Source organism: Copadichromis virginalis, linkage group LG12 (genome assembly GCF_057382275.1).
Source record: "Copadichromis virginalis isolate Kocher_CV1m ecotype Utaka linkage group LG12, C_Virginalis_male_GT1.1, whole genome shotgun sequence".
In the NCBI taxonomy this organism is placed as follows: domain Eukaryota; kingdom Metazoa; phylum Chordata; class Actinopteri; order Cichliformes; family Cichlidae; genus Copadichromis; species Copadichromis virginalis.
Genome location: NC_140629.1, coordinates 20,502,419 through 20,644,699, shown reverse-complemented (window position 1 = coordinate 20,644,699; position 142,281 = coordinate 20,502,419). Strand labels below are relative to the sequence as shown.

The window sequence follows — 142,281 nt, the reverse complement described above, 5'->3', positions numbered from 1 at the left end:
CCGGTCGTCACGGCAAAGCTACAAGAGCGTCTCTCAGCATGGGCCCGAAAAAAGTTCTGTCAGCCGAGGAAGGAGACGATATTAAGAAGTCGCTGGAGTTTATGACAGAGGAGATTTCTACTGTCAAACTGCAGCAGAAAGCCATCCTGGACCTGGTCGAGGAAGTTAAGGCTCTCCGCATCCAGAACGCCGAGAAGGATCGGCGGCTGGCGTACCTGGAGAACAGAGTGGCGGATTTGGAGCAGTACACCCGGATGAACGATGTTATCATCACGGGGCTTCGCATCAAACCCCGGTCATACGCCCAGGCGGTCGCCACTGACAATGTAGGAGGGCCAGGAGAGGAAGATGTCAACTCCACGGAGCATCAAGTGGTTACCTTTCTACGGTCCAAAGGTGTGGAAGTGGATTATAACAACATTGAGGCTTGCCACCCTCTACCCCGAAAAAATGACAGTGACAAACCAGCCATCATTGTGAGATTTGCAAACAGAAAACAGAAAACAGCACTGTTAAAACAAGGAAAGAAACTGAAAGGATCCGATGTCTTCATGAACGAACATCTGATAAAAAGAAATGCGGACATTGCCAGGAAAGCACGTTACTTGAAGAAACAGGGAAAAATTCAAAATACATGGACCACCAACTGCAAAGTATTCATTAAACTCAATGGAACACCGGAACATTCATGGAGTTGTACAATAAAAACTGTCCAACAATAAAATACAACAGAAAGCACAAATATTCAGATAGACCATGGCTCACTAAGGGTTTACAAAATGCATGTAAAAAGAAAAATACACTCTATAGGGAATACCTAAAACAAAGAACAAAAGATGCTGAAAATAAATATAAAAAATACAAAAATAAGTTGACCAATATTATACGTGTATGTAGAAAGGAGTATTATAGTAAAATATTGAACAACAATAAACATAATATGAAAGGAATATGGGATGTTTTAAACGGTATCATTAAAAATAATTCTGGACAACAAAGTTATCCACAATACTTTATCGATAATGGCAATATTATGGAAAACACTGCTGATAAGGTCAACAGCTTTAATCATTATTTTGTAAATATTGGACCAAAACTGGCAGAACAAATTCCTGAGTCACTGCCATCAGTAGAATGTAGTGAAAACCTGATTGATAGGAACCCTAACTCAATGTTCCTCACATCAGTGGAGGAAAAAGAAATAATTGACATTGTACACATGTGTAAATATAAAACATCTACTGATTGTAATGATATTGACATGAAAATCGTCAAGAAGGTCATTGAAGGAATTGTAGGACCTCTAACATATATTTGCAACTTATCATTTCAGACGGGAAACGTGCCAAACAAAATGAAAATAGCTAAAGTTGTGCCGCTGTATAAAACCGGGGATAGACGCCACTTCACAAATTACAGGCCTGTTTCTTTACTACCACAATTCTCCAAAATCCTAGAAAACCTGTTTAATAAACGATTAGACAAATTCTTAGATAAATATAAATTACTCTCTGACAGTCAATATGGATTCAGATCAAAAAGATCAACATCTCTGGCATTAATCGAATCAGTTGAGGAGATTACGAATGCTATAGATCAGAAACAGTATGCAGCTGGAGTATTTCTGGATCTCAAGAAAGCATTCGACACAATCAATCATGACATATTAATTAATAAACTGGAACGGTATGGGATTAGGGGGGTTGTACTGCAATGGGTGAAAAATTATTTAAGTGACCGGAAACAATTTGTGAAGCTGGGTGTCCATTCCTCATCATGCTTGGACATTGCTTGTGGTGTTCCACAAGGCTCTGTACTGGGTCCAAAATTATTTATTATTTATATAAATGATATTTGTAAGGCATCTGATATATTAAAATTAGTATTATTTGCAGATGACACAAATATTTTTTGTTCTGGGGAGAATCTAAAGGAGCTGCTGGATACAATTACTTCAGAAATGTGCAAAATTAAAAAATGGTTTAACAGGAACAAACTATTGCTAAATCTAAGTAAAACTAAAATTATCTTATTTGGGAATTCCCTTAGAAATGCACAAGTGCAGATTCATGTAGATGGTGTGGAAATTGAAAGAGTACTTGAACATAAGTTTCTTGGTGTGATTATAGATGATAAATTAAACTGGAAGTCTCATATAAATCATATACATAACAAAATTTCAAGAAGTGTCTCAATCTTGAGTAAAGTAAAACACATTCTGGACCACAAATCACTCCACATTCTCTATTGTTCCCTGATTGCACCATATTTGAATTACTGTGCAGAGGTTTGGGGCAATACTTACAAATGTTCGCTATCATCAATCTTTATATTACAAAAAAGGGCCATAAGGATAATCCATAAAACTGGTTACAGAGATCATACAAATCCACTATTCTTAAAATCAAAAATTCTAAAATTCACAGATCTGGTTCATTTTCTCACAGCACAAATTATATATAAAGCAATAAATAACCTGCTTCCTGACAATATTCTAAAAATGTTTTCTAAAAGGGAACGGGGATACAATTTGAGGGGGGAATTAAATTTAAAACATCCTCGTATCCGTACAACATTAAAAAGTTTTTGCATCTCTGTGTGTGGAGTGAAGCTGTGGAACAGACTAAGTAAAGATATGAAGCAATGTCCAAGCATGGCGCAGTTTAAAAAGCGGTTTAAGGATATGGTTTTTATAGGGTACAGGGAAAAGGTAGAGATTTGATAGGGTGTTCTTGTCTAATATTTTCATGTGTGTGCGCATGCACGGGTTTGTTGGTATGGGTATATATATATATATAATTGTAGGCTGTGTATCCTTGAGGTGTTAATGGGGTTATTGAAAATGTGTATATGTGCGTATGTGTTCAATACTTTTTTACTGTGTCATTTCTCATTATTACACATAATTTATGGTTTGATTTCTATGCATGTGTGGATTGGAGCAGTTGTTACCAACATCTGGTGAGAATTTCATGTCAACAGCACCTTTAACCTATTTAAAACCTATTTACTTAGAAAATTGGTGAGCTGTTCAATACTTATTTTACCCGCTGTACATATATTGAGTGATCATGAGTCACCTGCACAAAAAATGCCAGGGTTGATTTTTTTTCCCGTCCCAGTCCTGTCTCAGCTGCTTGGCAGAGAAGGAGGCAGTTCACAGCCAGCCTGCGGTGGAAATAATCACTATGTTTCCCACTGTAAACTGCAGTTTGTTATCAGTTGTTGATTGCATTGAAGAGAAAGGCATACTGTGAGGAGTACACCAGCCTGTTAGAGGCGAATATTTCTTCTTGTATATTTTTATAACTGTTACACCGTGACCTGGCCTTGCACATTTACAAAGAAACAGGCAGTTTGATGGGAAATGAGGCCAACATTATTAGATGTTTTGTAAGTGAGGGTGGAGCAAGAAAAGCTTGCTTCAAAACATGATGACAGTTAATGGGCAAAGTGGGCAAAGATTGAGCTACAATTAGATTTCCACATACAGTGATGTGAAAAAATGTTTGCCCCCTTCCTGATTTCCTAGTGTTTTGCACAGGTTTGTCACACTGTAATGTTTCAGATCATCAAACAATTTTTAATATTAGACAAAGACAACCTGAGTAAATACAAAATGCAGTTTTTAAATTATGATTTAATTAATGGAAAGCTTATCCAAACCTACTTACCTTGTGTGAAAAAGTAATTGCCCCTCTTGTTAAATCACAACTTAACTGATTAACCACATTTTTTGGAAAGGTGAGTTTAGTTTTACGAAACACACTCACCCATCTAAAAGGGAAGCAGGGTAAGAGATATCAAAAAGCAACACAACATACCAAGATCCAAAGAAACACCTAAGAAACAAAGTCACTGACAGTTATCAGTCTGCAAAGGGTTACAAACCCATTTCTAATGCTTTAGGACTTCAGTGAACCGCAGTGAAAGCCATTCAACACAAACTGAGAAAACTCGGAACAGTGGTAAACCTTCCCAGGAGTTACAGGCCTACCAAAATTACTACAAGGAGGTCATCCAGGAGGTCAAACCCACAACTACATTAAAGAACTGCAGGCTTTCCCTCAGGTGGGACATCAGGAGATTTGGCTGTTTTTAAATTTCATCCTTAACTAAACTGAATCTTGTTATTCAGGTAAGTGCTGCGTTACATTTCACTGTGCTACTTTGTATATTTTTATAACTGTTACTCTGTGACCCTGGCCTTGCACATTTACAGGGAAACAGGCAGTTTGATGGGAAATGAGGTAAGCATGTGTAACTGGGGATGGAGCAAGAAAAGGTTGGTTCAAAACATGATGAGAAGTAATGGGTAAAGTGAACTTTTTAACTTCCAGTGTGTGTTTTCAGTCCACAGTAAGCGCAATTTCATTTCCTCTTATGTCTGTCAATAGATCGATACACTTCCCCCAATATATCTGTCTGGGTGCTGGCCCGAGCCTCAGGATCTGTCACATTCTCACTGCTCTTTACAGCAAGGTGCTACATTTCTCTGCTGGCAGGCTTCTTACAAACATCTCCTTTCGTCCTAATAGATCTCCACTCCAAAGAATCCACTGAGATGTGAAGCCATTCCACAAGCGACAACCTGTGTAGGCTACTCAGTGTCTATTTAGGCTTCCAAGGCAAGCTCCCAGCAACAGTGAACAAACTGGATGTACTACTTTGCTACCAGTCAGTCAGTCAGTCAGTAAGTCTGTTGATTTACTACTAGTCAGTTGTGGTTCTCTGGAGTACCCGCAGGGGAAACTCCAGATTATACACCAAAAACAGAATTTCCACTTTTATTATGCTGTTGTCAAATACAGATTACTCGAAAGATTTAGAAAACAAGAGAAAAAGAAAGGAATTATATGCCTAGTTAATTTCCTACAAGTTGGTATCACTGAAAATAGGTACATATGAAAATCAAATAAGTTTTTAAAATCCATTGTAATCAATTTTAGTTGATTGATTGATTGACTGGAAGTCCCAACCACTGCTGTAATGTTTCTCAGCAGAGCTGAGCAGAAGAAATTATTACCAACATAGGACAGCCTTGCCAGGGAGGGCCACTGGGGGGGTGCCAGCAAATTTGGTTACTACCCATCTCTGCTCCTGACACATATGGGATCACTACAGGTTTTCGCTTGGGCAGTGGTTGTCCTTCTCTCCTGGATCGTGTGGAGCTTTCTCTAGGTGCCTTTCCAGCTAGAGAAAGGCCTTTTTCTAGCTGGAAAGCTAGAGCTAGAGAATGTGGTTATCCAGCTGGGGTAACCACATTTACTCAGGGCCTTCTTGATGTGCTGTTCTTCTGCCTCCCTGGCCGCTGTGTCAGTGGGGATGGTGTACGCTCTGTGTTGTAGCGTCCTGATGACACCCAGTTTGTGCTCCAGTGGATGATGAGAGTCAAACCTTAGATACTGATCCGTATGTGTAGGTTTACGGTACACGTCAGCTTTTAGATGTCCCCTATTACTGATGGAAATCTCACAGTCTAAGAAGGCTAACCTGCCACTTTTCATATCCACCCTGGTGAATTTGATGTGTCTGTCCACCGAGTTAATGTGATCCGTGAAATGTAGTACGTCCTGAGATTTGATTTTTACCCAGGTGTCATCCACATATCTGAACCAATGGCTTGGTGGTGTTTCAGGGTAGGATAGCAAAGCCCTCTTTTCCACTTCTTCCATGTACAAATTGGCCACGATGGGTGAAACTGGGGGGCCCACGGCACACCCATGTTTCTGCCTGTAGAACTGACCCTTGTATGTGAAGTAGGTGGAATGAAGACACAGCTCCAAAAGCAAACATACTTGGTGGATGCTGAGAGTGGTCCTGTTGCTGAGGTTGGGGTCATCCTGTAATCTCTTACGGACTACCTCCAACGCTTCCGTGACTGGGATGCATGTGAAGAGAGATGTAACGTCATATTAGACCATGGTTTAATCTGCCTCCATAATGACATCTCTCACCTTCTCAACAAAATCCAGGGTGTTCTGGATGTGGTGTTCAGAGCTGCCCACCAGCGGGTTGAGGATCGAAGCCAGAAATTTGGAGATGTTATAGGTGACAGAGTTGATCATGCAGACAATCGGTCTTAAAGGTATAGGGTGCCTGTTTATGTATTTTCGGTAAACCATACAGACTTGGTGTAGACTCCCTGTGTATAGCCTGTGGTATGAGGTCCGGTCACTAGCCTTGTCTTGTTCTAACTGCTTCAGACAGTCTATCACCTTCTTCCTGTAGCCACTTCCTGGGTATCATTTCAGGGGCTCATAAGTATTTCCATCACTGAGTAGTGACAAAATTTTCTCATGATAGTCTTTCTGGTTTAGCAATACTGTGCACATACCCTTGTCTGCCGGAAGGATGATAATGTTGTTGTCATCACTAAGTGATGTGAGTGCCTTCCTCTCCTCCATGGTGATGTTGGATGCTGGGGGCTTTGCATTGCTGAGACAGGGCGAAACTTTCGTCCGTAGTTGCTCTGCTTCCACTTCTGCAATATTGTTGTTACGAATTGCTGTTTCTGTGGCTGTGATCAGCTCCACTAGCGGGATTTGTCTCGGTGTGACAGCAAAATTTAACCCTTTAGCAAGGATGTTTTTCTCTGTTTGGGTGAGCTGTCTGTCAGACAAATTCTTCACCCACTTGTCCACATCCTCGGTGGACAGTAAGATTGGGGAAACTTGCAGTCAGCTGAGACTGAAGAAGTCACTTGGATGAGTGACGAAACGTTTCTCTCACAAAACGCTACGTCCAGATGAACAGAATCAACTTTTGGAGATTTACTTTCCTGGATGATTGAGAATGCATCAAGATGAAGTAGTCACTAATTATTTTTAAAGACTTTATGGAAAAATAAATAATTTTTCCTGACTGACTGCCTTTGGATCCCCATACCCATCAGCTAATGGGTGCAGATAATGTACCTGCATGCTTGACTTCACTAAACCTTTAGAATGTGCATTATATTGAAGTATTAAAGGAAGACTGTGCAATAGTATTTTCTCCCTGACTGGTTTAGATGGTAAAAATCTAGTTTCAAAATATGTAAGCATGCTTCCTCAACAAGTGTAAAAAAATGTCTAAATTGTGTGGAAGTGCTTGCTTGTATCTTGTTCTTGTGTAAACTGTGGACATTATTTAATTGCAGCACATAGACTTTTTTAACTCCCACCTTCAAGCCTCATTGAGTAACCATGCAAGTACACTATATCCAGTAAGGGTCCTAAGGCTAGACCCCCTATGCTAAGCAAGCCTACCGCAGACATGAGCGAGACAGATAAATATGAAGGCATGCCGGCTCGGACGTCGCCCGGATCAACAAGATCCGCGTCAGGTGTGGAGGAACCAGGGCACCCTGACGAAAAGTGGGCTACTGGAACAAGAAGGCATCGGTGGGCAAGAGACGAAAACAGGGCGTTGTTGGAATGCTACTACGCAAGTAACCCCGGCGGAAGGGGCTACATGAATAGGATGAGGGACCTATGGATTCTTCGATACCCAACATCCACAATGACGGCGAAACAACTAGTAGCTCAGTGTTCCAACATTCGAAAGAAGGGACTGCTCTCACAGCTAGAGATTGACGAGGTACAACACAAATGCTACGGCAAGGAGTCAGGACGCCAGGTCAGGGGGGAGATATCATCACCCCCACCCGAGATTGGGTACATAGCCCCAAGTGCGATAGGAGAAGGATCGTTGAGTGTGAGAGGAACTGACCTGAAAAATAGGATAATGGCCAAGCTTGAAACCTGGATCCCCCGTAGCCGGTTACCAAGATTACGTGAAGTACCCTCAGAAGGTCTGCTAGATGATGTTAATGCAGCACTATGGGCAATACCTACAACCACGATTACCGACACTAACAAGCTGATCTACAATACAGCAGCAGTGATCAGTGAGATGCTTGGCTACAAGTTGAACAGCCACAAGGGGCAGTACCCTCCATGGAGAAGGAGGCTAGAGGGCAAGATCAAAGTAGCACGGAGGGAGGTTAGCCAACTAACAGAGATGCAAAAAGGTGCGACAAATAAGGTGCCTAAGAAATACAGCAAGCTGTCCATACCTGAGGCCTTGGAATGTGTGTGTGTACATATATATATATATATATATATATATATATATACATATATATATATATATATATATATATATATATATATATATATATATATTAGGGGTGCAACGATACACAAAATTCACGGTTCGGTTCGGTTCGATACTTTGGTGTCACGGTTCGATATTTTTTCGATACAAAAAAATGTTCATGCATTTTTAATTTGTCATTTATTAAAATTATAAATATATATTTTAACTCAAAAGTACAGTTTTTAAATTTAACCCTAACCCTTGTGCGTGTTTTTTATTTTGACAGCGAATGCGCACCTGCGGACCACTTATGTGCAGCCCTGGTTATTTAGCTCGTCATATTGCAGCCACAGAAATTCTTTTGTCCATGAAACCATAAAGCTGCACTTTCTTTTTGCCTTATAGTCTGATTTGTCATAACTTCTCCGTTTTGTGGTAAGCTTTTCTTTGGCTGTCACTTCTTCACCCTGACCTGTCTTATTTGGCTCAGCAGAACTGAAATGCTTTTACACGCTCACTCACATAAGCTCAGCGATTCTCTGCGCGATCAACCTCTCACATGTTTAAGCTTGCTGCGGGAGATTTCACTTGTCATGTTTGCATAGTAAGCTAACGATTAATAAGACGATGTCAGAGGAATTGGTGCACAAATTATCATCACTCACAGATCAGTGCTGTCGCTCTCTATACACAGTTCGCACGATTGCAAAGTGAAAGCAAAAAAACAAGCGCAAATTCAAACGCGACTTCAATATGTCACATATTGACAGTGGCTCACCGATGCCAATGACATAATTACCCAGCTACATTTCTGAAAGAATGCAAAAGCATTGACATATATTTTTCCTACAATAGCCCGACGGGCAGGGAAGAGAAAGATTTTGGTAGCCCGACTGAAAAAATCGCTAGCTCCGGGACGTCGGGCTAGCGATATTGCAAGCCCTGTATCTGATTGAGGAATCACTCATCTTTGGAAAAGAGAGTTTATTACAGAGAAATGTCTCTTTCCAAAATAAAAGCTATACTATCCGCTTCTTCTGGGCTATATTCTCAGCAGCATAAGGAGAATCATGTGCTAACAGCTGTCTAAATGACTCGGCTAAAGTTAGTAGCATGCTTGTTGTTTTTGTCTTTGCACTAGGATGATGTCGGCGTAAATGTGCAGTCATATTCGTTGTGTTCCCACTAGTGCTTTCAGGTTAATCTCGTTGAAATGACCTTAACGCCACAACACGGCAAATCTCCGTTAACGAGCTACCGCCAATCGCTCCGTGCATGGGGCTAGACGGCAAACACGTTAACGAGCTAACTGCGCTAACACACTAGTTCACACCAATGTAATTGAGCATTGCATGGCACATCCAACATACTGTTTTACTTTAGTCCATGACTCGCTTACCTTCAGGGTCATACGTCACATGAAAACCAAAATAATTCCAAACGCCAGATCTGAATGAGGTTCAATTTGCCTGTTGCAAGTAGAGCTTAACTTCTGTCTCGCTAGCTTGCCCTGCGCTCTTCCTTCTGACTATGCTGTCTGTGTTGAGCGCTCAGTGGATCTGCGCTCGACAGTGCAGCCTAGGCGGAGTAGTCGAACACAGATTCACTGAGCGCTCAACACAGACAGCATCGTCAGAAGGAAAATTGATAAAATAAATTACAAATGTTGTATTGTTCGATACATATGCGTACCGAACCGAAAGCACTGTATCGAATGGTTCAATATCGATACGAATATCGTTGCACCCCTAATATATATATATATATATATATATATATATATATATATATATATATATATATATATATATATATATATGTATGTATGTGTGTGTGTGTGTGTATATATATATAATTGAACAGTTTTATCAATTGATAGTTAGATCACTGCAATCAAGCAGTCATCTCAAATGAAATGAGTGAATTGCATTTTGAAATGGGAATGTTTAATGTAGAGTTATATCATTTGGAACATGAATAACACACTGTTCCCATTCGTGCTTCACAAAGTCAAGGTGTGCTGCTAACAGAGGCTATGTCTACACTAATACGGATAAATTTGAAAAATGTTTTTTGTTTTGTTTTTTTTGTCTAAAATCGCCCCGTGTCCACACTATCGCTTTCAGTCGTTTTCATCCACACTGAAAACGCGACATTCCTGTACTGCACATGCATGAAACGTAAGACGATTTGACGTGCGCCAACTCCATCTGCCGTTTATTTACTTTCTGGTTCTTTGAAACGTTGCGGCAAAATGTTGAGGAAAAGCGCCAGGTTTTATCTGGAGCTATTGTAGTTCACCCTCAAATTGTTTTTGTTTTTTTCCCCTTGCCTTGTTTGGTATCATTCTTTTCAGCTCAACTGAATTTAGTTGTTTTTTCACTGACATACTGCATTAGTATTACTGATCTGAAATGCAAAGATAAATGGTACATTTTGTAAACATATACAACTATTTATCTAAAAATGCAGCCAATACACCTGCTGTTTTTTCATTTTATACAACCATTTAAAAATATTACTAAAACTAAAATGAGAGAACCATCAAGTTTCGCAATAAGATGCCCCACAAATGATGTGTGCCAGTAAAAAAAAAAAGTTTGTCCACCAAAAGACAGAGGAGAGCATCACAGGGATAAACCTGCAGGCCTGACAACAGGAGGTGTATCACTCTGCTGGTTTTCTACTTAGTGACAGTGTTTACATTGCAAATGTGCCTCTGTGACATTTATTAGTGCCCTCACTGACACGACTACACAACAGAACAACTACACAAGACAACACTCCACGCTAAACGTCACAAATCTCCCACATCTAAAAACTCTCTCTCTCTCTCACTCGCTCGCTCTGTCTCGCTGCCGTTACCGTCACTCCCAAAACTTTCCTCTCTTCCTAAACAACCAAATCCCACTTGTTGACTTTTTTTTAAAAATTGGTCGACATGGTACATTTTTCCACCGATAGGAAAGAGGTGGCTTTTTTCCTTTCTTTACTGTTTTCGCGCTTTCGTGAGAAAACGCTAAACACACACACACACACGTGATGACAGTATTTCGAACAAAGCATGGCTTATATATATATCATAACTCTGGATTTACTGGCCTGTAATTAAAATTTAAAAACTTTGCAGTCCGAACTTTCAAAGTGGGCTGAAATAGAGACTCAGCGTGGCTGCAGCTTGTTGCTATGTCAGCTTAAAATAGTCACGTGATTTGGAGGTGCAGCGTGTAGGTGGACCACAGAGGGTTAATAACACTCACCTTCCTTTCATTTCCAGAGTGTAACATCCAACCACCTGTGTAAAATCCGAAATTCCCATGGTGTTGTTAAAAATGTGCTCTGGCACAATCATAAGCATCGCTTGCTACTGAAAACAAGAAAAAAGCCAGTCCTGCTTTGGGCTGAACCATTTGTTAATGGTGGAGGGGGGAACACTATGCAATATATTCAGTTTTAGCATTTATATTCACTGTTGACTGTAACTACGCTCAATCTGTTAATGCTATCTTGTTTTATTAAACAACACTGTCATATGCAAAACTGGGGTGGCACTTGGGGTGGCAAGGGATCAATTTAGGGTGGCACTTGCCACCCCATGCCACCTTTCTAGATCCGCCCCTGCTCCCATGGCAAATTGGTCCTGGATGAGGGACCAGACAAAGAGCGATTCAGAAGACCCCTATGAAAAGACCATCGAGGGAACAGTTCACCCTGCTCGGGATAGGGTTACCGGGGCCCCGCCCTGGAGCCAGGCCCGGGGAGGGTGCCCGAGGGCGAGCGTCTGGTGGCCAGGCCTTAGTCCATAGTGCACGGCCGGGCACAGCCTGGAAAAGGGACATAGGCCCATCTTCCTGCAGGCCCATCACCCGCAGGAGACACCGTAGGGGTCGGGTGCAGTGTGAGTCGGGCAGCGGCCAGGAGTGGAGGCCCTGGCGGACTGATCCCCGGCTACCAAGACTGGCAATTGGTACATGGAATGCCACCTCTCTGGTGGGGAAGGAGCCTGAGCTAGTGCGTGAGATTGAGAGGTACCGGCTAGATATAGTCGGGCTCACCTCAACGCATGGCCAGGGCTCTGGAACCAGTCTCCTGGAGAGGGGCTGGACTCGGTCTCAGTCTGGAGTTGCCCCTGGTGAGAGGTGTCGGGCTGGGGTGGATATCTTGGTATCCCTTCGGGTTGCTGCTGGTATGTTGGGGTTTCTCCCAGTGGACGAGGGGGTTTGTTCCCTTAGGCTTCGGGTCAGAGAATGGGTCCTGATAGTGATGTGATGTTCTGTATCGAGGCTTCGAAGCTGGTGTCGACTAATTGAGGGGGCGTTTCCGCAATGCTTGCTTCATTTATGGGAGGAGTTGAAAATGATGACGTCCGAAGCCTCGCTGCCCGGCTGTACCACGTGACTGGTTCATGAAGTGGTTCGAACTTTGCCGCGAGCTATGACAGCGATATAAACCCCTCAGACTTCATTCAAAAATGTGGGTGTTTGATGGAGAGTTGCGGTTAGTGAGAGTTTGGAGACAGTTTGGAGGTTTATGAGAGTGAGGAGAGAAAGTCAGGAGAGAATGGAGCCAGCTAAGAAGAGGAGGATGTCCTCCCCTGTGTGGGAACATTTTGATTTCATTCCTCCCAACAAGGTATATAAATTTCTACAGAAGATGTATTTTCATAATACTGATGGTGCAATGCAATTTATGTTAAGCTGTCTTTACTTTTGTACAAGGTGAAGTGTTTGCTATGTGCCAGGGAGCTGGGATATAACAACAACATCCATGCTTAGGCACTACAGAGCTTTGCGTGAGAATAAGGGGAACACCGATTGTGGAGCAAGACCAGGTGAGCCATCAAATGCAATGATAATATAGCATGCCGTAATGTTACTAAATGATATAACAATATTATACAACTGTTATAAGTTACGTGTGTGATATTTATATCTGTGCTTTGTCTTTATTGTCTTTCCTCAGGAGAACAATCTCAAATTGATGAAGACCTGGTTAGCATGGTGATTGAGGACTCCCAGCCATTTAGCATTGTGGAGGACAAAGGATTTAAAAGATTTGTTAAATCATTAAATCCTAGCTATGTTCTCCCCACTAAAAAGGTCATAAAAGCAGTGAAAATTTAGTTTTTACAGAATAAAATGTGGGCAGGACTGAGGCTCAAAGCCTCAGTGTGTAGCTGTCCATACCTCAACGTTACAAAAGCACAACCACTGTCCACACCCCAAACACACCTCACCTCACAGTAAATGATCATTTCCATTTTAAGCATTTCCAAATAATCCTTTTCCATACTGCCAGTATAAATATACACAGTATACTGCCATCACTACAATATACATGTTTTACACACTCTTTTTGTTGTTGACATTTACAGGCTGTGTGCAAAAGGCCACACTCTTCAAATTCATGCCAATTAATATTTTTACGTCCAGTAGGTGTCCTACTAGAGCAAATGAAGCTTCAAGACGCTTTGCGCTGGGGTGAACCAATTGGATGAAAAGCTTCAGTGTTTCATGAAGCTTTATCTGCCCATCACTAGGTCATGACTGTCGTCTGTGCTCTTTTTTTGTGACTGAATTTTAAAAAGTTAAGAGACGTTCAACCCTTAACATCATCAAAACACTGAAGTAATGGCTGTAGAGATGGAGAAGGAGTTATTGCTTGAGTAAGAAGCAGATAACTGAGAAGAGTTGCCTAGTTACCTCCGCGGAGAGCATAATGAACTGGCAAGGAGTAGCAGGTTGCACCAGTTTAAGAAGCTCTCTTACTGATTGCTTGCAGATGAGCCCCAGGTGAGATGCTGGAAGCTCCACCCCGAAGGGGTGGACAGAAGATCAATTGCCATAGGTGGAAACCCCCCAGACACTCCCGTGGACCATGACCATATATATATGTTTATACAGTACATATGGATTATCAGATATGACTTGTTTCATCCTCTCAGTATTAGTATTCAGTAAACAAACACCAGCATTATCATTTGTTTGGATTTTTTTAATTAATTGAGTTTTCAGGACAAGATTTAAGAAGTGACATGACAAACGTCAAAATAAACCACTTTGAATGCAGTTTAGTTTAGTTTTACACTGGGACAGGTATGTCACATGAAGCAAGCAACACAACATTGCTTTTATAGCCTAAGCTAGTTTGCAATGCCTGTAAAAGTTGGGCCTGTAAAACGCAGACCATGTAATAAAATACCAGAACAACAGCACAAATTCATTGTTGCATGACTGATTAATCTTTAGATCTGACTCGGTCAGACGTCCCATTTTCAAATCTGTTTTCAAAGCCTCTTTGTAATGACTGTTTTGACAAATTTATCCAAATTCACAGTAACAGTTCCACAATAACAGAACCAAAAAAAAAGTACTGGGACCAGTACTTTTTGTTATTTACATGCTGCCACTTGGCAGTATCATCAGGATGTCTCCTGTCACCCTTCTACTGCCCTGTCCTCTTAGTATAAAAGCATCTTTGGCAACCTTTACTGCTGCCAGATGTTTTAAATTTTTGGTCTCTTTTGTTTGTATGGTTGATTAGAAGACACTTGGAATTTAACACTTTTGTGTTTATAACAAATTGTTAGAAGTAAAAATTAAGTTGGACTTTAAGTTTTGGGAAAGTTTTTCACCTCTCATCAAAGAGACTTTTTCAGTTCTAAAACCAAATGGTGGAAAGTCCCAGGTATTTAAACTCTAGTTGGGGTTGTCCCTTAAGAAGGGTAGTACCCCACTATTAATCATGTGCCTCATTACACAAGCCAAGGTGGGTGTGGGTCATTATTACTAGAGGTTTCAGTTTAAACTACTGCGAGACCTTTCGCACACCCTACATTTTCATCTGCTAGCTGTGTTCTGTTTTCTGCACAACCATTTGCATACACATTTTGTTGAACATATATGATGAGTGCTGTAAAACTACTTTTCTAGATTTAAAAAAACCTCTTGAAGATGAAAGCTGTCTGAGTATTGGCTGGTATGTAAAAAACAAACAAACAAAAAACCCCACTAACTTCCAAACCACCTGAAGAAGTTCAATATTTGAGAACACGAATAAAAAAAAAATTCACATTGTAAAAAACAACAAGTGACAGTTTCTGAATGGTATATAGTTACATTTCAGGATAATGCAAAAATAAAAATAAAAAGCATGTAGAATACATGAAACTTCCTAACATGAAATTCTTAGTCACAATATAAAAATGCTATTTTTGTTCACTTTTCAATATAACACCCTCAACTGCACCATTGAGTAAGTGTGGAGTATTAAACATTAGGCCTCTCTCCTCCAAGTCCCTGTTAGTGAATCATTTCATTTGTTGCTTTGCTGTAACTAAGATTACAGCAAAGCAACAAATGATTCCTTCACTGTTATCTTCTTCAATGCCACGTGCCAACACAATGCAGATCAGCTACCTAAACGTTACTCCCACACAGGTAATTACCTTGTTAAGAGTGTTACATCCTCACTGTGTATGGCCCTGAATGGTTCCTCTGAAAAACAAGACAAGTCAGAGATTGTCACGGCAGGTTACACCAGTGTGTTTTGTTGCACAAACCCAAGAGCAGACACTGAAGGAAGGAGCTGCGTTCTCAACTAAAGGCGAGCCTTTATTCTGGCCAAACACATGAACTAAACTAAAAACGAGACCAAGTTTACATGAAGGTAAACAGACAAAAGTAAACCTGTGACTTGAACTATGACCGCGACTGCAACTAGTACTGTGACTATGACTTGATCAATATGAAGGGAAATAGGCAGACGTCCTGACAATGAACAGTAAGAGACAAAGGACTTAAATACACATATGAGGTGATCAGGGGAAGTGGAGACACATGAGGAAACAGCTGACTAGAATGAACATAATGATGCACAGAAAAATGTAAATTAAACACAATGGACATTGAAACCAGACTTTCAAAATAAACAGGAAACATGACAAAACGCAGACATGACATGAACTTGACAACATTAACCATGCAGACAAAAACATGACAGGCAAGACACACTCAACAACAGGGGGAACTTTAAATCAGGGGTGAAGACTCAAAGGAATCTAAATGAACAAAGAAGTACAACCGAGGAACCTAGGAGCTAATACCAAAAGGACTAAACATAAACAATGAATATCAAAATACAAGAAAACTCAAAGCGCTGGATCACACAGTCCGGGACTGTGACAGAGATGCTTGATTTCCTGGTACTGTGTAACTCTCAAACACACACTTTAAAGCAAATATTAGAATAGAATAGCCCTTTTTTGTCATTGTACATGTGCCACAAAATGATGGGTGCTCCACGCCAGCTGTGCAGGGGTAAAAGAATATATATAAATATTAAAGACATCAGAAATAAATAACAGACAGAAAAGATATACATACAGTGTAGAGGCATATATACAGGATAAGAGAACCTAACTGAGAGCAAAGTGCTTGGAAGCAGTACAAAAGTACTTCATCTAATAATGAGTAAGCTGAAGAGGAAATGGATTTGCGCTCATCTAGAAGATCTTTGTTTGGCCTGGAGAAATAGTTTTTTACTCTGAAAACATAGCTGTCTGTAAAGCTAAGACATCTTCCTATTCCTATTAGTTAAAAAGCTCTTACCTGGTCCAGCTGTCTTTGCCAATTCTCTAACCTTCCTTGCTCATTAGCAACTTCTTGACTTCAAATATAATATGCTAGTACTGCAACTTTTGCATGTGTGTCAATTTCACGCTCTGGAGAGGCAAAGCATGGAATGGACACAGTGGACCAGTCTATTGCATGCTTTACTATGTCATTAAATTTTGTTTTCCCTCTCCCATATTGTGTCTTTTGTTCTTTCTTCTCTTCTTCTTTTTCTTTCCCCTCATCCTCCAAATGGTTAGGGGAGATGGCTTAATCCTTAAATTCTTTAATATGGTTCTGTCAGAGTTTTTTACATCCCATTGTAGAAAAGTGTTTGTTCATATGGGGCTGTTTGATTGTTGGGATCTTTTCCAGATGCTGAGCAGTCCATGAATTAACCTGAGGTCAAAGACATTTGTGCACCTGCTAATGATCTTTCCAAAGATGCCACTGCTACCTTTTCATAGGCACAATGTTAACCTGCCCTAAGAATATATCTACAAACATTTGGCTAATGTCAGTTCTCTCCTAGATGTAACAGTTCTTAGTAGCTTCTTAGCAATGCTGTTAGTTGTCAGAATACTTTTACTGTAAACTAAATGTTAATTTTGCAGTTTAAACCAGGGATGTAAAACTCATTTTACATCGTGGGCCACTTACAAGCTACTTTGATCCAAAGTGGGCCAGACCAGTGAAATTACATGATACATGTGTAAAATTACACAAAAAGTAATTCATTTCCCAGACTATCCCGTGATTCTAAAATATACATTTTTCATTCATTCAAAGAAAATATACTTTCTCCTGTGAATCCACTGTAAATTTATATAGCAGAGAAATGTCTGTCATTTGATTGTTTATCTATTAATTACTTTGCTGTAGTATAAATGAGGCGGGCTCTTTATTAATAGGAAAAGCTGTAAACTTATAAAAATACAGTTAGAAATTCAAAATCTATGCACTCCTTCACATTTTCCTGAGCCATCCAGAGGGTCAGAGTGGAGTCAATGACGGCCGTTTCTGGCCTCTGGCCTGATTTTTGACACCCCTGGTCTAGAGCTGTCATTGTTTTAGGATACATAATGATGGACATGCTAACAACACTTTAAATAAGCCTGTGTAAAAATAAAACAAACCAAGGCTAGAAACATTTTATTTTGACTACAAGTTACATGCTTTATTTAATGCCTGAGGAAGATAACACTAATAATCAGTAACATTTTATTCAACAATAAAAATGCACTCATACAAAAATTATTCAGCAATGAATTTGATCTTATTTTGCCACTCTAATAAACCCCCAAAAGCTCAAAAATAGGAGAGGTCAGCAGCCCAGTCAATCTCAGAAGCCTTTTGACTCGCAAGCTGTTGATAACTTGATTTGCAGGATAAAGAAGCTATTTTGACATGGAGTCAGCAGCTGACCCCCCCTGCTGTTTTTGCTGGCCAGCAGTCTCTGGGCAGTCTACTGTATAACCACACCATCCTTTTACAGTAAAACTGAGACCACTTGTAAGCATCAAATATGGAATTTGAATGTAAAATTATGATACATGGGGGCAAGTTGAGAAACTACTAATTGCTCTCAAACACAATAAAAGTTGCCATAAAGGCAGTAAATTAAAAAACAGTTCAAGTTGTTGTATATGTTTTACTGACTGCTCTTGTGACTAATGGAGTTTTCTATTACTCCAGATTACTACACTGTGGCAGAATTGTAGATTAACGCTGTAATCTTAATTCATAAAGTCTGACAGAAACCCAGTAAAAGAATCTAAGCCAGTGATAGGCTACTGATTTATGATTAGAAGACTCCCAAGCAAAAAAATGACACAAGTCAATTATTCACCTCAACTTGCCAAAGATCAAAGTGTATTGGTTGACCATGAGTCATAATAAGACTTTAGATGGTCTTAAATTTTCGTGTATTTCAGGGTGACGACTTCATTTGCAGTTGGAAGGTAACATCCCATACCTGTAAAAAAATGTAAAAGTTCAGAGAATATTATATAATACGACAAGTTAGATTGTGTGCATCAAATGTCTGACCTCAGCTTATCTTACACATTGTGAGATTGGTTCACTCACCAACATTGAGTGGGGTTGTACCACTCAGCAGTTGCCAGTAGTGTGATGAATTTCCTGCCAAACCATTTACACTCTGAAGGAATAGTCCATAGTCATCATGTGGTATGTACTGAAAGCTGGAAACATAGGGAATGACTTTTTAAAGAGTGAAGTGGACAGTTTTTAATATAACTATGAAATCCTTTTTAACAATGCAAATAGTTTCACTCTCTATGTTTTTACACAGAACTCTGCATTCAGTTATTAGTTATTATTAATCTCTGGCTGTTTTGCGTCTTTTGTCCTGTCTCCCTCCTGTGTGAGGCCATGTGATTGTTGGGACTTTCTGTATGTTATTGCAGGGTCTTTATCTTACAAAATAAAGTACCTTGAGCAAATGTTGTGGTGATTTGGTGCTATATAAATAAAATTCAACTGAAAAGAAGAGTTATAGAAGGTCCTCTATTGTAACTGCACAAAAGAGCACAGACACTTTCAAAAACTCATGAGGATTTATGAAACATTAATGAAAGGAAGGCATTTCTTAAAGCTAAAGATGTTATGTGGTTTTTGACTGTACTGTACATATACAGGTTTCTGTGGTCTACTGTAAGAAAAAAAGTATGAAGATTTGTTTTATTTTAAGATGTCAACAAACATTACAGGGCACAATTAGTCATCTGGAATTAAAAATTCACACCCAGATATACGGGGTCTCAATTTTAATTAAAAGTTAAGAGAACAAAACAAAAGGTATGGCTTCTTCTAGTAAGGAAACAGTTGATATCATGGTCTTACTTGAAGCCTTGGTTTGAGTATTTCAGTCTCGTCAGTCCACCGAAGAGGCTGCCTCTATAAGCAGTAGAAGTGTTGTAGGTCTTAATGTCACTGGGTGACACATTCACCTGCACTCTGAAGTTAGTGTTACCTTAAATAACAAAGGAGGGTGAAGTTAGTTTACCGAAGATGAGCAGAAAAACAATAAAGGTGATCTTTTTGCTTTATAGCTTACCCTGAGCTGATGTCCCAACAAAAAACAGCAGCAGCAGGGCTGCAGAGAGGAGAGCAGGCTTCTTCATTTCAACTGCAGGGCAAACAGAAAATTTTGATATGCAAACATGAACACAAACATACGTTGTGGAAAGCAGTTCCTGAACACTGAGTATCACCATCCCAAAATACAGCATTTATAATGGAATAAAACCTCTTCATGTTTTATTATTATTTTTATTTGGTACATGAGTTTATCAAGTCATCTAAAAGTGAGGTGTGCAATATTAAGGAAGTTCAACAAAGTTAAGCTTTTCTTGCTTGATAAACCCTAAAGTCTAAGTTGGAGATAAAGAGTATCTCATTAGTGGCCATCAACTTTCCCTGTTAAGTCAGGCTTTCTGCTTCAGACTCTGAATGCCCAGGATTTCATGTGTCATGTTATCCCTGTGAGTGTAGCCTACTCTAACCAGAGACGTTAGCAGATGATAAAATGGTGACAAAAATCTGTAAAAAACATGAAAAATGTAACAGAACCGCACAGAGCAGTAAAATAAACATTTTAATTCAAGTAAACTATTTTAATGTTGACCACTTTGGGTGCTGCCTTTTATTTCTAATATAAAGACTGCATGTTAGAAATCTGAAACCTTAGACTGGTTACATTTAAATATTAAAGGTTACTGTGCCTTTGAAAAAGAAGGAGACATGGAAATCGCTTTAGTATGTTAGTAGATCAAAGGTAAACTGCTTTTATTTATTATCAATGATATTTAAAGATATTCTTACCTTTTTCAAGTTCTGTTTTCAATAAATGTGTAAGAATGCAGCCGTGGAGGTTGTAACTTTTCAGTTGAACAGTTCCTCCTCCTCAAGTTGAAGCTGAACTACAGATTAGGAACTTTTATACCTCTGCGCCACACATAGCATTATACAGAAACAACCAATGATGATACAGAAAAATAACCAAGCCCTTTACTTGTGCAATCAAAAAAAAGAGAAGCTTATATCTGTGTTGACTAACCATGGATGTTTTCGAATGACAAAAGGTGACCATGTATATTAAATTGCATAGGAGGACTTTTAATTTGAATAACATTTGCTACATTTGGCATTTTTTCTGCATTTAATCGTTTAATTGCAGGTTTGAATTCGACCCGCGAATTTGACACCTAAGTGATTTGTCAGACTTCAGCCTTCTTCTTTACATAACTGAGCACTTTTATTGCTTGGTAGTTAAATCACTGTAATGAAAAAATCAAACAGTCTCAAATGCAATATGTAAGCTATGTTGAGAAATGGTAATACTATGATGTGGAGCTGTATCATTTGGAAAATGAATACCACGTTGTTGTTATCATTCATAGCATTCATGCTTCACAAAGGTAAGGTGTGCTGCTGACAGAAAGGACATTGTGTGGGTTTAACCTTATTTCTAGTTTGGTACCGAAATGTCTTAGAAGAATTTTTAGTGTATTTTTCCTTCCTTTTTGACTTTAACTTGAAATTGGCTCTCTCTACAGTACAGTATCATTTCCTGCTCCTGTACTGCGCCCGGCCTGCTTTATTCTTACTGACATGGCACAAACCAGTGATGCAGATTTAATGCACACTTTAACTGAAATATAGCAAAAGTTCAAAATGTTCTGATAATGCAGGGTTGATGTTTTTGACTTACAAATTTAGAAATTTGTTCTCTAAATAGCATCAAAAACATTAGCTCAGGTAGCCTACTATTAGCTAATTTTAGCTTTCTGAGTCACTACTCTGCTTGTGTATCGCGAGTTACCAGTAAAGGAGCTGATGTACTTTATTATTTTACTTGTTAAAGATTTCTATTCCTATGCTGAGCTGCATTTCTTGTTCACAGAACAGCTCCAGGTTATAGCGAGTCAAAGGGTGTTACTTATCTGTTTTCAGTTGCAGTAGTAGTTTTCAGTGGTCTTAGCCACATAGTCTAGGCCATCTTTATGTAGAACAATAATTATTTTTTTCAGATCCTCACAGAATTATTTGCCATGAGGTGCCATGTTAAACTTCTAGTGACCAGCATGAGAGTGTGAGAGCAATAACACCAAGTTTAACAGTTTAACCTCCCCCCTATTAAAACCCGTGACTTTGTAACACTAGCGAATCACATGACAACGGGAAGGGAAAGGGCTAGTTGGGCACAGTTTGGACATTTCCCCTCAGAGGTTTACTCGCTTTTGTTGTTAGCAGTTCAGACATTAATGGCTGTGTGTTGAGTTATTTTGAGGGGACATCAGGGGACATGGGAGGAAAAAACAATTAAGACGCAAAACTTTTGCAAGATTCCGAGATAGTTTTGCGAGATCTCGCAAAACTTTTGCGAGATCCCGAGTTTGTTTTGCGAGATCTCGCAAAACTTTTGTGAGATCCCGAGTTTGTTTTGCGAGATCTCGCAAAACTTTTGTGAGATCCCGAGTTTGTTTTGCGAGATCTCGCCCCCCCCATGCACACGCACGCACACATCCTCCAACCACACACGCCCATATTTTGCTCCATTGCGCTTTATTTCACACCTCAAACATTTAGTAAACAATTAAGCAAATACAAGTAACCTGCAATAAATTATAGGTAGTAATAAAATAAACTACTAACTCTTTTACGCTTCGTCAACACCTACACGGTATTTTTGAAAACGCAGCTGTTTCGTTCACACGTAAACGCTGTTTTGAATCACCGAAAACGGAGATTTTTTAAACTCCTTTTTTTCATTTACATGTGGATGATGAATACAGAGTTGGTCGCAACGTCAAAGGTATGCGCCTTTTTCACGTCACGCACGTTATTTTTTTACATGAGATGAACTGCAGAATGGCAGATAGAGACGAAATACTGTTAATCTGACTATCTTCAGGTTTTACACACTTGCATATACACACGCAGTTACTGTCCTTCCATTTAGAAAGACAGATGCGTCATGGTGTGATTATTTTACAAGTCGTTTTTTTTTTCATGTGTAATAATATTCAACATTGCTATCAATACATTTTTCAAAAAATGCCTCTCTGTGCAAAATGTGTTTAAAAACATAAACAACTGTGGGATCCTGTTTGTCTGTGATTTGAACAGCAGGGAAAACCAATTCTGCAGGGAGACCTACCTCGGCACTTGTGCAGGTGAAACCAAAGGGAAGATATGCTTCACCATATTTTCTAGTCTTTGGCTTAGAATGAAGTTGGTTTGGAAACATATTCAGCTATGCTTCATCTCCTGCTTTGCGTTTCTGTGGGCGCTCTGTGCTAGCAGTGTCCAAGCGTTTTGTTTTTTTCCCCCCCTTTTCATTTGCATATTAGTCAACTGAAGTTGAACTGAGCCCCACACTTTGGGAAGGTCCGCTTTAGTGAGAGTCATGTACTCCATTCTGTCTGGGTTAGACCAAGCTTTCACCTTAGCCTTGACCCATGACAGTGTACGTAGTGTAGATCAACTTATCCCCAGGACACTGAAACAGTGTAAAGTTCCACATGCATGCGGCTTACAGTTTTTTCTGATTGCTTAAGCACATGTTATGTAACTATTGGCTAATTTAGCAAAACTCTACACACAAATAAAACAACCTGTCACCCAATTATCCAAACATTTTAGTTCTCTTGCAAAAGCAAACACAGCTAGATTAACTCTTCACACCTTTGTAAAAATGGTGTTTCCGTATCAAACAGTGCACACAAGCCATCATCTACTAAGCACACAATGCGCCAACTGCACACCGATGGTATGAATACAAAACACATCTGGCGTTTGCCTTCCCTGTGCACAAGGTAGGCTATGTCAGTTTGAGCTCATACTTCTGTCATAGATCCATAAGCATGGAGGGATCCAAACTTCAAGTACTGGTGTTTAGTCAAACACATCAAAACAAACACAAGTGTTTATTTCCAAGTATAGGATTATTTGCAATCGCCATAATGACTATATGGGTTACGTGGTCTGCAGTGAACATGCTTCCTCTGCCCCCTCCTCGTCTTCCTCTTGCTCCTCCTTGTCCTTGTCGTCCTCTTCATCCTACTTCTTCACCTCCACGTCCTCTTCCTCGGCCTCCTCTACTTCTCACTCTTTCTGCTCCCACCATTGTACTCCGCACACACAGCTTACCTGTATTATAGTGCTTAGGCTGATTGCAAAGTGAACGAATTATCTAAGAAAGTTTTCACATGTGAAAGTGTGCCAGACAGTTGGCAAATTAGTGTTAATGATAGCCATACATGTGTATACTTTTGCTAGGAGTGTGTTGGAAATTTGGAAATTGAGTGTTGTGCAGTGAATTGTGCCTACAGTCTTGCAAAGTGTGTGTTACAAAATTGCAAACTGAGTGCAAAGCAGTTTTTGTGCTTTTAGTTTTGCACACTCAGTGAGTGGTTTTGCTATACGTCTGACTAGTTTTAGAAATTGTGCTACAGGAATCACAGTTAGTGTTTAGGCATTCGGTAAAAACTGTAAGAGGAAGAGAATGTAACCCTCTCAAAGTTATCCACTGCTATTCAAGCCAGTTTTAATGTTTAATATATGCAGTACCAATTTTATCCAGCAGAGGGGAGTGATGGCACTATAGTTGTCTTGCAAAGCATTATGAGGTAATAAGAATAATTGCAGTGCAAGCAGATAGAGAGCAAGCCAGGAAAAAAAACAGAGCATAAAGTATTCACCGGAGTAAATAGGAACTTTAAAATAAGTGTTAAGGTTTTGACAGATAAAGACTTATGGGGATTTGCTCACCATACATCCCATTCTCCAGTTGTTGTTTTTTTACTTTGTTGTGACATAATGCGAGAAATAGCACCATATTTTACTGTTTTCTTTTTCCTTTCCTCACCAAACCAGAGTGGTTAGTGGAGGCTTTTATTAAACAGTTATTCAACAGTAATGCACTAATACAAAAATTATTAAGCAATTTATTTGTTCTTATTCTGCTCACAACCCCATAGGAGCCCCCAAAAGCTCAAAAATAGTTGTAATTTCACAGCTGATCTTAGAGACTTGCTGGTGTCCAAGAGGAGGTCAGCTTCCCAGTCAATCTCAGAAACCTCCTGGCTCCCAAGCTGTTGATAACTGGATTCACAGAATGCAGAAGCCATTTTAAAGCTAAGCTGCCCTTATTGGCTGTTTTTCCTGGCCAGCAGCCTTTGGAGAGTCTACTGTATAACCAAACAATCTTTTTACACTGAAACTGATATCCCTTGTCAGTATATAAGTACCTTTCAAACAATGGAATTTGAATGTAAAATTATAGCACACAGGGGCAAGTCGAGAAACTACTAATTACTCTCAAACACAATAAAAGTTGCCATAAGCGCAGTAAATTAAAAAACAGTTCAAGAACTTCAGTTGACTAATATGCAAATCTTGCATGTCTTTAAACTTTAAAATGTTTTACTGATTACTCTTGTAACCAATGGAGTTTTCTGTTACTTCAGGTTGCTACACTGTGGCAGACGTGTAGATAAAAGCTGTAATCTTAATTGATAAAGTCTAACACAAACCCAGTCAAAGAAACTAAGACAGTGATAGGCTACCAACTTATGATTAGACACATTTTGTCATGAAAAGCTTCCAAACAGAAAAATTACCCAAAAACTAAGTATTAACTTAAACCTGTCAAAAACCAAAGCATGTTGGTTGACTATAAGTCAGAATGAGATTTCAGATGATCCTGTTGTGTTGAGGTGTATTTAAGGGTGATGACTTCATTTGCCTTTGGAAGGTAACATCCTATACCTGTTAAAAAAAAAATTATATTATAATGGGACAAGCCGGACTGCGTGCATCAAATGTCTGACCTCAGCTTATCTAACACATTGAAAGAATGGTTCACTCACCAACATCAAGTGAGGTTATACCACTCAGCAGTTGCCAGTAGTGTGATGAATTTCCTGTCAAGCCATTCACACTGATGAGGAATGGTCCATAGTCATCATTTACTTTGTATTCAAAGCTGTAAACACAGGGTATGACTTTTCATGGACAAAATTATGCACAGTTTTTGAAATAACTGCGAAGCTCAAAAGAAGGTTATTGTAATTGCAAAAGTACAAGAGCACCGACACTCTTGAGAACTCATAAAGACTTATGAAACATCAATGAAAGGAAGGCATTTTGTTGAAGCTAAAGATGTGATGTGGTTTTTGACTGTCCTCTAAATATATGCAGGTTTCTGTAGTTTACGATGATCAGATGAAAGTGTGAAGAATTGTTTGTAAAGGTCAGCAAAGCTGTTTCATCTTGACTAAATGTCAACAAATAGCAGAAAACAATTGGTCATCTGACAATCAAAAATCCACACCCAGAAACACAGGGTCTCAATTAGAATTACACATTGAGAGAACAAGAGAGACTGTATAGCTTCCTCTAGAAAAGAAATGACTGATTAGATGGTCTTACTCAAAGCCTTGGTCTGACATTTTCAGTCTTATCAGTCCACCGAAGAGGCTTCCATTAGGAGCAGTAAAAGTGTTGTAGTTCTTAATGCTAAAGGGTGGCGTATTAACCACCACTTTGAAGTAAGTGTTATCGTTACCTGTATGCAAAGATGAAAAACAATAAAGGCGACTGGTCAGGCCTACGTGACTATTTAAGGACATTTTCAAATTTATTTTTCTTTTTTTAATTTAGCTACACTGAAGCTTACTTCGAGCTGACTGCCAAACACAAACCAGCAGCAGCAGGGATGCAGAGAGGAGAACAGGCTTCTTCATTCTGACTGGTGGGTAACACAATTCACACCTAAAAAGTTAGATATGCAAACATGAACACAAATATTCATCAGGAATGCATAAATCGAACCATTGTGGAAAGCAAATAAAAACCTCTTAGTCTTTTTTTTTCTTTAGGTACATGAGAGTAAGAGTACGATTAACTAAATGTTGATAATCAGTAAATCACTAAAATTTTTCTAAGTGGTCAGTGTGCAACACAATAAAAGTATAATAATCACTGTTGGCTGTTTTTTGTCAACAATGACAAAGAGCTTGGTTATTTAGCTTTTTTTAAAATTTCTTTTTACATTAAAATGAACAATGATTTATTCAAATATATATATATATCTCCAGTTAGAAAAATCTTACCTTCTTCACCTACTCCTTCCAACAAATACAACTAATGCACCAGTGGAGGTTGGTAAGTTTTCAGTTGAACAGTTCCTCCTCCTCAAGTTGAAGCTCAACTATAGATAAGGAACTTTCACACCTCTATGCCTCACATAGTATTACACAGAAACAGCCAATGATGATACAGAAAAATACTTCCTGACAGACTGCCTTTGGATCCCCACACCCACCAGTAAATGTCTCTGCATGCCTGATTGCATTAAACCTTTAGTAGTTATAACATTACATTAAAGCACTGAATAAAGACTTTTTGTACAATAGTATTTTCTTCCTGACTAGTTTTAGTACTTTTTTGGTTTCTTCCCCAACCAGTTGTGGCACATAACTGGCCCTCCCTGAGTCTGTTTTTTCATTATCAGTCTATCCTCTGGACCTACTGTCAGAATAAATATTTAAAAAAAAACAAGCAACAGTCAACAGCTGGAGTATTCATTCTTCCAAGGGCGCAAAAACATCAAATACAAGGTTTCATGCAAGTGCTCGAAGGAGGAAGTCCCCAGTGACCTGTTTATTACATTTTGTCAATCCCACCCTCCTTTGCCTTAAAACTGTCACACATAAACACTTTTTCTTCTACAGGCTTCTCAGAAGAACAAATATGAACGTGTGTACTGTAATAAGCAGCTAATATTTTTTTGCAACCTGGGAGTACTTCCAGGCACTAAGTGTACTAAGTGTAGTAGGACTGCCACGATTAGCCAACTAGTCATGATTACGTCGACTATCAAAATCAGCAACGACTAATTTAATAGTCGACGCATCGTTTGAAGCTTTGTAAGAAAGACGCGGAATAAGTAGTAGGATTTAAGAGCGTAATAATGGACTGAAACAGAAGATGGCAGCACCGCATGTACAAGGATGCCAGCTGCCATTAAACCCCAAAGAAGAAGAAGCAGTTACATTACATTACAGCGACATGGCGAAGCCTGTTCAAATTTGAAGACTCCCAAACGCGGCCGAAAAATGCATTCTGCATTTCCCCAGATTTGAAGGATAAGTCGAGTGCATCCTTCGTGGCCCAACCTATCCCAGGATTCATAGCGCGGCCCAGCCAATTCCAGTTCTCCAACAATGGTGGCAGCTACTTAGTTTTACAGTTTTTTCTGATTGCTTACAGTTTTTTCTGATTGCTTAAGCACATTTTTTGTAACCATTGGCTAATTTTGCAAAACTCTTCACACAAATAAGAAAACCTGTCACCCAATAATCAAAACATTGTAGTTCTCTTGCAAAAGCAAACACAGCTAGATTAACTCTTCACACCTTCGTAAAAATGGTGTTTCCGTATCAAACAGTACACACAAGCCATCATCTACTAAGCACACAATGCGCCAACTGCACACTGATGGTATGAATACAAAACACATCTGGCTTTTGCTTTCTCTGTGCACAAGGTAGGCTATGTCAGTTTGAGCTCATACTTCTGTCATAGATCCATAAGTATAGAGGGATCCAAACTTCAAGTACTGGTGTTTATTCAAACACATCAAAACAAACACAAGTGTTTATTTCCAAGTATAGGATTATTTGCAATCGCCATAATGACTATATGGGTTACTTGGTCTGCAGTGAACATGCTTCCTCTGCCCCCAGCATCTGGTCATCTAGCAATTCTGTAAAGTAACAATTTCAGTATTTTTACATCAATGGTATTGGTGTGTTTCTCATTGGCATATGGCAGTGTTACAAATCTTTGTGCGAAGTGACTGTGCTAACCGATTCTCATTTCAAGATGTCCCTATGGTACTTGCTACAGTGTAGCGGCTCGAGTTAGGCTGGACCCGTTGGCCAGCTACCCTCAGGGTCATTCCACGGTTGATTACATGGTCCACTATTGTAGCTCTGATGTCATCAGCAATTCTATTTCTTACTCTTCCTACCCTTCCTCTCCCCCCTCCTCATCTTCCTCTCCCCCCTCCTCGTCTTCCTCTTGCTCCTCCTTGTCCTTGTCGTCCTCTTCATCCTACTTCTTCACCTCCACGTCCTCTTCCTCGGCCTCCTCTACTTCTCACTCTTTCTGCTCCCACCATTGTACTCCGCACACACAGCTTACCTGTATTATAGTGCTTAGGCTGATTGCAAAGTGAACGAATTATCTAAAAAAGTTTTCACATGTGAAAGTGTGCCAGACAGTTGGCAAATTAGTGTTAATGATAGCCATACATGTGTGTACTTTTGCTAGGAGTGTGTTGGAAATTTGGTAATTGAGTGTTGTGCAGTGAATTGTGCCTACAGTTTTGCAAAGTGTGTGTTACAAAATTGCAAACTGAGTGCAAAGCAGTTTTTGTGCTTTTAGTTTTGCAAACTCAGTGAGTGGTTTTGCTGTAAGTCTGAATAGTTTTAGAGATTGTGCTACAGGAATCACAGTTAGGGTTTAAGCATTCAGAAAAAACTGTAATACTTAGTTTGCTCTTATTACTATTTCTGGGTCACAAAATGAACTTAACATATTTTCAGGTGAATGTAGCTGTGTAAACCTCAAATATCTGCTCAGTTTATCAAGACATCACATATTTGCAAAAGTGCCCGACGTTTTCGGAGACGTCTGTTACCCAGCAGCTCGATAGCTAACCGGGGGCAAGGCTCACTAGAACCCGTGAGAACACCGGACTGCCGGCAAATCCGTCTTTCGCTACTCAGGTTAAACATGATATATAAGTCACTTAGATAACTTAAAAATGTTGTTTGTCTTTTTTCATTGTTTTATTTGTTCCTGAGTAAATCAGTTTGGCTGAGATTAAAGTTATAGTTTTTACACAGCTGAATAAATGTCAAACAGAACTGATTAAACAGAAGTGTGAGATGCTCGAGAATTTACTCCTGTTATATTTTAGATAGCAAGGAGCAGACGGCTGAGTTTATTAAACTCCACCGAGACAATCTGCAAATGTAATTAAAAGTTTAATAAACTATCATCTTGTCTTTATTTTCAGTTAGCACCTACCTTAAACACTTCAAGCTGTAAGCTAATGATAGTTATATAAGAGCAGATGCATGCTGGCGCAATAAGCTGTAGTTTTACGTCCAATGGATGATGATCTGATTAGTCAACTAATCGCAAAAATAATTGGTGACTAGTCAACTATCAAAATAATTGTTCGTGGCAGCCCTAAAGTGTATACTTGACTCATACAGATCACACTAGTTGGAACATTGCATAACATATTTTCCCCATTACCTACATTGTGTGGGTTTAACTCCTTTTTCGGTTTCTTCCCCAAACAGTTGTGGCAGATAAATTATTCTGTTTTTTCATTCTCAGTACTCAAGTACGCATTCTTGGTGATCCTTGCTTTTGCAAGTTCACACAGGAGTCTGGACTTCTGGAGATCACAGCACCATCATTTTACAATTGAAATGGCACTTGACGACGTCAGCCCCAGAGTTTTTACTACCACCCCCCTTTTAATTTGACTGTGATTAATATTTGCAATGGAAATTACACATGATCTAAAATTACACGTTATGTAATAAGCTGATTTTTTTTTTTAAAGATAAAGGATAATTTTTAAACAAGTATTTTAAGCACTTTGACAAAATTTACTTTTACATACGTTCTGTTTCATTGTGTCTAATAAGCTTCACACAGTTAACTGCAGTCACTACATGACTGAAACACAAACTTTATCTCCTAAAAGACTATGGATGCTGTTGTGTTCTGTTTTTGAGAGTGAAGATTAATATGTTCAAGTTATACGTTTTCAAAATTTATTATCAAACAGAATTTCAAATTAGTTTTACGTTGCACCACGGACCTCGGCCTCTCCACATGGCTCCGAGAGATAAAGGCTGCCGCACCCAAGCAGTAAACACTTTTATCGCGTGTGGTTAAACAGAATGCTAACATGATTGGTCAAAAAGTAGTAGACACTCAAAAGTTACAAAAGACAGCTGGTGTTTGGAAGAGAACAAATATTCAAAACATAATTTGATCATTTCAGTATCTCCATGTACCAACATGCTGTTTCTGCTCCCAGTGAAAAACTTCCTCCTGGATTAAAATGTTTTTAATGTTGGATTTAATTCAGAGTAAGCTGTTAAAATGAGAACAACACATTTTTACATCAGACAATAAGGACGCGCCCGCGGCGGGTTGGAAAACAGTGTGCAGGGAGTCAGGCGTTCTCACCAGCTATAGTGAGCCTTGAACTATCAAGCTTGTGGGGTAACAGACATCTCCGAAAATATCAGATTATCTTAGCGAATAGTAATATATTGATAACTTGAGCAGATGTTTGAAGTTTACAAATCTACATTCTTGCCTGAAAATATTGTAAAAGTTTATTTTGTGTCACAGAAACAGTAAAATTTTAAACTTTGAGAAATGGCCTCATTATTTCCTCCTGACCTACATTGTGTGGGTTCAGTTGTTTTTCAGGTTTGGTTATTTTAGTGTGACCCCAGACCCATCGACTAACAATGGAGGAGGTGGGGTTTGTGACCTGTACTGCAGCCAGACACCAGGGGGCGGTAGAGAAATTTTGGCTTAATTTTTGGGGAGCTATTACCTGTGAAAGTTCTCAGACATGGGATTGTACAAGGGGCATACAGGGGCAGTGTTATTTGGAATGAATGCGCAACAAGTTCCCTCAAAAATTGAATACACTCCCTCTCTTTTTGTCAATAGCATCTCCAAAGCCATTCTGTTTTGCTATGTCATGAGACCAGTGTAGGGACTAACGCGTTATTAAGTAACGCGTTACAGTAACTACATTATTATTGTGGTAACGAGCACGGTAACTAGTTATTATGCCAAAATCAGGAACGCATTAATCGTTACTGGGATTTAGATAGGGTCGTTATTTGTTACTTCTTGCGGTGGCTATCGCGGAGCTTCCACAGATTCAGTAACATTAGCAAGTGGTGGAGACCAGCAGGTGGATGAGAGAAAGGGGAGGCAAGACGAGAGACCCGAGGCGGGGCCGGGTGTTCTGGGAATCCATCCTACCTCAAAAAACATCCTACCCAATGTTTCTGCACACACGCGGCACATGCGCACAACACCAAAGCCGAATTAACTTCTTTTTCTCTGACCCATCCGCTCCGAGTGTCAGGTGAACTGAACTTCAGGTAAGAAGTTATGACCTGCAGTCTATCTGGGTCAGATATAAACCAAGTTTAGGTGGAGTTTATTTTCGTTATGCTGGCTTTTTCATACTGGGTACTAGCTAGCATGACGGAGTTTCTATACAGCTGGGTGGATGCTATGATGTTACTGATGCTGAACTTTATTTTATTCATAAGGTTAGTTAGTTAGTTGCCAACTGTCCTCTAAAAAACGGAATCGTCCCGCATTTAGAGAAAATATTACACGTTTCATATTAAGGTGAAAAGGAATGTCAGGAAGCTCCCCTGGCTTCTGCTCTGCAGCTGCTGAGTGAGCCCTCATCTGGGACTCTCCTCAGCTCTTTCTGGGATAGTGGCGCGGCTGCCCCTCTGTTGGGCTTCATTGGTCTCTTGTGTTCTGAGGGGCCTCTGGATGTCTGGAGTTTTGATCTCCTCCATACCTGCTTCAAGCCCTGGAGGACGGGGCAGTGGCCCCCCCACACCCTCTAGCAGATCATTACATGAAGGAACCTTTTAAATACAAGCGCGCTCATGCTCACAGGTGTACACACGGGTGCTCACACACACAAATTACACCCTTTTTGGCCCCTCCCTCTCCTGTTTCTACTTCAGTCATGAAACTGATCAATGATCAGCTGATTGTCTCTCTTGTTTGTTTATCGCCCACTTTGCGCCAGAAAGTAGAAACCAGCGGATGTCGCGTTAAACAACAGCAGCACGTTTAAGCTTGATCAGCTGTTGTTAGAATTTATTTAATATTAATTTCTAGTATCAGCTGATGTTTGCTGGAGCCACAGCTGTAAAGCTGCTGGTCATGATGTCGGTTTGGATACGTGGTGAGAGGGAAACAAGAAGATGAAACCAGGAGATGTCCTTACTGAATCATCAGAGCTGAACAGGTGATGGAGAAACAGGTTTACCTTTAGGTGACATGAATGAGTTGAAGGGAAGTTATGAACTGTTTCTGAGAGACAAATAACACCAGGATCCTTTTCTATGTAGCTGACAGCTGGTAACGTTGCAGGGGCGGGTCTAGCAAAGTTTTGCCAGGGGGCCAGGTAGGGCATTAACAATGAGAGGGGGGCACAAAGAAATCCTTTCTTATTTGCATTTAAAATGTCTAGCTTTTAAAAAATAATTATCTGAATCTTTCAACAAACGATTGATAGATTGATGCATATATACCATCAAGACAGTGTACATCACTGTCACAACAGCGTTTGTTTTCATTCAAAGGCTTTATGATTTTTCCTATAATGGTGGGCCGGGCTCTAGTCAAAATGCCCAGGCCGATTTTTTTGTCCCAGTCCAGCCCTGTATGTAGCTCATCTGCAGTCTGGTGTTGCCTACATCTTCCTATTCAGAAGGCAGAATTTCTGAGTACAATCAAAGGACCACGGCTGCAGTTTTCATGTTGGATGTAAAAAGCGCACGTGACGCTGTGACGTAGGCTAGAATCATGGCGGCGGTCAACGACGGTCCAGGCGTGGGATTTCTCTCGTGGAAATATGCACATTATTTTTTCCTTTCTATTGGTAGGTGGCACAGTGCACTTGTGGCAAGTAAACAAGCTAGAAGACTGGCAATCTTGCTGGGTATCCAGTTACGGAAGCAACACATTAACAGGAGAATTCTGAGTAAAAACCAAAGTTACTTTCCCTAGTAACTAGTTACTTTGAAAGTAACGAGTAACTTGAAGTAACTGAGTTACTTTTGATAGAAGTAACTAGTAATGTAACTAAGTTACTAATTTAAAGTAACTTACCCAACACTGCATGAAACTAGTTGTATCCATTTGCTCTCATACAGCTCAAAGTCTAGTGAAATTAGCAAATCCTTAATGTAATTTATCCACTTTTTGTTGGTTTCTACTCCATCAGAGCCGGCAAAAGCTGACGACTGTCCTTAGGCCATTCAGGTAAATAAAACAATTTTTAACTTATTGTTACTGTTTCTTCTAAAAGCTCTATAGTTGACAGTTATTGTGTAGATTAATAATTATTTTCTTTAACTGTCTATTACAGGTTTGTGACTGAGCTTCTTGGAGGTGAGACATATGTCTCATGTTCAGTGGTTTTACCTGCTTACTGCCACCTGCATCACACCATGGAGGTCTCCAATGATGACCCAGACTACATGGTGAAATTTAAGACTGCCTTTACAAAGAACCTATTCCAACATGTAGCTACACTCAACCATCAGTGGCTCAAGGGGGAGAGGGAGAAGAGGTTTGGATCAGCCTTGACGTTACTGCAGGAACAGTGTAAAGATGCCACCACAAAGGAGCCAGCAAAGACAAAGAGCCTCCTCCTCTCTTCATTGTCTCCAGACTCTGATTCAGATGATTCAGATGAGGAAGCCCTGTGTAACAGGGCCCTGAGCAGAATCCACCATCAGCGATAAAGACTGCCCACTGCAGTCTAATACAATTATTTAATACAGTCTAACACAATTATCATTGTTGTTTGTTGAATCCTAATGGCAACTGTAGTGTGTAATCAGGTATAAACACTTTATTTACAAGACAAAACATCTGTTACAGGTCATAACAGAGTTTAAATGTGAAGCTGGTCAAATAACCTTTCATGTTTCTGCCTTAGTTTTTTAAGAAGAAAAACTGCAATTTATGTTGAAAATATTATTATTATTATAAGAGACACTACCATTTTAAAAATGTACTTAAATTAGCATTTTATTTTTTTAAATTGAGTCCCACCCCTACTAATTAATTAATGAAAAGTGTTATTAATTAAACAAAATTTAAAATAAACACATTATTAAATGATTTAAATAAAACAAATATGCATCTAATTAATTATTGAACTATTTATTTAATTAATTAATTACAATTTTAATTAAGCAGTGAAACATTTAAATTATTTAATAACATATATAATTAATTAATTTTGTCCCTCATGGCCTTCCATAAAAGACAAGCCCCAGCTAGACTAATTTAAAATAACAAAGAACAAAATGTTTCTCACCACCTTCAGCTCACAATTTTTTCCTGACCATCGAAATAAATCAGGATCTGTAATCTGATATGTAAACATATAAATGTCTGAGTATTGACTAGAATGTAACAAAACAAAACAAAACAAAAAACACCCACCAACGTCACACCACCCAAAGAAGTTCAATATTTGAGAACACTAATACAAAAATTCACATTGTAAAAAACAACTAGTGACAGTTTCTGAATGGTATCTAAATATATTTCACAATAATGCAAAAGCATGTAGAATACATTAAATTTTTTGTCATAAAATAAAAATGCTATTCTTATTCACTTTTCAATTGTCTTGTTAATAGTAAACACATCAGAAACAAATATCAAACAGAAGAGATACAAACTAGAGGAATATATACAAAAGAAGAGAAAGGCACACAATGGAGAGCAAAGTGCTTGGAAGCAGTGGAAAAGGACTTGGTCTAATAATGAGTAAGCTGAAGAGGAAATGGGTTTGCGCTCATCTAGAAGATCTTCGTGGTTAGGGGAGTTGGCTGGCCCATCCTTAACACGGTTCTGTTTTTTCCATCCCATTGTAGAAAAGTGCTTGTTCATATGGGGCTGTTTGATTGTGGGGGTGATTTCTCAGATGCTGAGCAGTCCATGAATTAACCTGAGGTCAAAGACATTTGTGCAGCTGCTGATGATCTTTCCAAAGACGCCACTGCTACCTTTTTATAGGGACACTGTTAACCTGCCTCAAGAATATATATAAAACACTTTGGCTAATAACAGTTCTCTCCTAAATGTAACAGTTTTTAGTAGCTTCTTAGCTTTGTTGTTAGTTGTCAGAATACTTTTACTGTAAACTAAATGTTAGTTTTGCAGTTTGACCCAGGGATGTAAAACTCAATTTACATCATGAGCCACTTACAAGCTACTTTGATCCTAAGTGGGCCAGCCAGTGAATTTACATGATAAATGTGTAAAATTACACAAAAAGTAATTCATTATCCAGACTATCCCATATTTCTAAAGATCTAAAAGATACTTTCTCCTGTGAATTTATATAGTAGAGAAATTTCTGTCATTTAATTGTTTATCTATTAATTACTTTGCTGTAGTATAAATGAGGCGGGCTCTTTATTAATAGGAAAAGCTTTAAACTTATGAAAATACAGTTAGAAGTTCAAAATCTATGCACTCCTTCACATTTTCCTGAGCCATCCAGAGGGTCGGAATGGAGTCTTTGACGGGCCGTGTTAAATCTCCCAATTCTTTTATCTTTGGGCTGAAGGAAGAACAGCACTCGGTGTATAAATGCTCAATCAACAATCTCTTCATTCCATACGATTCTCATTATTCCATACAACACTTTGAGCATAAACATCCGGATGGGAGATGTGGACAGGAGGGTGTCCGCCAGATCTGGAAGTGTATGACTGTTTCTCACATTCTTATAGCTTCAGCCCCCCTCCAAAGTCATAAAACATAAACATCCACATTCTTTCTCTCTTACGGCGCCTAAGTGACGGCTTTGGCTTCCTGTTTTATCTCTGCCTGATGAGATGGGGCAGAAAACCTCTACAGTATGTTCTGTTCTCTTTGTAATCAGAAAAGGAAGGCCATGATTCTACACAAGCAGCATTTCTTATAACTCAGCAGTATAATGCATCATAAAACAGTGTAATGATTTCATAATTTTTAATCCAAGGCATAATGTGGCCTATAGCCGTATAATGATTCAACAATTATTTGATTAGAAGGATAAGGTGGCATATGTATGATAATCTCACAGCCGTTTCTGGCCTCTGGCCTGATTTTTGACACCCCTGGTCTAGAGCTGTCATTGTTTTAGGATACATAATGGTGGACATGCTAACAACACTTTAAATAAGCCTGTGTAAAAATAAAACAAACCAAGGCTAGAAACATTTTACTTGGACTACAAGTTACATGCTTTATTTAATGCCTGAGGAAGATAACACTAATAATCAGTAACATTTTATTCAACAATAAAAATGCACTCATACAAAAATTATTCAGCAATGAATTTGATCTTATTTTGCCACTCTAATAAACCCCCAAAAGCTCACCATCCTTTTACAGTAAAACTGAGACCACTTGTAAGCATCAAATATGGAATTTGAATGTAAAATTATGGCAGTCAGGGGCAAGTTGAGAAACTACTAATTGCTCTCAAACACAAAAGTTGCCATAAAGGCAGTAAATTAAAAAACAGTTCAAGTTGTTGTATATGTTTTACTGACTGCTCTTGTGACTAATGGAGTTTTCTATTACTCCAGATTACTACACTGTGGCAGAATTGTAGATTAACGCTGTAATCTTAAGTCATAAAGTCTGACAGAAACCCAGTAAAAGAATCTAAGCCAGTGATAGGCTACTGATTTATGATTAGAAGACTCCCAAGCAAAAAAATGACACAAGTCAATTATTCACCTCAACTTGCCAAAGATCAAAGTGTATTGGTTGACCATGAGTCATAATAAGACTTTAGATGGTCTTAAATTTTCGTGTATTTCAGGGTGACGACTTCATTTGCAGTTGGAAGGTAACATCCCATACCTGTAAAAAAATGTAAAAGTTCAGAGAATATTATATAATACGACAAGTTAGATTGTGTGCATCAAATGTCTGACCTCAGCTTATCTTACACATTGTGAGATTGGTTCACTCACCAACATTGAGTGGGGTTGTACCACTCAGCAGTTGCCAGTAGTGTGATGAATTTCCTGCCAAACCATTTACACTCTGAAGGAATGGTCCATAGTCATCATGTGGTATGTACTGAAAGCTGGAAACATAGGGAATGACTTTTTAAAGAGTGAAGTGGACAGTTTTTAATATAACTATGAAATCCTTTTTAACAATGCAAATAGTTTCACTCTCTATGTTTTTACACATAACTCTGCATTCAGTTATTAGTTATTATTAATCTCTGGCTCTTTTCCACGGTGCGTCTTTTGTCCTGTCTCCCTCCCCTCACACCCAGCAGGTCACAGCAGATGGGTCCCCCTGAGCCTGGTTCAGTGCGAAGTTCTTCTCTGTTAAAAGGGAGTTTATCTTTCTACTGTCGCCAAGTGCTTGCTCATATGGGGCCATGTGAAACATTAATGAAAGGAAGGCATTTCTTAAAGCTAAAGATGTTATGTGATTTTTGACTGTACTGTACATATACAGGTTTATGTGGTCTACTGTAAGAAAAAAGTATGAAGATTTGTTTTTTTAAGATGTCAACAAACATTCCAGGGCACAATTAGTCATCTGGAATTAAAAATTCACACCCAGATATACGGGGTCTTAATTTTAATTAAAAGTTAAGAGAACAAAAGTAAATGTATGGCTTCTTCTAGTAAGGAAATAGTTGATGTGATGGTCTTACTTGAAGCCTTGGTTTGAGTATCTCAGTCTCGTCAGTCCACCGAAGAGGCTGCCTCTATAAGCAGTAAAAGTGTTGTAGGTCTTAATGTTAGTGGGTGGCACATTCACTTGCACTCTGAAGTTAGTGTTACCTTAAATAACAAAGGAGGGTGAAGTTAGTTTACCGAAGATGAGCAGAAAAACAATAAAGGCGATTAATCTATGTGACTTTTCAAGGATTTTTTGGCATTTCTTTTTGTTTTTTATTTAGCAACACAGGAAAAAAACACTAAAGGTTACCCTGAGCTGATGTCCCAACAAAAAACAGCAGCAGCAGGGCTGCAGAGAGGAGAGCAGGCTTCTTCATTTCAACTGCAGGGCAAACATAAAATTTTGATATGCAAACATGAACACAAACATACGTTGTGGAAAGCAGTTCCTGAAGACTGAGTATCACCATCCCAAAATACAGCATTTATAATGGAATAAAACCTCTTCATGTTTTATTATTATTTTTATTTGGTACGTGAGTTTATCAAGTCATCTAAAAGTGAGGTGTGCAATATTAAGGAAGTTCAGCAAAGTTAAGCTTTTCTTGCTTGATAAACCCTAAAGTCTAAGTTGGAGATAAAGAGTATCTCATTAGTGGTCATCAACTTTCCCTGTTAAGTCAGGCTTTCTGCTTCAGACTCTGAATGCCCAGGATTTCATGTGTCATGTTATCCCTGTGAGTGTAGCCTACTCTAACCAGAGACGTTAGCAGATGATAAAATGGTGACAAAAATCTGTAAAAAACATGAAAAATGTAACAGAACCGCACAGAGCAGTAAAATAAACATTTTAATTCAAGTAAACTATTTTAATGTTGACCACTTTGGGTGCTGCCTTTTATTTCTAATATAAAGACTGCATGTTAGAAATCTGAAACCTTAGACTGGATACATTTAAATATTAAAGGTTACTGTGCCTTTGAAAAAAAAGGAGACATGGAAATCGCTTTAGTATGTTAGTAGATCAAAGGTAAACTGCTTTTATTTATTATCAATGATATTTAAAAATATTCTTACCTTTTTCAAGTTCTGTTTTCAATAAATGTGTAAGAATGCAGCCGTGGAGGTTGTAACTTTTCAGTTGAACAGTTCCTCCTCCTCAAGTTGAAGCTGAACTACAGATTAGGAACTTTTATACCTCTGCGCCACACATAGCATTATACAGAAACAACCAATGATGATACACAAAAATAACCAAGCCCTTTACTTGTGCAATCAAAAAAAAGAGAAGCTTAAATCTGTGTTGACTAACCATGGATGTTATCGAATGACAAAAGGTGACCATGTATATTAAATTGCATAGGAGGACTTTTAATTCATATAACATTTGCTACATCTGGCAATTTTTTCTGCAATTAATTGTTTAATTGCAGGTTTGAATTTGCTGTATGTGTTCCCCTCTCACTATAAAAGGACAAAAAATAATGCTAATTTAAAAATGTAATGTGCAATTTTTATTAAGGATTTTCACAGTGAGAAAATCCTGCGTGCTTGTGTCTGCAAATCCTTTATAAAGTATAACCTTATATTAAATTGTAATTTAATGAATTGTGTATCCTGTGTATTGCTTGCCTTTATCTTGGTCCTGTGTAAACAATGTGGAAATTGTTTTACACTGTTTAATAGGAGCACAGAGAATTTTTCACTTTTGCCTTCTTGCTGAGTAGCCATGCAAGTAGGCCAGGAGGGTGACCTAGAAAGTTAATCGTGTTTCCAGGATCTCTGTTTGAATTTACACGTACCTTATTTGTCAGACTTCAGTCTTTGTTTTTCTTTACATAATTGAGCACTTTTATTCCTTGACAGTTAGAAGACTGTAATGAAACAATCAAACAGTCATCTCAAATGCATGTGTAAGTTAGGTTGAGAAATGGTAATAATTTGATGCTAAGCTGTATCATTTGGAACATAAATACTTCATGAATACTTCAAAGAGTAAGGTGTGCTGCCGACAGAAAGTACATTGTGTGGGTTTGATCCTTTTTCTGGTTTGGTGCTGAAACTTATTAGAAGACTCTTCTATTTCCTTGTTCTACCCAAACCAGTTGTGGCAGATAACTTGTCCGCCCTGAGTTTGTTTTTTTCAGTCTCAGTCTTTCCTCCCGACCTAATTTGTGTGCATTCATTTGTTTTTCAGGTTTGGTGCTGAAACCTCTTGTAAGACTATTTTCCGTGTATTCTTCTTTCCTTTTTCTTTCCCAACCATTTGTGCCAGATAACTGGCATGCCTTTAGTCTGATCTTTTAGTCTCAGTTCTTCCTCCTTAGCTAGTTCCCTTTGCCTCTGCTTTTTAAGCCCTCATCAGAGCCATCAGATAGTCTCTCACTACCTGTTCTGTCAGTCTACAGTCTTGCTTATACTGTTTGCTCGGTCTTGCCACTGCTGCCATGGAATATGGAATGCACAAAGTGCCAAAATGACTTAAATAAATACATAATTTAAATAATGAATTAAATGTGTTGTTAATTAATTCAAATAGGTATTGTAACTCCCTCCAAGTTGAAAAACAGACACAATGTGTTTTTGATTTTTACTGGCATTTATTGGACACAGGTGCTACCAACGATGCCGTGAGAACTGTATAAACCCAAGGTAAACAAATCAATAATCCTAAATCAACATTATCTCCTAAAAATGACAAAAGAGGAAAAAAGATACAAAAAACATTGGGTCACAGACCCAGCCCTGTGACAGTAAGGAGACCTATTGCTAATGCTTTGGGTTCCAAGTTTTGCTCGTAGCTGGTAACTAGCTTTAACATATAAGTGAGAGCTAGAGAGATGTTGGAAGGCTGTGCCAGCACTACTTCATTCTTTCTGACATGACACAAATCAGTGATTCAGATTTAGTACACTTTATCTGAAATAGAGCAAAAGTTCAAACTGTTCTGATAATGCAGGGGTGATGTTTTGATTACTAAAGTTTCTGCTTTTTCTCATTTGTTCTCATCACATCGAAAACATTAGCTAAGGTTGCCTATGTCGCTAAAGATTATTAGCTAATTTCAGCTTTCTGAGTCACTAGTCTGCTTGTGTATCGCGAGTTACCAGTAAAGGAGCTGATGTGCTTTATTATTTTACTTGTAAAAGATTTCTATTCCTATTCTGGGCTTCATTTCTTGTTTACAGTACAGCTCCAGGTCCAGGTTATAGCGAGTCAAAGGGTGTTACTTATCTCTGTTCAGTAGCAGCCTGTATTCAGTCTGAATATTGGTGTAAATTTACATGGGTTTAAATTCAGTTTCAGTGTTACATTTAACTTTTGGGAGACAGCACAAAGACTGACAGAAGAGGAAAGAGAGGGAGAGAAAGGGACAGAGCAATGGCTGTAGAAAACTCTTTTCTACGACTAAAATTGTAAAGGGAGTTTAGCTTCTGTTTTCCCCATATTCATCTATGATGATTTCACATAACTAAGCAGTTTGCTATACTGATATCAAATATGAATGCCCAACCTGCTCATATATTATATCGTATATTATCATCATAATCTGATCAGATTATATTACTATGTAATCTTGAAGTTAAATGTGTTTGTGCATGACCGTCAGTGCAAAGAAGAAGGGGAGGACAGAGCAGCAAGAAGCAGGTGAGTAAATGGGCAGATAATGAAGTTTGTGTGAAGACTGTAATGAAACAATCAAACAGTCATCTCAAATGCATGTGTAAGTTAGGTTGAGAAATGGTAATAATTTGATGCTAAGCTGTATCATTTGGAACATAAATACTTCATGAATACTTCAAAGAGTAAGGTGTGCTGCCGACAGAAAGTACATTGTGTGGGTTTGATCCTTTTTCTGGTTTGGTGCTGAAACTTCTTAGAAGACTCTTCTATTTCCTTGTTCTACCCAAACCAGTTGTGGCAGATAACTGGTCCGCCCTGAGTTTGTTTTTTTCAGTCTCAGTCTTTCCTCCCGACTTAATTTGTGTGCATTCATTTGTTTTTCAGGTTTGGTGCTGAAACCTCTTGTAAGACTATTTTCCGTGTATTCTTCTTTCCTTTTTCTTTCCCAACCATTTGTGCCAGATAACTGGCATGCCTTTAGTCTGATCTTTTAGTCTCAGTTCTTCCTCCTTAGCTAGTTCCCTTTGCCTCTGCTTTTTAAGCCCTCATCAGAGCCATCAGATAGTCTCTCACTACCTGTTCTGTCAGTCTACAGTCTTGCTTATACTGTTTGCTCGGTCTTGCCACTGCTGCCATGGAATATGGAATGCACAGAGTGCCAAAATGACTTAAATAAATACATAATTTAAATAATGAATTAAATGTGTTGTTAATTAATTCAAATAGGTATTGTAACTCCCTCCAAGTTGAAAAACAGACACAATGTGTTTTTGATTTTTACTGGCATTTATTGGACACAGGTGCTACCAACGATGCCGTGAGAACTGTATAAACCCAAGGTAAACAAATCAATAATCCTAAATCAACATTATCTCCTAAAAATGACAAAAGAGGAAAAAAGATACAAAAAACATTGGGTCACAGACCCAGCCCTGTGACAGTAAGGAGACCTCTTGCTAATGCTTTGGGTTCCAAGTTTTGCTCGTAGCTGGTAACTAGCTTTAACATATAAGTGAGAGCTAGAGAGATGTTGGAAGGCTGTGCCAGCACTACTTCATTCTTTCTGACATGACACAAATCAGTGATTCAGATTTAGTACACTTTATCTGAAATAGAGCAAAAGTTCAAACTGTTCTGATAATGCAGGGGTGATGTTTTGATTACTAAAGTTTCTGCTTCTTCTCATTTGTTCTCATCGCATTGTTTCTCCACACAAAGTGTCATTTAACTTATCTATCCATGAACCAAATAACACACAATGACTCATTAAACTGCAGGAATCTCTTAAAGACGTAAAAACCTGTATGACCTCTAATTTCCTGCTTCTAAATTCAGATACAACTATCTATTGTACTTAGCCATGTGGTTTATAACCTGATGTTTATTCTTGATGGGATTATTTTGGTCTCTAGTAACACTGTGAGGAATCTTGGAGTCAGTTTTGACCAGGATATGTCCGTCAATCTGTATATTAAACAAATGTGTAGAACTGTTTTCTTCCAGATCTCTAATATTATTTCTCCCATGCTGGATTCTCTTTGTTGGCTTCCTTTTAAATCCAGAATCAAATTCAAAGTTCTTCTCCTCATGCATACATACAAGATCTTGGATAATCAGGCCCCATCTTATCTCAGTAACCTCATAGCACTGTAAGATCCCAGTAGAGCACTTTGCTGTCAGACTGCAGGTTTACTTGTGGTTCCTAGGATAGTAGTACAATGGGAGGCAGAGCCTTCAGCACTCAGGCACAGGTTCTGTGAAACCAGCTCCTAGTTTAGATTTGGGACTCAGACTCTCTACTTTTAAGATTAGGTGTAAAACCTTTCTTTTTGACAGAACATTTAGTGGCTATGGGCACTGGGCTAGATCAGGTGACCGTGAATCCTTCCTTAGTTATGATTCAGTGGGGGCTTTCCATGATGCACTGATCTTTTTTCACTCAGGATGTTTGTAGACACCACATAAGTTATTTTTGATCTGTAGCTCCATTTCACAGCGTGTCTTTACCGGACCTCGGCTGCGGGTTTCCCTTCAGCCATTGAGGAATAATGTGTGAACTGTGTTGAGGTGCTTCCCTATATCTTGCTCTGGTGTAAACTGTGGACATTATTTAGTGGGAGCACAGAGACACTTTTTCACTTTTACCTTTTGCCCTCACTGAGTAACCATGCGTGTAGACCAGGAAGGGGACCAAGAAAGCGTATCATGTTTGTGTAATCTATTTGTAAGTTGCATATTAAATATTTTTCAGACTTTGGTCTTTTTCATTATGTAATTGAGCAGTTGTATCAATTGATAATTAAATCACTATAATGAAACAATCAGACAGTCATCTCGAATGAGATGTTTAAGTTACATTGTGAAATGCTAATATTTTGGTGTTGAGTTGTATCATTTGGAACATGAATAACACATTGTCAGCATTCATGCTTCACAAAGTAAGGTGTGCTGCCAACCAATGGCGTGTCCAGCGGGGTGGCCTGGGGGGGCACAGGCCACCCCCCAAACCAGACTGGCCACCCCAGGTGCCACCCCAAAGGCAAAACAATAAAATTCAATCAAATATCAAATGTCCGATTATGTTTTCACGGTGACGCTCAGATATCCGAGTGTAAGTGAATGCAGCATCGCTTCTGCTATGCGCATCACGTTAGCAAAGGTAGGAGAGCCAAGCGCGAAAGACGGCACTGCAGGAAACAATTTTTCGGTGAAAGAAAATGAGGACAGAATAAATGTCCCGGTAAGTAATATCAAGTTTGTTGAGTTTAGTAAACTTCGGTGAAATTAGAATACCAAGGAAAAAAATAACACTTAAAGAATTATTGCAGCTGTGGAATATTTCAGACAGTATGCTACTGAGGGCAGCTAACATAAGAGTTATGAGTTATAAGATATAATCTAAGTCGTAACATTGCTGTATGGAGCTGCAGATTTGGTTGCAGGTTAACATAGCTGGACTGGCCATCGGGCATACCGGGCATATCCCCAGTGACTTATTTTTTATTTTTTTTGTAATGGCATGAACAATGAGAGGTGGTGGATTGGCCAGATGCAGGTCGATGTGTAGAAATAACTCCGTTGTTTGGTGGTGGCTATGACGGGGCTTCCACAGAGGCAACAGGTGGATGAGGGAAGGGGAGGCAGGAGGAGAGACCCGAAGCAGCCACCAGTCCGAGTGTCAGGTGAACTGAACTTTAGGTAAGAAGTTATGACCTGCAGTCTATCTGGGTCAGATATAAACCAAGTTTAGGTGGAGTTTATTTTCATGTTGCTGACTTTTTACTGTCAGTTGCAATAACTCATACTGCGTTCTAGCCAGTTTGACGGAGTTTTTATACAGCTGGGTGGGTGCTATGATGTTACTGATAGTGAACTTTATTTTATTTATAAGGTTAGTAGAGTTGCCAACGGCTCCTTAAAAAAATGGAATGGTCCCTCATTCAGAGAAAATATTACGCGTTTCGTATTGAGCTGAGAAGAGACGCAGTTTGTCCCGTACTTTAGCTAGAATGGAAAAAGACACAAAGCTGGATTTATTCTGTCTTTATGCTGCACAGCTGCCTCTTCTTCTCTCATTCTCTCCCCCTCCCTCTCCTGTTGCTACTTCAATCATGAAACTGATCAATGATCAGCTGATCGGCTTTTCTCTCTTGTTTGTTTATCGCCCACTTTGCGCCAGAAAGAGGAAACCAGCGGATATTGCGCTAAACAACAGCAGCACGTTTAAGCTTGATCAGCTGTTGTTAGAATGTATTTAATATTAATTTCTAGTATCAGCTGATGTTTGCTGGAGCCACAGCTGTAAAGCTGCTGGTCATGATGTCTGTTTAGATATGTGGTGAGAGGGAAACATGAAGATGAAACCAGGAGATGTCCTTACTGAACCATCAGAGCTGAACAGGTGATGGAGAAACAGGTTTACCTTTTAGGTGACATGAATGAGTTGAAGTTATCAACTGTTTCTGAGAGATAAATAACACCAGGATCCTTTTTTATGTAGCTGACAGCTGGTAACTGTGCAGGGGCGGGTCTAGCAAAGTTTTGCCAGGGGGCCAGGTAGGGCATTAACAGGGAAAGGGGGGCACAAAGAAATACTTTTCTTTCTTATTCTCATTTAAAATACCTAGTTTTTATTAAATAATTATCTAAATCTTACAACCAAAGTTTTTATCTGACGTAAAATGTATAGAAATCATACATATACCAACAAGACTGTACATCACTGTCACAACAGCATTTGTTTTCATTCAAAGGCTTTATGGCTTTAATACCTGGTGGGTCGGTCTGTAGTAAAAATGCCCAATTTTTTTGTCCCAGTCCAGCCCTGCAGGTTAATACTGGCAGTGTCACCATGCCAGCTGACTGTATTTCATCATCAGCCAGTGTTGTTCTTTATCAATATTACCAAAGTTTACCATAAGGCAGCATAGAAAGTATTTACTTGCTTTCAGGTGTTATTCAAATGTTAGTCTTTTCAGTTGTTTCCCCACTTTTTTCCTGTTTCAAAATCAAACACCAGTTTGTGAGAAGATTATCTTCTTTTTTTAACAGGCAGATAAAGTTTTGCATTGGCATTGGCTAATTTGTCAATTGTTTGTTACAAATGTTCATATTTTAATATTCAAAAATGTTTTTGCCCAAAACATATGTGCACTATATGTCAGTAAAAATACTATGCAAATATTGCTGTCCTTGAATGCTGAGTAAGCACTGACAAAGCACTGGTTGTATCTCTTGTACTTTATCAACGCAGTATCTAAAAACTTTGCACCGTAGTGGTTAAAATCTCATTCTAATAAGAGTTAAAAGTGCATTTGGTTATTAGGTTTATAGGATTATTGAATTATGGTTAAGGGTTGGTAGAATTTTTTTTTTTAAACATTATCTGCCAATTAAATCTGCCACCCTTCTCCAAATCTGTGCCCCTACCTGGCCCCCCCAACAAAAATTTTCTAGACACGCCACTGCTGCCAACATTTTTTGGCTTCAATTGCTCTTCCAGTTTGGTGCCAAAACTTCTTAGAAGACTATTTTCCGTGTATTATTCTTTCCTTTTTCTTTCCCAACCAGTTGTGCCGGATAACTGGTGTAACCGGTTTCTGCTTCATCCCGCTGCAACAGTTCGGCCCAAACAGACTCCTCGACTCTGCGTTGTGTTGTGTTTTTTAAAAAGACAAGGAGTCTCTTATCGATCGTTGCCACTTTATTGCCTGAATGGAAACAATGGTGTATTATCAGTGCACAGGCTCGCCACACACCACTCCGCACAGCACACTACGGCAGAACATCTCGTTAGCATTCCGCTTTAGCATACAGTTTTACACAATAATAAACAAATGAAAAGTACATAAAACTGATGTTGGACATGTGTCCACTAAGCACTTATTAGACTCGGTGCTCGTCAGCTAATCAAACATGTTTTACGTGGCTGTACTACTTAGCTATATCGTGTGCGGAACAATACAACTCACCTCTCGTATGGCTACGGCAGACTGGCAGCGATTACTGCAGCCAGCCTCACCTAACCAGCCACACCGAGAGGCTTAGCTAGTTCCCTTAAAAAGCCCTCATCAGGGCCATCCGATAGTCTCTCACTACCTGTTCTGTCAGTCTACAGTCTTGCTTATACTGTTTGCTCGGTCTTGCCACTGCTGCCATGGTATATGTAGTGCACACCACATAAGTTATTTTTGATCTGTAGCTCTATTTCACAGCGTGTCAAAGTAGTGCCAAAATGACTTAAATAAATACATAATTTAAATAATGAATTAAATGTGTTGTTAATTAATTAAAATAGGTTTTGTAGCTCCCGCTAAGTTGAAAAACAAACACAATGTGTTTTTGATTTTTACTGGCATTTATTGGACACAGGTGCTACCAACGATGCCGTGAGAACTGTATAAACAACATAAAATAATCAATTTTCACAGTAAGTTGTTCTTAATGAAAACACATCTTGCAGTGCACACTCTTTACCCACAGGTGGAAAACTTCGTTGCATGTGTCTCCAAATCTGTACCAGGCACCAACTAAGAAAGGAAAGCATGCTGCCCTCTACCGAGTGTGGCGTGTAACTGAAAATACTGTCAACCCAAACAACAGACTGAACATTGGTTCCACCCTGGAAACATTCTGTAAAACCTTTAAATGTGAGTTTTTAAAACCAACAATGTATACATTACAATCTGATTTATTAAAAATAAAGTATCTTAACTTATTTATTGCAACTTAAAACCATGAAATTATCTTAAACTGCATAACTGCTGGTGACAGCAGCCACAGGTATTAATAAATTAATTACATAAATAAATAATTAAATAACAATTAATGTCATTGAAAATCTTTTAAAAAATTTTTTATCATTTCAAATTTTAATTTATAATCACATTTAATGAATTCATTATCTGTTTCATTAAATAATTATTAATTTATTAATTCTTTAATGGTGTATTTCAGGGGTATTCAACTAAAATTTAAAGAGTTCCAGCTGGAGAAAATTTCTTGAAGCAAACATCACAATGTCTAATCACATAAACAGTGTGATAAATGTATCAAAAACATTTTCATTATATGTAGTATATAAAAAAATATTCTGTTCACGCAACATAGAACTAAACATATATTTTTGACTAGTGACATGTTAAATGCGCACATTAAAAATTTTAAAGTAGAGGTCCTTTTCAAAATAACAGAAAATAAGAAAATGATGCATTTTGAAATAAACTAACTACAGAAAAATTACATAAATGGAGGAAAAGCTTGTATTTCCCCTTTTGTGTTTTATTAGGCGATCAACCGACTGCATGTGGAGAACTCCAGCATTTACTCATTAAATGCTCTATTTTCACTTTCCATGTTTCTTTTTTTGCACAACCATATTTTTTCCTGATTTTTCGCTCCCTTTCTTCAATTCACTGTTTTTCTATTTTCTTTTTCTCCACTTTCTCCAGTGCTATCGTCTGTATTTCTCCCTTTTTTTTCTACATTGCTGTCTTTCTTCTTCTTTCTACTCTTTTCACATGTAACTCTACGCTGTCAGGGCTGCAGAGTCCAAGTGTTTAGCACCCGGAATGCACAAATTTAATTGACTGAGTGGCTGAACTTGTATCCAATTTGCCTGTGTTTCTTCAGCCAGAGAGCCGCTACCGTAAAGAGCAGAAAAACTGCACCAATTAAAATAGAAGCGCCCATCAGGTTTTAAATCTGTTTTGGTTGTGGGTCCATGTCTGTATGGGACAGTTTGTGGGTCTGGACTCAGACTCACAGTGTTAGTGACCTCTGATGTATTCAATTAATTCTTTTAGCACTCTAAATGAATTAATTTTATTGGTCAACCTCAGTCATCAAACTCAGGGGATTAATCGAGGTTAATGCTGATTAAGTCAAAACCATTGTTTTGCCCTGGTGGCCATTCTTCTAGTGGGCATTTCTCAGTACCAAGTAGGCCAAGTGGCCCACTATAAAACCATTCTATACACTTTTACCAGATGTGTTTTCTGCTGTATGCAACCTTTTATGATTTGTTATTGTGGACCTGAGAGACCTCTTGTGGACACTTTGGAGTACTGCTGATAACGCAATCCAAAAACACAAACAATATTCTTTTGTATCAATCTATAATACTTCAAATTTAAAAAGTTAAATTATGCTTTACAATACACCCATACTCACCAGACACAGCACCGAAGTCAAGTTTCTCCAAATCTGACAGAAAAACAAATTCAGTCAGGGAAATAATTATTTGATCTCCTGCTGAATTTGCAAGTTTGTTCATATGCAAAGAAATGAAGTCTCTAATATTTTGGCAGCATCATTTCAATGCTGAGAGACAGAATATCAACCAAAAAAGGGGGGGGGAACCACATTATATAAAATTTATGGATTGATTGGGATTTCATTGAGTGAAGTAACTATTTGATCCCCTACAACCCAGCCAGAGCTCTAGAAACCTTCCAGCCTCACCACCATCAGAGCCAGAGACAAGAGTGTAGACCTGCACAAGGCGGGAAGCGGCTACAAGACCCTCGGCAAAAAGCTTGGTGAGGAGACCGCTGTTGGTGCGATTATTCAGAAATGGAAGAAATATAAAATGACCATCAAACACCCTCAGTCTGGAGCACGATGCAAGATTTTACCTCATGATGTGAGGATGACTATGAGAAAGATGTGGTCAGCTGAGACTGGAGAAACACTTGGATGAGTGATGAAACATTTCTCTCACTGAAACATCCAGATGAACAGAATCAACCTTTTGGTCTCCATAAGGGTAAGAACTTGTGCTCTGGAAAAAGGATATTGGATGGATCATTAATAGTTTTATGAGCCTCGTGAACAACTTTTTTTTTTTTTTCAGTTTCATAGATAAATGAACTGACCCCTAGGGCCAGTCATTTGGATGTAATTTGCTTTTAAGGATTTTTCTTTCATAGTCTCTCTCCATTAAAATGAAAATACCATAAAAGTGTCTGTTGTTTTTTCATTGTCCTTGCATAACCAAAGTGCATTTGAGCTTCAGGGCACAAACTGATGGCCGGACATTCTCCTTGAGGATTTTCTGAGAGCAGAATTCATCGACCCATCACTTAGAGCAAATCATCCTTGGGGATCATTCAGATGGGTTTTTTGTTTTTGTTTTGCAAATTTAAAATGAGCCTTCATCTTCTTTTTGGTCAGTAGTGGTTTTCTCCTTAAACTCTCCCATGGATGCCATTTTTGCCCAGTCTTTTTTTTTATTGTTGAATCATAAACTCTGACTATAAATGAGACAAGTGAGGCCTGCACTTCTTTAGATTTTGCTCTGTGTTGTTTTTTAAGGGTTTTTTCTTTTTTTTTGGTATCAACTTGGATGAGTTGTTGGAGTAATTTCAGTAGGCCAGCCATTCCTGGAATTGACTGTTCTTCCAGGAATAACTGGGTGACATGATGCTTTCTTCCAGAACCAATAAGAATAGAAAGATAGATTTACATCACACCTGACAGCATATTTAACATATTTTGACTATCAGCAAAACAAGAAGTGCTAGATTGAGCAGTTAAAGAGAAAGTGGGTTACCATCAGAAAGTGATATACTAAAAAATAAATTACTAACTAAACTTGTTGAAAGGAAAGTGTTCAAAGACATTCCAGACTTTTAACAATTTCCCGTATCTAAATAGGGTAGTCAAGTATCATATATGTCAGTCAGTAATGACTCAAGAAAGTTACCTGAAAAAAGTTCAAACATTTGCTTTGAAGGGTTTGGTAAATCCTTTTCTGTCTATGTAGGATCTCTGAGCTCTGTGTGGTGTTCTTGGTTAGCTGATATCATAAATGAGCCATTTACTTGAATTAAACTGAGAAATTACATTGACAAAAATCCTCGGGTACCTTTTAAATGTACAGTAACTGATGCTGTTCTTTCTAAATGAAGTTTCTCCCTTTCCACCACACCCTTAGTCACCCTAAGCTGTGACATGTGTTGTTTGTCAGTGGTGGAGATTTTAGTTGCCATACTTTCTCATACATGTTTTCTTTTTAATAAAACAATCGCTTCTGCTACTAACACAGCATTTTTTAAAACTATGCCAATTTAATGCTTCTAACTTTGTTGATGGCCAGAATATTTGTAATATGATGATAGTCAGGTGAGATCTAAATTTTAACATATTTTATTTATTGTGTAATTAGAAGTTGTAAATATCAACTTCTTGTTTCCACAGTTTTTTTTTTTTTTGGGGGGGGGGGGGGGGGGGGCTGCTGGTCTTTGGTTTGCTCCTATACACAACACCACAGAATCAACAACAACAAAGGTTACTAAAATAAAAAAAAAACAAAACAACTGTTAACATTTATTTGTTTTCTACTGTGATATCATTCATATTAATATCACCATGTTTCAGTGAGCCTGCTGTGACTGTGCACCTAACACAAGTCCACAGCTCTGGAGACACCGCTGAGAGCTGAGTGAACATTAAATGCATTCACACTCTGTATAGATGGAAGTATGCAAATTTTCAGACGATGTTTGCAGCACTGCATCCCAGCCTGACCGCAAAGATTTATCATGTGTGTTTCGATAAATAAATATTTGTTAACAGGATGAGTTACCCTCCAGTGAATTTGAAGATAACTTTATATTAATGTCACTTCCATCCCTTTTTCCTAGGGCGAGAAGCAGGGTACACCCTGGACAGGTCGCCAGTCTGTTACAGGGCTAACACACTCACATTAGAATCACTACCCTAACGTGCATGTTTCTGGATTTTGGGGAGGAACCCACGCAGACACGGGGAAAACACGCACAGCCGACACTGAAACTCTCCACCCTGGACCTTCTTGCTAGAAGGTGGATTTAGTATTTAGTATTTATTTATTTATTGTCATTGTCAAGAACAATGAAATTGCGTTTGGGGCTTCCATACAACCCAAAAAAAAGAAGAAAATAATAAATACCCCTTAAAACCCAAGTGTACATATTTAACCCAGTGTGACTCCAATGCAATAAGACAATCCTTAGCAATAATGTTCGTAGAAATTCAGACAAAGACCTGAGAAACATGACAAAATACAACAATGCAACCCATTCAATATTATTGTACTGTGAGATATGATATCAGATATGATAGTTATCTATTTAAGAAAGAGGGGGGGGGGGGCAGGAGGGGGAAGAGAATAAAGATATGATGCACCAATGCAGACCAGTTCATTGCTATTAAGAAGTTGGATATGGTTATTGTCCGTGAGAGGGGGGCAGAGAGTTCAGGAGCCTCACAGCCTGTGGATACAGGCTGTTGGCCAGTCTGGATGTTCTGGCCTGTATAGACCTGTACCTTCTCCCTGAGGGCAGCAGATGGAAAAGGTGGCGCGCAGGGTGATGTTGGTCCCGCAGGATACTGTGCACCCTCCTCAGACAGCGAGTGGGGAAGATATTACTGATCTCTGGCAGACTTGTTCCAATAATTCTGCCAGCTTCTTTCACCACCCGCTGGAGTGCTTGCTGATCGGCCTTGGTGCAGCTGGGGAACCACACTAGAAATCCATACGTCAGAACGCTGCTGATGGCACAGTTGTAGAAGTTCAACATCAGAGATCTGGGAATGTGTGCGCTCCGCAGTCTCCTCAGGTAGTAGAGGCGCTGTTGGGCCTTCCGTACAACTGAGGTGATATGGTTGCCCCAGGACAGGTCCTCGGTCACAGTTACCCCCAAGAATTTAAAACTGCTCACCCTCTCCACCGCCTCACTGCCAATGAAGAGAGGCAGATGGTTGTTATGACCCCTCTTCCGGAAATCTACAATGATCTCCTTGGTCTTTTTGGTGTTTAAGACCAAGTTATTGTCGTGGCACCATGACTCTAGTTGTTGCACCTCTGTCCTATAGTTTGTCTCATCATTGTTGGATATAAGTCCGAGCACTGTAGTGTCATCTGCAAACTTAACAATGAGATTGGACGCGCAGGAGGAAATACAGTCATGGGTGAAGAGAGTGTATAGCAGAGGGCTCAGAACACACCCCTGAGGGGCACCGGTGTTGACCACAAGGGTGGAAGAGGTGTTCTTACCCACTCTGACACTCTGTCTACGGTTAGTGAGGAAGTCCACAATCCAGTTGCACAGAGAAGAGTTAAGTCCCAGTTGGTGGAGTTTGGGACGGAGTTTGTATGGCCGGATGGTATTAAAAGCCGAGCTGTAGTCTACAAAGAGGAGCCGTGCATAGGTGTTCCTGTGTTCCAAGTGCTTCAGTAATGTGTGCAGCACTGTGGCGATCGCATCCTCGGTTGACCGGTTCTCCCTGTATGCAAACTGGTGCGAGTCCAGGGATGGTGGAAAAGCAGCTCTGATGTGTTTAATGACCAGTCTCTCCAGGCATTTGGCGGGAATGGGGGTGAGTGCCACAGGTCTGAAATCGTTCAGACATGTGACATGTGACATTTGACCAGCACACAGCACCACCTGCTGCCCCTGCTGAACTTGGATCTAAATTGATGCTTAACGAAACTGTGAGATTTGCTGCTGCCAGCAGAGGGCGTGCTCGTGCCACTTTTCGTACTCGCTTGAATCCAGTGGCGCACTGAATGGCACGGCTGTAAAGAGGCAGGGCTGGGAGGCAGAGACACACGACACAGGTCTGCTCGGCAGAGGAGGAGGACTCAGTTCATAGCCAGCCTGCGGTGGAAATAAACGCTGCGTGTCCTACTCTAAACCGCAGTTTTGTATCGGTGGCTAGTCGCGTTGAAGAAACAGAAAGGTAAAGACTGCAGCAGCCGCTCAGACGGGAATATTTCCACAAGACTGCGCAGAAGAAGAAGACGATTACTGTGAGTTTGATGCGTCACACCAAAGATTCGTACAGACGAAAACAAAATGACAGTAGCCACCGACACAGATGTTCACCCAACATCTTTTACAACCTTGTGGACATTGTGTCTCACAGCGTCAGTTCTCAGGTGTTGTCACGACAGGTGAACAACTGCAGGTGTGCGAGTCAGCCAGCTGCTCCGTTTGTTGTCTGATAAAGAGGTGGAGGTGTCATTTCTCTGAATAACTCAGTTTAAAAAAAGAAAGAAAAGATATGTTCTGCCGAAAGAGTCATAATTTTAGATCTTCTTAACATATTCATGCTAAGTTCACGTGTGACATCAGGTGAATTCCATCCTTCACTCTGAATGTAAATCTTGTTGATTTTATTTAGATGAGTGCTGCTCTACAGTTCTGTCTTCCTTTATATATATTTTATAGCTGTTTTCTATTAAATGAAGTTTCCCCCCCTCATGTATCTGCACATGTGAGCCTGGGCTTGCACATTTACAGAGAAACAGACAGTTTGATGGGAAATGAGGCAAGCATAGTTGGAAGTTGTGCAACTGAGGATGGAGCAAGGAAAGTGTGGTTCGAAATGTGATGACAGTTAATGGGTGAAGTGATCTTTTTAACTTCCTGTGTGTGTTTTGAGAGCCTGGTGAACGACAATTAGATTTCCACATTTCATGGCCTGGCACGTGGATACACTTCTCAGGAACCTTTCCTGCATTTGACATGCAAAACACCAAATTTCTCTCTGTACGTGCTGGCCCGCGCCTCAGCATCTGTCACGTTCTCACTGCTCTTTCTACAGCGAGGTGCTACATTTCTCTGCTGGTATTTGGCAGCTGAGCTCCTCACAGACAGCCCCTTTCATCCCGATGCGCCTCCACACCAAAGGCCTGAGCTGCGACCACTGTGAAACAGTTTTAAGAGTCCAAAAGAAGAAGAGCCACAACCTGTAGGCTGCTTTAGATACTGTTTAGTTGCGGCTCAGCTAACGAGTTTCTTTTTTACGTGATATATGATTGACTTCACTGAGTTTTGCTTTGTTGCTGTGAATAATCACATGGAAAGCATAAGAGTGCAGTTTTCTCTCGGTTATGAGGAGCAGTTGATGATAAATTCCTCCTTTTGGAAATGCTTCTGGTGTTATTCACGTTGTGGTTCATAAAGCAACAAATGCTGCTCAAATATCTTCTCATTGGTCCTTGAGATATTGCAGAAATTAGACGCTAATTTGAATAATCAGTCAAATCTGACTAGCTCCAAGCTGGCCTATACTACAAAGACAAAGCATCTATATATAAATGTGTAATCTCTTCATTAACTTCCTGTTCCTGCTTCATTTGACTGGGAGACAGGTGGGGTTTGTCCAGGCTGACCAGCTTGCCGCAGGATTTTTGACAGGAAAATGGCTCATGCAAATCCCCTGCTCTCTCCTTGGGAGTAACACCTGTGCTCCTGTCCTGTGCTGCCTGCTGCCTTTGCACTGAAAAGAGTGAAAAGCATTTGTGCATTACATAATGTTTTCCATTTGAGTGGCAGCAGAAGTGCCTCAGCACCGCGAAGCCCAAACTGTCAACACAAATCATATTTGATGATTCTGTGACTTTCTGCAGTTTTGTGTCTTTCCCTGGAGTTTTACCGGATTCTTTCTTACTTCAGTAATTAAACAGAGGTACTTGTTTGCAGAGGGGCCTCACAGGGTGCTCATACAGCTTTTTTCCCCAAATATATGAGCACCCTGTGTAAAAAGGTAGCACAATTACCAGCTGTAGGGTTTTTAAGTTCAGTCTTGTGATTTATGGGTCAAAGAGCACTGTGTGTACTGTGATCGTACTGTACCATGGGATTCGAGTAGTGATATGACCAAAATAACAGGCATATGAGACTCATTAAGACAGTTACATAAGTCAGTGGTCTGAACATTAGCTTGCAGCGCTCTCATTCCAGATAATGGTTTGAGTGACCAGTGTGCCACATTCAACATGTTCAGATTAGAGAAAAAAAAAGTCTCACTGTGTTGTGAAAATGAAATCTGGTACCTGGTAATGTTTGTGTGTGTTCAGTGCGACCTCTCCTCCCACTACAGCCATTCTAGCTCTTCTCTCTGAGGATCCTCCCTCACTATTGTCTGCAGTCTGTTTTGAAGCTGTCTAACATGCTGCGCTCCAGTTGCAACGAGCTGAAAGCATAACGGGAGTGTTTGCTTTCTTTCTGGAGTTTGTCATCTTGGGTTATCCGACACCATGTCAGCCTTTTCTTGCTTCTGCTCAATGCTCCGCTGTAGCGAAATCCAAGCTAATTCCTGCTTTGTTGCTTGTGAAGTACTGAAGTAAGTGTAGTGAAGAGCAGTATTCTGCCCTTCAGCTCCTCATGGGGTTAAAACTGCTTTGTAGTTTTTCTAGTACAGTAGAAAAACTACAAAGCAAAGTTTCTGTTTGGAAATTTATTTACTTTTTTTTTTTATTGGTTGGTCTTTTTGGTTAATCAATTGCTAAATTAACAATTTAATACACTGGGTCAAAGTGACCAAATACCAGAGCTGAAGTATCTTTAGTATAGTCTGGCTGTACATGTTTGAGGCAGATAATGGTATCATTTGAGAGTCTAAATATCCGACATGCACTAAGTTTCCGGGTTTAAAAAGTCTCCTTGGTTGTGAAGTTAACACGGACAGAGAAAATGAGCTAAATGGTATCCATCTATAATACAGATGACGGTGAATAAAACAATGTATGTCCTTCAAACAAGCCAGTCAGACACACTCGAGTCATATTTGGAGGTTTAGGCTCCATACGTCTGTCCAGCATGACCTCCTGAGCAGAGTGTGGGCTCGCCCTCTCTTTCTGTTCTGTTTTATTGTCCTCATTCACTGGCCAGGCTCCACTCGTGTCAGCACATACCACATAGGCCTGCTACTGACGGCCACCAGCGGCAGTGAGAACATTAAATCTAGAGTCTCTTATCTATTTTTGTGCCACACCCTTTAAACTTTGTGAGTTATAAGCAAAGAGGTAATCATCTCCCCAGGTGACTTGTTAGATACAGGAACTAAGAAAGAGGAAAAACCGCAAAGAGAATATGCGATAGGAACAGAAAAGTTCAAATTTATTAAATATGTTCAGGTTTGTCTGGCAGACCACAGCATCAAAAGTGTTTAGTTTAGTTTTTCTCTTCTCATACAAAGTGAAATAAGTCAAACTGATAGTTAAAGGGACACATCATCAATTCTACCATCTGATCATTTATTTTAGGCATGGAGCCCTAAAAAAGGCGTCTGTAGATCTCTTCACTTGCATTTCATGACAGTTCAGCTACATTCACATGTTGTTTGCCGAATGGAAAGAAAACCTCACAATATTCAAAGCGTTAATGTGTTATCTCCAGATCGTCACCCTCATCCTTGTTGCTCTTTTAGTTAAACCACTTAAATAGCCTTGAATTAGCTTCTTTTGTGCAACCCTCCATTTAAATTGATCGAAGTGTTGGATCTTATTTGGATATAAATGTGATGCATGTGTTTATTTTAAGCATGTTAGTGTTTTTTTGCTGTTTCCCCACTAAGTCAGTGGTTTGAAGTTCAGCGTGTTGTAATTATTGCTTGAAGAACGATGAAAAGATGCTGCTGAGTGGCAGCCGTTCTAGTGATGAAAAGCCAGGATGTCACAGCTTCTGCGACCAACTCAAACTTACTACAAACTTAAAATGACTTTCTAACCTCATACTTATAAATACAGAGACAATCTTTAAAAGAACGTCAGCGATCATCGCCGCGATGGTGTCTTCATGTACTTTGCAGCAGATGCAGAACTTCCCGGTATTATCGTTTTGATCTTAATGACCTCCAAACGGGAATTCCCATCTCTGTGGGCGAGCGGCACGTCAACACCAGCTTTTGAAAGAGTGGAAAAAAAGGAGACCTGCAGACATAATTGGCTCATAGTTCTTCTACACTGCATAACCATTAGTGGTTGTGTTGGCCGGTTGGAGGCTGCTGGCAGAGCGATCCGTTGGCAGCATCGCAGGAATTCCGATTATTTGGAGGTTGTGATGTTTTGTTGTTGTTGTTTTGGGCCGGCTGAGTCCCCTGTGGCCCCCTCCCACTCTCATGCCCTGATAATGACGAGGTTTGCGGAGGCCCACTTGGGGGACACTAGAGCGCCAGAGCGAGATGGCAGGAAGTAGAAATGAGTTGAGAGGATGGAGACGGTCGTCAAAGTATAAATCTTCTATTTTTTTTTTTAATTCATTCATTTATTTATTTTTTTAGTAACCTGTGACTTCAGGTCAATAAAGGCCTGGCCATATACTCCCCTTTTAATCATGTGATAGTCTACTTCAGAGAAGTACATCATTTATGGATTCTCAGAAGTAGAGCATTTACGTTTGTGATATGCATAGGTAATAAAACGGCTTCTCTCGGCTTAAAGGGAAATATGAGGACCTTTGGACTACAGTGCAGGCTTTAGTAAAACTGACATGGGCAAGTCTGTCTCCTATTGTTTCTGTTCCATATGGTAGCGATATCCATGGGCCTTGACGTTGGGAGCAGAGGCTCGCTGTGGTTAGTTATCACTGGTAGTTAAGCATAATAAGCCTGCTGTAGTACGTTCTGTACAGCCGTGCTGTACTGTACCGTCCCATCGGAGCAGCGTCTCTGCTTCTGTGTCTTTAAAGAACATTGTCTCTGTTTTCTGTCCATTAACTCATCTCTATGTTTCTCCCCACCTCCCCCATGCCCTCAGCCGAATCATGTGACACACTGGACACAGAGGGTGACCTCCTCCTCACAGCTTCTCATGCGGAGTGGAGCTAGAACGAGACGCTCTCTGAATTACAAATAGACCGAATCTTCTCCCTGGGTTTCCTCTTGCTCAAGTTATCTTATATAATGAAATGGAGACATTTTTTGTGACTTTATTACCACAGATTTATCTCTTCTCTCAAGAAAAGGGGGTTTACATAGAATAAAACTTGATATAACTCCCGACTACACGTTTACAAGACAGCTTTTCAGAATCTCTGCCTCTCGCTGTCCTCCATCTTTTGTCCTACGTCCCTCGCCCCGTGTAGCTTGTTTCTTCTGTTCATGTTGCATTTCAAAGGTAAGGCCACTCTGTAGGTGTAATCCCACCCGCCTTCTTTTCTGCTTTATTTCTTGTCATCAAAAGGTCAAACACCATGCTAATATGCAATACCACAGAATAAAATGTAGGTTTAGAGATGAACGCATGGTCAGGGGAACATCACTGTGCCCACATGCACACTGCCGAGCTCACTGAAACATGTTTTTTTTAGGATTCAGAAGGATGCTGTGTTCAGTACACGCTGTACGCTCCGTCTTGTGTGATTGATGGTAGCTGCTTTCAGTGAAGGGAGCTCCCATTTTTTTACACTTGTGTCAGGGCTCTCCTTGCAGCATGAAGATGTTAAAACAGATCGGTGTTTATTATTTTGTAATCCAAACAAGCTCTTCTGGTAACTTTATCAGTGTAAACCTCATGAATAGACCTCAGTGTTCAGTGTTTACTTTCCATCAACATCTAATACATTATGCACATGTTTACTATAGACTGTATCTAAAAGATGGCCATAGCCACTATGGCTTTCTTCGTTGGGTAGTGGAGTGCTGTTTTTAAAACGTCAGCACATTTTATCAATCAGTCCTGGTTGTTTTGAACCCCAGGTGACCATGTTTTAACAGGAGACTGCAGTGCTCAGTTATCAGCTAATGTTAGCAAGTTCCACCTATAGACTGTATTGTGGTGCATCACACAGCCATCAATACCTGTACTTGCAAATTAGTGTAAAGACATCAAAAACATTTTTAAAAAGAGTAAAAAAATTGGAGAGCCCACTTTCTGATGTGCTGTTAATATAAATAACAGCACATTAAGCCATATTAGTTTTAGATATTCACCTTGAAAATGCTCCAAAAGGCACCAACACCACAAACTCTGGAGATCCAGGTCAGTATTGTCACAGTTTTTTTGTACCAGCTGATTATTTTAAGATGGAAGTTTAATTTCAATCGACTTGTTTTCAGAGATGGTGGCTTTCAGCCTGGAGGTTGCCCCTTCATGGTAACATACAGGCTTAATATCAGTAATTAACCGAAATATTTTCTTTCAGCTTGACCTGTGTCTTTTCATTTAGCCACGCTTTTTGGCCACTTTTGCCATCAAAAGTCACGTAGCCTACCTGTATCTTACTCCAGCCTGTCGGCCATCTTTGTGGGCTGCCGTTTTAGTCTGATTTCATCATGTAGCCTTCCTGCTGCACACATACGCAAACACTTGGAAAGCTCTGCAGTGCTGCATAGTGCCTGGTGTTCAGGGACAAACACTACTCTGAAGCAGCATCACAGCTTTTACATCTGAGCAAAGATGAAAAGAAACGTACCTCCAGAGCACGTCGTAAAATATGGAACACAACGTGCCAAAAACAGGTCAAAATGATACCTGGCTTCTTTTATAATGGCTTCTTCTGTTGTATTTGTGTGTGTGTGTGTGTGCGCGTGCGTGTGTGTGTGTGGCTGTGCATTGGACCAGAAAACCTATATGTATCTATACATGCTAAACTGTAGTTCTTCCTTGCTGTTATGGTCTTTGTCTGCCTTACTGTATCAAGATGGGGGAAACAAAGTCCTTAGGTAATCACACTGACACACCAAAAGAGCACTGGTATCAAAAGTATAATGATCACTGCCCCACATGACAGATGCATACAGACAATGAGCCTTTTCTCTGTGTATTTATTGGGAATATTGAGTATATATTTTTTGAATGCCCTACATCCCGAGTTTCTGTGAAGGATGAGAGCATTTAAGTTGATGAAGCTGATCCCCTTCAGGCTGACTAAGCTGGCTCCCCGTGCATCTTCTTGATTGTATCCACCCAAATCCAGATCTCGGTGCTTATCTAACATCTGAGTTGTGGGATTGCATGGGTCATGAAAGCCCAGCAGCCCAGTCCTTGAAGCTCAGCATTGCTGCTCTGCTATTGATTTTCCATTATGTCTCCAATCTGCAGCAGTAATCCAATAGTATCCGGGGACTGAAGCAGAGCAAAAGGAACCCATATGTGATATCTCTGGAGATGGAGACTGTGGGAGCCTTGTTGACTGAATACCTCACAGCCTTGAAGTCATAGTCAGATGGTTTTGAAAAAGATTGTGATCCAGATTGTCCTAATTTTAGCCTAGCTATTCTACTGAAGGGCACTGGTAGATATAGATCATTTTGAAGAGAGTATAATTTCCGTAGCATGGTTAATGATGTGTTGATTGATCTGCCTGACCACTGCCTTTATTATTACTACTGGTTTGCCCGCTGGGATCATTGAGGGAATATTAGCACAGCTACTTTGAGTTTTTGACAGCTTAGATTTATTCAATCTGCATAATCATCATACCAGACAGCCCACGTCTGCTCTCTGCAACATATTTTCCTTTCAAGGACTGCCTTGGCTGCAGAGTGGCTATTTGACTTCCACAGGGGCAGAATGGCAGCCTTGGCAATAACCCCGAAGCCGCGGAGGAGATACGGCATGAGAGCCAGTGTTTGATCTGCACTCAAGTGTGTTTGTTTGAAGGGTGGTAGAGTTTCTGACAAGGCTGTAGGGACGAGTGGGAATGGAGTTGTTTACGTACAGTGAGGCTCAGGGAGAGATGAGAGGTAAATGCAAAGTTTTAGAAAGAAAACCAAAAACAAAAAAAGCTTCACAAGAAGGGAAGGACACGGTGCTCGAAAAGTAACGTTTCATAATGAAGTTGTGGTAAGTCAGGGAAAAAGTTTAATGTTTTACTAAATGGCTTTAATGTCTGCGTTTAGTTTATCAAGTTGTTGAAAGCTGATCCTGGAATGACATTTCCTGCATTGCTTAGGAATTTTCTTCAGGTCATTGCAAAGTCTTATCGTAACATAGACTATCTTTGACCTTACTTGCTTTTTCACAAAGGCATCGAAATATCAACTCCCTATGCACACGCCTGTGTGAGTTTTCCATTCAGACTCAGGCTTTCATGTACTAAGTTTCCTTTTTATTGACCCGTTGGATCACTTTCCCCATTTGGTTCTCGCCCAAGACCACAAATATCCACATCCACTGTCTACCAGAGGCATTGATTTAACAAAGCTGCGTTTTTGTGTTAGCGAGGTCGTCTAATGTAATTGTGAAACACGAGGTATTGTGTTACACGTGTACAGTGTACTCTTGTTTTCCTCGTTAGAGTCCTGTGTGAGTGGCATTTACCATGGGATGGGAGTGTTTGACAGCGGTGAGACGCTCCTGATTAGGATCCTCCGTTCATTTTTACCGACCATCTGTCTGCCTCTCTTTTGTTGAGAGGTGAACAAGAGACCTGCTGTTGTTCACTGCAGCTGCGGGCCTCTCGTGGATTGTTCTCGAAGCAGTCTGTTAGAGTACCAGCTGGGTTGTGGGGTCAGGTGAGGGAGAGGTGGCTGGAGCGCGAGAGAGAGAGCGAAAGAGAGGTCCGCACAATTCATTTTGACACTGACACTCAGGCCGGTGCTGAGCTGAGAGCCAGACAGGCCTGCCTACGGGCTTATTAACATTCCTCAGGCTCAGGGCACATAGTGTAAAGGCTCAGGTGGATCAACACCTCATTACACTGACTGACGAGGCTCGAGATCAATAACAGGATTTTATGACAGACGTGAGCTTTACAAAAAACAGGAGCTCGCACAAAAAACCATATTGGGTTTGTTGTGTGAGCGAATGTGCTCGTGTCCTTTTCGTAAGGAAGGAAATTGTTTTTAAGGTGATATAAAAGCTATGAATGATTCACAGAGGCAGAATAAGACCGAGTAAGCCTCTAGCCAGGATGGTCTCTGTGGTCTGTGCTATTGTCTCTTATGTGTTTATAGCAACAGAGAAGCTGGTGTGCAGATTAGGAGCCAGTCTGGAGATAAGAGCTGAGTGTCTGCTACACTCTCAATATCTGAATCTCTGCGTGTGAGCGTATTTTCGTCCAAGTGCACCTTACTCCATTTGGAGACTATTTCCAACAAAGGTGCAACATATTGCGAGGATTTTACTTTGCAAGAACCAAACACAAACAAGACTTTTTCAATTAGTGTTCCACTGCATGGCGATGATGTGATGATGATGTGACAGCTGGTCACAAAACAGGTGACTGCAGGGCATGAGGGCAGCAAGACATTGTGCGATACTCAAAGCTCCAGTAACAGCAGGCGCATTTATATGCAGGTGATGTGGTGACTGCAGCCTTGCGAGAGCTTGTCAAAGTCCAACTTTTGCAAGTGCTCTTACTCCTCACTTCTTCTCAGTGTGTCCTGAGGCAACATTTAAATGACTTACGCCACTCTGTCTCATTTTCTCTGGGAGTGTTAGTGGAGAAAAACAGACACATTTTAAGGAGGAGTGGAAAATTCATGGAGAGCATACGTAGAAACAAGACAGACTGGTGCTTTGTGGCTCAGGGAGGACTTGGATGAGCTGTAAGCCGGGCAGTGACACGCTGTGCAGCTCCACTCCTTTATGAGGTGTTGTTCTGCACGTACAAAGTCTTGAATATGGAGGCAATATGAAAACAGAGAAGCCGGCGATTAGATTAAAGTGTAACAAGATTTCTGTATCTGCACGCTGTGATTTGTGAGGTGGTGAAGTGACAGGCAGGAAAGGACTGTTTCTCCAACACGGCACTCGAGCAGAACTCTGATGTTTATTACAAAACACAGATGTACATCTCATGAGTCAGGAGTGACTATCAGAGTTAAAGTGCCTTTTTTATCAGGTGGAGATTAGCAGAATCAGCAAGATTCACTTACTTTAATGCAATGTCAGTGCCTTTTAAAAAATATTTTATAGTAACTTACTGGGCACCCGTTCTCTTACAGAAGGTCCTGTGACAACTCCTGATGATTGCTCAGCCTGACAATCAAGAGCTGCTGCCCTGATTGCTGCTCGTCAGGCACAGCTTTTCATTAAGCAAGGTATGCTTTTGACTGCTCAGTAAATTTTAGAGTGATACGACAATTGACAAGAATTACGGTGTTATAGTTTGTTGCCTGAATGACTTTGTGTCACTTTTAGATGTCTACGGCCACAGAAAATGGGACAGGAGGGAATCGGAGCTCAGAGAAAACCTACAAGAAGGTAAAGGAGTGTGTTTGGTAACATTTTCATGTTATGATGAATATGAGCACGATCCCTTAACATTTAATGCTGCTGTTTAGAGTCAGCTTTTGCTTCTGAGCCACTCGAGTCCCTTAACTCCTTCTGCAGCACATTATGTCGTGACCCTCCCACAGCCAGCTGCCAGCAGTCAGTCAAGTGCTGGGTACATTTGTTTTCTTTCTTGTACTGTAGACGTCACTCCTTATGGAAACATCTCTCTCTTTTCTTTTTTTTAAGATTCACCCATAATGCATTTCTTTATACTAGCTACCTCTGTTCAGGTTTGGGGAAATATGTTTTAGAGGTGTCATGCAATAAAAACACAAACTGGATTTGTGTCCAAGTCTGCAAGTGCAGTTGGATGTGTTTGTGTGGAAATTCTCATATTTCAAATCAAATCAAAGGGTAAACAAGGGAGCAAGTGTGCCACGGCTAGACTAATGTGATATTTTCTTTTCGAATTTCCCATCCAGACCACATCCTCGGCGTTAAAGGGAGCCATTCAGCTTGGTATTGGCTATACAGTGGGAAACCTCACCTCCAAGCCTGACAGAGATGTTCTTATGCAAGACTTCTATGTGGTGGAGAGTGTCTTTCTGCCCAGGTCAGTGATCCCACACGCACATCCACAGTGTTACATTCACAGAAACACTCTCTCAGCATATGTGTTTTTGTGCGTTGAAGGTTTGCGTCCTTGTCGCGTAAGCTCAAGGTTATTTATCTGCAGGACTTGGTGAATAGGAGAGCTGCTTCGTAAAAACAGACTGTGTGTAGGTTGGCTGTGAATGAATGAATGGGAAGTGAGTGAAGGGCACGCTTCGCCTGGACGGCCTCCGCAAATATTATATGTTTGGATCTCGAATGAAAAACATTAACCGCTGTTATTAATCCCGCTCGGTGGAAACTACATGCGCTCGAAATCCACTCCAAAGAAAATGTGGTACCACCTCAAACTGCCAGCGTCATCATTTATCAACAGTTTTGCTAGTCTAAGTCATGACGCAGGGATAAAACTATTCTAGTGGATTATCTTGCCAAGAACTGTGGAATCAGCTTACTGTGTGCCTCTTAACTGCCACAGAGCAAAACGTACGGCGGCGCGCCGCTGAGCTATCTTCAAAATTACATCATCAGCTCAAAGAAATGCTTTATATAATCTAAAGCAGGACGAGGAATTAATCGAAAGTGTTGCCTTATGTCCACACATATGGTTTATTAACACACAGCTGATGCTGCGGCACATACTTTATCAGTTTTTGTTTTCTTTTAGAGCTGTAGAGGAACTACAAAAACAAATTAAATCAGGAGCAGCTGAGCAAAAGATGTCTATTAGTTGCTGTTTGTCCATCCCAGTGTAAATACATCCAAGGTCATTCAATGTTGTGTTTAACCCTTGGACGTCAGGAGGAGAATTACAGTCCTATCAGGATGTACTTTGTGGTTTACCTTAGAGATGCTGCACCAGGATATGCAAACTGGGCATGGTTTATGCAAACCTCCTTCTGGCACGCACACCAGTCCTGCTCCTCAGCAACAGCCAAACAAAGCTCTTGTTGTGTTTAACTGATAAAGGCCCTGATGACTTTCAAGACTTTGATGAAAACTCCACATCTCTCGCTGAGACCAGTGTTGCCAACTTAGCGACTTTGTTGCTATATTTAGCGAGTTTTCAGACCCCTTAGCGACTTTTTTTCTAAAAAAAGTCGCTAAAAACAGACGTGAAAGCGCGTATCGCTTTTACTCTCAACAAGCAGCGGGTGCTGTAACGCAGTCAGTTCTTCTTTTACTCTTTTACTCTTATGCTGTTTTGTGGATCACAAGGTTTAAAACTACTTATAAACACACACACAAAGTAACTCCACCAGAGTGCCTATTTCGGGTCACTTTTGCCGGTCCAAGCCCGGGTAAAGAAGCAGGGCTGGAATTGTGACATTAAAAAAAACAATAATTGCTAAAAGAAATTTAATTTGTAGTTCTAAATAAACTCTAAATGCATTTAGGACGGTTTTTACTCACTTTATGTCTCTTCCACGATGTTATTTCTCTCTCCAACAACATAGGTTACAATTTAGATTAGCATGACCAATTATGCAAATTAAGCGATGACATCATTTAGCGACTTCTAGCGACTTTTAGGACAACCAATAGCGATTTTCCTTACTGAGGAGTTGGCAACACTAGCTGAGGCTCTGAAGCGCAAAATGACGAGCGACAATTGGTTTAAAATGAGGCTTGTTTCATCCAGCCCAAGTTTGAATTAAAATGAAAGTGGTGGCAGTCTCCAGGGCCACCTTTTTCACAGGGGGAGAAAGAATCTAGGCCATGTTGTTAGGAAGAAAATAAAATTACACAAGACAGAACAAACAGAGTGTAATGAGTGAGGGGAGAAAATGAATGTCTTACATCTTTATTCTGACATAACAGTTTCCTATTTTATTCTTTCTGCTTTCCCTCAGCATTTATCTTCTGTTCTGTAATAGCACACAAACCCTTCTCTTTCCTCCCACCGCAGGACTACCCTGAACAAGTGACTAAACGATGGAAACGGAGATGTCGCTTTGACTCCCACACGCTTAATTTTCAGTTTGTCTCACACCTTTCCGCAGACTCACGCAGACACAGAGAGGGAGATGAATCCCTGATTAGACTGAAATTTTTCCGGGCGCTTGTGTTGCTTAATGTTTTTTTTCTTTTAAGTAGATTCTCAATCAGTGGCAAATGATTCCCGTTGTCCTCGCGCACTAAACAAACCATTCAAATGCCATTGTTGCGTGATCACAGATATAGTGTTACACCTGCGCCTTGCCTCCGTGTCACTGAATATAGCACACGCAGGGAACAACAAAAGGGCCTCTCTACCCAGAGCAGCTTCCAAGTAACCAGATTTAGAGGTGCCCTGGAAAACAAAACCTTTATTAACCTATTTCTGCAACTACAAAACTGATTCCAATGAAAGTTTAGCTTTAAAAAAAGACTCGACGGCTGACTCACGCTACCCTTATCCAATGTGCTTACAGGATTATGGGTTAGGTTAGTTAGAAACAGGGTCAGCCTTTGTCGAAGCCCGTCTGGAAACGTCTCCCACTCCACGCTTGGCAAAAAACAAAAAAAACATGCAGGTTATTGTGTCTCATTTTGTTTGGTTTTAAACCTTTTTATTTGAGCCATTTTCTCCCCATTTGAGCTGAAGTGCATGTTTTTTATTTGGTATTGTTCGATCCAGTAATTAGAGCCATCTTCAGTCTCCAGGCGAAGAACTCTATACAGACCTATCTCTGTTAGCACAATGCTGGTGAATCTGGGTTCCCATAGAGGACTTACTGAAGCCTGTTCAAGCAGGAATGGAAGAAAATACAAGGGCCCTCTGATAAAATTACCCAGAGTCAATAGCGTAGATACCAGGCACAAAGATTAGGTGCTGGTGTTCATTTCCCGCGGTAGTGCCAGTTTTCCAGGGGGCGCGAGAATGCATCTGTGTTACTGACACTAACATGTTTCCTTTTGTAATGTTAAAGCTTCTTTTTTAAATTTCATGTCAGTTAGTGTTGAAAGATGTATCTAATATACCCGTTTGTGTGTTTGTCTCATCTTGTCTTGGTCAAATATTACCAGTGAGGGAAGCAACCTGACTCCAGCACATCACTATCCTGACTTCCGCTTCAAGACGTACGCCCCGCTGGCCTTCCGCTACTTCAGAGATCTGTTCGGCATCAAGCCAGATGACTACCTGGTAAGACTAAAACCTGGCAGACCTTGCAGGTCATTATTTGTGTTCATGCTCATAATCCAGACCTCAGCTCCGTCTGGATCACCACCTCATTTGTATGGAGCCATGCCGCAGGAAGCAAATCTAGTGCACTCTCATTTCTCAGCACAGCAACTGAAATTAACCTGCTGGTCCTATTCAAGGGGGTAAAAAAAGGTCATTTTAAGTTTTTGCTTTCAAGACTTAAAGGAAAAAAAAAAAAGGAGATTTAAGAAAATATGCTGAGTCACTTCCTGTCACTGACTGCCTGCCCAGTATTTCCCTGCACATAACCCGCATAAACTCACTGCTGTTTATGAGATTAAACAGAGATCATTTTTATAAATTAGTGAGATCTATGACATTGGATTTTGATTTTTTACCTGTTCCAGCCTCGATGCAAAGCTCAGCTAACTGCTTGCTAGGTGCTATAACTTCACATTCAACGTAAGGTGTTACAGGGGCATAAATGCTGAAATCGCATCATTTTAAGGCTGTTGCTAGGCGGTTGCCAGTCTACGTAATGACGTAGATGCATTTTTAAGATGTTCTACATGCCAAGTTTGATTTGTCATCTCCCTGGTTGTGTAGGAGGAGTGGGCAGCCAAAGAAACAACCACACAGGCTGAGATTTCCTGTGTTACAGCGAGATTCACCTGGTTCTTACATGCACACGTCACAAACTGACATAGATAATCAGTTGTAAGTCTGATAAAGAAGAGAGAATTCCTCGTTATTTTTGTCTGTCTGGAATTTCTTTCCACCAACTAAATGCTGACTAATGTAGAATCCAATAGGTTCAGTAATGCTGCAGTCCCCAGGAGGGTGAAGTCAAGGCAAAACATTGGGGTGGTGGAGATACTGGAGCTAATAATGACAGAGCATGTGCCCTCATTAGCACAGCTGTAATCCTCACACATGCAGTGATTTCCCAGCAGACTCACAGGTGCACATTTTGACATTTAGACAGAAGCATTTTGTGTGATTCATGTTTTTGTTTTTGCTCGTTTGCACGTGTTTTTGTCTGTGAAAATATTCCCTGGCTGAAGTCTTTGGTGTTCATTTCAAACGTTTGACAGTTCTAATTTAATGCTAAATTGATACTCTACCTGTATATAAATAAAATTAGATTTCAAAAAGGTGTGATTTCCTCTGACCTTTATCCTGCTGTGGCGGCATCTTCCTGCGTTCCTTATGCCTCGAAGTCTTTCCTAAACCCATCAGGCTACATTGTTCCTTTTGATGGCCAGATTCTTTTCTGCATAAATGAGAGACAAAAAGCTCCAGAAGAGAGTCGGAGATTAAAAAGTTATTTCAAGGCCGAAGAGGGTTGATGGCATAAGGCCCGCCAGCGTTGAGGAGTAGTGCTAATGACTGATGTCCTTGAGGTGATGATGAATTCATTCAGGCGGAGGCCACACTGCGGTGTCTAATTAAGAGAGAATGTGGACACGCATACACAGCCAGCCTCAGTGCAAATGCAATAAAGTGTGGATGTGTTTGTGCTGGTAACGCAACATGACTGTGGATGGTCATCAAGTGGAAGAGTCTCTGGAGAGGGAGAGTGGATGCCTCCAGTGTTTCTCTCTTTTGAAAATGTGGCTCTCATAATGCACTGATTAATATCTAACGCTTCTCTACAGTCTTGCGGGTTCTTGTATGTAGATGGGCACTGCGGGACAGAGGCTCTCGTTTCTTAGCAGGAAGATTCACATGTCCGTGGGCGCCTATAAAGTTTGACAAACAGATAAACAGTAGACTGATGTGAAGCAGAGCTGGCATTAATGGAACAATAAAACAAATGTAGACAGCTTTCTCCGATAAGCATGTGAACAACTGTAGACTTTGGGGCTGATTTTTCATTACAAAAGCGGCCCTCCAATTTTGTGGCACCAGCCGAGGGACCTCTGTTTCCTGCTCTGCTGCGTGCAAAGCTATACCATAAAGAGTTGATTTGTGAATTTGATGTATTAGATATGAAATGTTTATGGCTCTCTTCCTCAGTACTCCCTGGTAAACGAGCCTCTGATTGAGCTGGTCAACCCCGGGGCCAGCGGCTCTCTCTTCTACCTGACCAGCGACGATGAGTTCATCATTAAAACCGTTCAGCACAAGGAGGCCAAGTTTCTCCAGAGGCTGCTACCTGGATACTACATGGTGAGAAGTTTAATGTTACTTCATTACAGTTCATGTGAAAATTGTTGCTGATTGGTGTCTAAAACCCGCTCGGTGTTAAATGAGTGATTACTCATGAGATGCGTCAGAGGCAAAAATGAGATGGAGTGAAAATGCCCTTTAGCTCCTGCACTAGGAGCCTGAATAGCAATTCAACTTGACTGAGGACAGTGGCAGTTGCATAGATAAAAGTCCAAAATTTGATCAGTTCATTTTGTTATTCATGTTTTTATTTATTGCATCCACATTCTGCTTGACATCAGTGAAGCATGGAGTGTACATGGTGCCAAGTTTTCCACATATGGAGTTTAAACCATACGCAGTCTTCCCCTTCCAGTTAGTCCTCTTCTGCAGCAATTCGCCACTTCTATTCACCGCTTGCTATTTTTAGATATATCCTTTCATAGAAGTGCTGTTCTGACCACTTAAACTTGTGCTCCAGTAGTGTGTTTTAGATCTGATCCACTGTGTCAAAACGGCAACCCTTCACTTGAATGTTTTCTTTTTGGAGAAGAAGGTAAAGTCGCAGGGAACCATATCCGGCAAGAATTGAAGGTGTTGAGCCAAGACTTTGTTAATGTGGAAAAAAAAATACACTCACAAAATTTTGAGTTGTCTATTGAATGTTTTCCCTCAGCAGTCTAACTTTGGGAGACAGTTTGGACAACTCCTTGAATGTTATAGCAAAATCGAAAAGCACGCTCACTGGGCACTATGTGCCATTCCACTGAAAACTGCTGTGCTCTGAGCCGTAACAGAAGACTCAGCACTCTTCTTGGCATGAAAATCAGATATGTCTGACACAGAAGTTTGCTCTTTGCACAAGTTTAAAGTCCTCTGCAAAGGTCTATTTTTTATTTTTTTTTAAATCAGCGGAGCTACAGATTTTTTTATAGTAGTATAAATACTAAACAGATGGTCCACAATTTATAGCTCTATCTACAAACACTAACAGAGCTCCTTATCTGGGGTAGGTACGTCACAGTTATCTGCAATATAATTCTGACCATGCACAAATTAGTTACCAAACTGCTTCCTTTTATCCCACACATTAATATATCTTTTAAAAAATGCACCCAGTCTACAAAAGTCAACGTCGTTGCGACCCCTGTGCTTTCTCTAAATTCACAGAACTTGAACCAGAATCCACGCACTTTGCTTCCCAAGTTTTACGGCCTGTACTGCATCCAGTCTGGAGGCATCAACATCCGATTGGTGGTGATGAACAATGTGTTGCCTCGCTCTGTCAAAATGCACTACAAATACGACCTGAAGGGATCCACCTATAAGAGACGAGCGTCCAGGAAAGAGAGAGAGAAGGCCTGTCCGACCTACAAAGACTTGGACTTTCAAGACATGCACGAGGAGGGGCTTTACTTTGACGCCGAGACGTACAACAACCTCATGAAGACTCTGCAGAGAGACTGTCGGGTAGGTAGTTTTATGGATGTTCTTCTCACAGACTGGCTTTGAAATGGCAGTCGTATCATGACAGGAAGCTCTCTATTGTTCCCTACAACAAATAAGGAAGTCTAGGATGATCTCATTTTGGTTTCATAGCACGGCGCTTTCCTGGTGAAATCCTTTCAAGCTGGAAATCTTAGTCTAGTGAGAAAATATATCTTTTTAAAGGGTTGGTATGTATTCTAACACCAGCAACATGCATCCTTGTAACTTAATCACATTATATACTGCTTTGGGATAATAAGTGCGTATCCTAGATGGGACGAAATATTTTGAAAAGAGAATTTTCCTTGTCTTTGCCACAGAGAGAAAGACAATGTGTTCAGCTAAACTTTCAGTTTGCCTCGGGTCTCTGTTCTTGTTTCCTTGCACGGCTATGTTTCACTACGTGACAGCTCTCCAAACACTGAATGTGATTAAGGCATGATCCTGGTAGCGTGAGACTCAGAGCCCTGTCCAAAGATAGTCTTCCAATCTAAAGGCTCACATTCTTCTCTGTATTAATGCAGACACCGTGAAATTGTTCAACTGAAGGAGGATAGTTTGAGCTTAATAAGAGACATGAGCTGTGCTCTGGCGATTCACCAAATCTTTAAAAAAAGAAAACGTTATGCTGCAAACACATAAACTTCATCCTTTCATATCCCTTTGTCTGTCTGCATTACATTAGTTAGGAAGAATTGTTGCTAGTCATGGAGCCTGATGGATCGTATACAGTAAATTTTCAGATTTGTGGGCCATAGCTGTGATTAAATAAGAAGCCTCTAGGTTTTAAAAAGCAAAAGACACAAAACTTAAGTGGTACTGATGTCTGCAGCCTCTGTTCCCCTCCCAAGGCAACAATTCAGGCGTTGTGCACCATAAACTCATAAAACAAATGGCTGTATATTAAGCTTTTTTACATTAGAGCTTTCTGAAATGTTGAATTAAGACCCTAATAAAGCACTAAGCATACATAACCTTTGGCTCATTGTCGGTTACAGCAGAAGTTTCCATTTGGAAAATACCCTTTCTAAACACAGAGAGGTGGCATATTTGTGAAGCTATTTATACACCATGATCAAACGCTAGATAATCAGGTTAGAGCAGACCTGGGCATCGGACAGCCTCTAGTTAGTTGTGCTTTTATTTTAAAGTCACCTTTGGGGTTTTGTTGTTTGTTTTTTTAAAAAGCTATATATGTACATGTGTGCAAGCAAATGGAGCTTCACTGTGAACATGTTCGTGGAAACACTTATGAGAGATATGATACGATATGTAAATGTCAGCTCGCACTAAAAATAAAATAAAAAGACAGTTTCAGGGTGTAGAGTTTTTTTTAACAAGACATGTATGTAAGTATGTATTTACTGAGGTCAGAGGTAAGACTGTGTGCTTTGCTTGTGGAGAGCTCATTTGTGTGTTTGAGGAGTACAATTTGAATCGCCATTCTGAGACTAAACACACAGAGATGATTTTGAGTGTTTCTCTTTGGCTCTGGGTGAGGGCTGTGTCAATCCCACCCAGTGACAATTACACAGGCCAGTTACTTATTCTTTTAGGTAAATCCCAAGTATATTACAGAGGAGCTGGCAGGAATGACCTTAGTGAAAGGGACTGTAACAGGGAGTGATTTGTTCACAGATAACTGGCAGACGTTATGTCCAAATCTGACAAATTTCAGATTTGGACACTTTAAAAATGATTGAAGGCAGATTTAGACAGAAGTAACTGAACTGAACCCAGAACTGAAATTCATATGTTAGCATTGTACGATACAGCAGGAGGTGTGTAACTTGGTGCTAAAAATTAACCATGTTCATAACTAATAGAGTTAATTGGGGGCGAGAACGCTGAACTGTTTTTTGCACATAGGCTACCACACAGCTGTCAGGTGGCTCAGCCTGGGGAAAGAGTATGGGACCTCAGACCAGAAAGTCAAGAGCATTATGAGAAGAAAGGCACAGACTTTCCAGAGCTCTCAGATGCAGAATAGAAGGCAGATCTTGCATTTGCTGTCGCTGTGACTGTCCTTCACATTTCAACTTTAGACACTGAATCTGATGATTTTAATGCACTTATTTAAGACCAAAGCCAGCTAGTTTTACTACACTGGAAAAAAAAAAGAAATAAAAAAACACAGATTAATTCATTTACCTACAAGCAAGATGGCAACAGTATTTTGTATAAAGTTAAGTCTTGTGCAAAAATATGCGCATACAGTTCAGTTGTTTTGGGGAATGTTGAGTAAATGGTGATTAAATGTTGACGTTTTTACTGTGTCACATTTTCATCGTCTAACTGTAATGACGACTCTTTCTAGTAGCACTTTATAAAGAAAGAAAATTAATAAGTAAAATTGAGTTGGGCTTTTTGGTGTGTCGCTTCACAACAGCCCCAGCTTGTCATGTGGTCTCTTGGGAAAGTTAATTGCCCACTTATGTTTTTAAGGGCCATTTCAAAGTGCAGAAAATCTAGACCTCAATCGTTGTTTTTGGGGGGAAAAAAAATGTTAACAGCCTGCTGTATTTAACCTGGAAATAGACCTGGATGTTACAGCAAGTGTTGATGGGTACATCAGATGAGTTCAGGGAACAGCAAAAGAAAGACTTCCTGGCAAAGTTCCTGCTGAGTCGTGCCAACCTGCCAGACCTGGCAACCTCGTGAGGCTCCATATAGCTAACAACTTAATGACTTCCCTTACACCAAACTTCGGGTAAATGATTCAGTTTTTTATTTGGAAGAAGAGGAAACAAACATGATGTTTTTATTGAAAGAATTAAAGCTAATGAATAGTGGGATGCTGTGTGTTTAAATCAGCCTATTATGTAACACAATCTGTGTCCTCTAATTTCTGTATACTCAGAAAACAAGTAATGACATGGGTAGCTCAGTTTTACAGAAAATCTTTTGCTGCATTAGTTTGTAGTTTTTTGTTCCTCTTTAGGGGAAATTGATTCCTCTTACAGGATTGCTGCATGAACAGGTGTGATCACCTCTTGCTTTCCCTCCTTTTAAGTCAAACATTATCTCGAGTTTTGCGGTAAATCTGGGTCTTGTGATGTTGACTTACAGTCAGGCTACCATAAACTCAGAGCCTTATGTAATCTCCTCAGGTTAGAGTGTTTCTCATTATCATTAACCAGTGTGTTGACTTTCTCAAAGTTCTGTTTTCTTAAGCACACTGACACCGACATCCTCCCTTCTGGCTAATTCAGTGATTTCTTAATGTTTAACCTGGCAGCGCACGCAAGCAGTTCACAAGCTCAAAGTACAACAGAGATGCACTGGCTGTCTGTGTGTGTATAAAATTAATGTATATAGTTTATAAAACCTATATGGTGTATGCAAGTTGGACTGTTTTGCAGCAGCTGTTACAGAGACTGTGCTGTATAGTTTATTGTCATGGCTTCCTGCGTTTGCCTCCTAAGCGGGAAGCAAAGTGCCCTCTAAGCAGAATCTCTGTCCATTTCCATGAGTAAGCAGCTAACCCCGTCACCGCAGGAGAGGCTGCGGACCAGAACGCAGAGTAAGGGTCGGCAGAAGCTAAGCAACAGGGGGCATAGGGGGCTTTGGAGGGAACGAGGAAGTGGAAGAAAGAGTTGTCCTTTAATAGCTATGATAAAAAAAGTAATGTTCAGCTGTTTTTCCAGATCCTGCAGGGAATGTGGGAATGTGGAAAGTCAGTTTAGATAAAAGAAGAAATGGTGTTTGAGCAATGCTTGTGACATTTCAGAAATAACCGATACGAGAAATGTGCTCTCTTCTTAAGTCTCTCCTCTCCATTACTCTCCAGCTCCCCTGATACTCCCCCAAATGCCAAAACAACACGAGGCATTAATAATTCATGCTGAACTCTACTCTACAGAGAGAGTGAGACAGAGAGGGTTTATTGTAGAGTGTGTGTGCATCTACCAGTCTGACTCTGTGTGTGTGTGTGTGTGTGTGTGTGTGTGTGTGTGTGTGTGTGTGTGTGTGTGTGTGTGTGCGTGGTGAAGAGCATTGCTGTCACATTACAGTGACTGTGCAGTGAGGCAAACATAATGACTGTGATGCTGAAGATGAAATCAAGCTGTTAGGAGACTTTTCTTCACAACACATGCTTGGCTGTCAACACTTTGTCATCTTGTGGGCAACTCAGGCCAAAAAAGCATTAAGAAATATACACTTTTGGCCACTTTATTAGATACACTTGCTAGTACTGGTTTGGCCCCCTGTATGCCTTCAGAAGTGCCATAGAATAGCATAGATTCACAAAGGTGCTGGAATTGCGGGATTTGAGTTGTGGCTTTTGTGACCTCCTCAGGTGGCGGGTTGGTGTTTGTTCCTTTCTGCCCCATCACGACTTCTGCGACAAACCAAGCGTTCTTGAACTGGACTCGTAGTCGGTGTATACTTGGAAAAAGTGCTTCAGCTTGCTCAATGAATAGGGAACACATGTATTTGTGTATTATTGATGTATTAGTGCAAAGTCGGGCGGCTCTACTGGCTCAGAGCTGAATGGGTGGAGGAGCGCTTTAGGCTAGACTATGATGAGAAAAATCGAATTTTGTTGAGGATTAAGCTTTGCTATGACAAAGCTGGCGTCTCACGGGAGCTTTAGAGCAGTATTATTATTACTTTCACTATGAGACAAGAACGGTTGTGTTTGAAAGCAGGAACTAAAGACTGTACCGGTATGCCCCTCAGAATAAGTCAGATTAAAAAATACAAGGAGAAATTTTGCATAAATAACACACAAACGTGGGTGTTCTCTGTCTGCTGTGATGCTTTGATTGTCCGTCGGGGAAAACTGGGGCCCGGATGCTCGGTCGTGGCTTTCTGTAGGCAGCGTGATGTGTATGGCTCTATTCAAAATGGTTGCTGTTTGAATAGGCTGGGGGAGTTTGAGCGAGGGGATGCAAATAGTTGATATGAAAAAAGAGAGGGGTGGGGGGTGATCGGTGAAAAGGCCCTGTGTTTGCTTTGAGTCACTCATTAAGTCTGCTTGCAGTTGTGTGCATGAGTGTGTGCCGCTTTGGCTTTAAATATCAGCAAATGCTAACTTGATTTACAATGAACACTAATAAAATCTTCTGACTATAGATAACTTCATTTTGCTCTGGATTCTGGGCCATGACTGTCTTTGATTATGTCAGGTTTTTTCTGCAGTAAATATAGAAATCTTTGTGGGAATGCATAGTGTTAAAGCATTTATCTGGTTTATTCATTCATGTTTAGACAGCCTGTTTCATCTGATTTTTCATCCCATATAAACACATTAAAGCTGTCGAGGGAAGCGCGATTTATGACTCGAAAGCTCAACTGGCATTGTTTTGACCTTAAACGAAGGCAGAGTTCAGCGGTAGGCGTGGCGTAGCTGCAAGCTCGATCCCATCAGAAGATGTGTGTCATTTTTATTCTGCCGACTGTATTTGCAAAAGCAAATGGCTTCAAGCTAAGAATATTAAACCGTTACCATAGCTTGTCTTATTTTTCTTGGTTGTTTGTTTCAGTCTGGGTCATAAAGTAAGCCTCAGTACATGGCAGTGACCTCAATCCCATTCCCAGAACAAGCTCCCACCTCACTTTCTGCCCTTTTCCTGCCACAGGGTGGCTTTTCTTGAGCGCTGGGTTCCCATAAAGTCAGAGGGTTTATGGGAAGCTTGGTAAAAGGCTCCTCAGACGGGTCGGTGTGTAACACTTGGCTCTCTGTGGTGAAACACCTTGTGTATTTGGCTCTGAACAGGTTTCAGCAGAGATTTCCTGTTGCTGGCTTTCTGGTCTTTCATCACCCGACACACTTTTGACTGAGCTGGGTGATGAAAGTGTTTTAGGAAGGAAACAACTCCCTCCTCATGAGAGTCTAGTAGAAAACTTTTCAAAGTTTTGAGAGGTGGGAGATTGAATCATGTAACTATATCCAGATTGTGATATTGAGTGAACTCTTTTTATTTGTAATTTGCAATAGGTGCTTGAGAGTTTCAAGATCATGGACTACAGTCTTCTGCTGGGCGTGCACGTCCTGGACCACAGAGAGGGGGGCGAGCAGGGTCAGGCAGGGGGTGATGGGAGGAGACCCGTGGCTCAGAGGGTGCTTTACTCCACCGCCATGGAGTCCATTCAAGGAGACGGCAAGGCTGCTGAAGCCCTCACCACTGATGACACGTGAGTTTATTCAGCCTGGGGGGGCGAAGCACACACACATGCACACACACATGCACACGCACACCTCCTCTGTTTGTCTCCTGATGTCCACTTTTTCCCTCGCAGACGTTACACAACCTTCCACAGAACGCTCGAACACACAGTCGGGCTCTCGCATAACCATAGCTACAAAAATACAAACACTGGTCTGCATATTTACAGCAACACACACACACAAATGTAAATACTGCAGGAGCCTCTTTTACAAACACTCGTAAAAAGTGCAGAGGCACGTTTGAACGTTCATTTGAACTACAGCTGCTTTCTAAATGCTGCCATGTTTTGGTTTCTGTCTTCTTTTTCAGGATGGGCGGCATCCCAGCCCGGACACACAAAGATGAAAAGCTGCTCATCTACCTGGGCATCATAGATATTCTACAGTCATACAGGTACTGATGCTAATGAAACTGAAAAACACTGGATTTTTACTGCCTTTCCTTCTTACTTTGTCTAGAAAATAGATTAATATGTTGACTTCTTGTGCCACGAAGTCTTATGAGATCCAACAGCCTTTTGGGTCATCAGCTTTTCCTACTCGTGGTGCTTTAAAAGCATCGCATAAACCTTTGTGAGCCTTGTCGGCATCAGACTCTTGACAGCGAAGGCGAAGTCAGATCAGGTCAGATATGATGAAAAGGCAGAGTTTGTGTACTTTTGCTCTCTTAAAAGCTAAATGTTGCTTAACTTAAAGGCAGAACTTTAAGTTGAGCAAAGCTTTGCGCTGCACCCAGAGGGAAAAGTGAAACCTTTTAGGTTTGATCGGGCATAAAGGGGAATTTGTTGTATAACCTTCGTAACAAGGCCTCTTTTTGTTGTGTTTCTCCTGCAGGTTCATTAAAAAGTTGGAGCACTCATGGAAAGCCCTGGTGTACGATGGTGTAAGTTGATAGCCTGCTCAAATCTGATGGAGCAGCTTTTATGAATGAGCCTTTTATTTTGTTACGTCCTCTTTAAAATTACCCGTGGCTGTCTGATAAAAACCTGACTTCTTTTTTTTTTTTTTTTTTTTTTTTTTTTCTTTCCTCCCTTTCTGATTTGTCCTCAGGACTCCGTCTCAGTCCACCGGCCCGGGTTTTACGCCAGCCGCTTCCTGAAGTTCATGAGCACACGGGTCTTCAGGAAGACTCAGCGTAAGTCAGCTGACTGATCATGGTCATGTGAAACTAAAGGAGGAAACAAAATGTGGAAAGCTGGAAATCCCGCTCTGGTAACAGGAATGAAACTGTAGGCAGTTTATCTTATGAATTACTGGGTATTTTGATGTCACTGAAATGGCACTGGGTCTTTTAGAGTTGGCTATTGGATAAGCTTTTGAAGCACATGATCCGTAAACTCCGAGATAGGAAAATAGTTTTTTAATAGTTTTATCCGTAGCATCTATTCTCAGTGTCCTGGGTGTGGCTGTAGGTGAAACCAGGAAGCTGTTTTGGAACATCAAATATAGAAACAAATGTTACCATGTCGGACCCCCTCTGTGGAAATACATATGGCTGAGGCACTGATTTGAGGATTTAGCTGCGCTGTTAACCATTGCCAAGTCCCGACAGAGGGAGATGACAGGAAAGGATTTTATTTCACGCCCTGCTCAGGAGGCAGAATAAGAAGTGGCTTAGGGGACATTTGTGTCAGCGTCATTGTGCATTTTAACAGTTTAATAGCTTCTAATTTTGGAAGCAGGGCATTGAAGTTTTCCTCTGTGTGAACACTGATTTGATTTATCTCCCCCTAATTATTGCAGTTTTTGTCTCCCTCGCCTCCAAGTCCCTGAATATCAGATTGTGGTCCTTTACCTGACTCATGTGCTCCTTTTTTTTTTTTTTTTTTTTATTTTGGCTCCACAGCAATTCGATTCTCCCCTTCAAAGAGGACCCGCACTTCCATCCCTGCTCTGAAGTCGTGCTCACAGGAGATCCTTTCATCGCAAGCGGATGAGAGGAACGAGGAGGACAGGAGGGACCGGCTGGTAGGAGCGCGCAGCCTCGCCAGCCTGGATGGACAAGGTACACAAAACAAGAGTTTGACAGATCAGCATCTGTGCCAAGGAAGTGGGGGTGGGATTGGTAGATCATAAAAAGCACTTGACATTTTACCTTAATCCTCGCCACGTCTGCCTCTTCAAGCTTCGTTTTGCGGCTTATTAGAGCTTTTTAGAAACACTCGAGGCCACTAAAGAGCTGCTTCCACTCAGCCATAAAAATGTTGTCCTCTCAGCACTTCCCAAGAGGAGGAAGCAGTCAGTGGTTGATGTATTGTTTGGCTTTGATGGAAATAAACAGAGGTTACCTTCCTATTAACATTACATCAGTTACAGTATTTGTGTGTACAAACTGTGTATAAACCATCCTTAGATTGAGCTCCCCCTACATTCTTACATGATAAAGCAGCTACATCTGTGTGATCTTTGTGTTTGATAAGGCGAGTTATTTAGCCAACAGCACACCGGAAGAATTGTGGGTGTGGAGCAGAAAGATAAGTCACGGGGGTCATTTGTCCTCTCCTCTAATCGAGCCCTGCCCCAGCTGTATCTCCAGCTGTGATGCAACAAACTATAAATCCGTTTGGGTTGTTAAACTTTCCTTCGCTCTTATGGTCACTGAAGGGGTCTCGGGAAGGGCAGGAAATCGGTTTTCACTCTAAAGGGAGTGGCTCGTATGTCAGTTTAACCGGAAGCATCTAAACAAAGTGTGTCGCACATGCTGCTGCTTTGATCTGAAGTGGGCTGGACCAGCGAAAATCCCATTTCTGTCAGTGTAAAGAATTTTATCTACATATTTAATCCATTTCCATCTCAATATGAGAAAAAAAGTGTGTGTTTAACAGTATGTCTCCGTTTTTGGTTTTTTTTTTCATGATAAAGAAATTCGGCTGTAGTTAATGAAAGAAATCTGTCACTACGACTCTTTGGCCTTTAATGGTAAAAACAAAATGTGTAAAAGTACAGAATTGTAGTAGCTCATTTCCCCAGACTGCCCTGTAATGTTTAATTCACAGAAATGTCTATAGGAACTTGAATGTCATTCAGTCATTTATCTATTACTTCATTACTTTGGTGTCATATGAATGGCTGTGGGAGGGGATCTTTATCAGTAGGACATCTGTAAAATGTATGAAAATACAGGTAAAAGTCCAAAATTTATGCTCTGCTTCACAATCTCCAAAGATGTCTCGTGGGCTGGATCAGAGTCTTCGCCTTTTCGATTCTGGCCCCTAGGCCTTATGTTTGACACCCTAATCTAATCAGTTGCATTAAACTCTCATTCGCTGCCTTGTGTCGATGATTAGGTTTTGAAGTCTGCAAAGACACGGCAGAATTACAGGAAAAACATACTCACTTTTCCTAGGATACATCCAGTGTCAGCTTTAGATTTTATTCAGCTCAGCTTCCAGGAAATGCTTCCTTTTAAGGGGGAACTCTGATTTTACAGCGTTTGGTGTTCCCACACTTATCTGGAGCCGAAGTACTCAGCCTAAAGTTGTAAAATGTGTGGGATCGCCCAACCGTAGAGGTCAAAATGCGCTTACCTGGATTGTGGAGTTTGAAAGTCTGAAGGCACAGGAGTGTTTATTGTTTTACTGTTTTATGGTGCGCTCTAACATCAGGCTGTTGTGGCAGATGGCCGCCCTCGCTCTTCCTGTCGCCAAGTGTTTGCTCATAGTTAGATTGCTGAATCGTTAGGTTTTTCTCTGTGATTTTGTGGGGCCTTTCCCGTCACTAGGAAGCATCTTTAGATGACTGTTTGTATTTATTGGCACCATGTAAGTTAAAACTGAGCGCACCTGAGATAGGAAACCGTCACATGTTTAAAATTTAGTTTTCTTTTTTCCTCCTCAGCCGTGTTCGGTTCATATCTGCGCCCCGACATTGTCCCAGCCAACCCATCCTTCTACGAGGGCTCCTCCATGGGAACTATCTCCACCTCCTCCATCTTTGTAAACGTGGAAAACCAAACAGAGGACAGGTACAGTGTCTCCTGTGTTGACGTTTCCTTGTTTTCCTACACTCACATGATCCTGAAATGTTAAGCTGATCACCTTAAACCATGACGCAAGGCCACGAAGAAAAGAAGGAAGTCACGCCTGACATGTACACTCACGCACATGCTCGGGCACTCCCGCCTTATTGTTACCTGTGCGTCTACGTCACACGGTCTTATTGGTGACGTGCGTCATGGAGCATGTTACTCACTTAGTTTGCCTGCATGCATCCAAGTACACGTGCACGCTTCATAGACAACATATGAATCAGGATGCGTGGTGTTGTAGTGGATGCCAGGAAAACTTTTATTTGATTGGACTCTTGTGGCAGGAATGACTTTGGATGGCTCAAGCGTCCCTTAATGAAATGCTTTAATGGCACAGCATTGACTAATAGTTGAAACCCTGATTTTTAACACAATCAGAGTGTTACATTAACAGGTTTCATTGTGACTTTTACCAGTGTGGAGAGAGAAAGTGTGTTAAAGCTTTATTTCCTGTCCTGCTAAAAGCCTCTAAGCCCTGCATCCCCTGCCCTTTGCATTTTTTTCTTCCCTTCCACCTTTCAGTGCTCCTCCTGTCCAACAGTGTCGAGTTCAGCTTGCTTTCTGAGGCTGCATTGTGTGACTTGCCCGGTCTTGTCCCTTCATCAGTCACCTGCTGCTGCCCTGACATTGTTCTGTCAACTGTTTTTATAAATATTTAAACAGCAGCTTTGACACACTCTTACTCTGTGCCATTACGCTGCACAAATACGGTGACAAAAGAGGACAAGCAGCGCTGTGGAGACTGTATATCAGCCAACAATAATCCCTGTCTGACAGCCGCTCTGCCTTTTATTTTAGTAACACACTTTTGAAGTGTCACGTCTGTCTATCTATCTATCTATCTATCTATCTATCTAGAAAAAAAAAAAATATATATATATATTTATATATTTTATATATATATATTTATATATTTTATATATATATAAAAATTTTTATTTATTTATTAATAAAGCTGTAGCTTATCCGTATGTCTCACATCCATCTGTTATCTCTACAACTATAGCAACATGCTGCTCTTGTTCTAATTGGATTACATCTCTTTGAACCCCTAACATAGTGTGTCATATGTTAGAAAAGGGCAAAAACACATTCCTGAATTTATCAGGAAGTCTGCTGATGTGCATATAAGGGAAAACGATCTTTTGTTGCCCCCTAGTGGTGAACCAGAGACTGCAACTAAAGGCAGGATGAATTTTGCAGTACGAATGTGCGAGCTACGTTCAAATCCATTTATCTGACTCCTGTATGGATTCAGTCTAATAGCACTCTATTTCAGCATTACGCTTTTGATCCATTTTTAATAAGTCCCTCCCCCCATTCCTCCTCGTCCAATTCAACTACTGCAAGGAATTTCCAAGATCTGTGGGCTGCGCGTTAGCTGGATCTCATTCGTTGAATGCGTACATGCATGAAAAAGAACATATTTTCTGTCAGAGTGCAATATGCTACAGTTTTTATTAGAAAGGATAGAAAATTGGAATTTCTGTGGATGTAAGTTCCCTCCAGTGGAAACCAAAATGAAGGAGTTAACTTTTTAGGTCTGTAATTTCCTGGAAGAAATCTCTTTTAAAGCTCACTTGTATCTCTTACTCCACATTGAGAAATCTGTAGGACTCTCTCTCCCAGCAATTCCTCTCAATTTCAACCTCCCGTTTGGCGTTTCTGAGACAATGAGCCTCTACGTCCCGACACCAGACAGGTTTCTTTGTCTCTTTACGTCAGAGTCCGCAATAAATCTGCGGTTCGTTTGTTAAGGGGTTTTTTCCAATCCCTTTTCCAGCACTGTTTATACAGCTGCCCTGCTCTAACCGGGGCTTTGACGCAGATGATAAGCTCTCAGGTCCGTCTACAAGTTAACGTGCGACCGTGTTTTTCAGGGATGACGTCGCATCCAGCTCCACCTTCACCCTGGAGGACAGTGCCATCTGCCTTACGTCGGAGCAGAGCACCATGGACGTGGACATGGATCGAGATGACGGATCGGTTCTTGACGTCTACCTGGTGGGTTCATTTATTTCAGGTTATTCTTGTTTAAATATTGACTAGGCTTCAGCTGGATATACTGACTTATTCTCTTTGTTTCACAGTGAAAGGAGCAGCTTTACAAACATTCATTTTCTCCTGCCAAGCATAAGACAATCGCCACACCCCCACTGGACAGGCCATGCTGGCGTTTGACTCACTTTCAGTGCTGCTAGATCCATGTTACCACTTGTCTTTGCCAACACATCAAAAAAAGTACTGAGATTTCCACTGGTTGTTGGACGAAAAGTCAAAGTGAAGGAGATCTGCGAGGAACCATGCAACATACCGTGTCACGTGCTGTACATCAGACTGAGCTTTGGGAACATGCGTCAATGCCGCGGCACCATTAGGTTTTATATGTGTGTACTGTTTTCAAGGCCTACAAAACAACTTCAGCATATTTGAGGAGATGGTAGATGCAAACCATTCATGTGTTTAGATGTTTGGTTTGGGTTTTTTTTCTTTCCCTGCTGTTCAGAAAGACATGAAGGACACTTTTACGATTCGCGACTGCTTTAGTTGCTGTTAAAATGAGAAATGTTTACACTGAATTTATGGTGGCATCTTTGTCCCCAATGAGGAGGGACGCCGCGTTGTCAAACGAAGGACACAAGTTGGTTTTGTAGCCGCATCCAACACCTACCAGGAAAGACTCCTGTGAACAGACTAGATACTGAAGCTGCCGAGGCCAAACCCGAGGTGCGATCCGGTTTAAGCGGCCTGCATTTTTTCCTAACTGTGCCGCCCGGAGAGGAGCGTGAAGCGAGCAAAGACTGCGGCCAGGCCTCGTCTGAAGCCCGGAGCAGGAGGCACTTTTGCCATGTTATGATTTCTGTAAGACAGATTTCTCCAAGGACACTGCTTTAGGCGGGTGGGCTACCTGATAGAAGCACAGATGTGTGAACATGCACTTTTTTAAAAAATCTTTATTATTCAAATGCACACTTGTTTTGTCGTTGACACTACATGTACAAAGACAATGAAGCAACACTGTAGATATTTTTTTTTCTGTTTGATGTGGAACTACTAGTTTCATGAGGTTTGCGTCATGACTGAAGATGCTTTTACTCAGGATATCCTTTGATACTGAATAAGTGTGTCCTCTTTAAGTTCAAGTTCTGAGACACTCGGTGGCGGTCCAGTACCGCTCCATCAAAATCATATCCAGCTATAAGTGTTTGAACTCCACGATCACGTCAGTTGAGACCATAATTTATTATGTAAATCCCAATATTTTACCATTTGCTGAAAATATACTTTCATCGCTGAATGTATAGACAATGCGTATTTATATAAAGAAGAGACTCCTATAAATAAAAAATTTAAACTCTGTGTCTGCCTGTGAATGCTCAAAACATTTCATGTCATGCGTTTGCAGGTCATAGCTGTGGATGTTTAGGAAGTGGCGGTCTTTAGTGAGAGTATGGGTAGAAACCCTAGGCATGCAAACACGGTGGTAACACGTAAACTCCACGTAGAAACGGCCGTGACCTGATTCTGTTCCAACGCTGATTATTGCGGCTTTCCACAGAAACCAGTTTCATTGTCACGCCAGTGTGAGGAAAAGAATACTGTATATTAACTTTAATTTACAGAACATTGCAAAACATTTACTGTCAAATAAAATTTCTCATATACAGTTTAAAAATATACAAACTATTTAAAATACAGACAAAACTGAAATCACTAAATGCATTCTGCTCATGTAGCTACAACACTGTGCAAAACGTCTGCAGCCACGCCTCATTTCGTGACATTTGCCTCCAGATTTTCTTGTAATTTTTTAAAGTGGTTTTCAGAAATGGCTCTCTGGGCTCTTCCAAAGATTTTCTTTAGACATTGGCTGCTTTTATAAAAAAAAATTTAAAAAAAAATACAATTTTAATTTATTTTAAATACAGTTTCAGTCCATTCCTTGTACCCGACCATTTTCAGAGGTATGGTTTTAGTTTAAGCCTTTTAACACTCATATGAAAAAGGCACCAAACCAAAGTTAAATGCTCCTCATCGCCCAAGCTATATTTCTTCTGACTGTTTCTGTCAATAAATTCAAGTGTTTAAGAGTCACAAGTGATAATTTATTTGACATCTAGAGTTTTCTCTGTACAATACACCGTGTCCACTGTGCTCTCTGAAAGCTACTTTATAACAATATTAAAGATTTCAAAGCTTTAGGCCATCAAACTGCAAAGAGTCGTCACGAGAGGGAGGGAAGAAGTGAAAGTGTTCCCACCTCATCAGTGCTTTTGCTGTAAATATCAGTTTAGGTTTTTTTGTTTGTTTAATTGACCTTTAGTGAAGTTTAGCAGTACCAAAAAAGGAGAAAAAAGCAGCTGTAATATTACCAATTAGAGCAAGACCCCCCCCCCAAAAAAAGTCAGGAAATGGATAATCAATAGAAATGCACGAAATAATTTACACAAAAAAAAAAAATCACCTCATGAAATTCTTGTGGTTACATACAAAAGCGCCCATGACCAGCATGATCTAGCTAAGATCATAAACAACTACTTTTGTTTTAAAGCTCGAGGGGCATCTGAATAATTACAGATTCTGTAGATCTTACCTCGTTCACTTCAATAAAATCAATCCAATCTCAAAAAAGAAAAAAAATCATGAACTTAGTTAAACTTAAAAGGTCAAAGATGGTATGCATGGTAATTAAATTAACCCAATAAAACAAAAATATACAAATATAATTAATTATAATTATAGAAGATGTAGCTGCCAGTCAAGTTGTGCTTGGGGTCCTGGTTACCTCGTTGAATTCAGAAAAGGATGGGCTTCCCAGCGGTTTTCTCCTGGACGTAGGAGCTGAAGCGTTTGAGGAACTTGGGATACTCTCTCTTGGCCACAGGTCTGAGGATTGATGCTGGAAACCAGCCTCCGGGGTTCACTGCAGTCACACAGAGAAATATAATCAGGAAACAGTGTGTTCCCGCTGACTTATGATAAAACTATTAATAATAAACCTGCACAGGCAGCTGTGTGGGATGCCCTCTGGCGGGACGTGGTGATTTAATATTTATGTTTTTAAATGAACTCCCTCGACTCGCACGGCATCTCTGACAATAAACTGGCTTATTCATCCTGCAGCGCTGCTTTATGTAATAACCTGCTTGTCTGCAGGGGCAGAAGTTGCAGTCTGGACTACAATTTCAAAGTAATACCCCAGGCTGGGTCATCCTCGTGTCAAAACTCCAAAATTCATTTAACAAAAACAAAAAAGGGCCAAAACAAAGAATGGCATGTCAGTCATTCAAACGAATGAATAACCAATTCTATATTTTCTTTGATGGTCTAACAAACGCTTCCATTAGACTGAATAACCAAACATTCAGACATTCAAAGTGTGCTTTTCTCATCTGTCGTGTACAAAATCTAGTGATACATGTGAGGACTGTAAGACTAAATAGAGGCTTTGTTCTGCTGTCTGCTGAGATCAAATCCAGATGCTCTTAAGAGGCACTTACCATTGGCAACATAGCTGACCCTGCACGAGATGTTGTCTCTGCTGATCTCTTTGTCGCCCTCTGGTGGACTAACCAGCGTTTGGCAGATCATTGCAACATTAAGTTTGGCACGAACACACCGGTTTGTTAGCTGAAAGTGAAAAATACATGAATAAATAAATAGGAGTAAAAACAAATTAAATCCCCCAAAACAGACACATATCTCACTGTAACTGATATGACTGACAGACTTTGGTTAACATTGTTCTCCCATTTACTCAATAAGGCCTTGTTTGACAAGATGATGTTTGATACTAACATGAACTAGATGCACTGTTACAGCACTTGGAGGTGTGAAGAGAAAAATATGCATAAGCAGTATTAAACCTCAAATGTAAGAGTTGTTCTTATACCAGGAGCAGTGCTTATGTCTGTTTTCAGTCATCCAGGTCATGGCACGCTTAAGCACTCGAGCTGAAGGCAACTGGACGTGTTTTTACTTTCATTAAGATTTTTCACATCTCATCAGAGAGTCTTCTTCAGTCATAAAGGCCCAAATATTTAACCTCTACTGGGATTGGCCAGAGTCGCCTCTATTTTTTGAGGCGACTGAGGTCCTTCAACATCTGCCGGACAATGCTTGGGATTTTCTACAAGTCTGTTGTGGCCAGTGCGATCCTCTATGCTGTTGTATGCTTGGGGAGTAAATTGAGGGTTGCTGATGGTAAGAGACTCAATAAACTGATCCGCAAGGCCAGTAATGTTGTGGGGATGGAGCTGGACTCTCTTGAGGTGGTGTTGGAGAGGTGAATGTTGTCCAAGATAAAGGCAATGTTGGATAATTCCTCCCACCCACTCCATGACATGCTGGTCAGTCACAGAAGAAGTTCAGCAAGAGACTAAGATTACCAAAAAGCACCACTGAACGACACAGGAAATCATTCCTGCCTGTGGCCATCTCCCTGTACAACTCATCCACTTAGCACACTGTATACTGCAATAGCTACACCCCTTTTGCACATTCCCTTCTTTCTTATTCAGATATTTATCAATAAGTAACTTATATGTATGTATATATTGTGGTATTTCTTACTTTTTGTAATGTCTGTCTTTGTTACTGTTTGTACTGGAGCACTGTAACCAAAATAATTTCTCCTAAGGATCAATAAAGTGTTCTGATTCTGTTCTGATTGTCACCTTGGGGGTGGTCCTGAGAGTTTTTGACTCACCCTGTCATCATGTCAAAAGGAAAGATGTTTCACCTTCACAAACCTAAAAAGAAGTAAAGCTGCCTTTAACTCAAGTGCTTAGCACTGGGACTCTGCTGTAACCCGAAGTAATTGTCTTGTGTATGACTTTATGAGCCTCTCACATGATTGTGCTCGGGATCATTGTCCTGTCGCGTGACCCAAGCTTTAGCTGCCAGTGTCAGATTTGACTCTATAATACTTCATGAGTTCATGAAAGGTGCTCAGGTTCCTGTGACTCCGAAACATCATTCCTCCACCACTGTGTCTGACAGTTGGTTTGATGTGCTAATGCTGATATGCTGTAGTTTTAAAACTACTTCAGCCTGAAATATACATGTATACTTATTATTATGATTATACGACTATTATTACTATTTTTGTTAGGCTGTGAGATGGGTTAATGATTAGCCGTACTGTTGATTTTCATGCATTTTTTGTACAGTGTCAGATTTTTTCACCAAAACAATTACTAATTGGGAAAAAAAAGAAAGAGAAGACTTTAAGTTGGACACACACACACACACACACACACACACACACACACACACACACACACACACACAATTATCCAACATCAGTAGCGGCACTAACTTATCAGTTCAGTGACAAGACACCCCTGCAGAAAACAGAAGAGTAGCGCCATCTGGTGGACAAATCTAAACATTTTAAATTGAAGCGAATTTCAATAGCTTTCAATGGGGCATTTTTTGGCCTTAGATCAAATGTGGATGTGCATAGCCTAACCATTTTAAGCTAATTTAAGGAGTTGAGACAACTATTCTAAAATTTAAAAAATATATCTTTTGGCAAATATCAGCTATATTCATTCAGCACAGCAGAAAATAGAAAATAAAAGAAATAAAAGAAATAACAGAAAATAAAAAACTGAATGGCACAAAATGTCCTGAACATCATCTATTAATTAAATGAACACAGCACAACAGTCTAGCGCTAAAAACACAAGGGAAGCCTCTGAGGGTTAATCTTACAGGTACATCATCATGCTCCACAGAGATGTTGCAGACGATCCATGTGTCGGGTTCACTTTCATTTCTCGGTGGAATCATCCTGATGACTGACAGGAAGAGCACATCTCGCTGAGCGACAGGCCACACTGTCTAAAACAAAGGAGACACGTGATCAATTCAATCAATCAAAAACAGGCTGTGCAATATAACTGATGAAATGTGCATTGTGTTTCACTGTGCAGTGTGCACTCAGTATACCTTGTGCGTCTGGTAGACAATGACGGCATTATCAGAGAGCTTTTCCACAACGTGGAAATTTTCAACGGTGGCTGTGGGAGGGAGAGTTCACATCAGGTCATGGCAATAACACAAGGAAAGTCAAATAGTAATAATATGTTGGACTAAAACACAGATCTTACTCTCCCAGTCCAATCGGACTGCAGTGTCCCAGAAGTAGTGGCAGACCTCATGTCCAGTTACCCCCTTCACAGCATGTGTCGCTTTGAGGGGATCCAGGACGATGCCGTTCTCCTCCACTTCCCTCCTGTATACCTGTTACACAGCACCACAGACAGAATATTATAAACACACTAACAACTTCACCCGTTACTAAAAACTAAGATGATTTTTCTCAGGCTTTTAAAAGTTTTAAATCACTGTGTATTTCAGCGGCGTATTTTTTCACTGTAGCACAAATAAGTTACTACTGCAGTACATTTTAAAATGTGAATGAGATTTAAATATTCACAGCAAACAACAGAAATAATTCATGTTTTCTGTCCTCACCTTCATCGCCCCTTCTTCTGCTACCAGTTGCCAGTTGGCACCTCCACCCTCCTCCTGGATGGAGTAAGCCATGTGATTCTGCACAGTTTCCTCCACCTAAGAGTCAGATATTATAGCATTACAGTATTTATATGCCTGAGCGATCATCACACCTTCTACCTGTGTATTTAGTTTTTTTAAACAGAGGTGTTGATAAAAATAAGAGAAGCCATGAATCCCAGAAATGTCTTAAGCAAATTTACTATCCAACTAAATAAATATTACACACTTGATATTGCTTGGGTGTGTTCAAAACCTCAACAACGCGTCACGGTCCCTGATTTCTCCCAGAATTTTGACTTCCTGTATAGTCAGGTGGTGCTATATACTGAGCGCAACCTGACTCTGATCCTCGGAGCACAGGAAACGTTTGTGAAATCCTGCAGGGAGTGGTTTAGCAGGCGTTTATGTGACGTTCCCAAACACAGCACTTGAGGGCTGAATCAGTGAATGTTATCTGAAGCAGATGACTGATTAGCTCGATCGAGGACGAGGAAGGAGAGTGGATATAGAGCTGTACATCGGAGAAAGATTTTAAAAAGAAGAAGGAATAAACTACAAAAACTGAAAAAGACTCCACAGCAGGAGAGCAGAAGACACATAACAACCCCAAAAAAGTAGCATTTCATATGAATCTGTACTTTAATATTGCAGTGAGCACAAAATGATGTGATTAAGATTAAGGTCAGGTATGTCAGCGTCATCAGCACCAAGAAGACCTTGATTTGTACAGGGATGATAAGACAAAGATAAGAGCAGCAACTTGTTACCTTAAATTTTAACAAAGGTGGACAGGAGGAGGGTGAATAGCACAGAGCAAACAAACATAAATATGGTTCGCACCTTGTTGGCAAATCTGTGTGTGCCGATGCTGGAATATTCATGACCGGAGGAAGCTGAAGGCAGTTGAACTTTCCAGACCGTCCTTGACTGGCTCTGAGGGAACGAGCAGATGAGTTAAGATGAGAAGATCAAGGAGACAGAAATGGGTTTATGGAGGCCATGAATGAGAACATTGAGACAGCAGTGAGGAGGGTGACAGATGGGTTCAAGGTGGTGTTGCTGGGCTCTGAGACCCTTCTCGTGATGGACAGACTGATATATGAGTTTAGAGAAGAGTCTCTGCAGACTATGAGTTCATTTAAGTTCAGTTTTATTTGTCATATGCAAGTTAGCACAGGGTCAACATTGCAATGAAATGTATGTGACGAGCAGAAGACAGTCACTCAGCAGTATAGTACAGTAAAAAAAAGAAAAACATTGTAAAAGAGCAAAATATTTATAAAATATAGTAAATATTTTGCTCTGACTATGATGTTCACATACAACAATGTGTTCTATAATGAGAGTAGGGAGCAGGTGGAAGAGAGCCTGGGGAGGTGGAGGTATCCTCTGGAGTGAAGAGACATGAAAGACAGTAGAAGAAAGACCTAATATGTGTGTGTGAATGAGAGGGAGACAGGTGTAACAGTGAAGATGCAAGGAGGAGGCAGCCTAATTTTGACCTAAAATGAACAGTAATTAATATAATATTATAGCTTGAGTGTTTAATCATAAGAAAGTTTTGCACAGGCCTCTATGCAGTCCCCCAAGAGCTACATTTCAGTCTAAAGGCCTCAGTTAGCATGTTAAATGTTAAAGTTCACGACAGTGCAAAAACACTGAAAGAGTGTGGCTTGTTTGGAAGGGTTGCCACAAGAAAGCTTCTTGTCTCTCTCTAAACAAAAAAGGAAGAACATGGCTGCACAGCTTATCTGAACAAATCACTAATAAGACCTTTGGACAGGCAAGACCAAAGTGGGAATGTTTGTCCATGAAGAACTGCACTGTGTGTGTTGAAAGCCAAACACAGCATATCAATAAAAACATCAACATAGTGGTGGTGGTGGTGTGATGATTTGGGGTTTGTTTTACAGCCACAGGATCTGGCCACGTTACAGCCAGCCAAGAACTCCTCTCTATAACAAAGTCTTCTTCAGTCAAATATAAAAGTATTTGTCCCACAGCTACTGTAAAGCTTTACCCGCATGCAATTTGACAATTATCTGATGCAAAGCATCAAATCTACAGCAGAATGACTGGAAAAAAGAGAAGAAAAATCAAGGTGTTGCAATGGCTCAGTCAAAGTCCAGAATGAGCTGCGCATAAACAAATGCCCGCAAACCTCACTGAACTGAAGCAACGCTGTAAGGAAGCGTGGACCAAGGTTCCTCTATAATGATGTGAAAGGCTGATAAAGTCATACAGAAATCATTTTGGGACTTCAGGTTATTACTGCTAAAGGTACTTCTAGAAGCTATTGATTGGGGGATGCACTCAGTTTTCCACAGGACTTGACTTTCCTTTCCACGTGACTGTTTCTGTTCTACTTTGTATCTTTGTCCATTAATCCGTTTGGATCTTATCTCTCCTTGTCTACACGAAGAAATGCTGCCATTCCACATAACAGCTAATCAGCGAAGAAGTAAAATGGTTAGATTATATTCAATAGTTTATCCCAGTCCAATTAGTATTATTCAGATCTATGACTTAGAAGAAAGGAATTATAGCAAACTAGCTAAAGTATCTGGACTTTGTTTTTTTAATTGCTGTGTGGATAAACTAACAAATCAAGTGTGGCTACCGGTGAACTGTAATGCTAACAACAGAGTAATACTATTAAAGTCAGAGGAACCAAACACAAACAAACAGGTATAAAGGGAGGTGTCGGCATTCCAGACAACACAAAATAAATAGAATGTGTCGCATAACCAGGACACAGAGACCTACTGTAACTGGATGGCTGCAGGTCTGCACAGGGATCCATCTTTGAGTCTCCTGCTTCAGCAGCTGTTTCTTCTTACTTTTCCGCGACTGCTTCGGTGAACTGTGCAACGAAGTCCCGGTACTCATTTTCTAACTTACTCTCTGAACAAGTGTGGGTAGGTGTGTCCCGCTCCTCGTGTTTGCTCTGTGACTGTTTCTATGTCTCTACCCCACACACCCGCAGTTAAACTTCACATACATAACCAAACACTGATAAGTTTGTGGTTGATTGACTCAGGTAGTCTAACTCACAGGAAATACTTCCCGGTTTACCTTTACGCACAGAGAGAGAGAGAGAGAGAGAACTGGTTTGTCGAGATCAGCTGAGATCAGGACATACATGAGGAGCTCTTTTAAAGGCACAGGCCAATCAGTGTCAACATGAACAGAGAGTGTTACAGGACCTCAAACTGTCCACTTGTTTCATGTTTACTGAGCAGTGACTGTAGGAGTTGAATTTCATAACATGTTTACAGTAGCCGCTTTTATCCGGATAGTTGGATCATGGAAAGGACCGGGGAACTGACTTTTCCTGTTTTTCTTGCTGCCTGGACACAGGCTACAGTCTCTTTTTCCTTTGGATGCGATCTGATTTGCATTTTCAGCAGGCGGACCAACACCGGAGCTAACTTGCATTAAAGTGTATGTAGTGTAAAGTATTCACCGCTAGATGTCAGTAGTTATTCTTTCTAATGTTGCCATGATTGTGTTTAAGGACTGATGAATAAGTAAAATACAGACTACAGCTGAAAGTTAAAAAAATAACTACCTTTTATAAAAAGAAGAAAAAAAGAATATTTTCGAAATCTGTCAAAAAACAATCAAACAACCTGATTAAAATAAAAATGACTGCATTAACTGAACTTAATTCAAGCTTTTTACCCACATTTGAAGCCACTGAACGTCTCTGAGAAGTCAGAAATTAATCAAGTATCACATACAACCACTAAAATTAGTGTTGTTCAGGAATGCAGTAACAATATTCAAGCATATTCTGGTGGAATAACCATAGTAGAAACAAAAAATTTTGTAACAAGCAAAACTTAATTTAGGACTACTTTGGTAAACCTGACATTGGAAGGTGGTGTGAAAATGTAAACGCTCTACATAAATTACACAGATGTGATACAATGCAGCTGACAGTAAAAAACACAAAAATATTATATACACAGAGATATAGATTATACACAGACACACACTTAAAGTGTTAATAAAATAGGTCCAAGAATGGATCCCTATGGAACACCTACACTGATGGCAACGCTTTTAATCAAGTTCAAGATCTTTCGTGACACAATAAAGTGCATTTTTTCTGACTCCAGGTCTGTGTTTGTAATAACTTAAAAACTAAACTAAACTAAACCATAAAACACCAAAAACACTTACAGTTTTTTGTATATTAATTTTAATTTACAGAACATTGTCAAATTGCAATACATTTAGTGCAAATAACACTTCTGATGTACAACTTAGAAATATACAAAGTGTGTAGATTACTGACAAAAATATCAAAATTAAAAAGACTAAATGCATTCTTCAGCTGACACCGCTCATAGATTTAGCTCTTATCATTATCTGCAAAACAATTATCCAGATCCCTCCTAACCTCAAATCTCTTTTTTCAAACCATGCAGATCTACTGACTGCTAAACTCCCAACTATTGATGGCATTGAACACAGTCGAAATTGAAACCTTGAGGTAAGATGATGTGAAATGCTGACCCTCCCCCTCCCAACCCCACCCAGTTTGATTTCAGTGTTGATAAATGCACGTCTGGTGGCTGAACAGTAGAGAAAGCCAGAACTCCTGGCGTCTAAGGCATACTGGGGGTAGTTTATCAGTCAAAGTGCAGGAAACCACTGCACTGTAGTGTGGCATCTGAAATGTAAAATCATCTGACTGAGAACATAAGGAACACATTATAAAATGATAATCCTATTTAACATTTAATAACAATTCCGCTTAAAAGCAAGCAGGAGTAATTTATAAATCTGACACTCTTGAGTGAACAGAAAGATTTTCTTTTCCCTGCCTCACCAGGGTCTGAAAATAGAGATGAGAAAACCTAGAGGGTACAAAATGTATTCATTCAGCTCTCAAAGAAAGAGAGGAATCTTCAAACCAGACACTAGGGCCGGTCCTTTGCAAATATCTGTCAGCAACAGCATGCTGACTGACAAATACATGCAAATACCGCAACTTAGCATCTAACTAACGACATCATCTGGATAGTTGAAAATATTGTCCAACACAAGTCAATTAGACTTAGTAAGTGCTCCTCATCACTCTTGTTGTATCTAATCTGCCCATTTCTGTCATCAAATTCAAGCATTTAAGAGTCAATTCACATTTATCACAATTGATAATCTATTTGAAATCTTACCGTTTTATCTGTACAATACATTGTGTCCACGGTGTTCTCTGAAAGCTACTTTATAACAATCTAGAAATGTAAAGACTTCAAAGCTTTAGGCTCTGACCCCCCATCAAACTACAAAGAGTCGTCACAAGAGGATCAGCAAAAGGCAAGAAAGAGGAAATAGTGTACCACACCTCATCTGTGCTTTCACTGTAAGTATCTGTTCTCTTTCCTCTTTCATGGTAGTTACTTTAGCAGCAGCAAAACAAGTAGCTGTAATACTAGTGATTAGAGCAAACCCCCCAAAAGTTCAAGAAAAGTTTAATCATAGTAAATGTACAAAACAATTTACAAAAAAAAAAAAAAAAAAAAAAGAACCCTAACAAAAAAAACAAATAAAAAACAAAAAGCAAATTATCGGTAACAATTTGAAGACTGTTTAGGAAATGTTTCAGCTTACATACAAACGAACCCATGACCAACAGGTTACAATCTAAGATGATAACTACTGATCCATTAGGGCCAAAAGCAGTCTCATCTTCAAGCAGCACGTCCTGATGGTGCGGTGACACGTGAATGGTCATGTGATCTTCAACAGTCACTTCAACAACGCAGTCTCCCCAGCAGGTGAACTTGGCACCTCTGAAAGCTGAAATGAGCAGGATTAAAAGAATACAAAGAATAAATTGAAGTAAGTGTATGGATCTGCTGGCTGATTCAAAATAACAGATACGACATCAACCAGGAGATATCTCAAATAGTGTAATAAAGTCAGGATACAAAACAAAAGAATACAAATACAACTAAGTATAGAAGATCCCGCTGCTAATAACAGTGTTTCTGTGGTTACCTGTTTAAATTTAGAAAAGGATAGGCTTCCCAGCAGTTTTCTCCTGGACGTAGGAGGTGAAGCGTTTGAGGAACTTGGGATATTCTCTCTTGGCCACGGCTCTGAGTACTGATGCTGGAGCCCAGCCTCCGGGGTTTACTGCAGCCACACAGGAGTGAGGGAATAAAGACAAAGATGAAAACAAAAACCAATGTGTTCCTGCTGACTTATGATAAAACAATTAACAATAACTCAGTGATTCAGTGCACAGAGAGCTGTAACTGTTTAGAGGTGCCCTCTAGTGGGAGAAGGAAATGTAAGATTTATTAAATGAACATCCTTTGAACTGCTCAGCATCCCTGGCAATAAACTGGCTCAAGATTCCCCCTGCAGCGCTCCTTTATGTAACAGCCTCTTAGAGAAGAGGCAGCCTGGACTGAAATTTCAAAGAAACCCAGACTGTGTGATCCATGTGTCAGAGCAGCTGTACTAAGTGTAAAAATGCTGATATCAGATTGTTTCAAATGAGGATAAAGGTGTATATTCATTTTTAACTTGTGACACAAGATGTTACCAAGCTAAAGATTGTCACATTGGATCCAGATACACTGAAACTACTCGATACATAATTTTTCTTTTAAGGCCTTTTGTTGTCTCTATATGTAAATCAACAATAATTTCTTTGTCTGAACCATTTAAACTGAATCCGAGGATCAACCCAGCTGATATATGTATATGTGCCAGCTGGAACATTCCATGTGTGCTTTTCTTATTTATTGCCTAGTGTTTTTTCATATAAAGTGGGGCAATAATGAACTTGAGTTTGATTACTTACAAAGAAACAAACAATTTCTAACTTTTATGGTAGTTTCATTTTGAAGGAGAGAGACAAAATATCAAGCAAAAAAATCTAGAAAAACATGTTACATAAATGTTATAGATCATTTTGCACGTCATTGACTCCTAAGTATTTGATGCTCTACAATCCAGACAGATTTCTGTCTCCCACACTGATAACAATCAGTCAGTCATTTACAGAAAGCAGCTTGCTCGGTGTATAAAGCACACCTGTCCACAAAATCCTGTCCACAAAATCCATTCCAACCTCTCCATTACCATGGGTGAGACCAAAGAGCTGCCAGAGGGTATCAAGGACCAGATCTTAGACCTGCAGACAGGCTGGAATTGTCTACAAGACCATCAGCAAGAAGCTCAGTGACTGATGGTTATACATTTCTCAATTTCTAAATAATCGCACCAACAGTCATCCTCAGGTTGGAGCTCCAAGATTATGCCTATGATGTGAAGATGATCACGCGAAAGGTGATGGATCAGCCCAAAACTAAATTGAAGGAGCTTATTAGTGATCTGAAGGCAGCTGGGACCACAGTCACCATCAGCAACACACTACACTGCAATGGACTGAAATCTCACAGCACTAGAAATCCCCCTGCTCAAGAACGCACATTTACAATGATAATAATATAATAATAATACAATAATTATTTCCCACCACTGTATGTGTAGGGACACATGCAGACTGAGTAAAACTGAAAAACTGATTTGAGGTTTGGTTGGAGCCTCTGGCATTTACAGTAGGTTGCATTATAGCAGGATTGTTGTTGCTACACAGGTTTTGTTTTGCTGGCCGTTGATCTTGCCTCAGGCACATATGCTAAGATCAAAACTAGATGATCTTCAGAGGTACTTACCATTGGCAATATAGTTGATCTTACACATGATGTTGTCTCTGCTTATTTCTTTGTCACCCTCTGGTGGACTGACCAGCGTTTGGCAGATCATGGCAACATTGATTTTGGCACGAACACACCGGTTTGTAGGCTGAAAGTTAAAATAGACAAATAAATACAACAATAATAATAATCAAAAACAAAATACAAACAACCCCCCAAGCTAACACAACTCTTACTGTAGATGAACTGACAGGGTGAGTAAGATTAATGCTGTTCTTCTGTTTCGCCCCAAAAAAGTCTTGTTTAAAAAAAAAAAAAAAAATGTTTGTAAAAGCTTTAATGAACTAAACACAGTACTTTGATGTAAACAAATACAAACATGCTCAAAACAGTCTTTGTCTGACAAAAACACAGTTAATGCATTAAACCTCAAATCCAGACCTAATTACTCTCTGACAACAATCTACTTGCTATTTACATTAGTGTGCATACTAACATAATATATGCAGAAGAGGCTGATTAAGGCTGATTTGATAGGCGGACACAAAGTGTTGATTTCAGAATCTAACAGTGAAAATCTATTATCCCAATTTGCTTTCTGTTTTTAGGTGGAAGTTTCTTATCATTGAAAACTAACCACAGTATATAATGCTGTAGATACTGTACTCCAGTGTTTTGCAGGCAGGCACAGACAGATTAAGCATCTCAACATTTGCCAGGAAAGAGCGTGTTTATGACAGCAAATGGCTCCCCGAGATGGAAATTTATCCTGGAAACTTACTGTGTGTTTATAGCAGCAGAATTGAGGCAGTAACTGTGAGACTGTCTCACAAAGTCCTCACTTCTCTTGGCACTGCTAACTTAGTGTTATATTTGGACTGTTTCATCATTCAGAAGCATACCAAGATTTCAATGAGCCTGATATGTAATCACTCACTGTGCCAGAGTGTAGGCACAACAGCATGTTTAACACCACTCAGTCGCTGAATGGTATCAGAGAGTTGGGCGGTTATATGAACACATGATGGAAAACAATGCAAGCCTCAGAGGGTTAATCTTACAGGGGCGTCATCGTGGTCCACAGAGAAGTTGCAGACCAGCCATGTGTCGGGGTCGTTTTCATTTCTTGGTGGAATCATCCTGATGGCTGACAGATACAGCACATCTCTCTGAGAGGCAGGCCACACTCTCTAAAACATGAAAGACAAAATTCAGCAGGCAAATCAATCAAAAACAGTTGGTTTAATGCTACTGATGAAAAGGCACCATGTACTCAGTATACCTTGTGTGTCTGGTACACAATGATGGCATTATCAGAGAGCTTTTCCACAACGTGGAAATTTTCAATGGTGGCTGTGGGAGGGAGAGTTCACATCAGGTCATGGCAATAACACAACGAGAGTCAAATAGTAATAATATGTTGGACTAAAACACAGATCTTACTCTCCCAGTCCAATCGGACTGCAGTGTCCCAGAAGTAGTGGCAGACCTCATGTCCAGTTACCCCCTTCACAGCATGTGTCGCTTTGAGGGGATCCAGGACGATGCCGTTCTCCTCCACTTCCCTCCTGTATACCTGTTACACAGCACCACAGACAGAATATTATAAACACACTAACAACTTCACCCGTTACTAAAAACTAAGATGATTTTTTTTCCAGCCATTTAAAAGTTTTAAATCACCATAATAACTTTTAAAACATCAATGAGATTTAAATATTCACAGCATTCTCTCTCCTCACCTTCATCTCTCCTTCTTCTACCACCAGTTGCCAGTTGGCATCGCCCCCAACCTCCTGGATGGAGTAAGCCATGTGATTCTGCACAGTTTCCTCCACCTAAGAGTCAGATATTGATTTAATGATATGTTAGGCAGTCTTCTCCTGTTGTTACCAACAAGGCACAGTTAGAGAGGAACCTGAGGTTCCTATGCTCAGGTGTAATGATTGACAGCCCTGACCAATCAACACACCTTCCACCTATGCTGCTATTGTTTAACAACATAGGAGGCATGAGGAAAACTACTGGTGTGTCAGAATCACAGGAATGTCTTAAGCAAATACATTATCCACAAAGCAGTAGCCAAATAAATATTAGGCACTTGATACTGCTTGGGGTGTTATTTAACATCTCAACAATGAGTTAAAAATATAGTGCAAAGCTAGCCTGGATTCATGCCTGTTCATGCTGTGGAAGGAGAAGCGTGCAGTGAAGAAAGGAGGAGGAAATGAACCAAATTCCTAACATGCACAGAAGACCTACTTTGTGGTAAGGACAACTCAACCTGCTCTCTCGGGAAATTTCAACTCTGACTAGGTAGGTTTTCCCCCCCCTCATGGGTCAATGTACAGCACAATGTATAAACACTAGTATACTATAATCCTCAAAATATTAGTGAAAACCTGGAGCGAATGGTTAGTAGACATGCCATTTGCTCATGCTCTCTCTGATTGTCATGGAAAGCAGCAGGCTGCTCTTAGCTGACCAAGCACAGTACCTGAGGGCTGAATCTGTGAATGTCATCTGAAGCACTGATTAGCTCGATCGAGGACAAGGAAGAAGAGTGGCTATAGGGCTGTACAGCGGAGAGAGGGTTGAAAAAGAAAGGAATAAACAACAAAAACTGAAAAAGACACCACGGCAGCAGAGCAGAGGAGAACAACCACAACCTGCTAAAGTAGGATTTCATATGAAGCCATCATGTTAGCTCTTGAAAAACACTGCAGTGGGCACAAAATGATTGCCCCACAGTTAAGACATTAAACAGTTAAGATGACACATGACCACATCATGAGTAATTTTTCAGGAGTCAGCACCAAGTAGGCAGCTCACACCGGCTGTAAGCTGCCTTTGATTTTTACAGGAATGATTAGGCAAAGAAAAGAGCAGCAACTTGTAGCCTTAAATTACAACACAGTGGGATAGGAATAGGGTGAAAGGTATAGTGACAATAAAAATATGCTGCGCACCTTGTTGGCAAATCTGTGTGTACCGATGGTGGAGTAGGCATCACTAGGGGAAGCCAGAGTTAGTCGAGGTTTTCTGACCTTCTCTGACTGGCACTGAGGGAAACAGTAAACAGAAATAGACACTTGTTTATAGATTAATTTATTGGAGATTCATGTTTTTGAAACATGTCCTGACTTTGCGAGGCCCATTTAGGTCTTCATCACACCTGCTCCTCTATCTTGTCTTGTCTGTCCAGTGCAGCTTCCACTGCATCAAAGAACTCCTCTTCATTGATCAGACTGTTGGGCCCCTCCTGTGAACAAACAATAACAAGCACACAATGTCAGAATTTGTGATTCCTGTGAGAAAAGCCTCACCCAAGATTAAAAACAACAGGGATGTGCAACATCAGGAAATCTTCCTACTGTCGTCATCTAGTTTTTATCTAATCCATTCAGCTTATCTGATTTCATTGTACCTCGTAGTCTGGGCCTCCATAGTGTGACTTTTTCTTTAGTTCATTCACAGCAGACTTGTAGGCATCTTCTACTTTCCTCCTCTTTTCCAGCTCCTACACACACACACACAACACACACACACGAGATGCTGTTATGGTTAGTTCAGCTGTATTGAAACTTTGAATAAAAACGTAGAGCGTGTAAACACAGAAACCCATTGAACCAGCACTGTAGCCCTAGCCTTTTCTTGACGTCATCCAGCAGAAGGGCATGTGACAACACAACCGTCCACTGCAGTCCGATTCTACTTTAAACAGTTTTTAACCTGGTAAAAAAAAGGTGTGATTTCCAGCCAAGCACATGAATTGCCTGTTTAATTCACCGCAAGAGAAAGGTCTCCTGTGTCGTTTTTATACAAGCAACTTCCTCCCCAAAACCAAACAGTTTTTTTCCAATAGTGTGTGGACAGAAATACACTGTTTCCTGTTGTGTGTTATGTCTTACTTCAGACAATGTCCCAGCCTCATTCTCATAACATTGTCAGGAGTTTGTGTGGAAACATTTCCTGTCACACCAAACACTATGCTTAAATTAACAACATGACAGGTGATTTAAAAAAAAAAAAAAAAGAAAAAAAATAATCATAAAAGTGAAGTCAACTACCCCATTATTCAGCCATCTGTTAAACAAGTTTTAAATATTTTAATTGTGTGTCTATAATGTTATTTGCCAGGGACAAAAACTGTCATTTCACACAAATAATCTCAATGATTGCTTGAATAGAGAACTAAAGAAGTTGGACTATATTCCAGTGTCACTGTTATAATAAAATCTATCACTTAAAATAACAGGAATGCAGTAAATCGCCTGTCTGCAAAAGAAGATGAACAAAAATACAGTCTAACAACTTGAACTGCAGGAAAAAAGATACTTAAGACAAAGTTTTGACGTACAGCAATTACAAAAAAAACAACAACAGGTAAGCTGAATCAAACAGGCTCATCTATAATACAAAACAATTAAGCTCTGACGAGATATTATTAAATGCAGAAAAATAAGACACAAAGTCAAAGAAACTGAACAAAGTGCAAAGAGAGGCCTAGATATATTCCAGAAAACACAAAATAACCAGAATGTGATACTGCAGTAAGTTGTGGACAACCAGGACCCTGACATACAGAGACCTACTGTAAAGAAATGGCCGTGGGTCTGCAGAGGTATCCATTTTTGTGTCTGGTGTTTGAGCAGCTCTGTCGTCCTCCTTTGTAACATTCGCTTTGGCAAACTTTGCCTTGAAGTCCGAGTACTCATCTTCTAATGTAAACTTCAAGTGTGAGGTGAGGTGTGTCCTGTTCCTCTGAGTGTATGCTAATATACATCAAAACACTGATAACTTTGAGGTAGTGTCACTCAGGTATTCTAACTGTAAAAGGCTTCCCGGCTTTGAGGGCTGGGCAGGAGCACACCTACCTTACACAGGGAAAAGAACTGGTTTGACGAGGTCGGATTATATGAGCTCTGAAAGAGCATTCCTTTAAAGACACAGGCCACTCACTGAATATTAATGAATATGAGTGCGTTATAGGAAGTCTGACTTATCCATGTATTTACCAACCCATATTTGCCAATGATGCTTGGTAGCAAGTTCACATTAAACCTTTCAGTGGATAGTTGGATTATAAGGACGGCTGAAATGATTTTTCTTGCTGCCTGAGCATAGTCTCCAGTCTCCTTTTGTAATGAATGAGATTTGCTTTGCATTTACAGCAGGTGCTTGGATGAAGAATTGAACTGCAAAGCATCTTGCAAGCAGTTTATTTCATTAATATTTCCCATAGAATATAAAGTGCAAGAGCAGAATCCCAGAATAATGAGTCACTTAATAGAAGACGCACACAGACTGAAGAAAAATAAAGACTGAAAGATTGAAGAAGCACATCTAAACTAATAACTCCAAAAGAGTCAAGTCTACACTATTTAGTCAAAGCTATATATTTAATACAGAATCACCTTGTAACCTTTCCAAAACAAAAACTGCACCTTTTTAATTATAAATGTTACAATACTGTAAGTATCAAGTCTAGACAACCGAGTGTTGCATCACAACCTCAGAGACAGAGCCCAAATGATAACATCGAGCTCTTTAAGGGAAATGGAAGCAACACTCAGCTCCTCAGTCAGCAGCAGTACCCACAGCGGTGGCTGCAGACACGCCCATTGGGGAAACTTTACTCTTTGTCCAAAGCCGTACCTTGTCCAGTCTTTTCTGCCAGCTGTCTTCTCGTTTCGTCATCAGCTCGATGCAGTGTGACAAAGTGGAGAGGATGCCTGCTGTGGTGGCTTTGAAAGTGATGGCTTCACCCTTAAAGTCTATCCCATTAATACCTTTAGGACTGGCAGGAGAAAACACTGGTACAGAGAGGAAGAGAGAAAGCAAGAACAAAAATAAACAATGGTGTTCACACTTACACTGAATTTGTTATAATCAAGCCAAGTAATGCAATGGAAAGTCAAAGAGTATTTACAGATAGACTCACATTTCTCTTTGCTGCCATTATTGTTGTGATTATATTCGCTGTCAGGTCTCGCAGAAGTGGGAAAGTCATCGTCATCATCCTCTACTAGTTAGAAAACAACAAGCAGTCATAGCTTCATCTCCCTGCCCTGCATAGTTATTAGTGTATAACTTATAATATTTTAAAACCTATTTCATGTTACTGAATAATCCACGTCCACATAATTGCAGGTAACACATTAAATATCTTTGTGCAAATAAACAATTAGGGTTGTGTCTGCATTGTAATACAAATTCAATAAACATAGTACAAATAAAAAACCTGACAGCAAATTTAAACCCACATAATGTCTTGTTAAGTTATTGATTTCTGAATCCTTTCTCAATGAGCATTACCTACTCTCATACTGCATGAAACGGATAAAAAAAAGATCTCTGTTAATGTTCTGCTTTGCTGTGCCAGTAAACAACAAAGCCAACTCCCCCACACTGCTCCAGAGATCACTGTTTTACAAACAGAGGCAACTCAAAACAAATGTACATCTATTTTTGAAGTAAATCTGATGCTATGCAAGGTCAACAACTGGTATACCTCTGTCCCTCTGAAATTCATCTTTGGAAACGGCATCGGCACAGGAATCAAAGTACTTCTGCAGGGTGTCCACTTGTCTGCACAGGATGTCTCGGAAAGTTTCCATTTCTGCAAATTTCTCACGCAACCTGTGCCCCTTCTGAGCAGGGGGGGGGGGGGGAGAAGATGAAGAGATGCAAACAGGAAAAAGATAATATAAAAGACTGAAAAAAAAGAAAAAAGAGATGTCACGCTTAACCAGATCTTTCAACTCAGTCACTGATGACGATGATTTACCTTGAAGGAGGATGTAGATGTGGAAGACAAGGCACTAGCTGCTGAGGTGAGAGACAACATGGAACCATGACGCCTCAGACTCGTCTCTGAACCGTAACCAGACTCAGCCTGCAGGTGCGTGGGAATGTGGGAGGACAGCAAGAGAGACACGAAACAAAAAGGTGAAGAGACAAAGAGGAAGGAACAAAAGATCAGTAAAAAGGCACATTAAACATTAAACAAACTGCAATATAATAAGAAAACCTGGTGATCATCAAAGTTAGACATAGGGAGCTCAGTTCCTGACTAATGCTGAGCTGGACCCGAGCAGGACCCACACCTACACAGAAACATTCCCTCACAGTCTGCAGAGACTGGCCAAGGTTGACGAAGAGACATGCATAAACCCAGCCTTTAGGCCCAATGCGTGGTGGCTGAGTAACCATGGAAATAACTGTCAAGCTACTTTAGTAACTTCACAAGGGTTTCTTGTAACTATTGTGATGTGTGTGCTAACATGCAGTGTATCGTTTCATTTGAAATGACAAAATTGATTTATGACCAGGATTTAGGGAGTGGCAGTGATGACATCCGTTCTGCAACAGCAAACTGATGACTTCACGATTCCTGCACTACTGAGTCAGCAAAGTAAAAAGAGATCTATATAAATATGTAATATATATATTTTAGTTTAGTAAGTGTTAATACCAAGCCAAAAATCTATAAAGCTGTACATGCCACACACAGTTGTCAAAGTGTCCATACAGACAGCAACTTCATAACCCATATTATTAAAGCCTCTCATTTAAATGCGCATGTTTCCTTACATGGAATGTGTGTGTGAATGTGTGGATGACTGGATATGTAAAGCGCTTTGGGGTCCTTAGGGACTAGTAAAGCGCTATATAAATACAGGCCATTTACCATTTACACAGCATAAACGGAAACATTATTTTGCCATGGTGGTAATATGTTTTAAGACTCTCAGGTGATTTCCCAAGGTTTAGTCATGGCTTTATGTCCAATTTTCCACTTGATTTCAAAATTAAGACATGGTTGCAAGCTATTTCCGTTGGCTAATTGGCATGCAGAAAAATTTCCTAACGACAGAGAGCAAACTGAAGAGGGATCAGGTGACAATCTTGACAGAGCGCCCACGTGAATTCCTCTGCTGTAATATCCCACAGTGAGAGACTGAGAAAACCGACATCAAACAGCGGCAACCAGGTAACGATCTAAGTGTTTAAAACCATAGCAACAGAAAACTTAATTACTCAATAAAGAGTTTGCTGTGATATTAACATCATGGTTATTGCTTCACAGTTGCATGCCTTCTGCAAGCAGTCAAGCTGCAGTTTACATCTGTATCTGTCTGCACATGACCTCTTAGTTATCAAATGTCAATACTTCATGAATTTATTGCAGATATTTGTCTAAATTTTAGTCACAAACCTTTTTCCAGCAGCCATTCTCACATGAAATAGGTGATTAAAACACCACTGAAGGTTTGTACTGTTTAGGTACAATGCTTTAATTTATGTGATTCATGTGTGTTTATCTATCATTTCGTATTAAAATGGCTGCTGTAAAAACAGGCTGTTCACTTATGAATTCTTGAATTATGTCCAAAAACACTTCGTAAAGTTGTGGTGAATTGTTTCCGAGATGTAACATTAGTGAGAACGAGCTGGACAGGCAATCTCAAAACACGATAAAACTGACATATTAAAGCATGTATTTAGTACAAAGCAGTATATAGCTTCTCTGTTTCAAAAGCTACACAAAGACAAGATTTAAGTAACAACCAGATTTACTCCTCCCCTCTACCAGTGTTGTGATTAACCTTTTACAACATTTGTATTTTTCATACAAGACACACATTATCACCACACAAAAAACACCACAGAACGAATTTAAATTCAAAACAGTGACAATAAAGCACCTTCACTTAACTAACCACAGCAACATTCATTGAACTGTACACTGTAATGACACAGACTACACACACAAATACACTGAGAGTCCAAAGTCAAAGCAACTGTTTGTTTTAAAACAATCTTCTGCTTTCGGGCTGGCTGTCACTGGATAGCCAGCAAAATGTAAACATAACTTTAAAAAAAAAAAAAAAAGAGAAGATTTTCTAAATCTCTACCCACAGAGAGCAAAGCTTCAGCGTGTCAATGCCGAGCCACAAATATCAATATCCAGATAACTGCCATAGCAACTGTATTTGCTGATGGATGTCTTAGAGTAATAATGACTTTAACAAAACATGAAAATTTATTAATTCTTATTAAGAAAGCCAGTGAATACACTTAAGAGCTACATGGGTTAATAAAGTTTTGGCAAGAAGTGTTACAGATATCTTACAACAAAATAAAAAACAAATACATAAATGCAAAAATAAATAAATACTGTAAAAGCTGATTTAAACTGCTAATATAATAGTATCCCAACTAAAAATCCAGTTTTAAGTGAAATGCGACATCCTCAATGCTTTCTAAACACTAGAGCCTTCAATCTAAAATATATTTATTCTTTTCTGCATTTGTTGCTAATGCAGATTATTACATTTGATTGACAATATATAATTACCATTTTGTGCAGATGACAGATGTTATTTTTACAGTGTTGCTAATTTGGTACAAACAGAAAAAGCAGTAAAGTGCAATGAAGCAATGACGAGACCAACCTGTGACCAGAGACTGGCATTTTTATGTTGCATGACAACCATGCAAACTTAACTCCACTCATTCTCGACGAATGAAATGGCGTCCTGATCTGAAGGTTTTATAATGTTGATGCTGATGAAATGAGGGTAAATGTGATGTAAACTCCTCAGAGATTGTCGATACATCTGAGGTTAGCTATGAGCTATGCAGTTTCGGTCTAATTTCCTACTAATAGTGACTAAGGCTGGCATGCAGTGAAGTTCATTAAAGAGACTAGTTCTTCTTATATCTCAATTTAAAACACTACATGCAAGCACAATAAAATTTATGCAGTGGGGGCAACGGAAGAGATGGATCACATCATTTTTATTGCCATAAAACTAGAATCATAATTAAAGATTTTAGTGATGGGTGACAGGGAGCAAGCAGCATGCCAAAGTGCTAAAAGCCCACCATCCGGCCATTCCAACAGCCAAAGCAGAGCAGGACACTGCGGCAGTCCCGGCGGTTTGCTGGCCTCAACATGGCCAGCCACTTCCCCCAACACTCCCAATGTTGTGACAGTTCAGAAGCTTTAATCCGGTATTCCCGTTTCCCCGGACACACCTCACTATTAAACAAAAGGAAATAGGAGGAGGAGAAGAGAAGCCATGCAGGCTTTAGCTCAGCTCATCAAGTAAAAGAACAGAGCTACAAGAAAAGCAAAGGAAGAACAGAGAAAAGCAGTCATTTCCTCCGTAGCGAACAGAGACGAGGCAGACACTAGCTGCACCGTCTCAGTCAAAGGAAGGAGTCTTCTAAATTCCTTGGTAGTGAAACGGAGTCCCCTGTCAGTCAGTCCTTTACAGTCACACACATGGGCTCAAAGACAAAAACACCAACATGCCCTCCACTCTCGCTGCACACAACCATCAACAGACCACACACCCTGATATGTGAAACCTTTTCCTCTTGTCCGTCCTTATGTCCGGCATCCATCACTGAGCAAGCAACCGTGATTGTGTGCGTTTGCATGGAAGAGTAAGAGCGAGAGAAGGGTGAAAATGAAGGGTGCATGCATGTATGCATTAGAGCGAAACGCAGGCTGTCTGGGGCTGTTTGTGTAATAAACCAATAAAGTATGGGTGGGCGAGTGAAGAAGCATACTGTATATTATAACAGAGAGAGAGAGAGCAGCAGAGAGTGGGAGGCAGGGGATAATACTTGTCTGGAGCTTTACTTCTATCTACTTCTTTCCTTTTATCTCTCCTTTACAAAGAGATGTGAAGGGACCAGTGAAGTTCAGACAGTCCTCAAAACCATCCCAAAGAAGTGGCAGCAAACCCACAAATAAAACAGTAAGTATTTCCCCCCCTCCCTTATATGACCCCTTTGAATACTCCTAAATGGATCAGCCTTCTCTGTGCAAAGGAGTTTTATGTGTCCCTCTTGATTTTGTTGCTGTGAGAACAGGCGATTAAACAAATGTATTATTCATCGAGAGCGGCACTTAACGTCCCCACATTTAGCACGACTTTTCCCACCACCAACACAAACACACCCACACATAAAAACACAAATGGATTTGCACAAAAACTACCTCTGACCAGCTTAATTTTGCCACGGTGATATACATATAATAGCCATTTGCTTTTGGGGTGTTTAAAAGCTGGAATCATTAGTCACCCCACATTAAAGCAAATTAAGAGTTGTTAAATACTGATTATTAACTTGCCCTGTATGAATTTATAAAAGTGGCACACAAAAAAATAAAAAAATAAAAAGAACGCCACAAAGTAGAAAAGGGTGACCTTCAACGATTTACACTGAAATGCACTGCTATCACACTGATGCTGGAAAGATGCTGTTATGTGTGTGCTCTATTGTTGCGAAGAAGTGTTGAGGACTAGGACAGAAAAAGAACCTACAAATGAAATATTTATATTTATAGCACATGTTTTAGAGTTTCAGCAGAAACTTTAGTGTATGCTAGTTAGCCTAGGAAACACAGACAACAATATTCCACATAGTGTACACTGCATGATGCAAGTCCTTCTTTTTCCAATTGGGAGCAGTACAAACACTACAGTAATGCTGAGGTGGTGCTTCATTAAGCTCACTGAGGTTGCTGTGGGTTACAGTTCAGACATAACTTTGAAATACTCTCACACCCTTGTTAATGGACTGCTGACCTCAGGTCACTCACACCCACACTAAAAACCATCCAGCAGGACTCACAAAGTGAACTGACAGCACTCTTCGGTGGAGAAGCACGGCTTATGAGAATTCATGAAAAAGTGAATGTTTTTTGAATGGTGCGTGTTCACTGCGCTACAATAAGAACCACTATAAAAACAAGTCTCTTACATCATTTTGGCATGGACCATGAAATGAATGTACCACCGATGTAATGCACTGCAGTTTAAAGAAAGGCAGTAGTAAGTTAACAACAAATCTCCATTCAACTTCAGGAATGTCAGTCTGTCCAGTTAGGAAGCATGCTGTTCAAGTCAAAGTATCAATAGATGCACCGGAGAGGCAACACCCCCCCCCCCAAAAAAAAAAATAGATTTCCAGCTGGTGGCCTCTTTCCTTGTCACTTCTGAGGAGACAAGATGGTACAACAAGAGATCTAGACAGGGCTGTAGAAGGTCATCAACTCTGCAGCAGGATCTGCTCCTTTATGCAATGACAAACAGATGGAGCAAGCCCTTAATCTAGAGGATTACTCGTGTACATGTTTCTAACCAAACTGTCAGAAACAGACTCTATGAGGGTGGCATGAGGGTCCAGTGTCCTTTAGTGGGACCTGTGCACCATGCCGCTCATATGGCTTTTGCCAGAGAACATGAGAACTGGCAGCTCCACCATTGCCACCCCGTTCTCTTTACAGATGATATTGCAGGCATGTGCCTAACAACTATCATCACGCCATGTGGTATGGTGTCATGACATTGGTTATCGTCTTACACAGACCACACAGTTTTGGGGGAGGAAGCTGTGAACGTGTTTACATAAAAGAGACAGTGTTTTCTCCAGATGACCAATGAGGAATAGGGTTAGAAAAAAATGTATCGAATTTAAAATGTATAACCTGCTGTTACGCTTAAACTTTACTTGAAGTAAGTAAAGGACAAGTATAAAAAAAAAAACCCACTAACTTAAATGACTTACTTGAAAATAATCTTTTAAGGTCAACAAGTGCTTTAATCAGCCGAGACACTGAGTGAGACACACAATCAAATGAATACCTCCGGTAACTTTGTAACTTTTGCCCCAAAACTCAGAGTTAAACCTTAAGTTCCCTGACTAACCCCACAATCCGCTTCCAAGTAGAGGCCTTGGGGCAACTGTGTATCAACAGTCTGAAGTCATGTGATCCGAAGTTACACAGTCTCAGCCTTATAAAATGAAGGTCCAAAATACCAACACACACACACACACACACACCTAAATACAACCTTTCAGACACTACCTGAACCATATCCAATTTGTTTTACAAACTTTATGCTCAGAGGTGATATACCATTAACCAGATGTCTTTGCAGAGAAAACAGCTGCCTACTATGTAACAACATCCCCACATCAACCCCTCACTCTTCAGATTCCTCACATTCCCAGGGTAAAGAGCTCTCAGTATGTGTGTATGGGTCTGATTCTTGCCCTGCCACACCCTGTTCACTAAGAAAGGAAACAGATAAAACTCAAAAAAGGGAAAAAAGAAAGAAACAAGCCTTGAACTCAAATTCAACTCCAATGCTGAAAAAAAACAAAAAAACAAAACCCAACAACACGGACAGCAAAACTATTTTTAAGTGATTACATCAACAAAAAAGGAAGAAAAGCTAACACAATACTGCTTAAGAAACACTTTTCTGATTCTCAACAAGCTCCTGCTGTCTCTGATGACAACAGGAACTGAAATCATGTTACCTAAAATTAATCTGTCAAGGTAATGCAGCTCGCATGCAAAAATAATATAATCCCAAGAAAGTCTGTATGACAGGCAAACAATGATCTCGAAAGAAGCTAAGGAGAAAGTTTATTTTAAAATATGCAGAAGAAAGAGAAAAATCACCAAACTGCTCACCTTATGTAGTTCTATCGACTCAATCCACTGGAGTCTGTGCTCGGGATCTTCGGCTCTGAGGTACCAAACGCTGTCGTTCACGCTGACATCAAAACGACACTCGTCAAACTCATGAGGCTGTGCAGAGAGAAGGCAGAGCGCATGGGTAGTTATTAGAGTGCATGAGTCAGAAAATAAAATAACCAGAAATTTGAATATCAAAATACAAATTTCAATAACATTTTCCCTTAATGAATAACATTTCTAAGGAAAGAGCAAAATCCCACTTTAGCACCTCTCTGTCTGTGGCAAAGGATTACTAACAATGACACATTCCAGACACATATGGACTTAATCAGCCACAGAAATGCATATGCCATGGAATAAAGACGGATTTTAATTAGAAGATGATGTCTTGAGCCTGCTGTCGTAGCCCTTAACAACCGTAGTGGAGCAGCGCTACATAAAACAGATTATTCCAGCACACTGTCACCTGACCCAAGGTCATCATAAGATTTCCGTCAATTTCTCAACCAAGTCTTTCAACTATTGCACTTCCACATTCTACAACACACCCCACCCAGCTCCAGCTACTAACCGCCTCAGGCACCAAAACATGTGCAACAAAGAATTCTCTCCTTTCCTCTGAAACTGGAATTTGCTTACAGCTGAGAAGAGATCTGCAACAAGTAAGACACAGTGGGGTTCAATCTCTGTCCGTCCCCACCCCCATTTTCCCTATTCAGCAGTGTTCAGAATACAGCTGCTCTGTCAGCTGACAAAATTGTATGCTGCCAAAGTTTAATTAGATTTGCTGAATGTTGCTCATGTGCTGGCTTATTTGCAGCCACTGACAACAGCAACACACAACTCTGGACATCTATTGTCAGCCTGCAAAACTTTATGTAACATTGTAGTAATGCTTTAACGCTGGTATTGCATTTCACAGCTTGTATATTTAGAATGGGCACAAGCATGGGGTGGATTTTTATGACCCTTAAATGCTTTTTACTGAAGTTCCTAACAAAATCAGCGCTGCCGTATTCCCTTACCAGAAACAGTCGGATATGAAAAAAGTGCTCCTGTTTTAAATTTTCACTATAAAGGTGTGTGCAACTTTGTGCCCATCCAGCCATGATTATAGCTTTGACAAATCCAGTTTATCTTGCACTGCTGCATCAGGCACAGACCATAAACCTTCCCTTTACAATGAAGTTTATAACGCTTTCCCTATGACTGGAACGTTCTCTTCCCCTTTGCGTAAGCACAGTTGTATCTACACGGCATTAGCTTTTTTTTGTTTTTCAAACGTGTACATTTCTTCACGAAAAGTCTTATCAGTCCACTGATAAGACTTAGTCATTGTCAGATCCTAACTTTTCCTTCTTGTGACATTTTACAACGCATCTGTGTGCATCAGATTAATTTAATAATATTTAATACAAGATATACAAATATTAAGTATTACTTATACTAGATTAACTCTTAAAACTGATAAATGGTGGGAAAATGCAATGACATGTACAATCAATGGGAGCTTCTGGTGTCGGTCTTTACTTACAAGTTGTGTATCAGTGTGTAGCTGTTACATGGGAGCTAAGAAGCAAAGATTTGTTTGTGCATTCCTGAGTCCTTAGACCCCGCTTTAGTGGAGAAAAAAAAAATAGAGGCAGGGAAAAGTTTGGGTCATGTTGCTCCAATTACTTGTGAGCATGTGTAATAAAACTGTGTACATTCTTGGTTTGGCTACTATAGCGCAATTACAAAACAACCGTGCTCCATTCAGGTCTGCACAAGCATAGGAACTGATTATGTTCACACCAACAAGCAGCAGGACCTCACTGTGACCTTCTTAAGTTGTACTTTTAAAAATCGTGTAATCCTATTGAACACAGCTGCGCAAATTACAGTAAAACCAATTGTTTGGCTTCTGTACTTGTATGATCAGAGAGAGAGAGAGCAGTGAATATTTAACCAGGGTGGTAGGTCTCAGTTTATCTGACTAACAGGAGGCCAGAATAGGAAGAATGTAGGTCCAACCTCTACAGTGTGTGGTCAAAGCTTACATCTGAAACCCTGGGCAAACGCTAATTTATAGTAGATAACAAGGGCCACGAACAATTGATAGCGCTATGATCACTGAAGCAATGTTCCCTTGGTATGCTCAAATATCTATCTGTAATCTCAACACAGCCTCAATATAAGTTAATGTTCACCTTTCTGTCTTAGAGGAACATGGAGAGCGTGTGCTAAGAATAAGAAGAGATCAAAACAGGGAGACCTACTAGAGAAACAACTATCCTCTTATGAGCCCTCACTTACTGAAATGCTGAACAGGTGCTAAGCTCGCTGTGATGTTGGCCAGTTTAAATACTTACTGTGATGACTGCCTTGCTGAGGCACAAAGAGCCCCTGCAGCCGTACTCCCGTTCATCCTCCGACTTGTAGTAACTCAAAGTATTGTTTTTCAACACAACCCATCGGTCCTGCCACCCGTGTATGTAATTTGTCCACTGTAAACACACAAGACGTGAAGTACACAGTTACAAAGCTGCAACACGCGCTCAGCAGGTGATCTAGTGCAGCAACACTTGCACACCGATTAAATTAAAGTTACCTTGCTTAGGACGCCTCCAAGCTCCAGGGGCTGCCCGGATTCCGGGTCCACATCCTCATCCGAACTGGACGATGAACTCTTCTCGGACATTTAACTCCAAGTTTACAAGAAAAGTTGAATCTGATCGTATCAGTGCAACCACGTAGCTCGACGCTAGTTGCTGGATTCGTTGAGTTAAAATACGGTTGCAGAAACGTTCTTCAACTTAAGGTCTGCAAAATAACGTTAATTGGCCATTAATGGAGAGTACAAAACAGCGTCTAGGTGGCGTAATATACCTTAGGTCACTGACAGACTTCAACCGAGTTAGCTTGTCTGGCCACCACCTACTCTGGAGGTGACAGCTGGATCTGATTTTCTCCGTTTTGCGTGCTTTGTTTTGAAACTGACGTCGTATACCACTGAGACTAGCTAACTAAGTTAGCGGTGGCTATCAAATGACGCAACTAGCTAGTATTACATTAACTAACAACTTGTGGTTGCGCTCGTTAGCTATCTTAGCTGCTGTCCATAAGCTCCTGCTCGACATGGAGGCCTTCGGGGAAACCACTACACATCAACTTCCATCTGAAAATCGACGAGCAGCGGACTGAGTCTCTGCTGTGGTTCCGCAGTTCAGTTAGCAGCAGTGGAGGACTTTCGGGTCGAGGGGGGAGGAGCCGCAGCCACGCTTTACTGTGTACGACCGCCGGTCACCCCCAGACCGGAAGTTATATGTGTTTGAATAAAATTAAAAGCTGGATATTTTTTTTAAATCAAAAGTTTCAAACATTGTATCACAAATAAATAGGTATTATAAGTATTTCAAACGGGTTTATAAGATTTACTGTTAACGTGTGTGCTTGCTTCAAGTTATCTCACTAGAACTTGTTAGTGATATAATTAGTATATAATCTAAGATAAGAAGAAAGAATAAATAAGAAAAACTATTAATAAAGTTGCCAAAATGGGAAATGACATTTCTCTAGTTAAAAGTAGTTACGTGTTAAGCATTTTTAACACCAAAATCAATCAGCTGATCCAGGCTTTGATCATCAAGGCTCTGCCCAATAGGGTGATCTGTAGTGGGACGATAGATCAGATAATATATATATATATATATATATATATATATATATATATATATATATATATATATATATATATATATATATATATATATATTATACAAGTAAAGAATATATATATATATATATATATATATATATATATATATATATATATATATATATATATATATAGTTGCTGCATAGTCTCCAATGACTACAACTGTATGTATAAAACAATGTTGTATATAGCCTAACTTTTTGTGTAGACAAACATGATTCTTCTACCTCACATACAAGCCACAGGAGGAGATTTTTTGTTACCCACAGCAAGAATCAGTCCAATCAAAAGAAGCGGTTTACATTTAACACAAGAAACCAGTAAAACTGGAATAAAAAAAATCTATTTGGCATGACTTCTGATCACAGGTAGGAATAGTTAACACGAATATGTTTTGTGTGAGTGCTATAGCACTCATGTTTCATGTAAATGTGACGCCACATAAATATTTACCTTGATATTCGTGTTGTGAGGATCTGTTTCGTTGTTTGCAACGAAACTACATTTCATCAATTAATGTCTTAATTTACTTGACCAGCAGATGCATTTTTAATTCCTCGTGTGAAATATGCCAAAGGGTTTCATAACATATTTGTTGGCAATCAGAAGTATCCAGTGTACTTTAAACGGACCGATAACAATCTAAGGTTAACTCAAATCAGCAGAAACACTGCACAATCCCAAGTCATAAACTGTAAAAGCAAACTTTGAAGGGAAGGTACAATCCTGAAATGACGCTCTTGGTTTTTTAGTTCCGCCCATTTGGCTGATGACGTATGGACGCGGAAGTGCCGCCAAAAAAACCGCCGCCGTAGCTGTTTTCAACACTTGTAGAGACATGTTTGTCAGAAAGCTCAGTGACTTAATTTACAGTCACCGTGGCTCTTATTTGTCATTGAGAAACTCGGATCTGATCCAGCCCGGAAAGCCGCACATATGTGGGGATGCACAGCTCAGTTCTTCAGAAAACAGCCCAGTTCGTTATAACCTGAAGTGTACCTGCACTAAGTAAGTCATTAGGATGGAGAATGGGGTGGCATCCACCAAAGAAGAGGGCTTCCTTTCCAGAATGGCTCTCAATGACAACAAAGCTGGTATGGAAGGTCTTGACAGAGACAAGATCAATAAGATCATCATGGAAACCTCCAAGGTAAGTGCTCACAAATCAAAGACACGCGCATGACACACCTGAGGTCACATACCCGATAGTCATCTACACAACTGTCTCCGAGAGGATGCAAATAACCGAATGATTAGTTTTTAGAACACAAGCATGGATAATTTGTTGACGTGCCGTTCTGTATGTCTTTATGTTTTGCTAGGATGGATGGAAAATAAGGGCAGCAATATATTGAAACACGCACAAAAAATACATAGAAGTACTACATATAAGGCAATTCTAACAAGCATGAAATGTTTGACACCTTTATTCTCCAACAAAGCCTGAACTCTCTTAGCTAAGCTTTCTTGTCATTTCTTTAAGCAGTCTTCAGGAATAGTTCTCCAGGCTTCCTGGAAGACATTTAAAGCTCTTCTATGGATGTTGGCTCCTTTTAGATGATGCCACACTGTTCCATGCTCTCCATGACCGATAGTGTTGCATTGTGTGCTTTTTGTACCCAAGTTTTTACTGCACCGGCAGTGTGTTTGGACACAAGCCTTAATTCAGATGGTGTGAAAAATGAAGTTGTTGCTAATCACACGCTTTCCAGATGTTATTGTACGGTGAATTCAAATCCGATGATACTTTTCTGTGTTCATAATTTAATCAGTTTTAACAAGAAACCACGACAAAGCCTCCACCGTGCTCCACAGATGGCTGCACACATCCACTATTTAACCTTTCTCTTGACCACCTGCATACATACTGATGACAATTTGAACAAAAAATTTAAAATGTGGATTCAGCACTCCACAAGACCTGTTGCTGCTGATTTTCAGTCCACTTCTTGTGTAATTTGACACACATGAGCCTTTTCTTCTAGTTTGCCTTCCTTAAGAATGGCTTCTCGACAGGCACCCTTCAACTGACATTATTTCTGATGATGCATTTTTTTTGTAGAATTCTTATATCACCATATAAGTGTCATAATTCATTCCTTACAGTAATATGAATAGCTTTTGTATAATGGTGTTCTAAAATGTTATTTTGAAATATGTAGATGAGGCATTACATTGTTAAGTATGTTTCAGTTTGCAGTATTATAAAAGCTTACCCGTGTATGTGGACAGTTTCTCACTGCTATAGTCATTGTAGACTTTGTGGGAGCAAAATCTAAAAATTGACTCTTTTTTTTTTTTTTTTTTTTTCCCCGGTTTACTTGGATGTATCTAGCTTTAACCAATAAAAGGCACAAATGACACTGTGGACAATATGAACCTCCATCCACTTTTGTAGATTGTATCCTGTTCCCCTTTGCGTCCACTATCCTCTGTGTAATGACATCCAGTCCTAAAAATAAATGAGCTACAGTAGCTTTTTATTAAAGCTGTAAAACAGAGTTGTTATAACTCCCCATTGTCCTTGTCCTTCCTGGGCAGGGATCTAAGTTTTACGAGAATGAGCTGAAGAGAGATCAGCAGGTGAACCAGCGCATTACGAAAATGATGCTACAGAAGGCACGGATCACAGAGCAGCAGTTAAAAAAAGCACAAGTTCAGGTAAGATGTAAGGGATTCACATGGCCAAAGCTCACTTCTTTTTCCAGAGGTGACCCGAAAATCACACAGACACAACTCAGGTGAGCTTCAAGCAACTGGCTTCTTTTCATTTTATTCTCTCTGTGTAGGTGGAAAAGGTTTCCACAGCGCTGGAGAAGAGTCGTGATCTAAGCCGTGTGATTGTACATGTGGACATGGATGCTTTCTACGCTGCTGTTGAAATGAGAGACTGTCCTGAACTGAAGGACAAGCCCATGGCCGTAGGATCCATGAGCATGCTGGTGGGTTAAAAACATTGCTATTGTGGCTAATGGACACGCCACAGATACTGACTATGAATTATGTCTGAACTCTGAAACAAGATATTAAAGGTTTATTTCAAATATAAACCACACTGCACTGAAATATAGTATACACATGCTCTCACTACTTTACAAACTACACGGAGATTAAGTATTGAAATCATGGCCATTTAAGATCCAGAACAGCCACTCTCTCTGTTTCATTCATATCGCCTCTTTTCCTTTCACAGTCGACCTCTAACTATCACGCCAGGAAATATGGGGTTCGAGCTGCCATGCCTGGCTTCATTGCAAAGAAACTCTGCCCCAGTTTAGTCATTGTTCCACTTAACTTTGATAAGTACAGAGCTGTGAGCAATGAGGTAAGCGCAATACCTAAAAACACACATGCAAACAAATTCTTTCAGTGGCTTGTTGCTCAACAGGTGCCCATCTGTCTGTGCTTCTGTTAGATCCGGGAGATCTTTGCAGACTATGACCCGAACTTTCAGCCAATGAGCCTGGATGAAGCTTATCTAGATTTCACAGACCACCTGGAGCAGAGGCAGCACTGGCCAGAGTCCACACGTACACATCACTTCCGTGTCAGAGACATGACCACAGGTAGGGATTTGTTTTTCTTTAATATATACACACAAACACATTGATATTAAGTTTTATATATATCAGGAATCCATTTAATTGTTGTGTGATTTATTTATTTTTTCTTGTAAAGATGAGAAAAAAGCTGAGCCTTCCCAGGAAGCTGTGACAGAGGTGAGAGAGCTCTCCCCAGTACTGTTTGAGGACAGCCCAGGCTCCTCTCCCAGCCCAGTGGGCCCTGAAGGTGTGCATGCTCCTGCAGGTGATTTCGAGGTGTTTGGGACATCTGTTGAAGAGGCTGTGCGAGAGATGCGCTTCCGCATTGAGCAGAAGACGATGCTGACTGCCAGTGCAGGTGAGCAAGAAACCAGTCTGCTTTTAATTTAAAACACGCTCATTTTAACTGCATAACAGGGATATACAGTAATAAATCTCAGATCCTGAGCTCTAAGCAGTCACTGAACATCGCTGATCCCTGTGCCATTGTTGAAGCTGCTGTCATTACGAATATCTATTTATTTATTGCTCTATTTATGATAGTTTACAACATATTTTGATACTACATTTTTATTACTTTTGTTTGACTGTACACCAAGTTCATCAGTTCATTCTAATCTAATGCAACCCTGACAAGTCTAGTATGCATATTTTGGGAATTATTGTGCATGCTTTACCAGCTGTTTGGGGGAAAAAATAGCCAATGATATTTTCCAATCTTCCAGGAATTGCGCCAAACATGATGCTGGCTAAGGTGTGCAGTGACAAAAACAAACCCAATGGACAATACAGACTCCCATCCACCAGAGAGGCAGTGATGGACTTCATCCAGAACCTTCCAGTTCGCAAAGTACAGTACCCATTGCTCAAATTAAAGCACTAGCAGAGCTGTGTGCTTGTAGTATATTGCTTGACAATGTAAGATTTTTAGTATTTTTCTTTTTCTTTAACTGCAAAAGTGCAAATAACGTTTGAGTTTGGACTCGCTTGTTTGCAAACCTCACTCCTCTGGGTTAGAGCTGAGACAACCCACTGCAGTATGAGGCTCATGGTTCATAATAGTCAGTCTGTGGCTCAACTTGATAACAGAACAAAGTTAAAACTGCAGTTGTCACATATTTGTGTCTGTGAGCAGACATGATGGAGTCCATTTGGTAAAAGATACATCAGCTGGATGTTTTTCAAGGGTTTAATAGTAAACAGAAGATGGTTTTTAGAAGTAGAAAAACAAACATAGAAGTTTGTTTTTGGGCTCTTACATGTGTAATCCTGCTCTGTGAAAAAGCATTGGATGTGTTAAATAACCATCTGAAATAAGGTTTGTTAGCTTGATGCTAGAAGAGTGGCTTTTTAAAAAAAACAAAATTGATTTGTGATCTCAAACAAGAAACACAATTGCTACAATTTTTTCCTTTTTATCTTGTGTTTGGACTTTCTCCGGTGATTTAGTTATTGCTTTCTCCAGTTTATTTGTAGCATGTTTAAAGCTACTTTCAGTTGCTCCCTTATTCACAACGGGTCTCTCTGAATATTTAGTTTTTACTCCAGAAATCCACGTGTCTCACGTTCAAAGGATCTGTGTCTCCTCCCAGAATCGAACCAGGGATCTTTTGCTTGTTAGCTGAATGTGTTTGTTTTTTTCCTCCTAATTGTCTTCATTGATTTCTTTAAATAAATGTTAATTGTGAAGTTCTGAGTAGAATGCAGTATAAAGGTTTACAGACATGTTGTGGAGTCACTGTGAAACATGGCTGAAAGGCTAAAAACATGTTTATGTGCTTTTCTAGGTTTGTGGCATAGGAAAGGTGAGTGAGAAGATGCTGAACGCTTTGGGTATAAGTACCTGCTCCCATCTTGGCCAGCAGATGGCGTTGCTGTCATTGCTGTTCTCGGAGACAGCCTGGCATCATTTCCTGGAGGTTTCTCTGGGACTGGGCTCCACATATATACCCAGGTACTGTCTGCTTGCTTCATAACACTCAAGTACAACTGATCTCCAGAAGAAGGAGATAAAGCTGACTGTCTCTACTGTCACACAGGCATGAAGAAAGAAAAAGCATGAGCACAGAGAGGTTTTTTAACAATTTTAATTAATATTTGATAGTTTAAAAAAATGGTTTCCTTCTTTCAGCTCTCTTCTAATTTCTCTGTCATACTATCAATATTTACAGGACCTTTAAAGAACTGAGTAAAGTTGAGGAGCAGTTGTCTTTGTGCAGGGAGCTCTGTGAAGATCTAGCAGAAGACATGAAGAAAGAAGGTCTGAAGGTATTGATCAGTGTTATTGTAACCTTTAAACCCATATCCGCTGTATAAGAAGATTTTCTTTAACATCTTTTCAGCTACCTTGCTTTCATACATCAACTTTTTTCAGACAAGAGGCAAGTTAAAGGAAAAGCTAAACCCCTGACCCCTTCATTACAGCTGTGTCATCCCCCTGTCATCTTCTTTCTAGATCGCAGTGCCTCCTTCCATAGGGCACGAGTGATCACTGAATGATTTGATGGCTTAAAAGTTGTGTAAAGTTGAACACCTACACATTGTGGACCGACATGTTAGACGCCGCTCTCTATCACCATCATCGAAATAGCAAAAGAGGGAAAGAAAAAACAATTTCTTTTGAAAGTATGATGCTCTGTCGCTCCAATACATTTCCAGAAACAGGAAGAAGCTATTTTGGCAGCACATGGAGGCTCGACACCTTCCTAACACACAATTCTTATACTTGGCCTTCTTAGATTTACTGTGTCTCCAAACAGAATCTCGTACAGTTACTCTAACATGTTCATTCCCTTTTGAATCGATACAGTAAGGACTGGATGGCTTAGCACAACTATTACCCCCCCTACCTGGGTCCTGATGTGGCTTTGATAGCTGCAGGAAATGGAGGACCATTAAAGAGACCGAAGGGGGCTACTATCAGCTTTGAACATATCGCCATAAAAACTCACAAAATGGATTCTGACAAGTCAATCACTGATATGATTATACAGATTTCCATCTCTTTCCTGGTACTATTATTTACGTCTAATTAGAGTGCAGGCTGAAATGGCCGTGACTGTTTGCCTAATATGAATTTAAAGGCGTATATATATATATATATATTTTTGTCTTCCTGGAAGGGTAAAACGGTAACACTGAAGCTCAAGAATGTGAACTTCGAGGTGAAAACCAGGGCAATGACGCTGCCGTGTGCTGTTGCCACAGTGGATGAGATCTTCGCTGTTGCTAAGGACCTCCTGAAAACGGAAATAGAAAATGAGAGTCCTCAGCCACTCAGACTGAGGCTCATGGGTAATTAGATATAACAATAAAACTGACATATCAATTAATATAACTAGCTTGAAATGAACCTAAATGATGTGTGACAAGCTTCATGTGGAAATAATAACACAGCTGGCATTCGTTTAGAGGTTTTCTCCGGATGATTTGTTTTTGTGCTTGTAGGTGTTCGAATTTCTGCCTTCGCTAGTTTGGATGATAAAAAGCCCTTGCAGAAGAGCATCGTCGGCTTTCTGCAGAGCGGCAAGGCAGACTGCTCTAGTTCTTCCCAAGGGATGCTTCAAAAACTGGGGAATGAGCATCTCTCCGATGCTTACTCCTTCCACACCTCGCCACTTATGTGCCCCCTAGTGGAACAGAAACACCAGAGACAAGAAGACCTTCCCTGGCGGAGTAAGCAGAGGCAGACAGAAGGAAGCCAGGCGACTGTGGGACTCCAGCAGTCTTTCTTTCAAAGGGCTCATGTTAGAAGACTGCAACTCGAGGCAGCTAATGCAGCCACAAAAAATGAGGGGAGCGGGGAAAACGCTCCAGTGATTGCTAACACAAGGACTCCGGCCACAGCAAGCGAAAACAACCATTTACCGCCCGATCTCTCAGAAAATCCCAGTCCTGTACAGGCGCATGCATCCACATCAGCCTGTGAAGAATCAGAAACCCTCACATGTCCCGTGTGCTTCAGAAAGGTGGAAACAACCGACCTGAATGTCTTCAACACGCATATAGACCAATGTCTCAGCAACGCCTCTCAAAAAACAAACAATGGCACAGAGTCAGACACAGAGTCAGAGTCGGGTCTAAAGAAGGACCGCGAAGAACGTGCAGCAGTGAACAAACTGAGGAGGCGGCACGAGGCTCAAGAGAAGAAGTCAAAAGTCAACCCTCAGAAAGGCCAGAGCAGCGTAAAAAAAGATTCTGTTCAAAAGGTTTCGTTGATTAAAGACGACAACAAAACTGCGACCTTGCAAGAGCCTCAGCCATCTAATAGCAAAGGGCCAGTCTTCGTCTGCCCAGTGTGTCAGCTGACCCAGGAGACTCATGACCTCGCTGTCTTCAACCACCACGTTGACCTCTGCCTGAACCAGGAGGTCTTACATGAGCTGGGGAGACAGACATCATCCTCCATAAATCCATCTCCAGTTAAAAATAGCAAGAGCACAGGTAAGTGCGTGTATTAAACAAAGGGAACCTTGTTGTGTGTGTATTCTGAAAAAAATGTTTTTCATTACGATGCATGCAGTCACTACATGCTTCGGCTACATGAAGGTACTAACAGCAACCCTCTCTTCTGACAGAAACTATTCTGTCCTGATGACAGGAGCGATGCTGTTAGCCGAGTCTATAAGCTGTATGACAGCGGAGTTAACAGAAGGAATGTGTATTTGGGAAGGGGTCGGTGGCCTATGACCTTGTTATTTACAGACAGTGACACTATGTGAGACGTTTGTATCGATTCAGACCAGGAAAAGACATCTCATTTCACCCCATGGGGCTCCCTTTGCCCCGGGCTTGGAAATTGCTAAATCACTTTCTCACCTATTCATTTCCTACAATGAACTGCACCCCGGTTTCCTCTTAAACAAGCCTGCCTCAGAAATTGCACTCTTTATATCCCTGGTGCTGCGATTGTGCACCTCCTCAATGGAAGTCATTTTTATGTCAGAGAAAAGACAGCGGGGGATACATTATTTTTTCTGTCCATGCCAATAAGTGTCCCTTTCTGTTTGTAGACGGAGGACATCTTCTGCTAAAGCAAGCAAGCAAAGGCAAAAGCAAAAGGTGAGACGGCTTGTTTACAAATCGCTTCACTGAATGCTGACACGCGATCTCTTCTTGTTCCATTTAGTGTGACTGAAGTAGCATTGAAATTTTATGTATAAATAAAAGTATTCATTGTTGTGTGTTCTTTTTATGATTTAGACGGGACACGCCTTCGTCTCCTCAGTCTAAAAAGGTTAAAAGCCTCGGTCCTTGCAACACCATCGACAAGTTCTTCAGGTGACAGTCATTCAGGGGCAAACTCCAGCCTAGTGCGGATGAACTGAGGAAGTAAAAACGCAGCTCTTCTATTCCCTCGGCTTCCCTGCGCGGTTTTTATTCATCCTGCGGTCACTGCGCACAAAGCTTGTTAAGTTTGCACATAGAAGATGCTCCTAAAACACCTGGCTTGTCTGCTCTAAGCGATATTCAAAATGAAAGATGAAGACAAGTCCAATAATTCCTTTTAATGCATTTTTATTTAATGGTCAGGCTAGATATATATTTTTTATTTATCTTCATTAAGTTATTTTATTATGACATTGTCACATTTGTGTTTTTGTGTAGTGTATACCTTTAATAATGACGAAAAGAGATTTTTTTTTATCATTTAAATTGTTGCAATAAATTATTCTGCTGAAATCTCACTTTTAGGGACATTTTTTTTGTTTACACTCAACACTAATCACTTCTCCAACAGCCTGAACTGTAACCAAACAATGAGTGCTTCAAAGTAGTGAGGAAAAAAACGGGTTCTTGCTGTCAGCCATGAAACTGTACCACTTCAAGTTGTGTAAATGTGTAAATGTGACTCGCCGCTTCCTTACACATACAGTACGTTTGTTTCCTTAGACAAACATGTACTACTACTGAACTCCAACTCCTTTGTTAATCTTTTAACCAGCGTTACATAATAGAAATTTAAGTTAGACTATTGGTATAAATTCCTCATGTTACTCGAGCCATAATATAGCCACAGCTGTGCCACTGACTAGTCAAAGTGAAATGTGTCATGTTTAATAAACCTGTTACTATCACCGGGGATCTCTAGGGTGTGAGCTAGTAAAGTAAATACGGATCAGCCCTGCGGCACTAAAGTAAGGAGTACACTACCATACACTTCCTCGCTCTTGGCTCTATGAAGATCAGAACTTTGAAATTGGATAACACTGGCTTTCTTTACGGGTGTGCGATCTTTTTCCTCTGGAACTGAGGTAGACTGTTTTCAGGATATAACCTATACTGTTTAATACACAAAGTGTGGCTTTGTTGTAAGAGCCTCCAAATGGAAAAAAAAGCTATGGCTCTGAAGAGGATGATTGAGAAACATTCTCCTAAAAAGGAGAATCTGGACCCTCGAAAGTGGATAAGACCAGAGACTGTGAGGGGATTCAGTGACTTTGCTCTGAACAAGCATTCAAACGAAGAGACGGACAACAGTTTTGATGACGTAGAGATGTGTGAGTATCCAAGAGAAAAAAAAACGTAAAAAGAATAAACAAGCTTTTTGTGCTTTATATGACAGAAAAGACATAGAAAGTGTAGTAAATGTAGCAGATTCAAGAACCGAGCACTTGAGTTTCTAATGTTTGTCACTGAAGTGAGGTGTGACAGTTTCCTTCCAAGGAAAAACACTGTATTTGCTATGTGGGTGTGTAGGTAGTAATGTTGAAAATCTCACCATCTTAGTTCACTTTACTCTATGTTGTGATATAATCCTGCTGTCTAATATGTATTAACACAATTAATTATGTATGAAAAAAGCCATGTATTAAGGCTTGTCTACTGTGTTATGTAGTGCTTGAGGCTGAGAAGGAGTTTATCGAAGCAGCTAAGAGGAACGATGTGGAGACCATGACGGATCTTGGAAAAGGCTTAAATGCCAACGTAAAGAATGTGGTGCGTCTGAAAAGATAAAGTATCTGCATTAGCCAAACAGACCCAATCACTGAATAAACTTTCATTAAACTGATAACATGTTGATTATTTTGTCTTCCTCAGCAAAATAGGACTGCCCTTCACTTTGCAGTAGCTTGCACAAACAAAGAAGCTGTTAAGCTGCTGTTACAGCGAAGGGTCAAAGTGGACCAAAAGGACAAGGTGGGAGGATTTTAAGATGTTAGATGCGAGGATTTGAGCCAAGGACAATATGTTATGTAATGTCTCCAAGTCGGCTACTACCATTTTGTGTTCTGTGTCTGACAGTACGGCGTAGCACCCATTCATTTGGCTGCCTGGTTTGGCAGTTTGGACATCCTGAAATTATTAGTGCAGGCTGGAGCAGAACAGAAGGCTGAGAACGAGGTGAAGTAGAAGGAAGAATTCTCCTCTATTGCTTCTCACTAACCAACAGAGATGAAATACCCTTAAACTGAGAAATGAATCCCATTGGGGGGTTTTTTGTTTTCCTTTTAGATTTTGCACAAACACCCTCTCAAAACAACACACTGCGATTCAGATATTTTATTATCTATACTATTTAAACTTTTAATTTTCAGTAACACTTAATAATATAGCCTGCAACATCTCCTGTAATACCCCTTAAAGTACTATATACTTTTTCTGAGTTTACTGTGCAACTATACTGTAAATATTTGAAAGCAGTTGGTCAATTCAGAGCATTTTAAAAAGACAGGACAAAATGTATCCTCTAAGCAATTTTAAATAGTAACGTCTAAAGTTACATTCCAGTTCTGTATTGGCTAAAATGTTTATTTTGCATTTGTTTCAGGAAAATCAGTACAGGTATTACAATAAAAACAACAAAAGAATTTTGAAAGCAGTTGACTCAGTAGTTAGCGCCCCCCCCATCTAGTTTTGTAATATGTTTATAATAACCTTGGTAATGTCAAACAATATTATTGAGTAGCCTAACATCCTAATATTGCCCCGACTGCTTGAAGAGTTTGTGTGTGAATCTGTGGTCGGCTGCCCTTCCTCAGAAACCCTGATGCTTCTCCCAGAAAACTGAATTTGAATTGCAAAAACTGAGTTTGAGTTATGAGAACTGGATTTTAGTTCTGAGAAACGAAAAGTAATAAAAGTAATATGGTGTGAAGTTTTGATTAATTTTAATTTTGTAAAGTTTCGAAATTCAGTTTCACAAATACATTTAAGCTTAATCTGTGTAATTCACATCCATATGTAATTATATGAGTTGAAAAATTCACATCAAATTATAAATAACTAAAATGTAATGTTTAGTGGCACATATTTCTGACAATGCTATAACCATAAAGCATTTCGACGTTCGAATTTAAGTATAATTTGTTTAATTTTAAATATACCCTCTTGTTCTCGCGCACCTGTTTGTAAGTTTTCAAGTGCGCTAAATTTCAAGGAAATTAAACCACAAGCTACACGTTTTAGTTTGTCCATTTTTGCTTTCGTTATACTGTATCTTTTACACTCTGGCTTTCCATTTTCAAATACGGTTCAAGATGAATTTGGTTTGCATTGTAAATTCTCAAACAGCGCCCTGCCTGATTTAACAGAAAAAGTTATTTCTTTGTTTCAGGAAGGACTCAATATTTTGCACTGTGCTGCCATCAACAACCATACTGAAATCGTAGACTACATTGTAAATGACCTGCAGATGAAAGAACTTGACAAGGATGACCTGGTATGCAACTTGCACAAAACAATTGTGTGGCAAATTTCATTTTGCATGCACTACATGTGATTACCTGAGCCTCTTTTCTTGTGTTTCAGTCAGGACACCGAGCATTTGCACTGGCAGCAGAGCACGGGTGTGTTAAGATGTTACAGGTGCTCATGGAGCCATACAACATGGCCACCATGAAGCCCAACAAGGTGTGCACGAGGACTTATTTGTGCGATTTTTCTGCATCTATTTCCGAGTAGGCTATATGGCTGTTTATGCTCACGTGTGCCTTGAGTGCACATTTCAGTGTCACACCTGCAAGAAAGCTCAAAGTCAAACACTCTTTGATGCAAGCTGTTTCCCTCCCTCCCTTCTGCCAGAGAGGGGACACGCCCCTGCACTTAGCTGCCAGGAACGGCCACTTGGATGTCGTCCAACTGCTGCTGCAGAGCTTTGATACTCGGGATGAAGTCAATATGGTAGACAATCAGTGCAAACATCCTCTCTATCACGGTTTGGTTTGTGACAGTGTGAGCTCAGCGGCTAATCCACTGCTGGATGCTGGCTCCACTTGGGATCAATTGAGATGAATCAAACATCTACCAGTTAGTATAATGACACATTTAGCTTTCTGGATCGAACTTTGGCAGGTAACAGGTAAACTGAACATGATAAATGTGTTCCTTTGTATTAGTACTGATGTGGCTTAATGATGCATTAAAGTAAGAGATAATTACAAAACCTTACCCCCCAAAAGATCTGCAGTAACTAATTTATTTGCTGGCATTTAATTGAATGATCCAAGCCAACGTTCCCTTAGTGTAAAGAAATTCTACTTTGTTATAACTAATAATAATAATAATAATAATGATGATAATAACTTAAAATGTTAATTATGTTAGAAGAATTTTCCATTTGCATCATTGCTGATGGATGTTTTGTGCTGCAGGATGGTGAGACTGCTCTGTACCAGGCTGCAGACCACGGTCAGGAAGAATGTGCTCAGGTCCTGCTGGAGGCCGGTTGTGACCCTAACATACTCACAGTGGTACGTTCAGGCAGTATACCCGGCCAAGTTTTACTGAACCAGTGCAAGCTAAGAGAAAAATACACACATCAAATACTTACAGTAATCAATGTTCATAACATGCAAGTTCAGAAAATCATGTGTTTTCTTTGGTAACTTTTGTTTGTGTACCGGTGTATTTTCTTGGCGTTTTTTGGTACTGTGTAGATTCAAATGACTAAATACCTTTTCTACTGTTCTGCTTTTAACCGTACTACTAATATAACATGCATTATGGTGTTTATCCTGAAAAATATGTTATAAACAAAATCAGTTTTTAAAGATTCTTCTAGACAGTACAACTGCACTCACTTTGTACTCTTTGTAGGCCAAATGCAGCGCTCTCCATACAGTTGCAGAAAAAGGAGGCGCGGCTCTTGTTCAAGTTCTCTTACAGTACAATGCCCAGGCGGACTTTCAAAATCAGGTAAGTAAACAACCAGATAGGAGGCAGTGGCAGAGTAATCCATCTTTTATGAAGCATAATATTATTGCTCTCAGGATCTAGAGACACCTCTCCACCTGGCAGTGAAGAACAGTCACATCCCTGTTATCTACTACCTATTGGAGGCTGGCTGCAATATCAATGCCACAGATAAGGTACAAGCTCCTGCCTAAGACAGTAAAATAAAGCATCCATGAACATAATGTAGACAAACTAATTCCTGCGTATCGTTATGTCGTGTCATGCTTTGGACTGTTAGAGGTCCCAGACAGCTATGCACATTGCTGCTGAGACTGCCAAAGCTGAGGTTGTGGAAATGCTTCTTAAAGCTGGGCCTGATATAACAGTCAAGGACCGGGTAAGATGCATTTGTCATATTAATAAAATTAAACTGTATACTAATGCTATCCAAACAGCAAAAAAATGATAATTAATGTAAGCCTTTGTCGCAGCATGATACATTGAAAATACAAGAAAAATCAAACTAAATGCAATCTCTTGCGGTTCTAATTGAATTTGTTTTTCACTGTACATGCTGGATTCGGAGTAGCAGGGTAAGACTGCTCTGGGTGTTGCAGCCAGAGCAGATGAGGTAAACATTGTGGACATGATCATCAAAGCAGAACGATACTATGACCAGAAAAAGGTGAGGGGATAATCAAATGATACTTGTAACTTTCACGAGCATAATCCATTCGCGATGCTTTGAAATCAATAATTACTTTCACCATGAATGATTCAGTGTCACATCCTCGATTAGCTGAATCCCCTCTAATTCTATTAAAGCATTCACTGTAAAAGTGATTCGGAGCCCAGAAACATTCGACATACGATTTATCATCAGTTTAATTAAGAATATGCCTTATTCTCCTCCATTATTGATTTTCAAAATGTTTCACTCTGACATTTATATTGCTAATCATACGTGTTAGTGTCTTGCCAAAATTTTCTTCCTGTGCCCCTCTGTTGTCTGGAGAGTGTGGCCTTTATCAGCCTGCTGACATGATTTAATTGCCCTTTCAGGCTAACCCTGAGCTTAATGAGATTGTTCGCACCGAGCATGCACTGACGTTCAAATTTGACCGCCGCAGTGAGAACAAGGAGCTGTATTCGATGGCTTGGCGCCTGGCGTACAAGCTGCTGAAACCAGGAGACTGGAAAAGACTGGCAACACACTGGGACTTTACTCAGGACCAAGTGTCTGCCATCGAGGAGCAGTGGACAGGTGCCATAACTCACACACTGACAGGGCAGGTTTCTGCTGTGCATTTGGCAACCCTCTGAAAATCTAACTTAACCTTCTTGAGTCAAACACATTAATTAAATACCCTGAAATCTTAGGTAAAAAAATGAATATCCCAGTATGACATTGAAATTTTTACAGCTTATTTTCCAAGTTGTAATTTGGTATCTTTAGGGTATTTTTTTGCAGGTTGACCTTTTTTCTGAACTTAAAGGGTTGTGCGTTTACCTGCAGGTCAGCACAGCTATCAAGAGCATGGGAACAGAATGCTGCTGATCTGGCTTCATGGGGAGGAGCTGGCTCTGAAGGCCCCTGCTAAAGACCTCTACCAGGGCCTCATCTGCACTGGGAACACGAAAGCTGCAGGTACACTCTGTTAACAAGTATGCGATAAACAGAAATTTATGTCTTCTGCACCGCCTGTTCCAAAGTTTTACTTCATCAAATGTTCGTCTTTCAGATAAGATTCGACTGGAGGCAGAGCAAGTCAGCAGTAAAAGATGTACCATTTCATGAAGAGGAACACTGCAGTATTTACAATGTTCGCATCACTGTCAACGAAGCATCTCTACAGGACTACTGCAGTGAAATAATTTATTTAAAAAATAACGTTGTGCGTCACACAATTAGCATATAGCTTTGGTTTCGTCAAGTAAACAACATGTGCTGTTGGATGGTCGCCTTGCAGTACACTTCAGTACACAGTTATCTGTGCACAATTTAAAGCAAAGTAATAAATGTTCATTTTGGAATTCTCTGAACTTTTTTTCCATCTGTAATAATTTATATATATATATATATATCCTTCATATCAAGACAGAAAATTCCATCAATTTGGATTTTTGCATAGCTGGTCTTAAGGAAGATCTTTGACATATGTGCGTGTCATCAGTCAACTACTTTGATGGAGTGTGTGTGACAGGTGCTGCTGTGCGTTCTGGAGGAGGCTCTGCCTGCAGTGGACATGTGGCCCTTTTGGGAGGAGCTTGGAAATTTAGCAGCTGTGGCTTGCCCAATGGTGAGCTAAAAGAAAGCAAAAAACAAACAAACAAAAAAAAAGTTTAAATTGCTTTTCTAATTTACATAAACAAAGTTGCATTTGAACAACGTGAAAAATAAAGGGTACCTTTATAAAGTTAAGTGATTTTGCTTATAGAAAAACAAAAATCAAACAGCACAAAAATATTAAAGTCTGTTGTTTTAATTCCTATGATGTAGGCATCTTCTCATGCACCCCTGGACTGCTTCCAGCATACCTGATTTTATTTTTTTTAAGATCAGTCCGATTATCACCATTTGCACTGGGAACTGAGATTTCCCCACTGACCAAAAAAAAAAAACACCCAAAACATCAACTTTTGTTTCAAGGTGACAGAATTTTTATTGGTGATAAGAGTTTGGGTAAAACCCAAAGACCAAACTGCAGTTTCCAGTATAAAACTTTGGTGCTCTGGTGAGTCCTCGAGAGTCAGATTATCAATGCAGACATCAACTATAAGGTCCTGGAGAAACCAGCTGATGTGAAAAATAATACAAATTTAAGTGTAGGGTTTAAGTGCAAAGTCACTTGAAAACCCTAGAGGGAGCAGTCTAAAAGCAAGAGCTGTGCTAGATGTGGTCCGAGATACGCAACAACATGACCTTGAAGCTAAAACTGTGCAAAGATTCATAAGTATATGACTGCAAGACTCATAAAGGAACAGTATCGATGCATCACATCACATACCTGCGTAACAGGATGATGCCGTTCGACTACCACAGAGCTCATGGGTGGAGCCACTCCCATCACCTGCAGGCTGCTACGTCCCACCTTACTGATCTCATGGCGCGCAGTGACACGAGCCGTTACAGTCTTTGAGGATTTTTGTTGACTTGCTGTGACGACACGAGTACCTACCTAAAACAAGCAATATTTTTAGTGTTATATACAAATGTGATTTTTGATGAAGAGCTTTAGATGGCACAGTACAGACAACAAAGCAGGACATAGATTCAGCTGCTGTTGGTAGTTTGTCTCTATATGTCTGACACTAACCTTTTTGTGGGAACTTGCAATTCCCCCAAGAGGGAGTGAGCTGTGCACCACTGTAGTGGGAGGGAGTGCTTCTTCTTGGGACATGGGGGCACCAGAGCCCATCTACAAATAAAGGCAACAAGTGAACACAGGATCAGGATTTGGGATTTAGAGGAAGTTAGTCATAGTGCATCTAATTTAAACAAAAAGTATAACAAAGGAAATTCAAGACTGCTCTACAAATTTTTCTTTTTTAGGGCAATCACATGATTTATATGTGAAGCCAGAATTGTCTGCGACATAAAGTAATAAATAATCAAAAGAACAAAATGATCCACGTGAAAGGACATGCTTAACATTCAATAAATAAATTTCAAGAACCACGAGTGATTTGGAAAGACACTGTACTATGGTGTGTTTTCATTATAAATTAACAGTGACTTGCCACATCATCTGCTTCACTGTGCGACGGGCCTGGGTGGTCAAAATGGACTGGACTGAACTGTGTGGAAGAGGTGGCATATGGCTGGAGCTGAGCCATGGCAGAGGAGCCACGCTCATCCTCACGAGGCAGAGGAACTACGACACAAAAAGAAACCTTCATTGAGTCATTAGGACTCAGTAATAACTCATTTTTATTGTAGTTACACAAAAATCCCCCTTTAAACTGGAAATCCTGAGTTTGTATTTGAATTGGAATATTTCAATGATCTCTTGCTTGTCAGATGACACATAAAGTACCCATTTTAAACCACAGGTGTAGCAGGAGCTGGGGATTCATAACTTCTGCAAAAGTCCTATAAAGTATAAAATATATAAATATGTGCAGTTTAAAAAAAAAATCCAAAGGGAAAAAAAAAGTGCTCATTTTTAAAGCAACAGGAAAGGGTAATCAATTAACCGCCCTGGCTGACAGCATCGTATTAACATACATTTCAGTTTGGAAGACTCATTAAACCTGAAAGCAGATGCCCATGCTAGGCTTCATTTCTACATGCTAAAGATAGTAAGATCCAAGTCCAGCAGCCATGGTATCAACAAAAAACAAAAACAGATTCAGACAACAAATCTGACGACAGGTGGTGTAAATATAATGATGAGATATTTTTCCCAACTCATGCCAGTGGGACATCTTGGTGATAATCATATGATGCTAGTATTTTAAACACCGCTGGTCCGAGTTTAAGGTTTTCTACTGAAGTGTCAGGTAATAGTCCAAAGCTCTTAATCCAATCTTCCCAGCATTTACATACAACTAACTAACATTCATTCATTCATTCATTACATGATTCTTAACATGGTTCAAAAGGGTTTTAAATTTTATCAACCAATTTTTCATTGCCACATTAAGCTTGCCAACCTGTGCAAAGTACCTTTTGCGCAGTGCTGAGCATATTCACAGATTTAACTTCATTAAATGAGGCTTTCAAGTAAAGTGCAAAGACCCCATTCCCTGCTCTCAATCATAAATCTTAACAAACGTCAATAGCACATGGCTGCACTCTATTGGAAAAATGCTGTTTCCATCTTGTCTTTTTGTTTCAATCTCCAAAACTGCGCTAAATCAATACACCGCAGAGGCAAGGCCCACGATGCAACCACGGTACATTGTATAGAGCATCAGTCTATATATCATCCTAGCAGTACATGCTTTAGTGTGCTACATTTCTACGAAGATAAATGTTTTTCTCCACAGGCCACAAATTTACTACAAACCATGCTGATCATGAGCTGGAGGTTGTTCTGCTCGTCCTTCTGTAGAGTGAAACATGCTGAGCGCCTCCATGTTGAGAGCACATACACCCCTCATGAAGGCTTTCTTCATGGATTCTTCATATCGCTCTCGCTCTAATCGTAGTCTCTGAATCTCCGCCTGTGCCCGCTCTATAGCCTCACAGTGCTGTGCACACAGGTAGCAAAGGATAGAAAGAATTGTCGAATTATCTTTCTATATAATTATTTTTTAAAAAGAAGAAAAACACAAGATGTGCATTAAAAAACCCCAAAAAAACCCTGATTTATTATGTTACAGCCTAATAAAAACACGAAAACATGAAGCCCTATGTAGGATGTATTTTTGGTTTCACCATCGGCACGGGCTCTACAGTGATTTGGAGAGCACACAGAAGTAATTCACAGTAATTAAGGTGGTAGAGTGGGTTCAGTGTTGGGGAGTAACGGAATACATGCACCAGCGTTATGTATTTAAAATACAAAACATGAGTAACTGTAATCCATTACAGTTACCGTTTAAAAAGGTGATATTGAAATAAATGGATTACACGGCGGTCTTTTCTTGTTTCATATGTTAGGCTATGCTCTCTATTTTTGGTAATTCCACGCTGGTGGAAACCCAAACAAAACACGCATTAAGAGGCTCCAATGCCTGTGTCTCAATCTCGTGGCCCATGTCACCTCTACTTGTGGCCCGCATAATGAGGTGAAGAAATATTTTTTAAAATTATTCACAAAAATGATTTAATATGAAGGCAATAGGCAGAGTGTTACAGTCATCGCCCTAAAGAATGTAGCCTCATGGGCAGTGTAGTCCGTGCTGCAGGGAGAATGGACCGCCATACCCGTTATGTGTCTGTGAGCGCGAGGGAGGGAGAAAAAGAGTTGAAAAGTACGAGTTGCAACCGACCCGAAACGGGAGCTGGAAGCATGCAAATATAATAATAACCACTGCAGCCAAAAAGAGTGCCTGACGAGCCCAGTTGTAAGTAAGCTATTAAGACTCGACTGTACACTGTGTTCGTGTTTTCCTCCGAAACAATAAGTTCCACTGGAGCAGCCTTTCAACGCCTTTCTCTGTCTCTCGCTAGAAACGTTGACTCAGACAACAAAGTAAAGCTAGTTTTCGGCTACGAGCCGACACGGAACCCGACATATTAGCCAGAGGTCCCTTTACTACGGTTCGGAGCCACAGACCTGTTTTAGATACACACAAAATAGTTTTCTATACGAGATCGCTGCAAAAAGTGCAGCCTTACCTACTGTCCACCCTACTGTTACTCATTTTATAATAAGATTTAAAAATCTAGTTGGTATTGGTATTTCAGTAACAGTAATAAATCACACAGTAATAGTACATTCATGTAGTTGTAAAAAGCATGATAATATTATTAAGTTATCCAAAGTATTCAGAATACGTTACTGTCATTGAGTAACGTAACGGAATACATTACAAAATACGCTTTTGGGGCATGTATTCTGTAATCTGTAGTGGAATACATTTTAAAAGTAACCTTCCCAACACTGAGTGGGTTATATAATGATCTGAAAGTTGATGGTTCAATCCCCTACTCAGCAGAACCTGATGCATCCGTGTAAGTGTTTGAATGTCAGGACGAAAGTGTTTAGGCATAGAAAAAACTGCTTGTATGAATGTGTCTGTAAGAGTGAATGTGGCTTGTAGTAAGATAGCACTCAGTGCTCAAACAGAGCTGAAAACCAGTCCATTTACCATGATATACTAACAAAAGTGGGATGCTCATTTACTTAAATGCAGAGAGTTTCAGTTTAAAGTGAGCATTACAGCCTCATCTTAGACACACTGTCCCACATGTACTGACCTCTGCTAGCTTAGCCTCATACTCCACAGACATCTGGGAGCAGACCTCTTCAGCCCTTGAACGGCAAGCTCTCTCCACCTTGACTTTCCAGTGTTTCTGGATCAGAGACTGCCAGGCAAACCACACCTTCTTCTTCAGCTGCAAATTGTAGTGCTGCTGTGCCACCTGAGAAGAACGAGCCTGGCGGGGAACCACAGGGCTGTGATTTGTAATATTTACAAGGCAATAATTACGTCTATAAGTCACTCCTGTGCAGCTGCATTCGTTCTCGTCATGAATTTTATGTCGTGGTTTATACAAAAATATGAATTGGTCATTTTTAAGGAATGGCATTACCCGATGAGTTAAGTAAATCACCAACACTTGTATGAAAGTTCACATTGAAAAAACAGCAACAGGGGGGGGGGGAGCACAAAATTTAGTAAACCAGTAGTTTGGACGTAGCAAAAATCTCTGTTACTCTGACAATTTAAAGGTAGAGATGGGTTTTACTATTTGATGAGCATTTCTAATGTCACAAGCAACTTCTAAAATATCATGTCAAAAGGTTTTGAAATCTTCTTAAACACCATACCTCTTCTTTGGCCTCGATGTGCTGGAGTCTCCAGTGGGTGAAGGCCCTCATCTTCTCAAGCTTTTCTTTCTGTCTGTCCAGTACTTGGCTCAGGTTCCCGATAACCTGAAAGAGTCCACAAAACAAGCCCATTGGTTTAAAAAAAAGGAAGGAAGTAGAGTGCTTCTTGAATTTTTAATTTTTTTTTAATTTTTGTTTGTTTTTACACAGGCATGCAAGGCATAATGTGCAAATTAATTAATAAAGACGTATATAGGGGCCTAACAAAACACTGATATGAGGACCTTAAATGTAAAAGTCTTTTTTTTGCCTTTCATTGCACTAAATATAATATTTTTGCACTCTAGTCTCCTAGAGACACGAGACATTAGTTGATGTCAGCTTGGAGTCCATGATTTTGTAATGGGTGTTTTTACAGTTTTTTCGTGTTTTGTTGACAAAAAACAAAAAAAAACAAACAAAAAACAACAACAGGTGATTAAATAAATGACAAATTATTCTGCAAATTACCTGATAACAAACAGCTAAATGATTTACTAGATAAAGCAAATAAACAGACGTGTAGTCACCTCATCTTTCCTTTGGTTGGAGGTTTCATAGGTTTGTAATAGCTGTTTAAGGCTATCTAGCTCTGACTTCAGGCCAGCTGTCTGGGCTGCATGCCTCTCCCTCTCCTTCATCATCTCCAGCTTGTGTTGCTCAACGAAGGCCAACTTCCACTTCCGTAGCTCCGTCAGCACATTTGACTAATTAGGGAATAGAGGGTTGGGCTGTCACAATGTGTTCATTACTCTACTTTAGCAAACATGAGCATCTGTACAAATATCTGTAGTTGCTTTTAAATTACATGAACAGGTGTGCCAGACAGATGCAACTGCACAACACAGAAATCTTGAAGAATTCATCTCTAAGTTTTCTTTTGCTGGACTCAGTTCTTGACATCTGAAGTCCAGCAAACTTAAGCCAGATTTATGCTACTGCACAGAGTGTAAGAGTTTTCCACCAGAGATGTATTATTTTACAGTTCTGATGTGTAGTTCCAGGTTTAGAAGAACTTTCAAACCCCTCCCTCAACACACGAGTGTACTATTTAACCCACATCTCCTTCTCCTTCTGGCTGGTACTGCTTTTTTCTTAGATTAAGCTTTGCACAGCTTAGCAGGTGATTGGCTGTCATCTGCTCTCCATGAATGAGCTGTACAAAATCAGAGGAAAAGGGCAGGATGGACACCCACATGGAGACACCCATTTCCTTTAGAATAATGTCTCCAGGAAACACAGTTAAAAGGTCAACGGTTCCATGAAGAGCAGCGAGGTGTCATCCTTTTCAAAAAGTCATCCTGAGGCTCAGACACATTCCCTCTATATAATCTCTAATCTGACCACAGGCATAGTATAACTTTCTAATGACAATGGCAGAGAAAGAAGAGTGTGAAAAATATCATTATGATCAAAAATGCCAGAAACTATCTATGCATCAATGCTGTTTGCTGCTATGTAAAAGCCCACAGGAGAAACCGAGCGGCTGTGAAGGACAGTTGTACACTGTGTGGAAGCAGACTAACCTTCAGGTTGTTGCTCCACGTGTCCAGAATGTTCTCCATCTTGTTTATGTTCTCCTCTGAAATAAACATCTCTGTCACAACAAACTCAAAGGGTTCTGGGGTATCTGGCCTGGACCTCTCAGATGCCACCTGTAACCTCTCTGAGGGATTATCTGAGAGCAGTGACGCCCTGCTAGACAAATGACCTGCCATCTTCTCAGCTGGAGTGGGAAAAAAAAAAAAGCACAACCGCAGACAGACAGGCAGACTATGGCTGAGAATATGAAACAGTATTATGACAGTTACACATAATAAGTATTTTGTTTCTCTGAAATTTTACAATTATTTTACCACGAGAGGCTCTTGAGTGTGTCGAGTGTGGCCCAACAATCAAGGGGGAGGCCTGTGACGATCTCAGGCTCCTGCTAGAGTGCCGCCCATCCTTAGCTTCAATGGCAGAATCTGAAAGAAGATACAGGAGTTACAGTGAGCAGGTAGAGGAATAGATAAATGTGGCTAAAGATAGATTAAAATGATTGATTTAAAAAATGTAATCCAAAAAAGTCAGAAAACAAAAAACAGCTTAAGAGCAGAAAATGTGAAGGTGAGAGTGGTAAATAAGATGAGTGTGGCTCCTTGTCCAAGAAAGCATTTATGTCAATATCTTAATTAAATTCTGCAGGGAGGGAGAAGAGAAAGCCTGCACTCTAAAGAGCAGTACGGGCAGAGTGCCAGGAGATCATTACCAATTGGCCCCTCTGCTTTCTACATCCTCGTGCACTACTCCGTGACAGTTAAAGCACTAAACCTCAGATGAGAGTCACAACAGGGGAGGAAACTGATGGAGTGTTTAAGATGTGGGTATTGCAGGGGAAAGAGATAGGGGGTACAATGTGACAGACTGATATCTAGCCTTTTACACTGGTTTAAAAGATGAAAATATAAAGCTGATGAATACACACACACATTTTCTCCATATTTTGATGCCAAATCCTTTCTGACAGACGATCATTTGATGCAGACAGTGTCTGGAAGGGCTCATATTCAGTTTCAGTCAGCCAATCCCGGTGAACTGTGTGTCTGTTTTGTTTTGTTGCCTCTTTTTCTAAGCTCTCTAGACTAAGATGACCTAGATGACTGTGAACCTACACAGACATGTGTATGAAAGTGTTCTTCATACAGGAGGAAGCCACCATACCTGGTACACGTTGAAACTTTGTGCCATCTTTATTTCCACCCGCTGCAGACAGATGCGAGGTGCTCTGCTGCTTCAACTGAACGCCAAGCGCGTCAAATTTAGGGGTGATAACAGCATAACGGAGGAGCTCCTCATACTCATCCTGTTAATTGATAAACAATAACAAAGAACAAGGTGGTCAAATATCAATTGAAGCATATTACAGTTTGTATTTTTCTGTGTATTGTTTCAAGTCAGTTTATTTTGGTTACAACATTTTAGTGTGACTCTTCTATTTTGACACCTAGTTATGCTAAGACCATGTTATGTAAAGCTTTGCTCAACCTAACAGAGTCCATTTGGACTTGCAACACAGCAAAACTACTTTCACACAAGGTTCTAGTTCAAGCAAGCTGATATCACACACGATTTTGGTTGGCAGACTAATTCAAATGGTTGGACTCAGACAACAGCAATCTGAATCACCAATCGTGTAAAATGTTGAATTTAATATCCAAACCTTTTCAGAGCAGCTTCTAGACAATCTGTCCTTTTACCATTTAATACAAAAACAAAATAGATGAGTATTTCCTTTTAATAAATAATAGTTTTCCAGTGGTGGAAACATGGTTCCATAGAATTATGAGTGTAAATAAAAGCACATTTTCACCTGAAGCTCAGAGGACACGGAGCTGCCCCGGTCCGAGTCTTTGGGGAGAACAGGACTGGTTGGTTCTTCTTCGTCTGAGGACATCTAAACACAGAGATATACAGTGTCATAGTGCTAGTTTAATAACACAGCATGAGCTATCAATAACTGGCCATACGGACGGGACCTACTTTGGTATGTTACTATATAGTATTTATTTTAATTTCAGCTATGGCCACCACCGTTATCTTTGGCAGCTATTGATAGTCGTTGGTACTCTTTTGTTTGTTTTGCAAACCGTACATGGACATAAAACATATTCGGATGCGTTTGATTTATAAAAGAAACTTTAATACTTATTTCAAGCTACAGCTGAAGCCTTCTGTTTAAGTTTCTTTAGCCCAAACGCTAGTTTCTACATTACAAACTAATGAAGGTACACACAGAGTAAACAGAAAACTTCCTCATGCACAAAGAAATCCACGAATATGCTTATCTGTACGCTTAAAAAACTTTACATTTTTCTATATTTTACTCATTTACAGGCGCATTAATTGATCGAGTTAAACAAACATCGTTAGCTAAATAAATCAGAGCTAAAGCTAAAACAGAAATGGACAAGTGGAGACAGAAATACAGCTGCTCATAAAAAAAAAAAACTAAACTACTTGAAGTGAGTATATCTACCTCTGTAAGTAGCGCCGCTTTTCGGAAACTTAACTATTTTATATAACCATAAAAAGTACCACGCTTGCCCGTTTCACAAGTCGTCAGTTGAAAGGTGCTTGGGCTTGCTTTGCCGTTTCAAACAGCCTGGCTCTTAAACAACAGACTCTCTGATTGGCTACTCTTTTTAACTGGCCCTACTATGTCGCCTCTGATTGGTTAAACTATTCCTATGGCAACGATAAGCGGAACGAAGCTACTTGTCTTGCGTTTTAAATATGAAAGGTGTGCAAAACCTTTTACTGTGATTTTGGAAAATATTTTTTATTTACTTCACACTTATTTTAGCCTCCAGTGTCACAGTGCCGTAAGTATCAGGGTTTTAAACTAAAGGAATCATGGTGATAGAGGCAAATAGGACCTCTTCTTTTATAACAGGTTGAAAATTAATACTTGAAAGACCTACTTTAATTGCCCCTAGAAAGTTTCGGGTTTGCTCACTTTGCTAAAGTTACAAAAATGATTGGCTCATTTAAAGAGCAACATGGTTTCCATATTGTGTTTCAAATGCAGTCTGATGTTAGCTGAGATTATCTGATTAAGTTCATTTTCATGAGGAAGCAAACTCACCTGTCTTAGGAAGGTGTAGGTCATTGGGGAATACCACCACCCAGTGAACCTCCCTGTGGTCATTTCTCTATTGTTCATAAGCCCAAATGCAGATACAGACAAGGGTTCACAATCTGAATTGCAGCAGTGCCTTAACCACTTGAGGACTTATTAGTACTTAACAGTATTATGGCACATATGTGGGATAGGCCTTAACGGCTTGGCAATAGTAGCCTGGGACGGACTCCTGAGAGAGGAGACATATGGTACCTCTCAGCCATGGCAGAGCTGAAAGCAGCACTGTTGGACTAGAGCCTCCTCACCAGCTGGCTCAGAGTACTTCACTGTCCGAAGGTGTCCAGTCAGCATTGTTATAAGACCCGCAGCCTGACATTAAAAAAAAAAGAAAGAAGTAGTGACTTTGGTAATCTTCCCCTAAAACAACAGACTTAGAGGAATCGCACAGTTTTGGATGTAATACATTTTCAAATCAAATATACTGTACTTACTGGAAGCAAGACCTGGCACAGGCAACCCTCAGCACACACAGACACACACATTTTATTACATGTCTTGACAGCTGACACAGGCTGTGAATTTGAACCAGAACTGTGAGGCGCAGAGGATAATCCTAGCTGCTCGGCGGGGAGTGGAGGTTTCCTGTTGAATGACAGGAAGCTGTAACTCCCCACAGATTACTTATTTCCATTTCGGAGCAGATGATTCACATGTTTTGAAAGGTTTCAGTGATGCGTTCATCGCAGTTTCTCTTTCGAGGTGATTTTTTTTTTTTGTCATTCCAGCATGGTGTTGCTTTGCTTCTCTGGTTTTCTGTCATGCTGTGGTATATTCCTAATTTTCTGCACTTGTCTTTCTCTGTAGGAAGGTTAAAATGACAAGGACTGGCTAAGACTAGAAAATGACAGGATTTGCATAGAAAAAGCAAAATAAAAAGAAAGAAAGAAAAAAAAATCAAGGAGTTTTAGACCCTTGTGCCATCTTTTTGCAATGCACAATACAACACATGGCAGATAACTGTAGATGTGTTTAATACTGCCCAGGCTCTTCTTGTCTGCTACACGATTTCTTTGCCTTGAATGCCCGTAAATTGTATCTTGCATAAGATTAAATAAAGTTAAGTGTAGGTCTGACATCTAAATTAATCTAACTAACACAGAGCAGCAGTTAAAATCTAGGCAACTTA

At 40.1% G+C, this 142,281-nt stretch overlaps 9 protein-coding genes across 16 annotated transcripts; 3 read left to right on the top strand and 6 right to left on the bottom strand.

Annotated features, from left to right (window-relative positions):
- Nucleotides 1-17,898: 17,898 nt before the first annotated feature.
- Nucleotides 17,899-22,104, bottom strand: LOC146696897 (cobalamin binding intrinsic factor-like). The gene is made up of 5 exons (XM_085475238.1): nt 20,541-22,104; nt 19,774-19,845; nt 19,560-19,689; nt 18,783-18,898; nt 17,899-18,669 (listed from the first exon to the last, which is right to left on the bottom strand). The coding sequence occupies exons 2-5, from the start codon at nt 19,838-19,840 to the stop codon at nt 18,608-18,610; spliced, it is 375 nt and encodes a 124-aa protein (XP_085331364.1). The 5' UTR covers nt 19,841-19,845; nt 20,541-22,104; the 3' UTR covers nt 17,899-18,607.
- A 2,543-nt stretch (nt 22,105-24,647) lies between these two features.
- Nucleotides 24,648-26,948, bottom strand: LOC146696896 (transcobalamin-1-like). Its single transcript, XM_085475235.1, has 5 exons — nt 26,837-26,948; nt 26,401-26,495; nt 26,154-26,289; nt 25,592-25,707; nt 24,648-25,490 (listed from the first exon to the last, which is right to left on the bottom strand). Exons 2-5 carry the CDS (start codon nt 26,465-26,467, stop codon nt 25,396-25,398), a joined length of 414 nt encoding a protein of 137 aa, XP_085331361.1. The 5' UTR covers nt 26,468-26,495; nt 26,837-26,948; the 3' UTR covers nt 24,648-25,395.
- A 10,044-nt stretch (nt 26,949-36,992) lies between these two features.
- Nucleotides 36,993-39,647, bottom strand: LOC146696895 (cobalamin binding intrinsic factor-like). Its single transcript, XM_085475237.1, has 5 exons — nt 39,344-39,647; nt 38,577-38,648; nt 38,299-38,428; nt 37,595-37,710; nt 36,993-37,481 (listed from the first exon to the last, which is right to left on the bottom strand). The coding sequence occupies exons 2-5, from the start codon at nt 38,641-38,643 to the stop codon at nt 37,420-37,422; spliced, it is 375 nt and encodes a 124-aa protein (XP_085331363.1). The 5' UTR covers nt 38,644-38,648; nt 39,344-39,647; the 3' UTR covers nt 36,993-37,419.
- Nucleotides 39,648-53,953: 14,306 nt separating this feature from the next.
- pip5k1bb (phosphatidylinositol-4-phosphate 5-kinase, type I, beta b) lies at nt 53,954-85,265 on the top strand. 2 transcript variants are annotated; one of them, XM_085475233.1, is made up of 15 exons: nt 53,954-54,185; nt 64,058-64,150; nt 64,251-64,313; nt 64,808-64,938; nt 67,947-68,064; nt 70,084-70,236; nt 71,386-71,685; nt 77,648-77,844; nt 78,189-78,272; nt 78,713-78,761; nt 78,929-79,013; nt 79,725-79,883; nt 81,716-81,842; nt 83,786-83,909; nt 83,996-85,265. In XM_085475233.1, the coding sequence occupies exons 3-15, from the start codon at nt 64,251-64,253 to the stop codon at nt 83,996-83,998; spliced, it is 1,593 nt and encodes a 530-aa protein (XP_085331359.1). In that variant the 5' UTR covers nt 53,954-54,185; nt 64,058-64,150; the 3' UTR covers nt 83,999-85,265. The 2 variants fall into 2 exon arrangements, with proteins under 2 accessions (XP_085331359.1, XP_085331358.1); XM_085475232.1 differs by having other exon boundaries at nt 64,055-64,150.
- A 225-nt stretch (nt 85,266-85,490) lies between these two features.
- LOC146696893 (ceramide transfer protein-like) lies at nt 85,491-93,525 on the bottom strand. The gene is made up of 8 exons (XM_085475234.1): nt 93,198-93,525; nt 91,272-91,364; nt 90,390-90,485; nt 90,023-90,155; nt 89,862-89,932; nt 89,625-89,753; nt 87,407-87,536; nt 85,491-86,829 (listed from the first exon to the last, which is right to left on the bottom strand). Exons 1-8 carry the CDS (start codon nt 93,318-93,320, stop codon nt 86,702-86,704), a joined length of 903 nt encoding a protein of 300 aa, XP_085331360.1. The 5' UTR covers nt 93,321-93,525; the 3' UTR covers nt 85,491-86,701.
- A 1,125-nt stretch (nt 93,526-94,650) lies between these two features.
- On the bottom strand, nt 94,651-114,907 carry LOC146696892 (ceramide transfer protein-like). 4 transcript variants are annotated; one of them, XM_085475228.1, is made up of 19 exons: nt 114,553-114,907; nt 114,223-114,434; nt 113,984-114,118; nt 111,627-111,743; nt 104,907-105,014; nt 104,631-104,769; nt 104,061-104,144; nt 103,775-103,932; nt 101,544-101,636; nt 101,292-101,378; nt 101,086-101,178; nt 100,614-100,691; nt 99,859-99,954; nt 99,560-99,692; nt 99,399-99,469; nt 99,178-99,306; nt 98,135-98,264; nt 96,444-96,581; nt 94,651-96,242 (listed from the first exon to the last, which is right to left on the bottom strand). In XM_085475228.1, the coding sequence occupies exons 2-18, from the start codon at nt 114,310-114,312 to the stop codon at nt 96,454-96,456; spliced, it is 1,869 nt and encodes a 622-aa protein (XP_085331354.1). In that variant the 5' UTR covers nt 114,313-114,434; nt 114,553-114,907; the 3' UTR covers nt 94,651-96,242; nt 96,444-96,453. The 4 variants fall into 4 exon arrangements, with proteins under 4 accessions (XP_085331354.1, XP_085331353.1, XP_085331355.1 ...); XM_085475227.1 differs by having other exon boundaries at nt 114,223-114,907; XM_085475229.1 differs by having other exon boundaries at nt 104,061-104,141; nt 114,223-114,907.
- Nucleotides 114,908-116,090: 1,183 nt separating this feature from the next.
- polk (polymerase (DNA directed) kappa) lies at nt 116,091-124,558 on the top strand. Its single transcript, XM_085475220.1, has 14 exons — nt 116,091-116,479; nt 117,871-117,990; nt 118,119-118,271; nt 118,523-118,654; nt 118,745-118,895; nt 119,008-119,229; nt 119,597-119,721; nt 120,659-120,825; nt 120,911-120,943; nt 121,043-121,139; nt 121,994-122,165; nt 122,319-123,314; nt 123,884-123,932; nt 124,074-124,558. Exons 1-14 carry the CDS (start codon nt 116,351-116,353, stop codon nt 124,153-124,155), a joined length of 2,628 nt encoding a protein of 875 aa, XP_085331346.1. The 5' UTR covers nt 116,091-116,350; the 3' UTR covers nt 124,156-124,558.
- A 66-nt stretch (nt 124,559-124,624) lies between these two features.
- On the top strand, nt 124,625-131,030 carry ankdd1b (ankyrin repeat and death domain containing 1B). The gene is made up of 15 exons (XM_085475226.1): nt 124,625-125,371; nt 125,710-125,810; nt 125,913-126,011; nt 126,117-126,215; nt 127,429-127,533; nt 127,623-127,724; nt 127,896-127,994; nt 128,465-128,563; nt 128,910-129,008; nt 129,083-129,181; nt 129,286-129,384; nt 129,577-129,672; nt 130,050-130,251; nt 130,504-130,635; nt 130,730-131,030. The coding sequence occupies exons 1-15, from the start codon at nt 125,197-125,199 to the stop codon at nt 130,783-130,785; spliced, it is 1,662 nt and encodes a 553-aa protein (XP_085331352.1). The 5' UTR covers nt 124,625-125,196; the 3' UTR covers nt 130,786-131,030.
- On the bottom strand, nt 130,850-140,625 carry poc5 (POC5 centriolar protein homolog (Chlamydomonas)). 4 transcript variants are annotated; one of them, XM_085475221.1, is made up of 13 exons: nt 140,490-140,625; nt 139,824-139,907; nt 139,175-139,316; nt 138,328-138,438; nt 137,998-138,197; nt 137,002-137,178; nt 136,433-136,537; nt 135,859-136,038; nt 134,000-134,183; nt 132,729-132,862; nt 132,305-132,406; nt 131,996-132,166; nt 130,850-131,292 (listed from the first exon to the last, which is right to left on the bottom strand). In XM_085475221.1, exons 2-13 carry the CDS (start codon nt 139,905-139,907, stop codon nt 131,158-131,160), a joined length of 1,725 nt encoding a protein of 574 aa, XP_085331347.1. In that variant the 5' UTR covers nt 140,490-140,625; the 3' UTR covers nt 130,850-131,157. The 4 variants fall into 4 exon arrangements, with proteins under 4 accessions (XP_085331347.1, XP_085331349.1, XP_085331350.1 ...); XM_085475223.1 differs by having other exon boundaries at nt 140,549-140,625; XM_085475224.1 differs by having other exon boundaries at nt 140,558-140,621.
- Nucleotides 140,626-142,281: the final 1,656 nt, after the last annotated feature.

Bases quoted from the DNA above. Each gene is read 5' to 3' on its own strand.
- pip5k1bb (XM_085475233.1), top strand. From the start codon at position 64,251: ATGTCTACGGCCACAGAAAATGGGACAGGAGGGAATCGGAGCTCAGAG. The intron at 64,314-64,807 runs GTAAAGGAGTGT...TTTCCCATCCAG, and splicing joins CAGAGAAAACCTACAAGAAG to ACCACATCCTCGGCGTTAAA. The intron at 68,065-70,083 runs GTAAGACTAAAA...TCTCTTCCTCAG, and splicing joins TCAAGCCAGATGACTACCTG to TACTCCCTGGTAAACGAGCC.
- LOC146696892 (XM_085475227.1), bottom strand. From the start codon at position 114,312: ATGTCCGAGAAGAGTTCATCGTCCAGTTCGGATGAGGATGTGGACCCG. The intron at 99,693-99,858 runs GTGAGGAGAGAG...GCTGTGTAACAG, and splicing joins TAGAAGAAGGAGAGATGAAG to GTATACAGGAGGGAAGTGGA. The intron at 99,307-99,398 runs GTATACTGAGTA...TTCATGTTTTAG, and splicing joins TTGTGTACCAGACACACAAG to AGAGTGTGGCCTGCCTCTCA.
- LOC146696895 (XM_085475237.1), bottom strand. From the start codon at position 38,643: ATGAAGAAGCCTGCTCTCCTCTCTGCAGCCCTGCTGCTGCTGTTTTTT. The intron at 37,711-38,298 runs GTAAGACCATCA...CTATGTTTCCAG, and splicing joins TACTCAAACCAAGGCTTCAA to CTTTCAGTACATACCACATG. The intron at 37,482-37,594 runs GTGAGTGAACCA...ATTTTTTTACAG, and splicing joins TACAACCCCACTCAATGTTG to GTATGGGATGTTACCTTCCA.
- LOC146696893 (XM_085475234.1), bottom strand. From the start codon at position 93,320: ATGAGTACCGGGACTTCGTTGCACAGTTCACCGAAGCAGTCGCGGAAA. The intron at 91,365-93,197 runs GTAGGTCTCTGT...TCGTTCCCTCAG, and splicing joins CCTGCAGCCATCCAGTTACA to AGCCAGTCAAGGACGGTCTG. The intron at 90,156-90,389 runs GTGAGGACAGAA...GCTGTGTAACAG, and splicing joins CAGAAGAAGGGGCGATGAAG to GTATACAGGAGGGAAGTGGA.
- LOC146696897 (XM_085475238.1), bottom strand. From the start codon at position 19,840: ATGAAGAAGCCTGCTCTCCTCTCTGCAGCCCTGCTGCTGCTGTTTTTT. The intron at 19,690-19,773 runs GTAAGCTATAAA...TTGTTATTTAAG, and splicing joins TGTTGGGACATCAGCTCAGG to GTAACACTAACTTCAGAGTG. The intron at 18,899-19,559 runs GTAAGACCATGA...CTATGTTTCCAG, and splicing joins TACTCAAACCAAGGCTTCAA to CTTTCAGTACATACCACATG.
- LOC146696896 (XM_085475235.1), bottom strand. From the start codon at position 26,467: ATGAAGAAGCCTGTTCTCCTCTCTGCATCCCTGCTGCTGCTGGTTTGT. The intron at 26,290-26,400 runs GTAAGCTTCAGT...CTTTGCATACAG, and splicing joins TGTTTGGCAGTCAGCTCGAA to GTAACGATAACACTTACTTC. The intron at 25,491-25,591 runs GTGAGTGAACCA...TTTTTTTAACAG, and splicing joins TATAACCTCACTTGATGTTG to GTATAGGATGTTACCTTCCA.
- ankdd1b (XM_085475226.1), top strand. From the start codon at position 125,197: ATGGAAAAAAAAGCTATGGCTCTGAAGAGGATGATTGAGAAACATTCT. The intron at 126,216-127,428 runs GTGAAGTAGAAG...TCTTTGTTTCAG, and splicing joins AACAGAAGGCTGAGAACGAG to GAAGGACTCAATATTTTGCA. The intron at 129,009-129,082 runs GTAAGTAAACAA...TATTGCTCTCAG, and splicing joins AGGCGGACTTTCAAAATCAG to GATCTAGAGACACCTCTCCA.
- polk (XM_085475220.1), top strand. From the start codon at position 116,351: ATGGAGAATGGGGTGGCATCCACCAAAGAAGAGGGCTTCCTTTCCAGA. The intron at 119,230-119,596 runs GTGAGCAAGAAA...CCAATCTTCCAG, and splicing joins GATGCTGACTGCCAGTGCAG to GAATTGCGCCAAACATGATG. The intron at 120,944-121,042 runs GTTTTTTAACAA...CAATATTTACAG, and splicing joins AAAAGCATGAGCACAGAGAG to GACCTTTAAAGAACTGAGTA.
- poc5 (XM_085475221.1), bottom strand. From the start codon at position 139,907: ATGTCCTCAGACGAAGAAGAACCAACCAGTCCTGTTCTCCCCAAAGAC. The intron at 137,179-137,997 runs GTTAGTCTGCTT...TTCCCTAATTAG, and splicing joins CGTGGAGCAACAACCTGAAG to TCAAATGTGCTGACGGAGCT. The intron at 136,039-136,432 runs GTATGGTGTTTA...GTTCCCCGCCAG, and splicing joins ACATCGAGGCCAAAGAAGAG to GCTCGTTCTTCTCAGGTGGC.